The sequence below is a fragment of the Leptosomus discolor genome, chromosome 1, assembly GCF_034619465.1.
Source record: "Leptosomus discolor isolate bLepDis1 chromosome 1, bLepDis1.hap2, whole genome shotgun sequence".
Classification (NCBI taxonomy): Eukaryota; Metazoa; Chordata; class Aves; order Leptosomiformes; family Leptosomidae; genus Leptosomus; species Leptosomus discolor.
Genome location: NC_141391.1, coordinates 141082487 through 141226665, shown reverse-complemented (window position 1 = coordinate 141226665; position 144179 = coordinate 141082487). Strand labels below are relative to the sequence as shown.

The following is a 144179-nucleotide window of genomic DNA, read 5'->3' as shown; positions in this document are numbered from 1 at the left end:
GATCCACATAAATAACTTATTAGCATCCTCACATGCTTTCTTATGACCTGAAGAAGCCTCTTGCAGGTAACCCACCTCCAGCGCCTTCCTCTGCTGCAGCCTTCACTGAGCAGGCATCTGTGCTGCTTTTGCTTCCCCGTGTGTGCTGTGGGTGAGGGCTTGCAGGCAGGCAGGAACAGGTGGGTACTAGAGGAGTGGAAAGCCCCATAGCAGTTGCCCCTGTCTCCTATTAACAAGGGAAAGAGTGTTACAAGAGTGGTGTAAGCTTTTTTTTTTCCTAATGTAGTAGTATCCCTCAATTAGCTCCATCTAACAGCATGGAGAAGACACTTGTGTAATTTTGGCCTGATCAAGCTAGATGCTGTACAGATTTTGGAAATGATGTCTTCAAAAATCTCTCCCAGAAACTTTCCTAAACATTATTTATTATAATGCAAAAAATCTAATATACATTTCATTACGTATCTAGGATATCTTATGTGTCTTATTAAGTACCAAGTCATGAGACATGAAAGCCCAAATCAAGCAAGGAATAGAAAGAAAAAGAACAATAACAACAACAAAAAGACAAAGACTTCAGTAGGCATTCAGGTTATTTCACAGGACTTGCCATTTTTATTGAACCTTAGCAAATATAAATTTTCTTTCTCTGCTAGCTATTTCAACTGAATAAGATGGTACTTCTGCCTGTATTGCCTTGTGGTATTTTCTTACTTGCTTCTGGGTTTTGTGTGAGGAAAATATAGAAAATGTAACAAGCAGTGCAGTGTTAAATACTGGATGCCATTTGGAGGGTGCAGTATTTCATTCCTGTTATAAAAACAAGTCAAAATCCAGAATAAAACTTAGAATATTTCAGTTTTCTGATCAAAATAATTTCTGGTTTTAGAGAAGCAAATACCTTCTCAGTTTTCATTTTTACCAATTCTATCTGATATTATTCTCTCCATGTATTTCTTTTTCTTGGTGTTTTTTTTTTGTTTGTTTGTTTTTTGTTTTTTTTTTTTTGGAAAGGCTGTTGTGATTGCTTTCCATATTCTATATATTCATGATGAAAATAATCTGTGTTTTCTCATCCTAAATTTGCACCAAGCTAAATTAAATGGGAATATATACATAAGAGAAAAGCAAACCAAGTTTTTATCATTGCACAAAATGATTTTGGGAAGTTTTGACAGACTGTATTTATGGGGTTCTGAAACTAGAAAGAAGAAAATGTTCAGAAGATTTGAATTGGAAAAGTTTTGTTTATGCCTCTTGTTGCCCTGCGGAATTTATTTTTCCCAGAGAGTTTTCTTCTTGCCATCATTTCAAATTAAGACACACCTAACATATGTGCATTGATGTAAAAGGGAGATGGCTATTCCTCGGTTCTTCTGAGGTGGGGATCCCTTCTAGCTGCTTAATGCTAGGGATATGTCATTTTCTGTTGTCCTTAGTTCCACTTCACTCAAAATACATCTGTCTCGTAAATTGGCTTGGGGTAAAATCTTCATTCTGCTGAAGTCAATGGAAATTTTAATATTGGCTGCAATTGCATCCTGAGATCTCAGAAGGACACAGCAGATCACATGCTGCAAGTTTCTTCCTCATTACAAGGAAAGAAATTATGCTGCAGCACATATGAAGGCTCTCAGTACTTTCTCGGACCACCTGTCACATTCCTGTGCCTTTTGTATTCTTCTAACTTACTCTTTCCTCCTACATCCTGCTCCTTTTCAGGGACATTTTGAAGCGTACTGTCAGCATACTACCACATTTGCAATGGCAACTGCACATCAAAGATTTTTAGGACAGGTTTCATTCTAACTCAATATAAAAATAACATATGACTAAACAGAGTGAGCATGTGAAGTGTATCTGTGCTTCACAGCATGCCTGCTTCAGTATCTACTTGTAGCTGTGCTTCCTCTAACCTGCAAACAGAGATCGTCTTGTACATTGTAGGGCAAGAAATACAATATCCTTTTTTTGTGGGCTACAGAGTTCATAACAGTAACGAATAAGTTAGTGTTTTATCTACAGTCCCTGTGCACTGTGCTTTTGGTCATATACACTACATATTGTCCCAAGATGAGACGTGTTCCAAAAGAAAGTGCATGGATAAAGCTTTTGTGATGCCTCTGCACATTTTAGATGAAGTCAGAAAACTTTCCAAAGCCAAAGTTTATGTTATCAGTGTCAGCAGTGTTCGTGTGTGTTTGCACGTGTATTTCCCTCATATCCCTTATCTTCAAATGTAACTGGAGTAAAGCATCACCACGCCTCATTCCCCATTTTTTGCCCCACTGAATAAAGAATACCCCCCCATGCTGTGAGAAATGAGGCATGGCTATTTATTGCCATTTTACACCAAGCTTGGAGGTCTACGTTACACATTTTCTCCTGAAGATGGTAAGGAGATCGATAGATTGTATCTATCTAAGGATCTTCCACTTTTGTCTGCTTACGGTTGGAAAGTTTAGCTGCAGTCCCTAGAGAAAACTGACCCAGGTTTTCCCAGGCTGATTAGTAGATCATATCTACTTGTCTTTGACCTGTTAATGATGATCAAATGAAGGTAAATCTGCATTATGCAGTGGGCAGACATCAAACCATGTGATGCAAGCAGTCACAGGAGACTTGGAGTAAAGGTTTGATAGCCTAATTTAAACCCAGGTTTCCTGATGGAGGATCTGGCAAGCATATGTGATCTCACACCTTGAGCTATGGTCTAGAATATGCACAAGCAAGTTGGGATGGACAGGTGAGGTCCTGGGACAGTATCTGTGTTTGCAGGATGTATTCACAGTGACACAGGTTCAACCAGAGTGTTTCTTGAATGATATTTTCATTCTGGGGGGTTAGTCTTCCAGAGTGAAACTAGAACTGAGATTTTGGGTCATTACTAATAACAGGAATGTTAACATTAGCTACCTAAACACATAATAATAGCAAGGGTAAATATAATCTTCCTATATGCCTTCCCTTTTAATTTTAATAGGATATGGTATTCTGCCTTTTCATTAGACAGACTATAGTATTGCATGCTGAAAGCATGCTGTATTCCATCCAAGAAATGGCTGTATTTAGCTCTACTGAATGTGTAAAGATTTTTATCAGTTCCTTTTTATTTTCATTATGATGCTGAGACATCCTGTTGTCTACTGTTTGTGAAAGCCTGTTGAGATCCTGTAAGGAAAGACAATACAGATAAGTGTTAATTTACAACATTTGAAAATATTTTGCTGAACTTAGAGAAGAAAAAATGCATTAGGTTTGTTTGTTAGTTGCCTGTTTTCTTTACTATTTATTCTTTCTACATTTCAGAAGCATATTGCGATTGAATTTTATGTATGAACTCTTTTTTTTTTTTAAATGTCAAATTAAAAAAAAAATGAACCAAAACAGGAGAAAGTATCCACAATCTTTTTGAAATAATTTTTTTGTTTGTTTTCTACAAGCTGTTATAGGAAAAGCTGTATTAACAGATCATTTGGCTAGACTGCTTGTGCTGACTGTGTCACATTAGTTGTTCAGCTGTGACTCAAATGTCTGACCACTAACTTACACATACAGATCCTCTAGCATTCTTTTATTCTTCTCTGTGTTCCTAGATCATTTTGTTCATATGAAGCAAGTTATTTAAATCGCAAACAGTGACATTTCTAAAGCAACAAATGGCCTTGCATTTATTACAACTGGGACAAATTTCTAAGAGAAAGGAGAGACTTGGCTAAGAAAGGGTGGATTCACAGATTCCAGAGAAGGCTATTGTCAGGCTGTTGGTGCCACCTTCTCCCTACCCCTTCCTTGCCCTCTTAAAAACATTGTGGGTCCAAGTGGCAAAACCTGCTGCAGAGGCTGGGTGGGTGCTGAGGCAGTGACCTCATCTGGATGCTGCATTGCTGCAACTAGACTTCTCCCAGTGCTGGAGGTTGGTCAGCGTGAAGTTGTCTTCAAAATCTGCAAGATACTGCACACTGGACTGGCACTGGAGAAGAAAGAAAAATGTTCACTCTGGGGAGAAGCCATGGAGATCAAGAAGGGGTGTGAGGCAGTAGCTCTAAGGAGAAAGCGAAAACATTCAGCTTAAGTTTCTGCAAAAAAGGAAAAACTGTCTGTGCTGCAGATCATTACTACCCCACCTGAGAGAGACAGATGTGTTCATTCCTTGTAACATTCTCTAAGAAATATCTGTCTCCACAGAACTGATCTGTGCTTCAGAGAGAACTGGCCTCTGAACAACATAAGCATTCAGCAAAGGTGAAGAGGTGTTTCCACACTAGAGAAATAACTAAAAGGAGGAGGAAAAAATAATAGATGTGAGCAATGGAGGCAAGCTAGTGTTGCTATTAAAACATGGAGTGTTACAGTTTCTGACCTCCTCTTTTGTCCTGTGGAAACTGTTCCAGCTGTAGCTGCAAGCTGGGAAACAAAAGCATGCACAGATCTTACAGTATAGGCAAGGCTTAGCTGGGCTCTGGGAAAAATGAATTCTGTGTAGTTTCTGTTTACAAAAATCAAAACTTGCAAATGGCATACTTCTTAAAAAGATGCTTATAGACTTTAAATCTTCTTCCATTTTTTGTGGCTATTCAAAAGAAGTGTGAACAGAGCATTTTACAATAGTCTTTTTTTGTACCATCATAACTCAGAATTGCAACATGCGATTCTTTGAGTCTTCATGGGCAGATTTCAGAGCGTTTTATGCTTGAAACCAACATAACCCCTTGGGTTAGAAATGGACAACTTTCCAGGCTCCAACACATCAGTAGCAGAGCTGGGAAGATTATGGATGGATCCAATACCCTGGTCCGGTGCTCTAGGCAGTGTTATGAATCGGAAAGGATTTTGCTCTGGCTTTATCTCTGGACACTGCTTCCTTGAATGATGAAGGCTGAAATGGGAACTGCATCTGTGTCTTTGATTTATAGTGACAGTTAGGGGTAGTCGCCTAAGCCACAGTCATGGCACACATCCACAGCTCTGTAGTTCTTCAGTATATTTGATCCTTGTATCTTCCGTCATCATTTTCTTTTCATTGCTTTCTAGTGGTTAGATTCAACTGAATGTATATTTCATGGCTTGCAATAAGTGATTAGATTAAACTGAATATATATTTCACGGATTATAATGTTTCTATTTCTGCCTGTGTACATAACTGAAAAGCAAGATTTTGGAGAGACTTGCTTGTCCATTAGCATACTGTGTGCAGCACAGACCTCTTTGCTACTCTTCCCTGATAAGCAAGCCACCAATGCCAATTTAGTAATATTCCTACAGGCAACAAGGTATATTTGTTCTTTTTCATCAAACAGTCTCCAATATTGGTCTTCTTCCTAGAAGAGATCAGCCTACAGCTTTCTGAAATAAGGTCATTAAAACTGCCAGTTTAGATTTGTTGTAGCCTTGTGACTGACAATGCCTTAGGGGTGAGAGAGCATGGCTTAGCTCCTGCTTCCTAGAAAATGCTACCAAAAAGCTGTCCATCTGTCTGTCTTGCAAAACTGTACTTGTTGGTGATTACATTAGCTAGGATATCTCATTGCTTTGTCCACAATGAATGAGCACTGCAGTACTCAGGGACACTACAACTCCCAGTTCCCAGACATCTGAGAAGAAAAGTAGAGTAATGAAATCTCTTAGACAGTTTTCAGTGGAAAAGACCATGTCTGCTTTGCATAAAGGTCTGCTGGAAACACAGTTGGCTTGCATTTCCCCTACTTGGTTTTGTCTCCAGGATCTTGAATCACGATTTGCTTATCAAGATAAATTTTTCAACACTAGAAACACTCTAATGTGCCAAGAGTTATCGGTGGTCTGTCTTTCACAGCTTATTTACGATTTTTGTCATGTTTGTTCAATTTGTTTCAAACAGTTCAAGTATTCTTGAAAGAGAAATAGGCATTTTGACCTAGTGGCATGCCATCCTGGACATGAACTCATGAGAAACTGCACTATAAATGATTCATTCTGCCTCCTGCTATGGAAAATGGCATATAACTGGCTTATTTAAGTGCATCAGCTGAAACTTGTCTTGTGCCTGTGCAAATGTCTAATTTCTATGCTGCATGTAGGTACTGGTAAGGAAGAGGCAATGCTCCTAAGTGGAGCATTGACAGCTCAAGAGTCCACATCAAAGGCATTTGGTGGGAGATGGCTTTTATAAAATCCCTGTGGTAATATACAATAACTTCTCCTTTCCTCAAATTGTATCTTTGGACATACTAGTCAGACCTCAGTCGTACAACTTTTTCACAGATAGCCCTTTGTTATTTTGACTGACTCTTTTGACAGCAGTGATCTAGATGTACAAGCTGCTCTTCTATGTCAGAGACGTCCCCTCTCACTGGAGTCTCCTTCTTTAGCTTCTGATAGTCTTGCCACTAGTTCATTGCTATTACTAGGGGCTGCATTTATTTAAACTAATTTAAGAAGAAATTCTTTACTGTGGGGGTGGTGAGACACAGGCACAGGTTGCCCAGAGAAGCTGTGGCTGCCCCCTCCATGGCAGTGTTAAAGACCAGGTTGGATGGGGCTTGGAGCAACCTGGTCTGGTGAGAGGTGTCCCTGCCCATGGCAGGGAGTTGGAACTGGATGATCTTCAAGGTCCCTTCCAACCCAAACCATTCTATGATTCTATTCTGATTCTAATTATATCACAGCACCTTTGTCTAGGAGTTCCTTCAGTCATCACATACATCTAAGAGACAGTGGAGATAAGTTGTCAGATGATTTACAAACTCCAGTAGTCACTAACTGCTTTAGTATCATTAGGTACAGACTGCTCTGCAGTTTTTAAATTTGGGGGGGGCTAAAATGTAACAATCTGTAAAAGTGAGCTAGAACAGCTTTGTTACTCATTTGATTGCAATTTTACCTCTTATTTCTTCAGCTTTTAGTTCCCCAGGCTTTCTTCTGTGAGAGAAGAGGTACTATGATCGTGACCTTCTGTAGCTTCTGCTCCTTTTTTTTCCCATGTTTTTATACAAGAATGTGATAAACAATGATGCTGATCCCTGTGAGACCTATTAACATATCTTCCTGGCAAATCTGATAGCCTTCTGCTGGCAATTTGATCTCTAAACAGTACTCTCAACCATCTGTATTTACTGAGCAATGTCCAAATCTGATGATATAACTGTATTTTTTCTCCAGTAACTCTCTTTTGTGTGAATTCCTGACAATGTTCTGGGTTGGGACAAGTTAGTCAATATTCCTTTGACTTTTGGGAAGGAGCTCTTTTAGTGCAGAGTTGCTTGATCCTTGCAAAGGTGAAGCTGCCTGTCTCCTCAATATCTAATATGTTGTTAACATGGGCCATAGCACTTTAGGAAAGATTTCTAATTATTCCATCAGCTTTATCACTCCCATTACTTACTTCTTTACATGTAATTCTTATTTTCAGCAGCAGCTGTTTAACCATCTGAATCATTTTATCCCAGCTGAAACATATTTGGAAACTATCTTCTTTATGCAAAAACATCCTGATAACCTTATAGCAACTCTTGCAAGGATGTGATAGTGCATCGTCTGTTGTGGACACGTGTTTTGGTTTCCCTTGTGCATCCGTTCTATGACTCATTTGTGCCAGTTTTAGTGCCACGAAGTCAAAGAGTTCACTTATTTCAGCTGTCATCACTAACTTCAGTGTTATAAGCACTGAGTGAAATCTCAGCCTCTTTCCCAGGTAGTCTGCTTTTCTGTAGGAATACTGGGAACATACACTTTCATCATTTTAGCTTGGTTTTACTTGGATACATTTAATTTTCTTCTTTTGCGTTATACTAGCAAAGTTTGTAGCTTGTTGTGACTACATTTGGACTTTCAGCCTGTTTGCATGCTTCTTCCTTGTTTCAGCTGGTGTGTATCCCCTGTGCACCATCAGAATAGGCTGAAGAAACAAACATCTTTGCCCCCTCTGCCATTTGCAACTATTTTTGGAAAGTTCCTTTCATATGCTTCATGTAGTTAGAGTTTTTCCTTCTAAGCGGTATTCAGCCATGCGCTTTGGTTGAGGGGTGTGGGATGGGAAATTCTTTCTGCCTTTTTTCTAATTTGGTGCAAGTGCTTTACAGTTAAGGCCAGCTGCAGAAACCATCTATTTTTAATGTTTAACACATCCAGGAGTTCACTCTTTCAGTCACTCACTATCTCAGCATGGTTTGGCAAGCACCTGAAGTTTGGAAAATAGTATTGTTTAAAGGTATAATTTGCTAAAATACAAGTTCAAATATAAGTGGTAAAATATTCCTTAGACTTAGGAAACTTTTAATGCAAAATCGATCCTTTGAAGACAGGTTTAGGGAAGTGAAAACAGGAAGTTACAATCACAGAGCATTTTGCAATATTAACTATGATGAGTTGTTTGCTAATAGCAAGAGTAATAAATCGTATTTCCTTACAAAACGTGGTGCCTTTCCAGATCTTATGAACTGTGGGGCTCTCTGATTTGCTTCAATTTTTACTGGAGTTGTTTAGATTTGACTTTCAGTTCCGCTACAATGAATACCTTTATGTAAGCAGAGGAATAGAGAGCTCTCTTCTCAGCATGTGTGGGAAGAAAATTTGACAGAAGTCAGTCTGCCATACTTCAGCATTGTGGCATCAGGAAAACTATTCCGCATGCTAGTTCTTATTTGCTAGGTTACACTGCTCATAACCTTCCAGCCTGTCATGTTCAAACCCACTTACCTCCAACAACTGAGGTTGCATTTTCTGTTTCCATGCAACATAGGAAGGAAACGGGATTTTTGGGTATGTAACGTCCTGAACCTGCTGAGGTGAATTAATCATTAAAAACATCAGTAGTTCTGGATTTTTGTTAAACAAGAGTTGAGACAGCATGAAAAATTTTCAAAGCACTTCAAGTTTTCAGGAACGTGTAAGTCCTAGGGCTGAAGGAACTGCTTAATGGGTGTGATCCACACTCTAGACATATTGTAAAATTTTGCAAACTCAGACAGATTTTCTAAGTATATTTAATACTCAGAAAGCATTAGTAATCAGTTTGTCACTGATTTTAAAAACAAACCATTTCAAACTCCTATTTATGAATATATAATGTAATAAGGAGAAAATGTTATGTCAGTTCACTTGTAATACTAGACATAACTAGATTTGCAGGTTTGCAGATATGAGGTTTTTACATTTCTTCACCGCCTTCTCATAATTCTGTGATCCTGGATCCAAGCATCAAAAGTTAATCAATCCACAGTCAGCCTGTAGGGAAAAGCAGTTCTAGCTCTATTCTTTCAGAATTACTATAGCAAAGGAATTAAAGAGCTGCTCAAATGCCCAGTGCTGTCAGTGGAAAAACAGCCCTTTACAAGACTTGGAATTTCTTTTCTGAGCAGGGAGTTTTCTTCTTAGATTAAAAATACATTCCTTTTTTACAACATGCGGTCCTGCATCAAGCAAGAAGTACACAAAAATTTATTCTAGTCAGACTCTGCAAAAGAGAGATTTTGTAGACATCAGGAGGCTGAGGAATATAACGAACATTTGCAGAACAGCATTTTTGTTTCTCCTAATTTGACTAATGGACATTTTGGCCGTGAGAACTTGAAATGTGGAAAACAGTATGTAACGAGATCCATCTGTCTAGCTTGAGAAAACATAATTTCCCAAAGACCAATCTGATTGTTTGTGTGATTGTACTTTACTTTTGGGGGGGTGTCCTGATGTATCTAGTGGATAAGGGAAGCAGGAAGAAGGACAGATGTGATGTGGTCAATAGAGCAATCAGCCTTCTTCCTCCTATAAGCCACATGCTGAAAGTCTCCATACAGCTAACAACCCCAAGACCTGTGCCATGGACCTTAAAAATGTACAAAAGTATGTCTACAAGTAATGCACAGGCAGGCAATAGAGATGGCTCGCAGAGCATCCTCTGTGGAATAGAGACAAACATATTGCCCAAACCTTTTCAATTTTTTTCTTTTTCATTCATTTTTTTTTTCCTGTTTGTATTGTTTTCATCTAAATGCTGGTAACTAGTTACCATCTCAGAACAGATTTTTTTCCCCTCTGGAGGCATTTTCCAGCTATCCTGGATACTCCAGAAAATGGTCGTGAAAGATTTTATTCCAGCAATACCAGTCTGTCCCTAGTTTTTCCATCTAATCCCTCTATGCTCAACAAGTAGCATGCAACATTTTTCAGTACACAACAATGGCTATTTCAGCTGGCTGGAGCTGGGAACAATGAATTGAAGCATCAAAGTCTGCTTGGCTTAGCAGCATCATTTTTTAAAAGCTTGGACAAATCAGAATTTGAAATAAAAATTTGTTGTGATTCAAAACTAAGTGCTTGCTTTTCAGTGTGCCGATTTCTTCAGGACTGTGTTGGTGGCTGTTTACTGAGCCCAGAACAATTGTGGTTTCCTCACTTAGTTTTTGACTCATAAATAGGAGGTATCTTAAAACTGTCTCAGTTTTCTGATTTCAGCAGTACTGTTTTTAGATGCTCTGATTTAACTCGCTCTGCTATACTGTAATTATCCAACTGCATTGTTGATTTACTTAAAAGAGCTATGATTAGGTAAATTCCCCTGAAAAGACACTATCATCAATTAAGTAGGAGTAGTGAAGCCATTATTTTGTATGAAATAAATGCCACTTTTATTGGCCAGGAAAATACTTTTAAATTAAGCAGAAACAAATACTAAAAGACTCTGGTTTCTTCAGGTGTCTGATTTATACTAGGAAAACAAACCTTATTTTGGATTTTGGGCTTTCCAAAAGCACCCTGAGGGGGTAAGGGCATGGCATGGCCTACGCTGGACTCAGCTCCCCACACCAGGCTGCTCCCTGACCCCTCAGGGTCAGCCCTGGGGCCCGTACCCATTAACGTCTTTGGTCATGACCTTCAAGATAGTATGGGATGCACCCTGAGCAAGAGCCCATGACTCCCACAGGGAGGCCGAGAGCACTTCTGCAGTGTGGGAGCAGCCTTTCTGGGAAATGACATAGCCCAGGAGAAGGGTCCCCAGGAGGGCAGTCCTCAGCCCCCACTCCCAGTGAAACACGCCCCATTGGCCCTCAGGATGCTCCAATCAGGGAGAGTTCAGGAGGGTCCCCCTGGTGTTGGGGGACCACGCCAGGTATGACATCCCCATTGTCTCTCTGTGTCACCAGTGACCTCACTGCCTGCTGTTCCAGGGCTGTTACTGGGGCGTGTGGTGACAGAGGGATCACACCATGAGCCAGGCAGAGCAGCTTTGACAGAGGAGGAAGAAGGAAGATGGGAAAACTCTCTGGACAATGTTCCACTCTCCTTGCAGCCACCATATAACACTTGGATGTGGACCTCCCTGAGGGTGATGCCAAAGGCACCAGGACAATGCTGTATCATGTCCTGGCCCACTCCTTGGAGCAGGGCTGCAACATCCACCCATGGGAGACAGAGACAGTGCAGGTATGTCCCTGCCACAGCTCCGCTACACCTCCAGATGGGGACAGAGACATCACCCAGGAACAGCCCTCAACACCCATTGCTGCCTCAAGGCCATTTTAACAACTTACTGTACATACTATTATGAAGTAGTTACAGGATAGTCCGTTTATGGCTGGTCGTATTTTTCTATACATACATTCATTGCATTATTCTTAGCTTATAGTTGGTTATTGTATACTGAGAGCATGCTTGTTCAGGTATCTGCAAGCTAGACATTGTGTCCTGGAATTTGTTATGCACAACATGCATCTGATTTCAATGCTATGCAAGCACAGATCTTCCCTTGAGGAAGAGTTAACAGCATTAGAATTAAAGGAAAATGGACTTAAATTTATGGAACGAACAAGTCTGCAAACACTATTTGATTCTTTTCAAAAACAGAATGACTGAACAGCGGTGTAAAATTGTTTCTCCAGACATATGTGGGAGTGCATAGAGAAGAGTGGGATTGTGTGCACTGTAAGCACTTTTTGCATTTTAAGAAGAGTTGTTCAGATGTTTGCAAACACAGAAATAGGTTTTGGTGCAGATTGCTCTGTTACTAAAAGTGAATGTTCTTTACCATCAAAAAGAATATTTTGCCTTTGTATTAGTAGTGATAGAAGCTCAAACTTTTCACATCAAATCTCTGACCATTTATTTTTTCATCTCTTTAGTATATGTTTCTAGTCTGAATAGCAGAAATATACGTTTATTTCCAATGTTCAGTAAATAAAATTACCCTGAAATTAATGACACTGGGCCAATTTCTATTGAAGTTGAGTCTCTTCATAACGTGTCACCTGGTCTGAACTAACACCATGTAAAAACTAGCCTTCAGGAATGAGAGGGCTTCCCCAGCCAGAGTCAGTCGTGCCAAGCCACTTCATGGCATCACTTCAGAATGAGGGAAATTTTGAAAAGGACTTGAGCATTGAGTTGGTTTTTTACCTTTACTGGAAAAAGATAGTCACACCTTGGTGAGAACGGCCCTTGCATGATGACCCAGAGTGGCAGCTATCCAACGCCAACCACAGTCACAAATGTCCATGATGGCACTCACCTTGGGGTAGAAACCAATGTGAGATGCTGCCTTGTTTTCCTCCACAGCATGGCAATTGCCTTACAGCATGGCAGTTTCTACTCTGTATGCCCTTAGAGGTGAACAATCGAAGCTGGATAGGATGCTGGTATACTTTAGAACTAACAAAAGAGCCTGTTCATGGGATTAAGAAAACAACATAAGCACTTGGCATAGATCTCAGTAATGCCAGATTTTTGTAGAAAATCGATCAATTTAAGTTAATTTTTGTTTAAAGTCTGGTGGTGGTGCATACAATGGGAAAGATTACACCTCTGTGCTTGGAGAATATTATATTGTTTTATAGAGAATACTGTTTTATTTTTGGCCTATATATGTATTTTATTTATATAATATAATCTATATTAATATAAAAAATAATACAATCACTTTGGGACATGGTTTAGTGGGTATGGTGGTATTAGATCAACAGCTGGACTTGATGATCTCAGAGGTTTATTCCAACCTTATCATTCTATGTTTATATATATTCTCTTTATATATAAAGAATATTGGGGGGAGGGTGGTCTCTTTGTTGGTGTATGATAGCGAACAGTTCCATTTGGTATCTCTCAGATAGGCTTTCATTTCCTCAACTATGGCAGCCTGTGACTGTCATGCCTATTTATTTTCCTCTGCAGCAAGCAGTGTGTCTTGTAGCTCTCTGATACTCTGCAGTCCCTTATTTTTTGTTCAGCAGCATTAGCTACCACACCTAGCAACTGCAGGTTTACTTCTGACACTGTAAATGATTTCAAAATGTTCAAGGCCTCGTGTCAGAAAGCTGTAAGGCTTTTCCTTACTGGCTGTATTGTTTCAGTGTTACATCCTAGGGACAGCTATGATACCCCTGTTGACAGAGGCAGGGCTTTCACAACTAGACAGGCTGGCATGAGCTTGAACCTTACACATCATGAGATCAAAGATGGGTGTTGGCTATTGCAGAATGTACCTCTGTAAAATTGTAATGACAATAGCTCATACTTTTGTCTCCAGCACTAACAGTTGCTTTTCTTTATGTTTACATTGTAATAGCTTGTGCAGGTGAGTTATCGCAAGGCAAATGTAGCTAAGACAATCCCGGTTTTATTCCATACTGCTTCCAGAAAAGAAGAATCCAGGCAGAGGCACAGACTGATGTCAAAGACTTGTCCTATTTCAGAGTGAGGCAATGGTCTTCCTAGGACTGGAAGGAGAACCCCGCCTGATGATTACCTGCAATCTCAATTATTTCTGAACCCTCTAACCCATCCTATAAAGTCAAAAAAGAAGCTATGACAAGAGCCAAACTGTTCCACGTGTTTATGCTCAACTTTCTGTTCCTTTCAGTTTGGTATTGAGTGAGAACAGGATTAATAATATTGATCACATCTAAAAGTGTACACATGATCCAGATCCTTGTTTGGGACATAAGGAAAATCCAGAAAGATTTTAACATTCCTGTGGGTCTTTTATAGTCTATAATGACTCTCACTTCTTAAGTCTCTGTTTTAATATTTCCACTTCTGGACAGAAAGCATTTCTGAACCCATGAATAGTTATCCGTCTTTCCCTGGAAATCATCTTTATTCCCATTACCACCCTATTAGGCATTTCAGTGGAGTGGTACCTTCAGCAATGTAGCAATGTGTTTGCTGAGTTTGTTTAGAAAATGGTTTGAGCTCTGTGACCTGATCTTTCCCACATCCTTTTTCAAGTATATTTAATGTTCCTAGGAGTAAAACCATACCTCCTCTTCAATGGCTTTCTCATTCATTTGCTTTTTTCCAGTTCGCCAAAACACTTCGGTCTGGACCAAAGACTGACTTTCTTACTTCAGTGCCCTATTTTTACATTTAAGGGTGTCTGTGCCTGTTTTGGTCAAACATAGACAGTACAAAATCCGGGAAAAAACTCAGCATAGCTCACCATGATGTCTTTTTCAGTTATATACCCTCCTTCCCTTTTCTCACTTTCAGTAATCTTTTCACTTTTCCTGTGTCACAGTTTAGCCCCAGTCGGCAACTAGGCACCACACAGCTGCTTGCTCATTCCTCCCTCTGCAGCAGAATAGGAGAGAGAATTGGGAAAAAAAGTAAAACTCATGGATAGAAATAAAAACAGTTTAATGGGACAGAAAAGGAAGGAAAAAAAATAGAATTAGAAAATACAAAACAACTCGACGGCTGATGCCCAGCCAGCTCCCGAGCAGCTTTTCCCCCAGTTTATATACTGGGCATGATGTCATATGGTAAGGAACAACCCTTTGGACAGTTTGGGTCAGCTGCCCTGGCTGAGCCCCCTCCCAGCTCCTTGTGCCCTTCCAGCCCTCTTGGTGGCAGAGCATGAGAAGCTGAAAAGTCCTTGATAACTTAGCAACGACTAAAAACATCAGTGTGTTATCAACTTTATTCTCATGCTAAATCCAAGACACAGCACTGTACCAGCTACTAGGAAAAAAATTAATTCTGTCCCAGCTGAAACCAGGACATCCTGAAAGGACAGGCTTACGTATCCACTGTTTCACTAACTGTCCCCAGAAAGAGAACCATCTGAGAAGCCTAGATCTCGGCAGCTAAGGTAACGGAGGTCATGGCTCCTCAACGTACTAGATAGATAGGAAAAATGTGTGGTTTAGGACAGAACCATGAAGTCAGGATCATGGAAAAAAATTAGGGATGTCAGACTTGAGTATACTGATTGAATGCACCAGAACCTCACCTGATGCCTGAAGATGAGCAGATCTAGATCTTGAATGAGAGACCTTCCCTCAAAATCTTTGGGACTCAGAGCAGTAGCTAAGAAGTTGCAGCCAAGCTTGGCAGACGCCACACCACACAAATCAAAGCTGTTGAATCACTACTGAGCTGCTATGGGAAAAAGGAGAGATAAGTCCTTGACTGCATACCTTCAGCTGGGATAAAAGAATTTAATCCAGAGCTATCTGATGATATGCATCCGTTTTTGTCACAGCCAAGTATCTTTGGCTGCTTTGCATTTGAGTTGCTTTCAACACCAGTAGGAATTCATTCCGTACTTCTCATGACTTTCGCCTACAGAAAGAATACATTCAACATTTCAATGACTGTTAAGCTGTTGTCTGAAATTTGGTTTAAAAATAGCAATTAAATTAAACAAAACTTTGAATTAGAACTCCAATGAGACAAAAGAATGGGCAATCTTTTTGGTAAGAAGTTGAATACTTTTGTTTACTAGCTCTGCTGCTCCCTTTAGCTTCAATTAGCTTTCATTCCAAAGCATTTTATGCAATTCCTTATGAATGGTAATAATCTATTTTAAAAGGTCTCAGGCTTCTCCTTCCACTTGCATAAAATTTCAGATGTTCAAAGAGTTTCCCTTCCAACAGTGATGCCAGCATTAGGCAAGCTTACTCTGCAGTTCCTCAACAGATTAGCTTGGACTTGCCTACTCTTCAGGTGGCTTCTTGTTAATTTGCAAAGTTCTGCAGAGTTCAGGTTTCATTCCTTTATCCCTGGAAGACTTCCTGCTTAGGAACCCATAATAATTTAGGGAAAAGTTTATGCTATATCTTAGACCATTTAACATCTTCCATTTTGAAAGACTCTGAAATATGTAGAAGGCTGGATTGTCACAACTGACCATAGTGCTCAGACACATGGGTAGTCCTGTGTCAGTTGGGACAAATCAGCTGGGCTACAAATAAAAGCAAAAGTGTGTCTGTGCAGAGCTGTGTGTACAATCCTTTACCCTCTACTGAAAAGCAGCAGTGCTATGACATACATTTAGCAGTAATGTGACTTTAATTAATGTCATCAGATATATCTTTTAACAATAAAGTTTCAGTACAGGAGGAGACAGTACAAAGTGATTGTGGCCACAATGGTTTGGTTCACATCTGCCTTCTTAGTAAATGTCCTGAGGAACCTTCAGGGAGCACAAGCCACGGGAACTTTATTTTGTATCTCTTCATCAGGCTTGGATCTCCTGAACCACTATATAGCTCTTCATCAGGTAAATATGATAACATGATATTGCTGCAGAGAGAAAATTGCAGCTTATTCAGTCATGAGGGCCTCTGCCTGCTGCTGTTGCGAATGCATACACATCAAAGTCTAACAGCACATTAAAAAAAAAACTTTTCATCTTCTCTGCTGTAGGGAGTCCTCAACAGATATTCAGTTTTCTTCCACTTCTTGTCTGAAAATTTTTGCGTGGGACATATGGATGCTTGATTTCCTTCCTTGACAACTGTGGCAATATTTTGGAGTCTATTAACACAAGTTTTCAGGGCACCAGAGGAAACTTGCAAGCAGTACAGGCTCTCCAGTATCCAGGCAGGGAGGTGAAAAGACACGGACATTGGATTCCTGATGCTCGCTTCTCTCTGTTGACAGCTGGAAAACAAGCTGCAGTTCAGTCTTCATGTCCAGACAGCTCCACTACTGCCAGGATCCCTGGAGAGACAGTGGGAATTCAGGCCATTAATGTCTTAACACTTCCAGTATCAAAACCAGAAGGAAACAGTGTGGTTTAAAAAAAAAATCAAATATTATGAACACATCTTAATACAGCAAATCAAGAGGCATATTTTTGCTTGTTTGGATATATTCTCATTTTAAATGCCATTTCCTGTCTTACTAGCTCATAAAAAATCAAGGTCATATATTCTGTGGTAAAATCTGACACAGCTCTATCAATTGCAAGGAGGTAACTCTGTTTGTGCTGCTTGAGGCTCTGGCCCTTTTAAACAGCTTCATGTGTCAAAGACTCTTTAAGCATACCTTGATGCAAGGAGAAGAAATATATATCTGGGATTCATGGCTTAACTCCGCATGATAATGTAGCTCATACTGCTTTTGTGTACCCTAATACCAGTTTATTAAAAAATTATAACTGCCTTCATTTTATCCTTTCTCTGCTTGTCTCAATGCAATATTTCATATGTATTGATCATATTCAATAGTACTCAAGTGATGATTTTTTCTCCTTTATTATTCCTGTATTTCACACCCTGTAAGACTTGATCAGAAACATGTTTATTAAAAGTGACAGCTGGGAATATAAGAACCTGAGGACAATGAAGATGTTATCCACCTTGCTGGGTTGTGCTCCTGGAAGCGTTCTGCTTCAGGCTAGGCTGCTTTTGCAAGATTTTGTCATCTGAAAAGTCAGTGTTACATAAATGTGTCCCTGGAAACATTGATAACAAAATTGGTAGAAAAATTCAAAATGAAAAAAATTGGTTACTTTTTAAGCCATTTTAAGTCTACAGGTTTTGAAAGGAAATAGTTTTGTGTGTCCGACAGTTTGCAAACATTTTCATATAAAATGCTTTTTTGTCTTCCATCTAGTATTCCCTCTTTCACATCCTTTTTGTCTCTCCATATACCCTTTTCCAATCTTAGCATGCTGCTAAACAAAAGGAAGAAAAAAGGAGAGAAAAACTTAAAAGGTGCAGAAAACAGGTTTTTAAAAGAAAGGGATGACAAAAACTGCACATTTTCTCCACTCCTGCTACAGAAAAGGCATAAAATTAAGATCAAGAAGAGATAAAACGTTCTTCTCTTTAAAAGTCTTTAGCCAATAATTTGCACATTAATTGTAATTAATTAATGGCATTAGTTCCCCACCACCACTGCCTTGAGGGCAAAATTTCATTCTGTCCTCTGTAGAGGCATGATGATGGAGGAAGAGCAGAACGAGGAGGCTACAGCCCATTTCTGCGGTACAGCCGCAGGCCATGTGTCTCAGGTTAAGTAGATGAGCATGGGGAGAAACAAGCTCCCCTGGTGAATCTCAGCACTAGAGTTAAGCTCTTCTTCCCCTTTCACAGCGGTAGAGAAGGTACATTAGGGGTTGGCAGTGGCAAATTCAGCTGAGGGAGAAGCAAATCCACGCTGTGGCACTGTGTGGTCCTTCACCTGCAGTCCTGTTTTCCCACTGGTGACAGTACCAGCAGTTTTGTGGTGAGAAGGATTTCAGGCCCTGGGGATGAAGGGGATCATCCAGGCATTCCCACAGGGATGTACCAAGGACATAGGTTGTCATGCTGCATTAGGAAACCAGCTGCGACAGGAGATACAATGATTCATGCCCTAAATGCAAACGCTTCATTCATGTGTTGAACAGAGCTGTACTCCCTGAGTAGTCCTGGTAACAGAGGTGGGTCTAGATCTGAGACAGGGTACTGGTCCACAAGGAAAGGGGGCTGATGCTTCTCATCCAATGCAGAATTGTGCTAGAAATGGAGTATGTGTCCACTTGGGACCACGAGCATGGTCCAGCTGTTCCTATACTCCATGTTCAGCAGCAACCAGTCTGCAGCACTTCAGGGGAAAAAGAAAGGTACCTTAGAGCCAGTTATTTTGGAATTATGTGACAGCACATAAAGAATGTTTTCAATCTCACCTTTTCTCTGTGATAGTTACTACTCCATTGCTAAGCAGTACCAGTCATTTCTAAAACATATGAACACAGCTGTGCATGGATCTATGGATGGCTTCCTTGCAGAAGTATGAAAGAGAAGCGATGTCCTTTCCCTGTGCCCAGAAGTGAGCAGGGCTCTGGTTGGAGGAAGATAAAAGGTCTGTAAAGTTTTTATGATTTTACTGCACTTGAGAGGATTTCTGTCAGGGCCCTGAGGGCAGTAATAGGCCTTAATGATCCTGACCAGCCTTGCCTGGGGCCTCCACCCACACCCATGGGCTCTATTTAAGCTCAGCCCTGAGGTGTTTGTTCCCACCTGACTATGTTGGAGAAGGGCTAGTCCATAGATACTGTGACAAGAACCCTTGATCTGGACCCCAACCCATGGACTGAATTCCTGGCTTGACTTGGGACCTGCCTTGTCTCTCTGGATCTGCAGCTGTTGATACTCCTGTGAGAGATAAGCTACCAGAATAGGGAGCGAGTAGTACAGGAGAAACAGCTCACACCACTAGATCATTGGTATCTTGGATCAGATCTTGACACCAAGTGGTGCTTGACAGTCCCAGTCTGTAGAGCTGTTCCACAGGTAAGATTGGGAAAGGAAACAACTTGGTCATAGCAGCTGTCTCTCCAGACTGAGAACTCTGGGACACTTACAGCTGTACTTGAGGAATTTGGTGGTATATATCAGCTTGTTTGGTCTCCTTGGGGGCACGGGGGCTAGGACTAGCTCTTGAATAAAACATGAAATCATTGGAACTAGAATGTTTAGCTTAACTTCTCCTGATCTCTGGATGAGACTTGAGCCAGTGTTGTATTAGCGATGCTTTAAAACTTGATCTGTAGCTGTTGCCTCTAACAAATTGCTGGTAAAAAGCCTGTATAAGTGTACTAAGGGAACAGTTTAGAAGACTTACTCTACAATTGACTTTCCTTCAGGAGAAGTGTTTCAACAGTAGGTGCAGCAAGTTTTCAAACAATTTATCTAGAAAAGAATGGTCAAATGTGTTAAGGGTGGTTAGGTGCCAGGTACCTCATGGGCAAGGAAGCAAATTCAAACTGGTATAGAGCTCCTGCTTATCTCCTATAAACTCTCCAGCTGATGGTCTAACCAGCTTGCCCCCTTTCTGCAACTGATTCCTGCCTTTGTATAGGGAAAGGCTCTGGAGATCCATCCATGCGATATCCCTGATGTTTATACAGAGTTGGTATGCCATGGTGAGGCTTGACTGTGAGATCCAACAGCTTCTGCAAATGTTAATGTATGGCCAGATGAGACTCCAGATCATCCTACATTTCCTACCATGTTAGAAAAAAGAAGGGATGAACACTTGAGTGACAGATTTGTCAGGGTGTTTTCACTGTCATAACTTCATCTTGCTCCCCTCCCACACCTATTTCTGCTCCAGCCAGCTCTGCTGAGTATTGCTGACTAACTCTTATATGGGTGACTCAGAAGAAATCATCCTGGTTCAATATTTCCCTGTGTAATTACAGAGTACTAAAGTTGTTATTAATGTTGGTGCAATGCAAAGATATTATCTTCATTCTCCATATGCTCTGTCAGAACAAATGTTATTGCTGCAAATGACATTTCTGTACCAAGTCATACAAATGTAGCTGTTTTCTCCTGCCACTGCTGTTCATTTTTACCTTCCAAATAACTGTTTACACTTTAGAAGATGAAGTGAATCCATCTGTGTTTTGCAAGTAACAGGACCATGTGTCTGGTAGAGGTCAGCTGTAGACATTATGTGAAACCATGGGAGTCAAGAAAAGCAGTTAAAACAGCAGCGACCGCACTGTCTTAATGATGACAGACATCAAATTTTATGTTTAGCCAAATGCTTGTTCCAGACATTTTTGGAAGGAAGTGCCAATAACTGTCAGAGACATCCTCAGAAAGGCAGAATGCTCCATCCAGCTGAATGCTGGGAATGTTTGATTACTTGCTGTAAATATACGAGAAAAGGAAGTGTTAAAGGAGGTAAGTGTAATTCTGTGCTGGAATGAGTAAAAGGATGAGGCAGAACCACAGCTTTGACACTTCTGCTGGGTTGCAGGGCTCTAAATTTGTCACCAACAAAGTCCAGATTTTCTTCTCTCCTCCAAACAGAGGTCTACTTTCGCTTAACAGGGCTATAATTGAAATAATTTTTACCTCCTGAACTTCTCCATTCCTCACTTTCTCCACTGAGTCAAGTCAAGCATCTTGCTCATCACTTACAGTCCATTAATGATCCAAGTATTGCATTTCGTTTGGCTTTTGTCTTGGGGGGGCTTGCTGAGCCTATAGCTAAACTTTCAGTTCTAACATCTTTGGCCTTTGCTTGTGAACAGAGGTGGACTAAATGACTTTTAGCCCACTGTTCCTTTACACAGTACGAGTAACATTCATAGTTTCAACAGAGGACTGTGCCCCACCAGACAGCTCTAAAGATTTTATTCAAGCCTGATCATCTCCACAGAGCACCCAGAAACTGGAAAATGTTTGAGGGAAAAACGAGAATTTGGGGTCTGTCAGGCATCTATCACTAGTCAAAACGCAAAGCATCAGGTTTGCCCTCAGACCATTTTGTATATAGTCTACAGAATTTTCATACTGCCATGGTGGTTCTAGCAGTGTTGATATTCACAGCCAGCTCCTTTTTGTGGGCACAGACACAGGAAAGATCTGTCAGTGATAATCTGATGTAGTTGATGCAATCACAGCTATACAGACATGCTATTCATACCTTACTATGTCCTGTGAATACTTTCCTCATGATGTAGCATCATCATTCTGTGGGATGCAGGCAGACCACCCATTCAAAAATCATCTGAATTTCAGCCAAGGCACTAAAATTGAATTACTCATGAATGCCTGTCACCAGACTCGCTTTTTGCTCACATTTTTTGGCAGAAAAGTGGATAAAGTCTCTTTGCCTTCTTCAGCGCTCTAACTTTGGGCAGCCGAGTATCTTCCAGAACAAATCAACAATGATCAATGCAAAGTGAATTAATGCAAGTCACAGACTAGTTAATAATGTGAAATTTATCAGGTATGCATGGTGTCTATCGTTAGGTGCCTCTGTGCTTGTATAGGAATTTCCAGACTGACCTGATATGGCAAAAATGAACTGTTAGAAAAATCAATCTGAAAAGAAAAAGGCATTTCTAGAAAGCTTTTTTAGTAAGAGAAAAATACGTTAACTGCATACATTGCATGTAAGTCACACAGATAAAACAGATGTAGCAATTCACTTTCAATGCATCTCTTTCAAAATGCACTGGACACATAATTCTATATTTCAATTTATAGATGAATGAGAGGAATTTATCATCAATAATATGGATTTGGTAAAACCATTATTTCTGTGATGCAAATCAGGGTATTTAACATTTTTTTATTATAAGTCATGGTCTTTATTAGTGTATTTGCTAGGTGTGCTGTAGCTCAGCGTGGCAGGCTGCTGAATATGGGTTTTGGTCACTGACTGCAGTTTAACAAAAAAAACCCTTCGGAACATGTATATTGGTAAGTTTAAGAATAAAGGTGTCCCTATTCACCACGGTCCCCGCTGAATCAAGGTCTCCAGTTCCTACAACATTGCCATCTCTGGCACACTGCAAGATTGTTCCTATTCCTTAGCAGTTAAATATTACAGTGTGATAAAAAAAGATAACTTATTTAATCTTCTTCACAATTCCAACTTCATAGTGTGTTATGACTCCTCCCTTTTAAAATAAATGTTGGTGTTTTACATGGCAGATCCATGCCTATCTGAGTTATGCCCTGACATTTTACCTGCAATTTTTTCTTTTTTTATTTCTGTGATTACAATTGTTACTCCAGTCTAGTTTACTCATTGCTTTAACTTTATGCTCATCATTTAGGTATTGTTGAAAGCTAATAGCATGATCACTGCTCTGTTGTAAATAGGACAAGACATATTAGATGTCTTAAGGAGTTTATAATTGAAAACAGATTGACAGCCACAGTTAATGCATTGCATCCCAAAGTAATACTTCACGAGTTTGTTTTTTCTGCTGGCTTCCAAATGTTTGACAAACTGATTTCAGTTTTAGAGCACTGGCTCCATTGTTCATAATTACACACCAAATATCTTCTGCAGCTTATGTTGTCAGTCTTCTGTGTATTGGTTGTTGATGTTAATATTTGTACCTAGGATTTACACTGCTACTTTCTTAGGGATGAAAGAGATGAGGATGGGCCACCTAACAATTTCTGTTCCCTCCTTGGATATCCAGGGGTGTGATTAAACATCATACACCTCCTGATTTATGATCTGCTGATAAGGGCAGCCCTGTCATCACCAGCCTCTCTGCATTGGATATGGTGGCCTGCAGTCTCACTGGCAAGAGATCACCTCACTCATCTCAAACACAAGAAGTTATCGTTCTTGTTTCTGCAAACTGATCTGATTCAACCCATGGCTGCAAAATCTGTGTTTGACACAAAAATAGTGCGAGGGTACAGCCAAGAGAGAAGAGATCAGCGTCTGCAGTTAGACAAGGTTAGGAATAATATTAAACTATACCACTAAGTCCCACTGATATTATTAACATTATTCGTAGGTTTAAAGGCAGTTGCTCTGATGAGTTGCTCCTAAATCCTCGAATAGGACACTAAGAAATGGAGAAACAGTTAATGAGTGACTAACGTAATTCATTATTTACTTACTTGTAATGGTGTTTTCCAGAATGCAATCTAAAGTCCAAGCTAGAAGTAGACAAAAAAAGGAAAGGTTGTGTAAAGTGTACGTCCTTCTTCTTGGGACAGTTCATTGTATGACATCTATATTTCATATAGAATATAGAAGTTCATCCCAAACAGGGATGATCAGAATACTGATAATTTTGTAGATTTCTTTTGCAATTCTTGAAAGTTTTGTATCAGCAAGTGGTTTTGCTGCTGTTATAATCTAGATTCATCTCTAGATTTCATTTATCTCAAACTTGCCTCTCTTCAGATAAGTAGGCAAACCCTCAGGTCATCTAAGTATTCCTGAGGGATGAGCAGTGTGATTTTGCAAGCAGATCAAAGTCAGTGTTCCTATTCACAATTGTATTTCTTCTTTGCTTCTCTCAGTTTATTTTTTGCCTAATCTAATGACAAACAGCTCGGATGAAGAATGCATTGACTTAGGAAAGCTTGGAGGAGCCCTGCATGAAGTGATGTATGTCTCCTAAAAATAAATCGTCTTCCTTTCATCTGCAAATCTTTCTGAAAGAGGGCTGCCTCAGAGAGAATTCCTGCGAATACAGGAAAAAGCAAAAAGCTGGCACATGTAAAGAACTAGTAAGTATAGCAAAGATTTGGGAATGCCATATGTGCATGCCGAGTAAGGAAATGCAGCAAAGTGTTTCTGCCTTGTTAGCTATGGGGTTTTTTTAGGACAAATACCTTTATTGGCCTCTCTTCTGGTGCATTTGTGTTTTCAACCATGTGGAATTTTTTTTTTTTCAGAAAATGATTTATGAATCCCATTGTCCCTACTGACTATTTGCCTCCTTCCTTAGGAGAAACAAACGCAGGTAACTATGGAGCGAACCGTTTATTTGACTGGAATATCATTAGAATTTTCACTCTGGCTGCAGATGGTTTCAGGTCTTGTGGCCAAGCAAAATAGCCTAAGTGTTTGCATCAAGAGAATGGATCAAAAGCCTCACTTTTTTTCAAGTTCACAGCTACTACTTAGATAATCTACAGCTGCTTCTCCTATTAATCTTTTTCAGTTTGTGAAAAGCATGCTGTCGTCAGAGTAGCAGAGGGAAAAAAACCTAGCAGACCTACCCTGTACATCCAATGTGACTCTTTCTGAGGCCAAAAAGATGTAAAGATTAGACATGTGTTACGAATCCCAGCCAGGAATCAGTCTTCATCTTGTGCTCAAAATTCCCTGAAGAGCTAAAGATGATGCTTTTTGGTAACATTAGGATTTGTTTGCCCTAAGGATATTTCTGAATGAGCCTGATCCTTCCTGCACTGTTCAACTAGGCAAGGCTCCAGTCCTGCCCTGGTCACCCCCTTCCATCCCAGTTCTTTCCATTCATTTTTCCGACATACTTTCTGTGTTTTCTCTCCTCCCCCACCCCATTATTGTTCTATTTTTGCATGTGTGTTTGTGTGGTGCCTATGTAGCTTTCTTCCACTGTAAGCCTAATTAAATCTAATTGCATTGCCTGGGTAGTCTTCTACAGAGCTTTGCCTGCAACATCCCAGTTGGTTTAACTCAAATGTTAACAAAATGTGCTCATGTCTTTCTGAAAGCATGTCAAATGAGACGGACCCTAGGCTATATAAAGCCATCGTGGTTCTAGCATGTTAATAGTAGATAACAAGAAATAAAGTGGAACACCACAGCTGCTCTCTCTTCAACCTCTCCTTTGCTTGGAATTGTAAACGCAACCAAATATTTTGTTATTTTAGTCTTTGTTGTTTGGGTTTTTTAATGTGTAGGGACTTCTGTAGGTTCCTGAAAGGAGACTGGGAGGGTATGACGAAGTGCCAGAAAAAGTCCTTCAGAGTTTAAGAGGTGAGGTTTAAGTGCTGGAGCAAGGTGAGATCTCAGTTAATGCTACAGGACAGGGAGCAAGTTCCAGGACAACTGTACCCCTCAGTGCATCATTTTACTCCCCAAAAGGGGAAAGGCTCATGGTTATAAAGTGAACAGCATTCACCATCCATTTGAGGCCTGGACAAAGCCCTGTTGGACTTAGAACTTATTAGTATCTCTAGTAGCTATGTTCATCTTTGAACTATGTTCGTATTTCTTATGCTAGAGTGAATAGTTTAAAGTGGTATGATGATGTTCTTGCTTGCACGTTTTACAGGGACAAGGTGTAAATTTTGCAGTAGGTATTATGATAATGTTAATCCAAATGATCTAGCTGACAGGGGCAAGGGGTGGAGTGTATAACAGATTTACGGTCAGATTGCTGCAATGCCCACCCCTAGAAAGAAAAAAAGGTCTTAAGTGTTCACACTCTTTTTTTCCCCTCAAATTAGTCACCTGAATTACTGACCAGAAGTTTGTGTTACTAGGCAATAAGTTGAAAGAAAGAAAAATTCCCTGAGTTGACACTTCTGCCTGTGACCTCGCTGGAGGATCAGGAATACTCAGGTGAAATGGAAGAACAATCAAAGGGTCACAAGAAAGGCTTTGAGTAGGAGGCCCTGGCTATCCAGGGGACCTGGGTCCAAACTGAATAATACATGAGAGAGCAAGGAATTTGAGGCAAGGATGTTTACTGGGCTTATTACTTTGTTTAGACCATGTGTTTCTTACATTCCTTGGCTAGAGTCAAGAAAAGCAGTGGTCTTGTGAGATTCACGGGACATTTCTGTGCATGCGCCTGTGTGACTGCATGCATATGTTTACACCTATAACACATCCAAAAAGCTAACTGTAAGCCAAACAAATCACATCTCAGTTATGTGTTTGCAGTTGGAGTGTGTTTAGGGCACTACAGAGCAGGGACCAAGCAGATGATGTCAGTGCAGTAGTTCCCTAATTGGTCACCGTTTTAATGTTGTGATACCTCAAAAAAAGATATGTCTTTTGTCTGGCTCTGAACTTATTAAACTTCCAATCAATGCACCTTGTAGTATTATTTGCTACTAGTTTAATTACTGATCTAGTATTACAAGTGTTTTCTGTATGGAGGTTATTAAGGGATCATTATCAGGTCTCCTCAACTGTTTATCTTGTGTGATGGAATGAAGGCAGGCTTTCCAGCCCTCAAGTCTTCCATCTTATTCCTTACACCTTCTTTTTTTGACTTTTTTGAAATCTGGACATTGGTAGATAATCTGCTGAGTTGTAATTGGGAAAAGGAAAAGTCAAGAGACCTTTTCATTTTTGCCATTGTATTCATCTTTTCCTTTCACATAGGAGTCTGGGTATTTGGAAAATACCAGACTTAGGCTAGAAATATCTACGGTTCTTAGATTTACTTGTGTCTGAAGCGATACAATGCAGATTTTTTTTTTTAAGAACATTTTTAGAAGTGGATAGGTTCTTCCTCCAAGAGCTAGGAGCTGTCTGTGACTATTTAATGTCTTAAAAGATCCTGGTCTTTCACAGAACTTTATGGGAAAGGCTAATCAAATAAGCTTGTTTTGGCATTAAACCTCTGTGCTTTGAATCTTCCCTTCCCTCCCCACCAGGAAATGTATCCTCTGTTATTCACTAGCTATATATAGGCAGCATAAGCATTACTCCGAATATGGAAAGGAGCTTAAGCCAAATGCCTGAAGGAGCTGGTGTGAATTCTCCCTTCTGGATACACCTGCATGGCATGGTGCAGTGCTGTGTAAAGATATTCTTATTTCCATGTGGAATCCCACTGAAGTCAGTGGTTCTATATTCACAGACTGTTTGAAGCATCAGGTCCTCATCTTTGGTTGTTAAAATATATAGATACTTCACTGTAGCCTAGGCTGAAGCAAGATTGATATTTTTGATACATGCAGAATGATGCAGCTAGACTTCATTCTTCAGAATTCTTCTACATTTACACATTTCTCTGTTTGTCAGTATGACCTACAACAGAAACACAGTGAAGTGACTGCAGAGCATGAAAATATTACAGAAATATGTCAGATAATACGTTTCTGTCATAAAGCTTTAGCACATGATGTGGTGTGTATTGGAAAAAAAAGGTATTGTGATTTAAGGTCTATCCCATCTAAGTTAAATTGCTGGAGGAAAGAAGAAAGGAATTGAGAATGCAGATTTAAAATTGGCTTTTATGAAGCTCTTCTGAGCTGGAATGCATATCAGCAATATGATACCTGAAGCACAGAATTGCTATGATCTTCCCTGTTGAAGGAGAGGAGCTTCATCCAAAGTATCTGCCATGAATGTCACAAAAGTTGCATTTACTATTCTGGTATATTGTCATGAATGTGTCTTAGATGCAAAAATTATATTTGATCTCTTCACTTTCTCTGCAGATTCACTGTAGTGGGAGTAGGATCAGGCTTTTGTTAGATATTTTGTTCTGCACTCTGTCTATCTGTCTGCACCTCCCTCTCTCACGCTCTCTTTAATCTTTCTGAGCAATTTTCTCTTCCTGCAGGGGTGATTGAAACGGTCCTTTGAAGCAACCAGCTTTGACATTTGGAAAAAAATAATTCAAAAATGAAAGAATGCTCTAATTAAGCAAAACATCAGTTAAAGCTCAAGAAAAAAACATAAGATTCTGATCAGTTCTTTCATGTACACTTGAAAACTGCACTGTGTTAGCAGAGGGGCTCATTAGTGGGTGCTTACAGAAAGTCCAGATTATTGAGCAGAGACACCCATGAGTGATATCCAAGATTGTATGTAGGAAAATTAAATATTCACCACCCTTCAGATAACACATGTTGTGACTTACTGCCCAAGCAGTTCAAGAAAAGAGAAAAGCTTTGTTTACACTGAGGCCATTAAATGCTATTCCAGAAGTGAAAAGGGGCTCGGAAGGCTTTGTATATTCTCCACTCTTTGTTTCACTGAGAACTGAGCCCTGTGGGTCTAGGTACTTGCACATGTGTTGCTTAAGTGTACCTGTGTGATTTATCGAATATATGGCAAGATTAAGAAAGCCCTTTTCAAGGCTGTGGTCTTTGGTTCTTCAACAGTGTGGACCCCATTGTAGGTGTATGGTAGGTTGAGGAAGTTCTGAAAGTACAAGCTTCACCTTGTATCCTCATGCCTTATGTCTACCTGATATAAAAAGTTGACTTTGGGTGTTTTGAGAGCTGAGGCCAGCACTTCTGCACACAAAATGGCCACAGTTCATTGTTTCAAGACTGGGTTGGATGGGGCTTTAAGCAACTTGGTCTAGTGGAAGGTGTCCCTGCCCATGGCAGGGGGGTTGGAACTAGGTGATCTTTATGCTCCCTCACAACCCAAACCATTTTATGATTCTATGAGAATGCCATTGTTGATAAGATAGCAATTACTTTTGTTGGGATAATGGCACACATGATGTAATATGGAGATGTTCTGTGTTTAAGCTCAGAGAAGCTCTCTGAAGTAGGGCTGGGGAGGATGTCGGGGGCCAGTGGGTTCAGTCCCGTGGTGCCTCAGCCAGCCAGTTCACAGAATCCACTACATAACAGTAGTGAGATACAGCTTAAAAATGAATAATTGTGGCATGCCCACACACCGCCCTTTGAAAAGCTGTTTAAGTGGAATGATATAAATCGTTCGCATTGTTTTACTCACTTCTCTTTTTTGCTGAGCGAGGAATAATTTTCTGCAGTGAGGCTGTGCGCTACTAAGGGTTTTTTCTGAAGCTTTCTCAACTCATTTAGTGGTGTTGAGCGAAAATGCTAGAGGAGCAAGATGGGTGGAACTCATAAAAGCCCCTGGTTTCAGCCTCCCTGAGTTTCGGGCATGCTTATTCCTGGTGTGGATGGTTTTCATTTAGTTATGTGGGGGTTTTTGCTCCAGGCCTGCAGACAGTTACATGTGTCCTTAAAAGTACTACCACAAACCCTCTTGTTGGAAAGCTGCTCACCCGCAGGAGACAAAATGGATGAAATGGACACAGAGGCAAGAGGAAAGTCACAGCACTTTTGCAGGACCAGGAGTTTATTGCCTGCACTAATAATGTGCTAGCACAGAAGAAATAAATTCTGAGAACTGATTGCATGTAGGGGTGGTACTATGGTGTGAAGACTGACTTTTCCCTGCAAGAATCCACAGCCTTTATCTTGCAGTGGCCATTTGTTGCCAAACATTGTCCTAGGGAGCTGGGCACCTTTAGCCTGGCTGCTTCAGGTAGTTCTCCCCAGATTTTGCTGATCTTGCCTGGCTTACAGCGTGAGTGTAACGCTCTCTCCCCGTGGACTGCAGAAGGAGCCTACTCAGCCTAGAAAGACACCCAAGCATTAGGAGGGCAGTCCACCCATGCATGCTAACAGGTTCTTGTGTCTTGTTGCTCTTCAAGGGCACCTTGCAGAAGTCTCGCTGCTGGGGCTGAGCAAGAACCTCTTCCCTGGGGCAACAAGAACTGTTTATGAACAGGGTTTACTGATGGACAGGGGTGCTTTTCCAGGGACAGCAGACTGGAGAATTCCTGACCAGTCTGGTCAGTCTCAGTTTCAACATGAGACAACACGGCTCACGTGCATGTGGAACAGCTTCTACCCACTCTGCAATTATCATGGTGGTACTTCAGAGATCTTCATAGTGCAGTTAAGAGTTGAGAAAGATGTGGCCACCTGGGTGGGAATTATTTCCTCATGCACAAGCACAGCATAGGTTAAAAAAAGACCAAAAAAAAGAGTTTTAGAAAAAATGGTCTCTGAAGTACTGAAATCTTGAACTCTTGGCAGAACAAGGAAGTGCCTGTTCTCTACTCCTTCAGTCATCAGACTTTTGTTGACAATTATTTAGGCATGCATAGCACACAGGCACACACACACAATGATTGACCTTACATTTATGCAGCCTCCTGAAAAAAATGAGGATAGTGTTGGTGTTTGATTCCGCAGCCTTCTCTGATGGCCAGCATGACACAAATAAGATCTAATAGAGTAAGTCTTGTGTTCCTTTACTTTTAAATACATGTATTTTAGTTGTATAACACTCTCCCAGAACACTTACTGGCAGGAGATATGACGATACAATTTTGAAGTTGATAGCTTCAATCAGATCTGACAAGGAGTTTGTTCCCAACAGATATTTGTTGGGGCTTCTTGGCTAAAGCATCTTCCCAATCTTTTGACAAATTCAGTGTCTCAGCACTGTGAATCTTACACCCACCACCCCCAAAATACTGTCAGAGCAAGTAGCTTTCTTTAGAAATGTCCTCTTTCCAAGTTTTGCACACTGAAAGTTGCACTTCAGATTTACTAAGTCTAGCTTGTGGGAGGATCTGATGACATCTTCTCTTTTTATCTTCACCTGCAGCATATCAGTTGTTCCTGCCCTGCAGACTTGAGGCTGATGCCTCACTGCACGCACCCCTCTAGCCTGTCTGCGTGTACTAATGAGGCTGGAAAACGAGTTTCTGGGTGCCAGTCCCGTGAGGAGGAACTTGTGCCGGGGTGTTTGCGTCACTACCACAAGCAAAGGCCAGGAAGTCAAGCTGTGTCACCGGATTGCCTAGCACAGTTCAGAGTAACGAATATTAATTGCCGTCTTCTAACAGTGGCAGCTACCCGTGACAGACAGCATCTATTTTTCTTTTTATTGCTTTGTAGATTGTCTCCCTGAAAGAAGAGAGTAGCTGGGTGAAGAGGCCTCTGGAAAGGGAAGGGATGCTCCTTCCCTTAGGGAGCAACTGCATCTGTCCCAGGGAGAGAGACATCTGGATTATGGGGTGGATCAGAGAAAGCAGCAGCAGCAAGGGTTTAGCAAGGCAGCAATTTGCAGCTCAGTGAGGAAGCAAGAGATCACTGAGAGAAGCAGCAAGCATGCTGTGAGCTCTGTGCTGATGTAAGAGAAAACTTCTTAGAGCTGAGGGGATTCTGCAGGTAGTTGCAACCCACCAAGAAACTCCAAATTATAGCTTGAGATCAATGGCCTGCCTTTCTAGGATAAAACGGGCAGAGGGACATTTGTTTATAAGCCTTTTAAACTACTCCTCTGTCTTACCTACTGTCTTACCTGGTCTTTTGGCATCTTCTGATCTAAATAGTCAGGTTCTCTGTCTAATAAAGACTGACTTTTTCTAAACTTGAATGCCTTCTAGGTTGTCTTTGAAGAGATCCCTATGAAAGAAAAGGTCCTGACAGATTTGTATCAAAGTTTGGGGTAGTCTGGGATCCCATCACACAATCTGGTGGTTTTCATAAAATACATTAGCAATCTGACCTGATTTGAACTGAATCATCATAGTAGTAAATGACACTCTGTTCTCATGTTACCAGACTTAACAGAAAAACCTGAGATTGAATCATCAGATCACCATGAAGATAAGGTGCTCTTCCATCCTCTGTGCCTGGTCTCTGCAGATCTGCTCTGAGGTGCATGGTTGGGTTGCCTCTGCCTGGGTGGAGGGACTTCATCTTTGCAGAACAGTGGACACTTCAATTCTTTCCTTCATCAGGGTGTTGTATATCTCTAACACTGAGAAACTACCTCCCCAAAACATATCTTCAAGTTTTGCAACATTTTAGGGTAGGTTACGCTTTCCTCTGTCCTGGGGAGTAGAAGGCACTGGCAGGGGCCAGGACTAGAGGTCAGATGAAGAGTGTGATGGAAAGAATAACATTTCCTTGTGTCTTGTGTGCCTTTTTTCTCCCTACCAGTCTCTGTCCAGCTGGCACTCCTTGGGGCAGGAACTGTCTTGCACTGTGTGACTGTGTGATGCACATTAATGGTGTCACTCCGGGTTGAAGCTGCTGGAAGAGGAAAAGGAGCATTTTTTTTCTCTGACTTTTGGCAGATCAGGTGTACTGCTGTTGTGCTGCCTCAGGTAGGCCAGAAGGATGCATTAGCCACATTGCCTCTCTCAGACACTTACCAGCAAATCAACCTTGTGAGGCAGGAGTGCAGGTTAAATCTCTCCCAAGGTTGGTTTAGTAGCTCTGTTCTCCTTCAGCTTCTCCGCAGTTCTGTATGGACTCAACCTGCCCTGAACGAGGCAGAAGCACATCCTTCCCCTGCTTCTTTAGAATTCATCAGAGCTATAAGATTTGCCTCTGGTGCTCCAGACCCTCCATCCCCCTCTCTGGGTTTAGGCTTATCACCAGCCTTAAGCTTTGGCAAAGGCAGAGGAAAATTTCTTGGGGAGAAGGAGGAAGCTCTTTTCTGCCCAGTATTCACAAACATGTTGGTGTATATTAAGTCCATACAAGAAAGGAACACAGTAAAAGGAAAATAGGTACCTCCCACAGGAAAAAAAGCATCATCGGTGTGCAGCTGAACTTGAAAAATGTTATACAATATCACTCTGAAACTCTTCAGTGGGTTTGTAGCTGGTCTAACCAGTCTTTTACATCATGGAATTTTCCCCTACATATTATTCCTTAAACAAAGGTATTTATTAGAGCAGAAACTGCAGCATGTGGCACAGATAACATCTCTAGTGCAGGGAAAAAACACCCTTAACTATTCTTTAGAACACACCTTGCTTTTGTGTGAATGGCAGGTAATGCTCCTTCAGTGGCAGGGATAACATATTCCCGAGAAGTACACAGAGCATTTCCGCTGTTGGAGCAGCTAGGAGCCAGCAAATGCTCCTACCCACCTCGTTCATCTATGACTGTTGTTCTTAGTATGGTTTTCTACTTGTTTTTACGCACTTTCCATGCAGCGGGCTTCCAGCTGCTCCTGAGGGGCAAGCTTTTAAATCAGTGCCTTTCACTTTTCCATGGGCTCCCCAGTGTCTCTGATTTTAAGGGGTTCACCCAAAAGTACAAACAAAAAAGCCGCCCTGCTGGCAAGTGGGCTCACATTTGGCACGTAGGAGGCTGTAGAGTCACTTGAAAGGCTTTACAATTGCACAGTTAAAAGGAGATTGAAAACCCCAGTTTAGATGAAAGCAGAAAGGGTTATTATACTTGTACCCATGCATGTTTTGGCTGCCTGATAATGGCTGTATCGGAGCAAAGGCCTTCTCCAAAGGCATTGAATTACATAGGTAATGTTTACAATTCTGGTGGCACGCAAGCCTTTCTTCCAGTTATTTGCACAGGTTGTTCGTCTTTCTATTTTGATAGAGAAACAGCTTTCAAAAGAGAAAAACAATGTCCTTGAACTGTCTCTCTTCAAGGTATCAACAAGAAAAACTCCTCAATGACTGTACATTGCTCCATGATTAAGGATATTTTTCTTCCACGGAGCTGTTCTTTAGATATGTCCTGATGTTTTGACCAGGGAGCTGAGTTGGTTGTGATAGAAAAGCTGTCCTTTAAGCAGGAACGCTACATACCTATGTCTGTAGCTATTCACATGGATATGCCACTTAACATTTTTGGAAATACAAAACTTGCAGAATTCGGATCTTGACTGAGTATCAAACTACCTACTGACATTCTGTTTTATACAGCTCCCGAAGTCTTCAGCTGTTTCCCAACAGAGAGAATATTCATGAATAGCTGGAATTTTCTCAGTCTACCTTTATTTCTGCTCTTCCCCAAAGTGAGCTCTATAACGGTGGCTGTAGTGATGCCTTGATGCCTTAGGTAGCCACTAGAGGCCAGCAGCTTAAATTCAAGAAACTCCTAACCCACAAATATATAAGATTTGAGTTAATTTATATCTGCTGTTGGAGAAAGGTCAGGTATGGGTGCTGCTGCAAACAAGTGTTAGCAAAGCATAAATGAAACAGAGCAGATCTAAACAGTCCTGGTCAGCCAGTCATTATGCAAGCACTGTATCTGGATACATTAAGGGAGATCAACATTAAGTAATGATTTTACAGTAAAAGAGGGTAGATTTAGACTGGATATAAGGAAGAAGTTTTTTACAATGAGGGTGGTGAAACACTGGCACAGGTTGCCCAGAGAGGTGGTAGAAGCCTCATCCCTGGAAACCTTCAAGATCAGGCTGGACGGGGCGCTGAGCAACCTGATCTAGCTAAAGATGTCCCTGGTCACTGCAGAGGGTTGGACTAGATGGCCTTTAAATGTCCCTTCCAACTCAAACTGTTCTATGGGGGTTTTTTTATTATTTGGAAACGGCAGGGGCTGTGCAAAGACAAATAGGATATGCTGTTGGAGTCTCATAGAAATTTCAGATCTTTTTATGGTAATGTTTTTGAAAGAACTGTTACAACAGTGGGTATAAGGGAGTAAATATGTATGAATTATAATTTTATTACTTTTAGTCTAGCATCAGACTCATAGCATTATTTGTTAAAGTCATTTTGGTATATGGATTTTAAAGGAGATATTATTATTCCCTACAGCATTACTAGTGTGCTGCTATTAATATTTAAAATCTGTTACATAGGACTTCTGTGAGTTTGATCTTCAGGGTATTAGAAACAGTACTTAAAAAAGAAAACAGACTCTCAAGAAAGAGCCTCAGCAGTGTTACAAACAAATTGTTTAAAAAACACATCAGAAAATATAAAGTGAAAAATATTAAAATGAAAATATTTTTGTTAGAACTTGAAATCACTGTAACTTATACATGTGGGTTCTTTAGCCAAACTTTTTCTTAAAGTCTCTGTATTATTTCACGCTTTCTTCTGAGCGTCTCATTGTTCTGGGAAATTTAATCATAATAATTATGTACCATCTTTTCTTGGACAAAGACCCTCAACACTTAACAAACTTCAAATGATATTATGAGGTGTAAGAATCACTTCTGCAATTGGGGAAATGCAGCCAGCACTGGCATGGAGTGTGGCAACTGCTCAGTAGCAAGGCAAACACAACTACATGGCATCATGGTCATGGAAGGAATAGTTGAATTGGATCCAGTGGTGAAATAAACAGTGGTCCAAATTTATTCATCACCTAAAATCTTAGAAAGGATGGCCAGAGAAGTCCTATAATCTGGTTCCTTGGACCAGAGTGAGTTACTGATTCAAAAGGGCCATGACAGCAAGAAACCACTTGCATCGTTCCCTGCAGTACCTGCAGCAGATATTATTATTCAGTGCAGAAACAGATTTTGCTTCCTGCAACACTTTTCAAGATACAAAATACTATCTTCTTGTTGTTGGTTAGAGCTGTTCTGCTTTGAGGAAGCCATCAGATACTCTGCATGGCCTGAAGAATCCCAGTACCTGTGGATCATCAAGAGGCAGGGGTAGTCTAGACCTATGTGGAGTATGAGGGAGGTTTAAGAAAAGCAGGGATGGAGGGGACAGAGGTGTCTGCAGCCCTACTACACGGTAAGGGAGAGTGAACATCCCTGCAGCTCTGGGCAACCAGGGTGGAAATAGGGTGAGAGGCAGCAATAGCTTCTTTGATAGATTCCTTTTGCTGGCGGGTCTCATGCACTAGGGATGGAGGTACTCCCATGATTCACGTCATTGCTGTGCAGTTCCCTGATGTCCGACAGGAAGGTCAGCAGGCAAGAGCCTGTTTCTTTGCCCACTTTATAGCAAACAATTCACACCAAATTGAATAGTTTCGAAGCCAAGACAGAGGCAGGTCCTCCCTCAAGCAGCCAAAGTCACAGTTGTAGTTTTACGCCTACGGAAGATGTGGGAGACCTGCCTGAAAATTCAACATTTGAATCAAAGCAGGAACTTGGGTCCCTGGCATCCTGGACAAGCATTTGCAGTCCTCAGGTGCATCACGTATTCTCAGGGCAGCCTCACTGATTCTGATCAAAAGTTTCCATCTGGATTTGAGGCTCTTTTCCTAATGAAAGTTTCATTTGAAAATGATTGAATTCTGGTTAGTTTACAACATAAAAACAGGAAGAAGGATAGTCTCTCTCTCCCCGCTGTGGTTAATGGCCACCTCGTATCTGGGATGGTGGGTTTGAGGCTGTGGGCTCCTGCTAGACTTCACCTGAGTGGGTGTTTAAGCAACGCTAAGTGCAAAAAGAGCAGAGATCCCAGCTGGCATCTCTGCAGAGTACTGCAGTGCTGCTACCAGAAGCTGTGCTCAGGACTGACATTGCACTGAATCGTGTCAGAAATGATGCTGGTTTTTGAAATGTCAGCTGAACTGCAGTTCCTTTTCCTTCAGTGCTGACTGTCAAGTTGAAACCTGTGTCTTATTTCATATATCCTCCAGTGTTGACCAAAACAAATCCAAAATAAAAAATGGTTCTAATGTTCAAACCTGTTTGTTCATGCTGAATCCTTGGTGGCAGCCATCTACTGTTGTACTCGTATTTAACTTAGCAGAACACTTGGAGATATCTTGAGGTTGGAAAGTTCCTGGACCACCAAGAAGCAATATGAGATGGGATACAGGATGTCTAATACACATATCAGTGGTCCACCGCTGATTTGCTACGTGCCCTTCAGCAACTCACACCTGCTTTTACAGCTATTTTGGTCTAAGTACGCTTACAGGTATTTTGGTGGTTTACCTGTTGCAACTATTTTGCAAAATAACTGTCAGTGTCTCAACTGGATGCTTTGACAGCACTCATTAATTAAAGTTAGTGAAGCATTTAGTATTCTTGGATAAAAGACACTACAGAAAAACAAATCATTATCCCTGTTGTAAATGTTGTAAACCAGATTGTTGTGAATGTAAACCAGATTCCACTTCATTCCTAAATACTTGCTTTACCTAAAACTGACAGCAAAAACCAGCAAGCTCATAAAAAAAAAAGGTAGAATACAGTTGCCTAAGTGCATCCTTAATCAGAGAAGATCTTTTCTTTTCAGATGAAAAGGACATCTACAATAAACAACTTCACTAGCCAAGAAACAATAAAGAAAAGGCTTCCCATGGTTAAATAGGTAGTAATTGCTTTGTGGCTAGAGAAGGGGTGTGGGAAGAAGGCTGAGACAAGCATCCCACTTCTGAGCCACTTAAGCTGTGAAGGAAGACAAAGTCTCATGGCTCCATTAAGAACCAGAAATCAGAAGTCTTTACCCCAGCTGTCCCATAGCTGAGGAAGTTATTTAATCATCTACTTGAGCCTTGGTTGTCTAGGTAGGTGTCCTTTTCCACCGTCTGCAACTGTACCTTTGTACTACAAGCCCTATTTAAAACTTTGAGATTAGTGTGCATTTTTACTTCCCCTGAGCTTCCCATCCTCAGCTCCTCTGACAACAATCCCTTGTGTAATTTGAGGAGATGCAACAGCAGGGACATGTAAAACGTGCACGCAAACCCCCTAACTGTGCAATAAAGTAAATCTGGCCCTGTATTAATACTAAACAGCTGGTGAAAGCTGAGCTTTCTCTGTGCTCTTACTTCATTGTTCAGAAAAATGACTGGTTGGCAAGGTATTGTTCTTGCAGATGGAAGGAAACTTCTGCCTCCAGTAATAGCTGTGGAATGAAGCTGCCTGGAGTGGGCATGCTACGGCTTAACTGAGGACACTCTCTGGCAGTCATACTCTTTGACAGCGTGAGCTGGGAGTTTTCCACAGCTTTTACCCAGTATCAGGACATCAACCTTTTTCCATTAACTCATCCTTTCTGCAGCTCTGTGGTTTCCTGTGCTTGTTCTAGTGTGAACTTCCTTCCATCCACAACTTTGTTGTGCAGCTTTACTTCAGGAGGTAAGAGGTTTGCCTTGTTTTGATAATTGTGAACTGCTGAGGGCACCAAAAAAAAAAGTGCTAACAGCTAATGCCCTACATTTCCAAACGCCCTACATATTCTTTCTGCTGCCATAGCTGAGACATCTAAAAAAGTGCCACCTCAGCATATTTAGGGACCAGGAAATGCTGTCCTAAAATTAACTTTACCAACCTCCTGTCCCTTTGGCAGCCTGAGAATATGAGCACCAGAGTCTCCAACAATGCGTGGATGACTGCATTTCTTGCAGAGCTGTCTCGGAGCTTGGCGCTCTGTGCAGCTCGCACAGGCTGCCCTTGGTGTTTGTCTCTGGTTTTGCTGCTGCTGTTCAGGCTGCCCTGGTGATTAACATTGCTGGAGGGGGCACCCCTGTTCCTTGCAAATATTCCAGCTGATTTTTGCCATCTAATCAAGTCTTCTCGGTGACATCACCCATGGGAGGGAAACGGAGCTCGTAAACCTGATGATCTAACTGAAAAGCTGCTCCTGGCTCTGACCACATCTCGATCTAGTTGTGTAGGATGCTGCTGCTCCCTTTGGTCACTTAGTGCAGGAAAACGAAGGGAGATGGAAGTGAAATGAGGTCCTGTCAGTAGGATAGGCCCCAAGACCTGGCCCCTCCTGCGAGGCATAACTGCCTTGCTGCTTAGCATAGACCCTCTGCTAGACAAGCTCCCTCAGGCAGAGAAACCTCCTGCTCTGGCCGTACAAGCTTCTGCCTCCCTCAACGACCGAGAGTGTACTTGCAGGTGCAAGGCAGCAGATCAGGCTTTAGCAGCGTGAGCGTGCCCGGCCGGCTCTGGCACACAGCCTGCTAGCAGAGCCACCTTTGCGAGGAGGTGAAGAGAGCAGTGTGGGGATCCCCCTGCACCACTACCCCAGCTGGCTGGCTCCTCACACCTCCTGTTTTGCTGGAAGCATGTTTTTGGACAGGAATCTAGAACTGGCTCTGGGGAGGGAGGAAACAAGACATAGAGAATAGGGCTGAGCAGCCTGTTGATTTGGCTTCTGCTGCCTTCCTGGGCATGCTTTGGTTGACCATTTCTAGCTTTATACAGGTACCTAAGAGGGCTTGCTTTCTCTCTGGCTATGTCCTTTAAGACAGGGAAAAAATAGCAATAGTTCCTGTGTACAGATAACTCTAGACCAGTCTGTTTTGCTGCCCTGGGCACCTAGGCTGACTACAGGTATAACACTCCTGGTCTGCTTCTTCATACACTTATATCGGTATCGAACTGATGGGGAGCAAAAAATCAGTTGATACTTTCTCTGAACTGTTGCTGTCTCCATATTAGAACTGTTACCAGTGTAGCTATGCCGTATATTAACTCTGCCCATCATCTCTTGTACTCATACTAGTAAAAAGCATAAGTTTACAGATGTGACCTTGGTAGGAAGATGTTGTTAGTCATGTGGTTTGTTTTCTTTTTGTTTGGTTGGTTGTTTTTTTTTCCTGAAGCAACTGGATGCATTTGGCTGCTAGCAAAGGATCTGAGCATATTCTGACTGATGTTACTCCATCTGGCACTGAGATTAATTTGAGTCTTTCGGTAGTTTTCCCTGTTGTGAAAACCAAGCATACCTAAATATTTCTCACACCAAGATACCATATCAGAGTGGTATTTCACCTACCCAGAATAACCACAAATTAATGCTGCAGAATGAGGCTCTGATCCCATAAGAAGATCCTAACAGAATGGGGTCTATGCCCATGCTAGTTTGGATGGAAGTCAGCTGGGCTGTGGAGGGGTGCAGGGAGGCTGCTCATTTGGCTGTAGCTATGATCTTGGTAGTCATCATTAAAATCAATTGTAAGTACCAGTTCTCTCTTTTTTATGTTTGCTAGAGTGTATGTAGTTTTTCAAGCAAATCTTTCGGAAAACTTCTAGAGCAAATGTAACCTGTACATTTTTGCTTTGTTAAAACAAATGAATGTATTTGAGGCTTCTGATGACAAATTCAGATACCAGTTCCCACCGAAAAAGCATTGTTTAATAGTGATTCTGTTACACTGGATCAAAGACCCAACTCAGGTTCCTTTGTCTGTTAATTAATTGTGTTTTAATAATTTGGTTTAGATTTTCTAAAGTGGAGACAGCTTAAAAGAAAACAGACAATGATGAAAATGTCTCTGCCAAGGGCTCTAGTTTGTGCTAGAGACCTACTGTTTGAAAAAATGCCAGTTCTGGAGAAGAAACCACCCCCTGATCCTCAGAGTAACTCTTCTTTGCATTCAGGGACAAGGGTAATCAGGCATATTCTTTTCATTCCTTCACCGTGCATTTAGAAGGGCAAAGCTGTCTTCCTCAGATTTCTGGGTCAGTTAAGCTGACGAGAAATCGTGGCTTTCTTCTATGCAGGAGTATAGTTTTATAGGTTACATGACTCTTGGACTACTTAGTTGTGAACTTGTCACTGTTTAATTGCAAAAGATACCATGAATTCTGGAGGTATAAATACCCAATGACAACTCATGCACTTCTGTTGCTGTCTTTGCAGTCAGAAAATAGGCAACAGTGTACTTTATTAATTGCTTTTAAAGTGTAACAATTTGCCCTGGACACCACAAAGGAGAAGTCCTTTGCACGATCCTTACTTCTCCTCTATTAGATTCCTTCCTCTGGTGTTACCATTAAAGGTTGTCATAGTCTGAACACAAACTGGATCAAATCAGTATAGTCCAGCTTCCACTGAAATGGGAAGAAAGTGAAGCATGAGCAGCTCCTTCTGAGATCAGAAGACCATGTATTTTGAAGCCTACGGTACTGTGACATGATGTTGTGGCATTAACACCCAAACACAGCCATCATTTTATTCCGCTTCTTAGCATCGTCATCCCCTTGGGCAGGACAGCTGAAGCAGGTAGGAAACCAAAGCAGTGTGCCTGCCAGATACACCAAATGAGCTACGATTTGATGTGGCTGAAACTCGTGGTGGAATTGATTTGTATAAAACTTGCTTTGGTTTAAATCCCTGCAGGGTGTACTTTAAATCCCATAACTCAGATCAAAACTACCAACTACAGACCAGGCAAAACCACAAGTTTTCACTGATACACAGCTGCAAAGCAAACTTCAGCCAGCCGGCGTGACGCTCTCCCTGTGCAGGACTTCACGCTCCAGTGAAACCCTCGCTTGGGACCTCTGCACACAAAAGTCCTCGTGCTGGTGGCACAAGGTGTGATGCTTCCAGTGGGCTCCCAGCTCCTCCAGCACCCAAGCACCCAGAGCAGCACCAGCTCTCCTTGAGAAATGGCACCTTCACTTGGCACCCCTGGATGGGCTCGTTTGTGCTCCTGCCTCCATCAAACTTCTGCCTCAATCTGCACCCTTCTCACAGGAATTAAATGTTTGCTTTGCTGTCTGCGTACTATTCCTGGAGCACAGGAGGTTCCACCTGAAGGAAAAACTTCACTCTGAGGGTGACAGAGCACCTGAACAGGCTGCCCAGGGAGGCTGTAGAGTCTGCTACTCTGGAGATATGCAAAACCCGCCTGAACGCTGTCATGTGTGACCTACTCCGGGTGACCCTGCCTTAGCAGGGGTTTTGGACTAGATGATCTCCAGAGGTCCTTTCCAACCCCTGTCATTCCGTGGTCCCCCTTCGGCAGCCGCAGCCCAGCAGCTCGCTGGAGCAGAGCAGGGGCTCGGCCCAGCGGCTCCAGCTCGGCGCTTGTTCTGCCCAACAGCTCGGAGCCCGGACGAACAAGCTCAGCGCTGAGCTACCCCAAACCGGCCGCCGCTCACCGGCCAGCCGGCACTGGCACACGACCCGCCGTTACCCTTCGCCCAGCCCAGCTCCCGGGCAGCGGGGACCTGGGCGGGGGGACGCTGCCCACCGAGCGGGAAAGGAAGGAGCCGCCGATGAATACAGCGGAGGGGGTCTGCGTCCCAGGTGGGGCTAGGGGGGCTTTGGGGTTTTTGAGGGGTTGGTTTTCCCCTGGCTCCCTCCCGGCGGCGAGGCGGGCACACCCCCGCCCCACCCCGCCCCGTGCTCTCCGCCCCGCCCCGCCCCGCCCCGCCCCGCCCCGCCGGCGCGGCTCCCGCGGCCGCGCATTGTGCATCGCGCCGCTGCCCCGGGCGGCAGCAGCGGCCGCGGCCACGGTCCGTCTCCGCTGCGGGGCCGCCAGACACCACCACCCCCGCCCCCCCCCCCCGCCTCCGCACACACCCTCTCCCGGCCCGGGTCGGGCCGGGCCTCCGGCTCCTTCCACCGGCGGCGCCGGCCGCGGTGGCGCACGGTGAGTGGGGGGCGGCGGGGGCCGCGCACCCCCGGCGGCGCGGTCTAGGGGGGCCGGGCGCTGCCGCCGGGGCTGTGCCTAGCCCGGGGCTCATCCCAGAAAATTGGGGGAATGGAAAGTGGGTCTGTCCCTGTCCCCCCGCCCCGGGCGGGCGCGGCGCCTGCGGGGGGGTGCGGTGCCGGGGGCTTGGGGGGCGGCCCTGGGGACCCCTTTTGCCACCGAGGGCCGTGCCGTGGGGGCAGTCGGGGCTTTGGGGTGAGATGGGTGAGCCGTCAGAGGGATGGGCTCGGTGGGCTAAGGGGGGCTCCCGGCTTTGTTTGTTCCTGTGAAGTGCGATAAAACACCGCCCTCGTAGCCGTTTAGATGATTTCGGTTAATTCTGGACCTCGGGCTCACAGTTTTTGCACACTACGTGAATATTAAATTAGCGTTTGTGCAGACACTCATCTCCTTTTTTTTACAGTCTGAAATAGCTCTCAGGTAACTGGAGTTGACTCTGAATGTGATTCCTGTGGGTTGACTGCTGTAAGCCTTATTCACCCAAGTAAGATCTATGTGCATGAGTAAGATATTTTTTGCAGAGTGATTTTGCGTGTTTCCACCCTGAACTGTACGATCTCTGATAGCTTTTTCAGAAGATGGGCTTGTCCCTTTCAATTTTGGTGTGCGTATGCAGTCGCTGTTAATTTTGGCAGCTTATGAGCGATCGTTGGTAAAGGTCCGGTGTCATCGTTTTCTTCAAGAATACGTTAAGTTGGATGTATGCCAGTGTCTTAATATTGTAGAAGCAACAAGAGAGACAGCCTTAGAAAAAGGATTGAGGAAACAATATAGCTTTTCTAATGGTCAGCGTTTCCAGCCAGCGTACTTTTAAACATTTTGTTTTAAATTACAGGAAACAATCAATTTTTGGGTTTACCAGCATGTTGATTACTAATGGAAAGATAGATCTAAAACTAAATTTTGATGCTTCATTTAAAATAAATGCTTTTCATTTCTTCTGTCTCGCACACTGACTAGGTTTTAGGAAAAAGAAGACTATTAGGTGGTGATTAGGCAGCTTTCTAACAATTTGAATAAAAGAAACAGTTCAGTGTAGGCCACCTATAGAATAATGGTCACACTTGACATCTAGTGCATAGCTGGGTGTAGAGCTGTGGTGCTGCCTAGCAAAACCATTCTTTGTTCACAACTTCTCCCGTAGCCAAAGCATAATGTATCTAACCTTAGTTCTGGGAGTCAGATGAATACTGCATGTACCTCTAGTTTCTCTATGGTAGACTATTAATATGCGACTTACTATAAAACATGTATTGACAGGGATTTCATATTTGTAATGTATACCATTGATTGACTTAATGCTTCATCTTTCTTTTTCTCATTAATAATCTGATTAGGGGAAGAGTCTGGAAGGAATATGGAATTAAAATACGTTCCCAGTGGATACGCAGTAAAAAAAAAGCACTGCAAAGCAGCCAATGTAAGAGGAATTTCCAAAAGTACTCATCACCTAAGACGGAGCCAGATTTTGAACACTCCTAGGCTTTGTGTTTGGGCTCCAGAGTAAATGGCTAGATTGTTGGGTCTTTTTTTTGAGTTCTCAAACTTTTGTATCCGGAGTTCTTTGGGGGACCTTGAGGGAAATGTATCTGTGTAAGCCAAGTTCTGAGACTTCAACAATTAAAATCAGGCCCTGAGCACTTCAAAAAGTCTGATCATTGGGTTACAGTCATACCTCCCCCCATTTCCATTCTAGAGGCATTTCCTTTAAATTTTTATGGCAGATAGAATTATAGTTGTAAAATATAGCCACAATAAAGCCAGTAAAATTACTTTTTTTTTTTTTTAAATGTAAAAGCCAGCAGGATTAATGAACAGCTCCATAAATACACATGACAAAATGCAAGATCAGTAATAGAACTGCAAGTGGCACTTAATCTTTGAACAAAGGTAATAGGTAATGGCTAAAAATAGTATTTCCTGTTTCAACAATAGAGTTAAATATTGTAATGGATATTAACTGCAGCAAGGTAGGTTGGTCCAGAGCTAGAGGCTCTTACCATTCATACCCACTGACCTTCTGGCCTACTTTATTTTCCTTTAAAGTATCGCTTTTGCATGTGTGTTTCATAATAAACCACAAATGCAAACCAAAAAGCTGTTCTTTAAAGGGAAAATTGGAGCTTTTTTGCCGCACAATAGCGGCACTGTAATTTCTAGAACGTATTCTGCTCTCGTGTAGCTCAGCGCGAACTGCTGAGCTGTGTTCAGGTTGTGCCTAGATTTACACAAGTGGTTGCTCCCATGCGTGGGCAAGAGCATCCTTGCACCAGAAAGAAAATGATTTAGTCTGGTTCTGATTGTTTAACAGTATTTGAAGTGTTTCAACATCACTGCTAGATAAATGCCTTCGTATTAAGGTCAATGAAAAATTTGCCTCTCCGAGAGCCCTGGCCACAGCCTCTCTAGGATCTGTTGAATTACGAGAGCTGGCAATTATCTGCCTACATCTGTGGCCCAGGACTCATTGGCATGTGAGCACAAAGAGAAGAAAATGACAAGTGCTTGCCCAGAAACCTGTCTTCTCAGTGGCGTTTGCTTTCCCCCTAGTTTCTTAGGATAAGATTGGCGGGTTTGGGGTGTGGAGAAAACAGTGATTAATTAGCTAGTGCGTATCTAGACCCTGGAAGACACATATGGGGATGATTTGAATTAAGTGCTGATATTCCCTGCTATTAAAGAAATTGCTTGCCTGCTCTATGTCTCAAGTTGGAGTCGTAGGCGATTTTAAAGCATCATTTAAACTGTGGTTTAGGTCTGTTTAAGCAGAAGGGCCATGGAAAGTCTTTCAATAGGAAAAAATAAGTAAAGATTTTCTTGTTTAAGTCTTCTTTTGTTTTGTCTTTTTTTTTTAATTGTAGCTGCAAAATGTGTGTATATAGGAGGGAGGAGGGAAAAGGGGGTTGAATGGAGCCAAGAGCTGAGCAAAGAGCTGTGGTGTAAGGTGAAATTCTCATATTGTTCTTTCATGCCACCCTGCAAATGCATTTGCATTTAAAATTTCCAGGCGAGCCAAACTGTAGGACCGGTGCAGAATGCTAAACACAACCTGACAGCTAACTCGGAAAACGCCACGTAACGATGCCGGGCATTCCTTTGCTCGGACAATTGAGCTGAAGATTGTTTCTTGTAGCGATTGTGGATCTGAAACAAAGACAGGTGCAGGAAAATAAAAATGGGACATCAATTTTAGTCCAAGCTATTTTCCCTTGAAAGATGTTTACTTTCTGTCGCATTACCCTGTGAACGCTGGAAGACTCACAGGAACTGTAAATCCCAAATCCCTTCCTGCCCATCAGCTAGCTACAATATACTCCTTTGTGTAGCTCAGGCTGAAATTCAATCTGCTTGGGAGGCTGATGAGTGGTTCGGGGTGCAGTTGTGATCTGAAAGATATTGGGTATCACCAGGGGGGCACCCTTTGTGCCGCTTGTGCGAGCTGACAAAGCAGCAGCTCTTTTGGGGAAACTTGGTGATGCGTCTCCTGTATAAGAATAAAATGTATTTATGCTTAGTGGTGGCGTGGTGTAGAAGCCAGGATGATTATGACTGAGGAAAGAACATGAAAGGCATCAGAAAAGCTCACTGCATTTTACCTTTTCATGTGTAAAACTTGTGTGTCTGCAGTTATTTGCAATGAAATGTCCCTGTGCAGGCAGACCGATGGTGCAGAACAATCTGAGGAGACTGAGGGATGGAAACAGGAAAATAAAATGAGTGATAGGTTAACGTGCGTATTGGGTGTGAAAGAGCACACGCAAAGTCACAGGGCTGGAACAAATCAAGGGCCTGTGTTCAGGCATGGCTGCTGCAGTGACATGGTAATACAAGGCAGCTTGGTTGTCTGTGATATCCTGGTTATGAATGGAAAAATAACAGGCTTTATGTGTGCAGTGTGGATGCATCTGGCTCCCTGGCTTAAATATAGGACACCTGCCCTTTGAAAGTTTGAGAGGGAAGGGAAGGAGCTGATGAGGAGAGCAAAGGGTCTGATTTCTGAGGAATGATTAAAAATGCCTAATATAGATAGATTATCTAAGAAACAAGGATACCAACAATTTCAGGTGTGGTTACTCAAGAGATAATCAGCCTTTGCAAGAGGGTGCAACTAGACTTGATGGGCTGCAAAAGAGAAGATGACTGGAACATTAAGAAAAGCTTCTTCATGCAATGAAGCTAAATAATCTTCCATGAAAAATGCTGGTAGCATCGTTGGTTTGGGTTTTGTAAAGCTCATAGAGAGCCCTGGAAAATGTTCTGCAGGGCTGTCAGCTCAGGGTCACATCTCTCCTGGCTGAACTGTGCCTGGGGATTAGGGTGGAGACTTCAGAAACAAGGCTTTTTAGTTAGCAGGCCAGAATTTCTGCTGGGAGTCAATGTCTCCCCTGTGTGGTCTGCTGGAAGGGACAGAGTCATTCTCTGCGAGCTTGGGTGAAACGCCTGTAGGGAGGGAGATGGATTGGACGAATTAATAGATAACATTCCATCTTTAGCCTGTGATCCAGGACATGTATAAGCACTTACCTTGCTGGCATGCATGCTGTTATTCTGTAAAACAACTGCTATAGCGTCTCATATGTCTTTCTGATCACAAGGCAAGGGAGAACGGGAAGAGGGAGGTGATGGAAGACACTTTTCTGTGGTGAGCGCAGCAGGCCGGGCTAGAGATACTGCTTGGTTTACATAGACTCTGTTAATTTGTGTTCTTGGACTCATGTTGAATTCTCCTCTTGAGGAAAAGCTAGAAAGCAGCAGGCTTGGGGTGTTTTCCTGCTTTAAGTTCCAGCCATTATCATCATCAAAAAAAAATATATTCTTGGACAGTAGCTACCTCTTCCTGCACTGGGTCCTGTAATAGACACAATGTTGCATACTTGCAGAAATGTGAAGAGCAACTTCAACAGGGTGCGCAGCTCTGCTGAAGTTGTAGGCGATGCACAAACGGATTAGAAGGGCCAAGGGCCGTGATCCAAAACGCACTGCAGCTGGGGGAGAGACTGCTGCTTTGGATCAGCTCCAGCAGTTCTTCAGTCCAAGATCTCATGTTTGCTTATGTTTGGATGTAATCAATTTCTTTGGGATTAAGGTATTTTTTAGAATGTGGTTCCAAGAATATGAAGAGGTTGCAATTTTGAACTTCAATTTGTTTTATGATGTTACTGTATACTAGTGATGTTGTTCTGTTCCTCTCTTCGTGAGATGGGTCAGTTCATGAAAAGTCTGATTAAAGAGTCCACTGAATAGTGTGATGTGTGGAGGTACGATAAAGTACCTCTCCTGGGTGGTTCAATGTCTTAACATATAATCTTTCCTCCACTGGATTTCTTGTAGCCCAGAATAAACCAGAGTTTATATGAATCAGACATGCTCTTACTGCAGAACAGGTGGAGTTATAAGTGCTCGAAGATGGTATGTTGTTGCTGGATAGGGAGGAATATTACTATTCTGATTCATAGTGGCTGCTTTAAAAGTTGGAGACAGTTTGGCTATCTTCAGCATGAATGGTTTGTTGGAGGGCAGGCAGGGAAAGCATTGACAAATATTTACAGCGCTGGCTTAAGGAAGACTCTCCTTTAATTAGATGTAATTTGAGTCCCAAAGTTTCCTCATCTGGTGACATGGTACCAGGTTTTTACTTCCTACATTGTCCATTTGAAGTGGAAAGACAGAAGAAAAGAAACTGTGAAATGTTGTGTCTTGTTTGCAAAGGAAATCAGAAAGCTGAGAGAAGTTAAGCGTTCTTCCAGAAAGTGCATTAACCCAGCTTGGATGTGCTCATCCAGCCCCTCTGTAAGCCAGTACTGCTGGCTTTCTTTTCACCACTGTGTTAATTTTTCTTTCTGTAAAGTATTCTGTTAAGGTTCTCTCCAAGAAGAATGGAGGGCCACTTCTTTTCCTTTGATTAACTACTTATATCCTGATCTAGAGAAATACCAGCGAACTGGTTGAATTTGGTGATTTTCATTGATTCCAATGAGTAAATTAATTTCACATCCAATTGTCCCTGTAAGAGGAACACCCACTGTTGTTCTGCATTAGTTCACAGGTATGACTTGGTTTTATAGTATCTTTAAAGTATGGGCACTCTTGATTCAATCCTGACTGCTCCACTGCTGGTTACTCTGACTTCGTCATCATGGGTTTGCTTGTTTGTTTTGCTGGGGTTTTTTTTTGTTTTGTTTTGTTGGGTTTGTTTTTTTAATTTTTTAAAATTTTTTGCTCTGGAAGACTAGGCAAAGGCTGCTGTCAGCAGATTATCAGACTTAACAGATGATTGGGTTGTCTTGGCATAACAAAACCCCTACTCTTAAATAAAGCATCGTTCCTGGTATAAATTATCCTGTAGCGTATCCTATCAGTGAGGTCTGAATCAGTCCAGTTCAGTGCCAGGAAAAAGACATTCTTGTGGTAATTCTGGCATCCCTGAAGATAGAAAGTATTGGAAAATTTGAGAGAGCGCTTGTTCTCATAAAATACACAAGCCAGTTTTGTATAACTGAGAAGCAGCTTGGAAAGTTCAGATAAGAAGCCAGATGTTGGTGCAAACTTGTGAGCTTTGCTTGCATGGATCAAATTTGGCATTACAGCATGCTTCCCAAATTAATTCTGTGACTTGTAATTCCAGCATGAGTCGATTTTCCATTTTATTCTGCATGACTTCTGTTCATTTATCATTATTAAACAATTTCCTGGAGATACTCAGGCTTAAGCATGTGTTTGTATGACTACCAGAATTGTCTGCGGTTACACAGACAGGACAGAAAATATTAACGCAGGTTAGAAGAGAAATTTTTCCTGTCTACAGCACTGTGTATACCTTGTTACAGTCACCAAGGATTTCTCAAAGTTTACCAAAAAAAAGATTTAATTTGAAGAATCATCCCAGCCAGGAACAAGATGCAAGGTTTACACTTAGTTTACTCGTGTAGAGTAAATTCCTCTTTCTTTTGCTGTAGAGTCCAGTTTTTAACATTGCTAATACACTACTGGCATAATCCCTTTTTACTCTTTTGGTGAGAAAAGAGTATCCAAAAGAATATTTATTAGCTGATTTAAATTCAATTAACTTAGTTTCCCTTTCATGGAGTTTTTAACAATGTTTAATGAGAGATGCAACTGAATTGCAGAGCTATTATCTCCCCCTGAACACATCGAGATCTTTCTTGAATTCCCATGAAGCTTTCTTGATCATTCATATTTTAATCCCAGCCCTTGTAATTATTTTGCAGCATATGGGAAGTCCAGCAGATGCTAATTCTGGTAGCCTTTGTCATGCTTATTTAACAAATAGTTCCAGTCCCTCATTTATCTGCCTTAGTATCTATTGTTTCTTGGTGATTTGATTTTTTTTTTTCTGCCTTTAAACCCTTGGGTTGAGGAACTAAGACCACCCAGTGCTAGGCAGAGTACAGACACAAAACAAAGTGCAGTCCCTGACCTGCACGTTAACATTTCCTTTTTATGACTAAATGAGGGAGATTCCTCTTAACTGGTCTCTACTCGGATCTCTCCAGACTCTCAGTGGCCACTTTAGTAGCATTTAGATATCCTAGAAAATAAATGTGCAGTTTGGGGAAAAACGGTGTAAAACCTAGCACTGTTGTTGCAAAAACAAGCCTTGTGCTTGTTGGAAGCTGTAAAAATTTAAGTTTATGAAGCCTACCTATGATCTGTGTGCTTAGGCAAAAATGTAATGTTTTTTCCTCTCTTCGTCTTGCTTTTCCTTTCATCCAAGCAAATGGGCTGATGAATGCTTAGGTGAAATGTGCCCCTCCTATTGTCTGTCTTGTTTGCTTGCCTCCTTTCAACAGCTTTGCTCTTCGGTGTTACACAACAGGAGAAGAAAACCACTGCTAAAAATGAAGATATTCTATTATCACATAACCCTGTGGAGAAGGATGTTCTGCTTCCCCCACAAATGGTCAAACTAGAAAGGTTCCTTACTGGCCCTGAAATCTGTGATGGCAAGAAGAATGATAAAAGCACATTGAAGTCACAAATCGTGGCCTTGCTGAGCACAAACTACTGTATGTGGAGCACTCCGTACCCTTTGAAGACTACAGCCTGGAGTGTGAATTTATAGGCAACAGAGGTTCGGAGGCAGAGCTTGGGGATGTCAGAGGGCAGTTAAAGGAACTAGGCTCTTTTCTAAGCATTCCTTGTTTTTTTTCTTTGGCTTTCCATACAGGTGCTTATACATACACAGACGTGTAGATACACATGCAGATGCATCATGTTTGACAGGCCAAGCATGAAGGCTGACCCACTGCTCTTAAAGCAGTGGCCACCACTCCAGTTTTTGAGACATGTCTTACCTAGTGCGCCTTGTTTGGGAAATTAAATGGCATATGACTCCCGGAAAGATACACTGTGTATCTGGGTGATGCCTTTCTCATACTGGCACAGCTGGTGGAAAAAGCATATGGGGCTTGCCAGTCTTTTGCTCTCGGAGAGAGCATGTCCAGACAGACCCCGGATGGCTTCTGTGCAGTGATCCCATCACCAGCAGGTGCTAGGAAGGACAGATGTGGCTTTATGCTGCTAGGACATACCCTTGAACGCTCCTTGCTTCATACTTTTACAGGGAATGTGGGGAATGCTCTGTAGTTGTGAAGACCAGTGAAACAGCTGACACATCTATTGGGATTTCTACTCATTCCACTCAAGCTTTCTAAAGCCTGGTGAGATATATCTAGTAGAGCCCTGAAGAGCTCAGAATGGCTTTTTATCTATGAGTCCTACTGAACAATATTTACATAACTTGGGGCAGGATCCTCTGTGGTTTGGTCTTTGGGTATGACCCAACTCTCTACCACTGTATGATCCCACATAACGTCTAAAGGCATGTTGTGGTTTGGAATGGCCACTGTGATTAGAACTCCTCCTGGAGGGGCATGGGAGCTTAGGCAACGATCGCTACTGGCCCCAGCAGCTCTGTGCATGCATTCAGAGCTCCCAGATATAAGCAAATAAAAGCCGTTTGTTTAGGTTCTCCCCCACTGCCTTTTTTTTTTTTTTTTTAAACTCCTGCATCTGCTGTGTCGCAGGGTCTCCTGCCTGCCTCTACAAATGAGACGATAATGGAGTAGGTTTATTAAGTTGATAGACTAAAGAACAGGAAATAACAGTGGGTTTAGTGGATTTTGAAGACAGTTCTGACCTCTGAGGAGCACAGCATGGTGTGCTGCAATAAAGCTGAAAGATGGTGTCCTTGGTCAGGGTGCCCAAAATCATGGGGGATCTTTCAGGTCATTTAGGAGAGACTTATTTTGCTTATGTTTTAAAAACACCTTGTTGTTTTGCTGACTCTACAGCAAAACCCGTATCTTCATATGTTGGAAACAAAGTACAAAACCTTTATCATGCTAGTGATGCAGGTCCATCTCATACCAACACTCAGTTTAGTTCTTAATTTATTACCTTTTTTTCTTACTGAGGGGAAGTCAAATGGATTGTGGTGCTTCGGGTGGTGGCAGGTGGGAATGGGGAGTCTGGTGCTGTTGCAAACAAATGTTGGTGCTTGTGGCTTTGTAGCAGCTGAGTAGGGTGTGATGAGGCGGGGCTTACGCTGTCGTGTTACAGAGTTGGGCGAATTCTGGGAGACGGCTCAGGTAAGAAATCTAAGTGCAGGGTTTATGTGAACAAATGCGGAGAAGTCGAGTAATGCCCATGCATTTAGAGTAGCTAAAGGTATCAATTAATTTTGCATTGAGTTTTTAAATATGAATCCTGTATATAAGCAGCACGGTGTGTGCCCTCTTCCTTGGAGCTTTTCCATGCAAACAGTGCTGTCTCATGCTGTAGCTGATGCTTGCAGCGCTGATGGCCGAGTCTTGTGTGCTGTCCTATTTCCCATACCTCCCTCTTCCCCACCCCCTCCAATTACTTTTCAGTTTCTTCTATTTAAGAACTGTAAATTACTACAGTAAACCTATTACTCCCTGGGGTTAACTTTATCTGTTGCCGATGAATTCAGTTCCTGTGCAACAGCCTAAAAGATAAGACCGTGTGAATTAGGATACTAGGTCATGTCGGGGGCTTTTAGATTCTACTGAGTGGAAGAGCAAATATTACAAGCTTGAAGCAATATAAGGGAAATATTTACTGTAGCCTCTATGCTTAGAATAACTTCAGGGGAGGATGCAGATTCACCAGCCTTGCTGTACCTTAGTACACCTAAGTGAAACGCAGTGCAGCTCCCTGGTCCCTAAGTAGAAGATGGAGGTTTAGCACGGCACAGCTTGATGCAGCTGTGACCTTCTGCCTGGTCCCAGCAAGGTTACGCGATGAGGGACAGTGGCAGTGGGAAATGAGGACAGAAGGGAAACGATCTTCCAGTTTTCTTTCCTCTCTCCCAGGAAAACCTGGGCCTCGTGAAGTCACCCTGAAGCTAAAGCAGTTTAAAAACTCACCAAGTCAACCCATCACCCTTGCTGGACAGTAAAATGCTAGTCTTCATTTCAGTTATTTCTGGTTCAGTCACCAAAACCCCTTTGAATTTGGTCCTTAGGGCAATATTCCAGCTGTTTATCTTAAAGAGCCAGTCTGGCTAACACCTTCTCTGGGGAAGAATCTTCCTCTTACGGGGGATACCAGCTCTGGAGAGTCCTCTGGCTCCACAGAGGACATTTGTATTCAAATAGAAAGAAGCAGAGCTTTTGACTGAATTGAAAATCTCCGACTCCTGTGTGTTCACCAGCTGACTGCTGCAGCGTCTTATTTCCTGTGCTCTCGTGGCTCCCTGGCAGTCCTCTCCGCTGTCGCGTTTCATTGTACGTTTTCCGTGAACACAAAGGCATCTGTCTTAATCTCTCATTTTCCAGGCAATTCGGCATTCTCTTCCAGCCTTTGGCCGCCTCCTTTTTCTGAGATTTTTCCTAAGGTGGAAGTAAAATTTGGTAAAAAGGAGGAAGAAATGTGTATAAGGGGGATTGACCCAAGTTTTCAAGACTTAAAAATTACTGTGAAAGGAAACAAAATGGGCTTATGCCCTTCGTTATTTCTGTTTGATTTTTTAAATAGAAAGTCAGATGCAGCCCAGCCTGTGAGTCTCTGTGATCATTCTAAGTCAGGCTAGGCAAGAGGGCGTTTCTTTCTTTAGGAAAACCTGTAGCCTTCTGGTCAAATCCCACCACTTTAGAAAGGCTGCAGATTATTTCAGCTCTTGAAGGCCTGCCTGCAGACTGCTCCATCACTGAAGAAAACGCACTTGGGAGGCTATGGGAGAGGGAGTGTTCCCTTGTCTTTGATGTTGTTTTTAGCTTTTGAGAGCTATTTTTGTCCATGTATTTTGTTCACTTCCTTGAGCATCACTTTCATATCAGAAACTAACTTTTTAGAGTATCTTTCCTCTCCTGCCCTTTAATTAGTGAATGAAAACTACTAAACATCATCCCATGAATATTTCAGCAAAACCAAGACATTCCTGGTATATATATGAGGTAAACAAATGGAAGGAAAAAAACGGGAGTTTTTTAATAGCAGTCCTATAACATTAATAGTAGTCTTTCAACTTCTTCTGAGGCTTCAGAATTAATTTTGAGGCAGGGAAGTAATTTTTTAATTACCTTTAGATAGAGCACTGAGGAGTAAAAAAAAGCTATATTGACTCTGCGTGGGGAATGGAGCAGCAACAACCCAGACCATCTTTCCTCGGGGACCGCTGCATTGTAGTTGTCTTGGTGAGGTCTTCAGTATTCAGAGTCAGATACCAACTCTGTGTGAAACAAATGAAGTCCGTCAGCCTTTTGTGGTGTCTTGTAAAAGCCTTTCTCTCCCTCATCGTTTGAAAATGAAGGGAAATGGAGAGGAATTTTTTGAGTCGTCCAGCTTGCTGCTATGAGATCATGTGGAAACACTTTTGCTACTCTTTAGTTACCGATGAATGATTGTGCCTGTAACATATCCTGAGAGAACATGTGCTTCTGGTGTTGCTTTTGTGCTGTCCTCCCACAGCACCTACCTCAGTCAGATTTTGGTCTGTGAGTGTATGGCTGAGGCTCCATAGTTTAAGAATAATGGCAAAAACCCCAAGAAATAATAATCAAAAATCCTTAAATACAACTACTTTTATGCTATTTTGTAGATGCTTAGGACCCTGGTTGATAACACTTGGAGAAAAAATTGTCTGACTTGTAATTAATTTTTATTGAGGTGTGATTGCCCTTGAGGCTCAGAGAGAGTTTTCCCCGAATAAAAAGTCTGAGAAACTATGCTTAGGGCTTGTGCAGTCTCTCTAGCAGCTTTCAGGTTTGGGGCTTGCGTTCTTTGGGGTTTCCCCCTCTTCGTTCTCTTTGCGTCTGAACCCTTGGCAGCTTTCCAGCATTGTTCTCCGACCTGCTGTGAACAAGTGGGGGAGCGATGCTCTCACCACTAATTCACCAGAGATTGAGCGATAACTTTTGGTAAAGGTTAGAGACGCTGGCTGAGGATGGGTTCAGAGTCACCCACCCGGTCACATGCATCAGCTTGTGGTTTCTCCCCGTTGTACCTGCCTGTTTCTTACTCAGTGAAGGCAAGCACTACCAAAGCTGGCTATCGCTGTTCAGGATTCTTCTGGTTCACTTTTTTTTTTTGTGTATGTTTTCTTTTTTTTGTTGCATAAGTGGAATAACTGATGCTCCAGGGTAAATAGCGTGGCGCTGGCAAAATCCTCTCCCTCTCCCCTCAGTATAAACGATGTACAGATGATTGTGTCTCTGTATAATGCGGAACAGTGACAAACGAGACTCCAAGTAAATTCATCATCAAAGCACTTACCAGCCAGTGTCTAGATTCTTCCTTCTCTTTGGTTATCACCTAACTTTTGATATTGTAATGCAAAGTTTTCATAAGGTTTCCCCAAGTTTGGTTTCATGTGTGGCAAGATCTTCTGGTTGGGTTGTGCTGCTGGATCTGAAATCTAAGTCATGTTGCCCTTCAGCTACTTGTGATACTGGATCTCCAGTGTTTTCTTTATTTTTGTGGAAGCTTGAAAATTCTTCCACTACATCATCTTTTGTTGAAGAAGCAGTTTCGTTCAATTTTTAAATGACAGCCTCTGCTTGCATAGGGTTGTTACCTGCCTACAAAAGGGTTGTGGAAATAGCGTTTTAAAAGTCTGTAGGTTTGTGTTTTACTTGCACCAGCAGAAAATTGCATTGAGGCTTTTGCTGGATGACTGGGATAAGGCACAGCAAAGATTCTGCACTGCCATTCACTTTGCTAACTGCTGTTTCCAGTTAAAATATGGAGAGGCCCCCTCTGCCCCAGCTGTTTGATACTGCCCCTGCCCCTCTGCCAGCAGTTAGTCTTGCATGTGTGTCTGCCTAGCAGAATAGACTGTGTGAGCACTCCCTAACACGCTTCAGGCAAAATCAGAAAGCTCAGGTTAAACTGCTAGTGGGAGATACTTAAATGAGGATGGCTGTGTTAGTGCTGGTGTGGCTGCTTCTCTGCCCCGGGCTGGAGAGATCCCTGGACTGATGACTGCTTTAACCCTCCCACTTGCATCCATAAAGGGATCTGTTTGCACAGTGTGACAGTATCTAAGCAGAAGCTTAGACTGGTTTAAATAAATCCATTTAACATTAGTGCAGCAATGGTGTTTTGGCAGACTAGAGTGTTCCTGTGGGCCTGGATAACATGTTAGTTTGCAAATGTTCTCCTTTAAATTGCCCAGTATTGTTTTTCTAGCAGCTTTTTTCCTCTCCTTTGCCTGGTGTGAGGCTAACACTTGGGACTTTCATTTACGAGTGGGTTTTATGCCCACATGTCTTGGTACATGCTCCCAGAGCTCACAGAGCAATGTGCAGGTAGTAGGCTGCCTGTGATCTCTCAGCAGGCGGTAACTCTTCCTTTGCTGGAAACAAAGTCATCCATCCGTTCACATGTGAAAATCTCAACTGTCATGGAAATTTTGGTAGGAATGAAGACATGACAATGAGAGGACGACCTGGCAAATTAAAATGGGAAAGAAAAAGACACCACCACCCAGACTGGAAAGGGTCTTAAAAGTTTAAAGTTGAGTAGAACTTTAGTTGGGAATCAGTTAGGTAGCCCAGGATAACTCCCTGCTTTTACCAAGTGGAGGAGAATGGAGAAGAAGTTTTAGGTTTTTCTTTTTATTGATGAATCAGGGTTCCTTTTTTTTTTTTTTTTCTTCTTTTTAAGTAAGGATGTTTCTTTTCAGTTTAGCTGATAGCAGTTTAGCCCTCAAGATGGTCTTGAGGCTTTCATGTTTGTATGCTCACAGCAGCGGCAGGCTGGGACAAAGTGGTGCCATGACGCTTGATGACGTGACATCGTGTTCTGGTTGTAGAATGACCAAAGAGAGACTCTTAGCGATATTGCTGCTGCTGCAGTTAGTTGATCATGACTGTACTTAAGCAACTTATTAGCAGAACCATTACATTAGACTTTACATAAGTACATGGAAATAGACACTTAAAATACATATATATACACACATATATCTATGTATACACATTCTAAGTTAATAAAAAAATAAGAGCTCTGGTAAGAACTCCTTGGAGTGAGAAGATACCTAGACCCAGCGCCAGTGAGGATGCTACAGCCTCCTTCAGTCCTCTGATATATGCCCGGTGTTGACTAGCATGATCTAAGTCTTAATGGACTACTATATATTAGATTTTTCTCTGATTAAACCACCAGCCATCCTGCAGGAACAGCTTCCAAATCACTGTTCTCAGCCGATAGTCTGTGTTTTCTTCTTTGATTTCTTTGAAGCTGGTGAGCCAAACCAGCATCACACCTGCCTGCCAGTCATCCAGCAGCTTTGCTGGTGCCAGACCAGCTGTGCAGCAGCAGTTGCCATCTGTCTGGGGTGAGGACAGATTGCTACTACAGAGACTCAGGAAGTAATTAGAAGGTGAATTTAATTTGCTTTTCAAGCACGTTTAGGTCCAAGTAGCTCTCCTTCCTGCTGAAAGAATTGTGGGGGGCAGAGGGGAAAGCAAAGAAAATTATAGGAGGGAAATATAGGAGGGGAAAGAATTGAGCTGCATCCTCACCATCTGTCCACTTGGTCTCGTGCAGCTGCTCTGCCATTGACAGGTTGCAGTCTCTCCACCCAGTGCGCACAGCCAAATGACTTGCATCGTGAACACAAACCACTGAAGATTAATACTACTAAATAGCCTGGTCAGAATAAACTGTACCTGGAGGCAGAGCCTCTAGCTGCTAGAAAACCTTCATTATTCTCTTCCTTCTGCTCTCCATGCAAGATTTTCCCAGAGTTTGGGAGACAAATATAATTCCTGTATGCCTGCCTTTTCTGGATCAAATCCCGTACCTCTGAATGCAGCATGATCAGTTTTGGAACATTAAATGGTTATCTAGAAGCAAAGGGGAATGGTCAGTTACAGCTACAATGGGACTACTTCTGTGCTTAAAATTAGTTAAGGATGTGCTTAAATGCTTCATTAGCTCAGGATCTCCATCTGCTACCTGGGGCTGCACAGTTTCTGACAGTTCCAGCTCCAGGGGCATGTGAAAGATGACCTCCTTTTATTTGTAAAGAGTATGTATTTTGCATCGGTTGCCGTGGAAACGTGGCAAAGGGGCAAAGGGTGGACTTCAAGGTAACAAATACTAGAAACTGATCAAAAATACCAAGGAGAATGTTGAGAATGGCTTGCGGTATCTTTCTTGAAATCTCAGTCAGGCACTCAGGAGGTGTATGAGCGGTTCCTGCAGCGCAAGGTGCGTGTGGAGTCCGCCTTTCCTCTCTTGGAGGCTCGTGGGGGGGGGGAGGAGGTGTGTGTGTGTGTCTCATAACAACCTGAGTCCTGATCCAGTATCTTGACATCAATAGAAAAAATACCTTGTGTACCCAATATAAAAAAAATCCAGCACAACACTATTTTGGTTTTCCTCTCCTGGTATTGCTAATGATCATAGAGATTTTCCAGAGAATAGTCACTGGCAAGTGTCCCTTCCTGAGTCTGAAGGACCATTCAGGCAGTTGTTAATCCCCAAGAATAGCTCTGCACTTGAATCATTACTGAAAAATTGAATATTGTTTCGAGGCCTAAGGTGTGTCTCATAACTGTTCAGAGAGGGGAAGATGGTTTTTACATCCCTAGTATTTGCACTGTAGGACTTTAAACTATTGATGGCAGGAGCACAAAAAGATAGCTGAGTTGAATCCAGGTGGTTTTTGTAATAGTCCTATAATTGCTACTACTTCTATTTACCTCTTTTTTGAAGTCAGTTTATTTCGCACAAAACCTTCCCTTACGCACTGCCTCCAGCACACCAAGTCCTAACATTGCTGCGCAGTTTATCTAGCCTCTGGCTGGTTTCAGTGATGGAGGATCAATGGAGCCATGAACTTGCTATCTTCTGTGTAAATCCAAGCCCAACATGCCAATCTCCCCAAACTTAGGCAACTGAGACATTAGAGACCTGGTCTGTCTTCTCGCAACAGTAGTTTATCCTCTACTATCCAGGCATATCATCCTCACTAGAGAGGAGTCAAAAACTTCTTTTATATCTTTTTCTCCTTTTTTTCTCAAGAGGTTCAAGCAGCAGTACCTGTTTTGAGAATGGCAGCAGATGCAGGCTGTGGAGCTGTATTTATGTGTTACTGGGTTTCCTTGGGAAGCTTTTGACTAAGCAGCTGTTGTCTCATGCGTAGTCAGAAGTTGAGTCTGGGAGTGTAGTAGAAATGTCAGAGGAAATATAAGAAGTGGCTGCCTCCAGCTATTTGCTACCTTTCTGCAAAATCTGCAAGGCTGGTAGAGCAGAAAGTATCTCAGTATTGCATCTGGCAGCTTCACTGGAACCTCACCTTCCTTGGCAGCGGAGCTGACACCACTGGATTTTGCACAGACACAGAGTGTAATGCATTCCCTCTGCCAACTTTGCTTTGATAGAGCAGAGGAAGGGGCAGAAGGGGTAAGTAGTGTCATAATTTCTTAAATTTCTCTTTGCAAACTTGGCAACCATCTGTAATATGCTTAAGATGAAATGCCTACTTGTTCTTATGGTTCTTTTTTTCTTTTTTTTTTTTTTTCTTCTCTTTCCTTCACTTTATTAAATGCAAGAGGCAATTACTTCTGCTTTCAGGATATATGACTGTAGAATATTACCCATGTGAGGGTGGATCTTTCTTTTTTTTTCTTTTTCCTTTTTTTTTTTTCCCTCTGCAGCTCTAAAAAATAGAGAAATGTAAGTGGCTTTTGCTCTGGTGTATACCCAGAAGGTGCCAAGTCAGAAGCTTGGTGGTTTGAGCGGAGAAGTCCACGTTAATGTTGGTGGGCCTTAGAGCATGTCCAGCAAACTCTACAGATTTGTGAAAAGAGATGGATAAAGTTGTCCAGGTTTGTGACCTTGTCATTCCTTTTTGCCATGCTGACTTTAAATTCTTGCTGCATTGGAAGTCACTTCTGGCTCCACTTTGCTGTCAGATGCCTTTCTCTCCCTCTCCTGTGGCTTCTGCTGAAGCTTGCTTATCGCTGGCCGTGCCAGGAGCGATGGGATCGGCTGAGAAGGGTGTGATTTTTTCCTCTGAGGTGGTTATTGAGTCTCAGTTGCCCACGATTCATCAGTCTCTTAATTTCTCCATAGAGGGTTGCTGCTGTTCTTAATAGGAAGCTACTGTTCACGGCGGATGTTTTTCACGTAGGCTTCAGAAGCAGCTGCCTTAAATGTGGTCTGGCACCTCTGCAGACAGAGGCTGAGCACTGAGCTCGAAGAGGAGCCCGAGTGAGGATGGCTGTGAGCAGGACCTCCCTGGGCTGCAGGAATTGCTTATAAATAGGAAGACAAATTGAAATGTTCCCTTTTTGGTTTTCCACCTCCTGCAGTTCTTGGGAATGAGGAAGGAGGCCAGTAAGAAAGCTTGGCATTTTAGTCAAAAGCAAAAGGCAGCTGAAGGGGAATGCCTCCTTTTTTTTTTTTTTTCTTCTTCTTTTTTTTGGGGGGAGGGGGGAGTGGTGGGGGGGGGGGGGCTACAGAGAGCAGGGGTGGGGTTTTGGGGTTTTTTGGTTGGTTTTTTTTTGAGAAACATTGCTGCAGAGATAGTGCCAGGCTGCTGTGCAAAAAAATCCTGCCTGGATTTGCTCAGTTTTCAAATACAGGGGTAAAGCAGTTGACAGTCTCTGTCTGTGAGATTGCCTAAAGTGACTGGGCCAGCAAAGGAGACCCAGCAGGTGCTCAAGTGAAATTCTTCCAAAATGCCCTTGTTCACACGCACTGCATCCATTCTCAGTAAAACCCTTCAAATGCTGCTTCAAAAATTCATGAGTTTGAGTGCTTTAATAGAAGCAAAGGGGAGACCTTTTCATTTCATCCTGAAAGAGACTGTGGAAAGTTCAAAGGGAACTTTCAGTGTTTAGTTATGCTGCATTCACCCGTCCAAGAGCTCTTCTCCCCGAGTTACCTGAAGCTTTAATGTTTTATTGAAGTCACTGTGGGATGTTGACTTTCATGTGACACCTGTAAATAGGCAGCCTGTAAAACCAGCGCACTAAAATATCAGACATTAATTTAGCTTAATATGATGCACATTATGAATAGGCTTTTCCAATCTTTTCTTGCTGAAATTGTTGAATATTTTTCTATAATTTTCATTAAAGCAGAGCCAGGGCAGTGCAGAAAGATTTAAAAATCTCAGTCTGTAAGACATTTGTGAATTTGAGGAGCACTGCTGTTGGGATTTTTTTGGGGGGGTCTGTTTTATTAAGTTGTAGACATCCTTTGAAAAAACGTGTTACTGTTCTGCCTCCACAATTAAATTCACAACCTGCTTGCAGCATGAAAATGCTGGCAGTAGTGCAGTTGCATTTGTAAGCTTTGCTTGTGAGAAGTTTTCACTTAGCTGACTAGGAATTAAACTTAGGGTTCTGTGAAATCCAGTCCATAAGGTGATCTCTGCAAAATGGAGCATCACCACCTCTGTCTGTGCAAACAAGCTTGCAGTAATCTGTGTGCCACGTGTCTGTGCCATCAATTGGTCCTTACACTTAAGATTCGGTCTATGGGAAATGAAGAAGAGAGAGGTTTTAAATATGAATTATTGGAGTTTTGAGTGTGGAGAGAGGTTTTAAGTAGGAGTTTTGAGTGTGGAGAAAGTCATAATCTGAGATAAGAGGGGAGATCTTTTGGTGCCTTTAGACTAGCTTAATCCTGTAATTAGCCTCTTAAAGTTCCATTTTTGGTTTTTGCTGTGTTTTAGCTTTTTCTTTGTCTTCATGGTGTTAAATTTGACACTTTTTAATAGAGAGCTTTCTATAATTTCTTCATCCAACTTTTTTTTAGGAGTAACACCAAGGATTTTCAGGAGAAATTATCACCTTTAGGTTTCATAAGTTTATGTCCTCAGAGATAATAAAAGCAGATTAAGTGTCACTGTTGCAGCAGAAAAGAAACTCAGCAATACATGCAACAGAAACAGACTGTCAGCAAAAAAAGTTCAGCTGCAGAAGTCAGCATTAAAAACAATATTATTTGTCTGAAGTACAATGTTGCCCCAGGTCAACAGGGGCTTTCCCATCTGTTTCTGTAGCCAGAATTCAGCAGAATTCATCCTTTAGTTATAATTTGAATTTATAGTACGAGCTTTAATTCCATTCAAGTGAAATATTTTTTTAAAGGAGAAAGATCAGGGAAGGAAAGCCCAGAAGACACATTGCCATCTTTTTATCTCTGGCCCCAAAAAAAAAAAAAAAAAAAAAAAAGATGTGGGGGAAATATTTTATACTTGCAAATCTTTCACAAGTCTGAAAGAAGAGTGAACCAAAATGCTTGGTAAGCCAGGTGTAGCATAGGCTGAACCTTGTGGTCTTGCTTGTTGGGACCAGTTGTAGGATGGCTTGTTAAACAGCTGGGGAGGGGAAAGCCAAGAGCACAAAAGGCCACTTGCTTCATAGACTGAAATAAGGCTTAGCTAACCCAAAGGAAAATCTACACATATGTAACTCAAGGAATAAAGCCAAGAATACAGACGGTACATTTCATATTGATGTCTTTTCACTTCATTCTTTCCATGCACTTTTTTTCACAATTCTGGTTGATTGGGCTGAACTCTGAAAACTCTGACAGTAGTGACCAAGCCTTTGCAATTTGCAGCTGTTGATACACTTCCCAGTCATTGCAGCCCCAAATCAAAATCTTGCAGCAGAAAAAGGTCCGTAATGGTGCTGCTGTGGGTTTTCACACGACAGGCCTTGATCACATCAGCCTGCCAGGCTGATTGTAGTTTAATTGCAATCACCATTTCCAGGCAGTGTGTTGATTCTTGGCTTGCACTTTTGTAGACCGCAGTCACCGAAATGATAGAGCTTATTTGCTGGCCGCTCACGGCTGAATTGAAAGACATACACAGTAATACGCAAAATTAGAGCCCGTGTGACTGATTTCTCTGGCTGTAGCTGGCTGAGCAGTAGGTGTAAGTGGGGCAACTGTGTCAGCTTCACTGAAATACTGATTTATAGCAGCTCTCATTGTCAGTCCTGAAGAGGAACTGACATTCTGTTCACTGAGCAAGTTCATGCTGTATGAGAAATTAATTTCAACCACACTCACAAATAAGTTAATTTTGAAGTGCAGTCACTTAGAAAAGAAGGGCAGTTATATTAATGCATTATTTATAGTGCACCTGTGATGCACGATCCTGTGTTTTACCCTAGGTTTTTGAATACTCTCTGGCATTTAGACAACTAGCCTCTCTCCCAGAAGTAGCATTTTGGATTTGAACAAATTCCAAAATAGCTCTTTTTTCAAGTGGCATCACCAGCCATGCTACACCTTTTCCTCCTCTGCCTCACACACGGAATATACTCGGAAATTACACTGCCCTGCAGCTCAGAGCAGTTTGAGCTGAATCTGGATTTGTGGCAGCCTTGGGGTCCAAAAACCTCTGGAGTCGTGTTTCTTTCCATGCTGGTCAGGAGGTCTCTAAAGGTACAACATGACAGTTCTGTCTGCAAAAGTTTTGGGTTGTTCACAATGATTCTCATCGCAGACTTCTATTGCTGCTTTCCCTGTATTGCTGCTTTCCCTATAGAGAGGTGGATGGATGGGTAAGTAGTACGTGCCTGAGAAAGCTGTAAAGCAGTTCTGAAATTCTGCCTCTGGGAAATGCCTGGTTTAAGGCATGGTATCAATACTTGATAGCAAAAGGCTATATGAATTCTTGATTTGCTTTACCTGCCAAAATAACATACTGATTACTCAGCTGGCAAGGAATATGCTTAATTACAGTCTCCTGGAACTTCTGTACAACAGCATCATGGGTTGTTTTTTCTCAGGCATTCTCTTTTTCCCTTTCCCCTGAACCTATAAATAGTTTAAGATATACAGGATATTAGATGAAAGCAAGATAAATGTAATGCACAAGTTTAAAAAAAAAAATTATATTTCATGCGTGCATTGATGGAATAGCTGAGCTTTGATCATCACAGTTAGGTCGATTTAAATAAAAAAGGCAGTGGAATTTTATTTTGAAATAACCCCTTCAAATCCTGAAGAATAGCACTGTCATGTTGGTTTATTATACCGGCTAATCAAATTATCACAGGTTATAGGCAAAAAGGAGGATTTTTTTTTTTCATCTGCTAGCATAGAAATGTCAAAGCAGGATCTCCAAGCAAAACACTATTTTTGTACCCATAAACGTCTAATCTTTTGAGAACCAAGTAGTTATTCTTACACTTGTCCATAGTATCTGTCTAAAATCAGTGGGATTTCTCATATACTTTGAATTAGAAGATTAAGAATCTTCTTCAATTTGCCTTTTAAGCAGGGAGGGGAAAAAAGCCAGAATTCTTGACAAGACCTTTTATTTTATATATGTACTTTGATAGTATCCGCTTCCAGCTGAGATCAGTTGGTCATAGCTTTTGGAACGCCTCGATGTCCTGACCACTGTAGCAGTTTTGGCAGACATTCCTAATATAAACCCAGCTATGTCAAGAAAACTCTACTCTCATACAGCTGGCTTTGCTTAGAGCAATTTTTCATATACGAGTACAATGTCTTGCTGTGTCCATGGGATTTTTTTGTTGGTATAGCACGTTCGTATCCAGTGTACTATGCTCATATCTTGTGGCTTTGCTATACATCCCTCACTTCAAATTTGTTCATGTGTCATCTCCCAGATGCACGCGTGTCGCTGAAAAGGTTGCTTTCCCTACCTTGCCCCCAGGTACTCAAAATACCAGTTCATGGCTCTGTAGCCTACAAGCTGTGGATAGTTTCTCCCGTTCTGCAGGCTGTCTGCTGAGCTGCTTGTATGTGCACTCCTTAACGCATTGCAGTCAAAATGCACTGACTTCCCACAACATTGTTATTTAAACTAACACCTCTGATTTTTGAATAAAATAAGTGATAAGAGAATGAAACTCATATCCATAGAGCAGACAAAAGGTGGGAGTATAAGGGGATTACTTAGTTCTCTCAAATGCAGGAAAGATTAACCTTAAAATACGTATTTGTAAACACATGCAGTTATTTGCATCCTTGCAAAGTGGGTATGAAATGCCACAAAACAAAAGCAAGAGCGGTTTGTACGCAGAGTAAGCCGAGCCAAAAAGGACATCTATATATTTCTAGTTAGATTTAGCAGTGTGTTAGAGGTGGTACTAATGACTATGCAAAGTGCAAGGCATGAAGAACCATACTCGGAATGTGGATGCGGATGTGTGTGAATACTGCTCTGTGTGTGTGTGTGTGTGTGTGTCTCTATAGATTTACTTTTTTTCTTCCTGATAGTGTTTTATATTTATTGACCAGTGATTAAAAAAAAACCATTAAATTATGAAAACGTTTGTATTGTAAGTCACATATTTATAAATTCTGTGCTGCACCAAGATATCCACTCTGGGGTTATTGATTGTGTTCATAGTCGTCTCGGAGAGGCACTTCAAGACCAGCTCAAAGCAGGCAGTAATATTATGACCGTCATTTGAAGCCCTAAGGAAAGAATTTCCAATATTTCTAAACGATGCATTTAAGACTTTTCTGGGCCTTATAGCACTGCTGCTCTCCAAAGGTGATCACTGCAGATCATGCAGTATATTTCAACCCTTTTTCTGTCACCTCTTTAGTGCTGGAACACAGAACTACTAGCATTATGTGTGTTCATGGAAACTTTCCTGTCCTCTTTAGTGAGAAGCGTACCTCTTAGCATTGGTGTCAATGAGTTGCTCCCCCCCCCCCCCCAGAGAATAAAACGGAAGAGGGAAAAGTGGAAAAAACCCATTTAATTCTGTCAGTGATGAGGTGGAACACCACTGATTATTGCGCTTATTGTATTTCTGTGTGTATGGGCTTATTAGTGCAGTCTTGAGAAACAATTCCTAGGATAGCAATATGTGCAATACTACTTTTTGTTCATTTTTTATTGCAGAGCTGCCTATTTTACAAGGGGCTGACTTTTTTCAACCAAATTGTATCGCCTGTCAAGAATTTTCATGTGACTCTTGGAAACCTGCTGTGGAGTCTTCCCTATTTGCTATTCAGTCCTGTTTTCTTCTCCCTTTAAGCAGGTAAGCACATGTTTCTGTAACACTATTTGCAACTGGAAAATGTTTCTGATTTCAGACACCTGGAGAGTTCATTTTGTTGGACTCACTAGGGTTAACAACTCTCTTCCAACATTTCCTACAGGACCCCCTGTATTTTCTTCCATAGAAAAAAATCTGAATAACAATGCAGTACTTGAGGATTTTTAACATCAACTCATGTCAGTCTGCATCCCTCTAGCTTTAGTGCAGCTTGAAAAATAGTATGCGTGAACTTTTCAGCTGTGAATCTATTTACAGCTGAATCAGGGTTGTGAGCAAGCAATATAGAAAATCGCTCGAATTTCTGCTGTCTGAGAGGAGCCTCTAAATAACTTCATGTCCTTGGGAAAAAAGCCCTGAAGTAGAGAGCCAGAATGGGAGATGCAAAAGCTCGGGTGTCACCCATCACGGTGACCTCCAGCTGAATGAGCAGTTTCAGATACTGTTCACCAAGATCATAGTCAGACAACCGTTGCAGAAACAGATTAAGTCGCCCCGGCTGACTGTGCACTGAAGCATATGAGGAATTCTCAAATGACCTGTATATGACTGATGTATACGTGGGTGTGGCAAGAAGTGGCACCAAACAGCTGAGCGGTAGTAATACCTTACACAGCTGCAGCTATTTCTGCAAAGGTGCTTGAGACAACCCTCTAGAGTTCCTTAATATTCATTGCTAGAACTGGATCTGCATCTGAGATTCAGGGTTTTTAGGAAGGAGGAAATTTTTACAGGTTTCTTGAAATCACTTTCAGTAAATGCTAGTCATTAATGGAGAGTGTGTATGGGGGTGTGTGTGTGAAAGGAAAGTAAATGTGCTTAATCTGTCTTTATTGTTCTGTTTTTCTTTTAACATTATCATCACACGTAGTAGCTCTTATTTTTTCAAAGCAACTTAGAAATTTTCCCAGGAAACAATTGCCAGTTTCTTCCTCCAAAATAATTTTTTCTGAACATGCTAAAGAGACTTATTTTCTCTTAAAAACTTATTTACTTTATCACTAAGCTGCAGAATCTAACCTCTGCCATGGCTTCAGCTTCTTTTCTGTGTTTTTTTAAGCAACGAGGCCTTTTCTAAAGGGTTCGCTCTTGAAATTACTTGGAGGCAACGTAGGCTTTGTTGCCAACTTGTGTCAAGCGGTAAATGATGGGAATGCCAATTCAATGCTACTTCATTGCAGCGGTAGCTGGATTTTGCTACAGTGGTTACGTGGTCTCATCTCAGTCTGCAGGGGTAAATGGTTCCTACTAATCTGCAGCTCCCACTGAGGCTTGCACCATTATCCAGTTCAAGGCTGTGACCTACAGCAGAATTTAGCTTGGTCTTTAAACTGGGTACAGGTGTTTGAAAGGGAGAGAAATAGTTTTCACTTGCACTGCACTTTTTTTGCCTAAGGATTTCCAAGGTGTTTTTACCTATAGCAAGGTTGCATTCCCTGAGAAGTGAGTTAGCAGCACCAGTAGCAGAGAGGGGGTACTTGACAGCTGTGTGTTGTACAACAGGAACTTGATAGTCCCAGGTCATGAAGAGTATGGGTGTGGGCATCGCTCTTCTCCTTATAAGCGATTCCTCTGGAAAAGCTGAGGGAAGAATCTGGGTATAAATCAGTCAGGGAGTCCTGGTTACCTCTGCCCCCATTATTTCCAGCATACCCAGAAAATTTCTGCTCCTGAACTTTAAACCTTCTCTACTACAAAGACCCATGTCTGCTCTTAACTAAGTTAGCCGTCTACTGACTAATCTGTTACCAAATGTGAGTTCTGTCAGCAGCAGCTCCAAATGCAGCTGCTAGGAGGATTCAGCCATTGCCAGCAGAACTAAAAGCTGTTCCAATGCTTCACTGAAATACTTTGAAAAGTTCACTGTGAACGGTCCATCTTTGTTTTGTTTGTTGTTAAACTTTTTGTTCTTTGTATTGTAAATGACTGCCCTGCAGAGTGAACAGAGACACATGTGCATGCCTTCTTTTTCTAGCAGAACATTTGCAAACTATCCCTCTGTAAACTGTTTATAGATTACTCTGTAACCTTACTATGATGGACAATCAGATCAGTTCCCACCACACAAGGAGGAATTATTAGACATTATGCCTTGAGCAACTTACCACCACCCTATCAGAGTGTTTGCTGACTGGAAATACCAATGCCTTATGGAAAAACACTGCCTGCCTGCTGCAAACCCAGCATTTTATACCGACTTGGGTTTTTTTCATTGCAAAAGCCATAACTTGCTGGCAATATAATACACTTTAAGTGATGCTTACGATTTTATTGTATTCAAATTTTATATTCCAACAGTGTGCATATTTTCACAGTTACATTTATTTGCTCTTCATTGTGGTATGATGCAATTTGAAATTCTTGGGAGTCTGGTCCTACTGTAACAGGGACCATAGAAAACCTGTATTGCAGGTTTCAGGCCCCCATTAGTTTACATGTGCAGGCCATGGCCTTTGTAAATGGTTGTACATAGGTTTTACTTTCTGGGTGTGTCCCATCTTATTCCATGGAAGTGACACAGGTTTCAAATCCAGCACATACAGAAACCTTAGCATGGCAGGGGCCTAATCAGGAACAGCAAAGTAGTATGGTGACAGAAGTCAGTAGGAGAGTGTTGAGATAATAAAGGAGGTTAGCAATGTTTACTGTGTCACAGCTGATAAGCACGCAATCTTTTCATAATTAGTATTATGAGAAGTTCCTGGCAAAGTTGTAACTTTTTGTTTGCTCCCTTTTTTTCTCCTCCTCCAATACAAAGAGGAGAACCTGACAGTATTTTTATTTATTGTTTAATTCTGCTTGTCCACTGCTGGTGTGGGTGTTATGCTCAGCTCAGTTCTTCTCTAAAATTTCAGCCAATTCCCTAGCCAAAAGATGCCCTTAACCAGCAAATCCCAGTTGCCCTTCTGTTGAGGCTGTCCCGTGAAGGCTGTGAACTTTGTCCTTTCCTCTCAGTCCTGCAGTGCATTTGGTCAGCAGCAGACTCTCCTAGAAATACTCCTAATTTAATATCTCCCTACTTGAAATACCAACTGAGCTTGTAAACCAAAGATAGCTCCCAAAGGTCTCTTCGTCTAGGGTCAGAGCATTACTTGAGGAAATGAAACATTCATTAATTGGATGCCAGATTATTTACACTTGTATCATGATCAATCAGGCAGTAAGAGACTGGGGATGACATTCATCTCCTTCTAATTTTAGATATTTACAGCTTGGAATACCATGTCTATATCTGAACTACTCACATTATGTTCTCTTTATAGTTGGTGGAGAGAACAGGCACGTCCCAAGCATGACTTACCTCACCAGGTTTAAATATCCCTTATAGGATGCAATGAAATGCACCCTGGATGTGCCCTGTTTTCTCTAGTAATTACAGAATGAGGTCTGGATTTTTCTGTGCATCTCTACTTGTACACATCCCGCACATCCCATTTCCAATGTCCATTACCCTATATCCCAGTATCTAGTGCTGAATGAGCTTAAAAAATGGAAAGTCCAAGCCAGGGTGACTGAACTTTATCATGAGAGTGTCTTAAGTGCACCTTCCAGTTCTAACCTTCCAGGTCACTACAGTGCTGTCACTGCAGACATAAGTGTGTCCTCTCTCTGTACAGCAATTATGGAGAATTTGATCAAAAGGAAGAAATTATTTCAAATGTTATTCCCAGTTTTCTTCCTGTAACTTATTTACCATCTCAGTAAAATACGGGCAGTAGTAAAGTGTAGCTAAAAGCATAAATGTTCTATTGATCTGCCTATCTAACTGCATGTAAAGTAACTATCAACTATATAACAGCTGAAGTCTTACATTTGTTACATTTAATTTTGCTGTAAGTAAAGGAAGATGAAAACAGTATCTTTCATTCCTCTTTTTTTTCCCCAACTCCACACAAATGCAACCCAAACAACTTTCACAGAGCTGAGCAAAAGAGGACAGGTCACCTTGTTGAGGTTCGAGTAATCTTCCAAAAGTTAAATAATGAGGATTATGAAAATCAGGCCTTAAAATTCATATACCAGGCACAAAAAAAATCATTACGTGGGCTTGAAAATTGGTTATTTTTTACTTCTTTAGAACTTGCGTTCTGCTTTTGAACTGAAACAAGTGTTTCAGCACCTGATGCTGAAGACTAGATAGCATTTCCTCATAAAGTAGTAAGAAAAGCATGTAGATAAATGCGTGTGTCCTGGTCACATTTTCATTAAACCTCTTAACTAGGATTTAACAAAGTATCTAATAATTTTGGATGCGTTCTGTTTTAGCCCTCTCATAGGGACAAATTGTTAGATGGTGTTAAGGATTCTGTCTTTAAAAATTAAAGCTTCTATACTTTTTTTTTTTAATACTACTGCATACCAACAGTAGAGTTAGAAAGCCTTTTGCCTTTTAAAAAATGCTTCAAAACATTTGAATCAAGAACATTTTCTGTTGAAAGCATAGATAGAAAGCAATGCACTACAGTAAATGAAGAGTGAAAATTTCTATTTTATTCCAGCAGAATAAGTTTAGATGTGTTTACATTTCATATGATACGCTAAATTCTTGTATTAAAACCAAGGAAACCCAAATGGAGTCAATGAACCAAAAACCTGGATTAAAAAAGCTGTTTATGCCAGTCTCAGTCAAAAGTTCAGTTCTAGATACGCTCCTTCCTCAGAGTGTTCAAATCTGGATCCAAAAGTTTCTCTTGGAGCCATTATCTAAAACAGATGACTAATAAAACTAACATAATGACACGCATGTATCTCCTTTTTAACGTTCAGAGTATTAGCTGAGGGCCAGGATTGGTTTAGGTTTATTTTATGTGTAAAGTGATTCAATTCTCCCTTCGCTGTCCTCCTCCCTTCTCCCAGTCTGTCCAAATCTTTGTGCTGGCTCCTACTGCAACATAGCCAAATATTGCAGAAAGGAAGATGGCTTTTTTTTCTTTACCAAAAAGGTATAAAGTTTTTGTTCCCCTGTATTCATCAATCAAATTAAACAGACGGCTTAAAAATTGATGCAAACAAATGGCATCCAAAGTGCCATTGTGCATTTTATAATTGCACCCAGCTGTGATTACAGTACCACAGAGTATGTTTTTGCATTTTCTTTTCTTTTGGTACACTTCAGTGGTGATTCACGCCCTAGAAGGAATTTACCCCTTTTAGGAGAGAGAGAATTCACTGGTTTCATGACCTTTTATTTCTGCTGTAGAAGTGGGTGAACTCACTTGGAATAAATGTGAACTAAGACAAAACATTACACAGGACAAAGTTAATTCCAAATCTGACCTTTCTGAGTCTTTGGGGGGGGGGGGGGGGGGGGGGGAGAAAAGAAAAAAGAAGAAAAAAAAAAAAAAAGGTTGGTTCCCTCCGTCTTTTAACTGGGGCGCTACAATTTGTAAGCACCAAAATATCACAGCAGGGACTAAAGCTTTATGGATGTGTGTCCTAGTGAAAGGCAGATGAATGGCAAAAACTGGAGGACTTGCACTGCTGCAGCCGCTTTTCAGGTACCTGCCAGCAGAGGGGTGGGATCCACGTCTGGGGCCGCCTGAAAGTGCCCGGCTGCCCTGGGTGGTTTGAAGCTGCCGGTACGCCTTGCTCCTCCGACCGGCCTCAGCACCGCCGCCGGAGGTGGCTGTGGCTCCAAAGAGTCAGCAGCGCTTAACAACACAACGCTGGTTTGCCCCCCTGTTCCATGCCGGGCTGTGGAGGACAGAGCAAACGTGCGAGGCAAGGAGGATCTGTTTGCCGACCAGGCACACAAGAGTGTCCCTGCGGAAAGCATCTCCCACCAAGGAGGGGTGCCGGCCTCAGATTTTTGTCCTCCTCTAAAGGGGGGACTGCCTGGGGGGACCAGGGGACCGGGGACAGGCCCTGGCTGTCACGTTTGCCCCGGTGCCGCCGCCCCTTTTGTGCCACCTGGAAAACCAAAAGACGGCCACCTTTTATAAAAGATCCCACGGGTGACGGAACAGCGGTCTATTTATAAAGGGTTGCGGGAGTGAAGCTCTTTCAGTCACGGGGCTGCCGGCCTCGCGGTCGGGCGGGGGGCTCGCAGCGGGCTGCCCTGGCTGCCATTTGGTGTTGCCTGCCCCGAGGCCGGCGCGGCACCCGCCCGGCCGGCAGGGGGCGCGGCGGCGGCCGCCACTCCTCGCCCTGGGCTGCTGCCCGGGCCGGGGCCGGGCCCGGGCCGGCGCGGAGTGGGCAGTCGGTGGCCTCTGGCGAGCGGATATCAATCGCTTTCCCTCGCAGCTTCTCCTCAGGTCCGGCAGCGGTAACGTGCGTCCTGCCCGAAGGAGGTGGTAACAAGTCGTAAGGGGCTCTGTCAAAAACTTAAAACCTGGTTTAAAAGCGCCGTGCCTGGGAGCATGCCTTCACAGACGTTGCACTGCCTTTTTTATTGGGGTGTTTTGTGTTTTACACGGCTGTTTTCAGGGCTTCCTCCCCGCGCACCCGGTGGGTGGGGGTGCTCCGCGCCACTGAGGCGGACACGCAGGTTCGGCCTGGCCCGGCCTGGCCGCCCTCCCAGGCGACCTGGGCACCTCAGGTCTTCCCCGCCCCCCCAGCCTTCAGGTATCGTCAGGCTGAAACCTGGCATGTGGCTCAGATGGGCTTGAAATGGAGAAGAAAAAAAAAAAAAAAAAACCACAGCCTAACATGAACAGGTTTGTCGGTTGTTAAGAGTCAGGGTCAGCAAAGGCTGCAGATTCTCCGTGAGGCCGCGCTTTGGCCATCCTCCTGTGATCCTCACCTGTTATCACTGTGTCTCACCGTGAAAACATCAAGTTTGTGAAGTTTGGTACCAGCCTATTTATAAACATCAAAGTATCTTAAAAGGACTTGAGACATAAATTTGAGTGTGGAGCTGACCACAGTCCAGGCTCCCCCACTCCATAAGAGGTTTTCAATTCATTTCTTTTTTCCGGTGACATTCCCAGAATGAAGTATGCTCTGCAGGAAGCGATTCAAGCAACTGCTGGCTGCAAGCATGGGACTACCTGACCTGTGGCTTTCTGTGTGAAGGAGCTGTGCACCCTAGAAACATGGCCCATGGCTTTCGGTACTGGGATCACAGCAGTCCAGCAGAGCATCTGGGAGCCTTGCTCAAGAGAAGTCCTTCAGCCTTTCTGCTTTGGAGTGGGGGAGCTCGGTCTGCGTGGGCTTTCAAACTGCTGGCCCTAGAGCAGCAAGCCTGAAAGACCCTGGGTGGCTCACAGCTTCAGATGCCACGAAGCCTACAACCTTTGTGGTCCCAGCAGTTTTCTGAGAGGGGGGAAAAAAAAAAAAAAAAGGAATTTTTGTTTTCCATTTATTTGAACTGGAACTATTTTGCAATGGAAAGTTAATATAGTCTGAGTTTGGAGAAGAGATCATTTGAAATGACTCAAGGAAGGCTGGTGAACAAGAAAGCCAGAGCATCGGGACTCATCAGGAAAGAGAGACACAAAAGACACCACAAAGCTAGTGAAGATACACAAACCTTCTATGACACCTCTTTTCTTCCACCACATCCCTCAGGAGCTTGAGGAGGCTGGTGTTTATGCTGCCTTTAGGGAGGGAGGAGTACCTTGGCTAGTTATCTAGTTGTTCCTCCCGTGTGGGAAAAAAAAATGTTTTCTGGAGGGAAATGTAGTGGAATTTGTCTTACCTCCTTGATAACGAGGCATTCTTTCCAGGTGATAACTCAAATAGTGACTTCATGTTGTTTGAAGACTGAGACTGGCTAATGAGCAGGAGTGAGAGTGAAAGGAGTTTTTCCAAACCTTGCCATGGAGTCTAAAAGAGTCCAGCACTCTGCCCTTTGAGATAAGTTATTTCCCAGAGCATCCTGAGAAAACACTGACATACTGGGAAGTCATAGTGCTGGACCTGCTGACATGGTAAAATGAAGATTTAAAGGTACAAGTGTAAAATCATTTGTGTGATGAAGGCCTTTTTTACCCTTGCTGTTTCCACTGCCTGGTATTTCGGTCTGCAGGGACTTTCTCAGCATGTGTGTATGAAAAGATGGCAAAAGGTCCCTATTTTTAAGTTCCTAATGAATGCTGAAGGCTACAGACTCCAACTACACAGCTATACATTGCAATTTTAGATTCTCTTTAAAATCTCTCTGGTGATTTTTCCATTCAGAAAAATATCCTTGTGATGCCAAGGGAGAATGATAAATTTTCTGAAAGAATCCATTTGTATTGAAGGCCAGGCTTTTGTGACTTTTACAGGACTACAAGAATTGTTCCAGAGAGCCATAGTATTGTTTGAGTAACAGCAGCGTAGTACCATCAGAGTCAAAAGATCTCCCAGATTTGCAGAGCTGTGTCTTGCATTGCTCAGCACTGAAGTGACCTCCCTGACTTACGCACAGGAGGTGGCAGTAATCTCAAGGCATGGTTCATGTTTCCAGCCATGCTCACATTCTCATAGAGAGAGACTCACACAAGCAGTATCCTGGTTTTGAGAGTAAAGCCAGGATATCACTCACAACTAACAACTGGCCACCAGTGCAGTTTGTTAGAAACTCAGCTGGTTACCGAAGTGGGTTCTTTATTTTGGTGACCTTCCAAGGCAATCAGAGCCTTCTTGGAAGACCTTGAATCAGAAATGTTTGGGTATAAGAAAAATAGCACTGTGCAGCACACAGTTCTGATCTCGCAGGGTTCACAGATTTGGAAGGCACTGTACCATATATAACTGTAGAAGACAGCATTGAGATACTGTAGCTGCTACATCAAGGTCATGGTGTTCTGGGATCCAATTAAAATTATGCAAGATAGGCAATTTAGGAAAGAATTCACATAGAGCTCAGGAAGGAAAAAAAAGTCATGCGTTATGAGCTCAGTTACTTTGTAAGATTAATTTTCCACTATCTCATGATCGTGTAATAAGAGCACAAAGCATTTTAAACGTTTGATTTGTTTATTGATCAGAACTCTTGAGACCTTACTTGATAAATCACGGTTGTAGGCTTGACTTCCATTTAACAGTGTAGTTGTGGGCTTGCCTTGGAGTGTACACTGGGTGCAATGGGTTGTGAATTCAGTGAGTGGGCAGCAGTGAAACCTGGAGCGGGCTCATCTGATGCTCAGAAACCCACTTCCTTCTCTGGAGGTGATGTCAATAGAAAAGGTGGGAATGCCACAGGTCCTGTAATCTGGAGCATTGATCCTCCAGTGTAACCGTCGTGCTCATTCGGATCACTGCACTATCTTGAATTCCCAGAACCTATAAAGAAATAGCAAGGAACGATACTATGAGCTAGGGGAATTGCCTTCTGATGGAAAGCTTGATATTTTGGATGGCGATGTAACAGGCCTATTGCTATCCTAATTCTCTCCTAATTCCTATCTCCTGAAGGACAAGGATAAAAGATTTGGTTATTACCTACTGTATTTTAAGAACTGCTTATATTATTATGTTCTGTAAACCAGAAACTGCTGGCAAAGGGGATGAGATTTTCATGGATGCTTTGAGCAAAGGTTTCCTTCCAGGTAATGCTAGATTCATGACTTGTGTTAGATTAGGCTGGTGACCTGGGACTTATTCTGAGGTCAGGGCTGTTTTGCTGGCTGGAGTACAAACACTGAGTGAAAAGGGTAAAGAAGAGCTCACAGTCCAAACAGGCAAGACAAAGACCTGATTCCCTTAGAGCCAGCCGAAGAGTGGTTTGCAAACACAGTTTTAGTACCAGTGTTTTTGTCTCCTTTTCCTTCCCCTTTCCTTTATATTTAAAACCTTTGTCTGAGGAAGAATTAGCTAACCAAGAAAGACAAAAAAGGAAGAGGGAGCCCAAGAGCAAATGGTGACAGAGAAGCAGGAAGGGAGCAAGGTGGGGAGACTGAGAAGCTCAGTCAGTGAACAGAAAAGAAATGTCATTCAGCAGAAAACTGTGAAAAGAAACGAGACGTGGATGGTTACTGCAGTCTGGATGGTCCTTTGCTTGGAGACAGGTCTCTGTCTCTGCTGAGGTCTCCTAGGCACATTCACGCGGCTCTGCCTCACACCCAGCAAAAGGGTGTGGGAAGGGAAAGTCCAGGATATTGGCCCTGACCTTCCGCAGGTTGCAGTGATTACTGGTGCAAGCCAGTGTATCTCCAAGGCGGGCAGGGGAACTGCAGCAGCCGCGTCTGCCTGCGGATCAGGTCTGAAGCTTTGTAGGATGGATGCGCTTGCAGTTCCTGCAGAAATGGCGAGGGGGCCAGAGCATCCCTTCCTAGCGGTAGTCAAAGGACTCTTCTTGGGTGTCACCTTCTGCTTGCTTGGGAAAGTGGTGCTGCCTTGAGCATTTCTTCTTTTCTACAATGTAAAAGACAAAGAAACCCTGTGTGTTGAGTCTTACATGTAGTTGAAGGAGCAGAAAGCCCAGCTCTGTCTAAAGGGAGGCAAATGGCAGTCGTGTGTGCGCAACTGGTCACAGGATGCAGTACAGGAGTACACAGAAGGTGTTTCAGCGGCTGGGGAGATGGCCCAGTAAGCCCAGATTCCCTCCTATGAATCAGTGCTTGTCTGTGGTGAGGGCAGAAATAAAGGAGAAGACCAGCAAAACCAAGGCTGTCCTGTGACCAGCCCCAATAAACAACATGTGGAGACTGTCCTTGAGAGTGCCTTTATCTGCAGAGGTTGCAGAGAGACAGTGTGGTGAAGGGGGAAGAGTGTAAATAGTGCCTGTTTGGTTTCATACTTTCTTTATTCTCTTTATTCTTTGTTTTCTGATGATAAAGGAGCTTTATGTGGATATTGTAGCAAAGGAATTGATGAGTCATAAGGTTTGCGACTTCATTTCCCCCTCTGCTCTCTTTATTTTTTTCCTGGTAGTTACATCTCCTTCTTCCTTTCCACCTTGCCCCTCCTCTGCTGGCGCAGCAGAACGTGCTGTGCCTTTAAGAAGTGTGGTTTTTCAGAAGACTAATTCCTGAGCTTTGGCATGTGTTGAGGCATGCCCTAAGTTTTGTGGTGTGGTTTATGAAAAACTAAAGTGCATTGGTTTTTAACTCCTTTCTGCCGTAGATAGACTTTACCTCTTTGTACTTTGCTTGCAGAGCGTACACCGTTCAGCTTTTCCTTAGGGATTTCTGCTCTCTTCTCCAAAAGAGGGGAGATAAAGTGAAATAACAGGCTTCCCCCCTCAATTAAAATTTATATTTGTTGAGTTGTTTCTTACAGGGCAAAACTCTGATAAATAAAGCTGAGATAGCAAATTCTCTTGCTGATTATGTCTTCCCAGTGGCACCAATATGGCTGCAGTGTTAACCTGTCATTGCAGTAGCAGAACGGCGTAGCTGAAGACACGTTGACCTGTAGCAGCCACAGCATTGGCAACTTTATTATGAATTTCATATATCGTGAATTTCTTAATGTTCCTGTTCATCAGTGTTACTTTTTGCTTCCTTTCCCCTCTCATCTCAGTCAAAAAGAAACTTGTAAGGAGACAATACGATTGAACTGTAAAAATTAGCATAGTGTTACGTAAAGAAAACGTAGGGGTTTTTTCTTTTTTTCTTTTTTTTTTTTAGCAAATCTCATTCTCTTGAAACCAAGAGTGTGCTTGGGGAGGTCTGCCTGGATTTTTTTTTTAACATTTTCTGGGGGCAGCAATGCGTTCTTTAAACCACAGCTCCCAGCGAGAACGTTGCAAGCGTTAGAGGCATACCAGGAGGTAACTACAGAGTTACCCTTGGTGATTGTTTTAAAAGCCGTGTTTGCTACGAGGTCCCAGATCTGTGTGCTAATGTTGTCTTGTAACAACAGCATAAATCCTCTTGGGCTGTCAGCCTATATTCGTGTACCTGTACGTTGTTTTAGGCCTCAAGATAGGAAGTAAGTGCAGGTGAGCAGAATTCCCCTACGTCTCTGGCACCGTGGCAGCTCCGGGACTTGCCGTGCAGTCACCCGCAGGATGTGGGCCCCACAGATGAAAGAATGGTTTCTAGTAGAGACAGGCCTGTTTTTATGAGGAGAGATGTTGGAGGGGAAGGGAGGGAGCAGGAGCTGGGGCTGGATGTGCCTTCCACATGGAGGTGGTTGTGTGGCTTTGATTAAGTCACTTAACCTTTGAGCTGCAGGTTTCACGTGAGTGAAATAGTGGTATTAACACTGTGTATGGCATGCTGGGATTAAATGAATTAATGTAACAGTACTTTACAGTCTCAGCTCTGTAAATGTGCTGAGTGCAGTTGTTCTATTTAAGAAGCTTGTAGTGCTTGTTATTGAGCCTACGGGAGGGCCCCTGCCAATCCCCCGTCCTCCCCTCCCCTCCCAATTAGTCCGGTCAGTGCTCTTATCCCTCTCCATGGCCAATAGCGAGCAATCTCTGCTGCTTAGCCTCTCGATCTTGAAGCGCTGCTGTATTGCGACAACTCTCTTCACAAGTGGCTACAGAGGAACAGCCGCACCGCAAGCCCTGGCGAGGAGCTCTGTCTTCTGCATTGCCCTCCGGCCGCCCGAGCCCAAGGAGTCCCCGGCTACCCAGTCCCTGCAGCATCCCCTCAGTAGCATGCTGGAACGGGAGGTAGAGCTCCTGGGATCTCTTGACATCTCTACCATCTGCTCACGGGGTGTCCTGGGCAGGTCACATCACCTTTCTCTTCTTCACTCTTAACGCTGAAGTGCGGATCGTATCTTTTTACCTTCACACCCAAGAGCTGCTCAGGCTGAATTAATGAATGCCGTGAAGTCAAGGATGTCCGTGGACACACAGCACAATGTAAATGTGAAGTATTACTTTGTAATTATGGGTGGAGGTAACCCTTGTTCAAAATGATTTATTTTATCATAAATCAACATTTGATCAGGTGGAATCGTAGGAAGGAGGAAGAAGTGTAGAGAAAGCCAGTCCTCTGTTACCTCAATCTGAGATTTTTTCAGGAAACTGGCATGCTGCCTCTCCCATGTGTTTTGTGCATGCGTCGACTCTGAATCTGGTTCTGGTTACCGAGATTGATGGGGTGGCATAAAAATAGTCTGATTTCTATAGGTGTAATATTTCAACATACAGCCAAAAAGAGGTCCTTTTTTTTTTTTTTTTTCCTTCTCTTGGGATTCGCCATTTTATGAGGAAGCAAAGTTCTGCTTTTTGCAGTGTTGTGTGCCGTATCCAAGGTTGACGCAGTAGCTCCTTGGGTTCAGCCAGTTAGCTAGTTGAGGATATTAGGAAAAAAAGCAGATGAAACGTTATTATGTAGCTGCCAACATACTGGCATCATCAGAGTACAGTTTATAAAGTGTCCAGTGCTGCTGAGGGATCAAAGAGTTAAAATTCCAAGGGTTTAATCCAGTATAATAACATTTTGCAAGGACTATGAAATTCACAGCAAGTGAAAAGCAGAAAAGCGACTGAGCTAGGTGGAAAATGAAATTAGATGGAATTATATTGCCACAGGTTTATCTAACTAGTTGTTTCACTTAACAGGGTAGATGCACGTTTATCTGAGCCCTCAGCAGAAGCTCAGACTGAGTTGTGCTCCCCTGGTCTCCCAGGCTGTATTATCCACAGAAATGGAGTGTCCTTCATCCGATTTGAACAAAGCAGTGTTCTGCTGTGTCTATTTTTGGTCACTGATTTGTATGCTGTAGAAGCCATCTCATTCCTTAGAATAGAGCCATATATTGTTGTGTTTGTTTTCCTTTTGCTGCTGTGTACATAGTGGATTGTTGTTCGTTTGTTTGAAGGATTTAAACATCTGGAAGAGACCGGGGATAGCAGTGTCTTTGTACATAGGTTAGATGTGGAGCTGCAGGTCCCTTCCAGAGTGAAACGTTATGTGCCATCTACTGTGATGCTCCTTTGTATACTTGAGGGTTTTGTTGTGGGAAGGGCAGTATAACACTAATCCAAGCAGCTGGCTAAAACTACTGCTGCTGAAACCAGCACAAGGTAAAAATGGATTTGTTTCCCTAGGTAATTCTGCAACTGATTCCCACTGAGGTAATACCAAATCTGAATTTTGGAAGTAAATATTTTTATGCAGTAAGCTTATCTGAGTTTGGGTGAGTAGTGAGAGGCGTCACTTTTTACTAAAATATGTCAGTAAATGATGCACATAGGACAGATCTCGCTGGGAGAAATTCAGTTCTTCTGTGCTTTGAGCTTGACCATATTATTTAGACACAAACAAATCCAGTTGTAGCCCGAATCTAGTCCATAGGTTATCACAGATGAAAAGGGTAAGTAGAAAGTGGGAGGAAGGGGGAAAGAAAGAATAAGTACTTCTATATTGCATCCCCTTTCCAGTGAGTGGGAGGTTACTCTGCAAGGAGCCCTCGTGGCTTTTACCAGACTATTTGCAGACCAATGCCGCAGCAACAGAAGAGCAGTTCTTATGCCCTGGCTCGGTCTATTGCAAACAATTTCTTTTCTGAGAAAGCTAATCGCTGTTTTGTTACATTACTTCCCAGCAGATGAGCCAGGCACTCCTGAATTTTAAAACAGAACCGCAAGTGAGTGACAGCGAGCTAAGCATGGGCTGGAGCCTTGTAGCAGCATATCCTTCAGCTCCAGTGCTGCAGTCAGAAAGAGAAAGAAGATTTTTCCTTTGAAGATAAGACACCTGGGGCTTCGGTAGAAACTAAGTATGCCCCAAGTCGTGCAGCTGTTATCTCGATTTTAAAAAAAAAAGACAAGACAGAGAAAGACAAAGCATCTGGCTTTTCTATGAGCTGCCAAAAATTCCTCAAAATGCTAAAACCCAAACCAGCGCTTTTCATTCTGCAGTTGTGTTGCTTGCGAATACTTTCCGTCTTGTGGCTTGTGTGACACTTCCAGCCGAGGCAGCCTCCCAGGCGAGCCGTGAGGCTGAGCTGTGTGCGTACGGGAGAGAGGGAGTGCGGGAGTGTGCCTATGTATATGTATGAGCGAGGGAGCGAGAGCGCGTGTGTGCAGTGTCGTAACGTAGCAGGGCACAGGCAGTTATGAAACTTTCCAATAAAGTCTCAGTGCGTCAGTATTGGTTGCTTGGGTGGTTTGCTTTTTTTTTTTTTTTTTTCTGCCCATTGCCCTCCACTTTCATTTCCATTTATGAGTGCAGAGAGAGAGAGAGAGGGAGAGGTTGAGAAATGCTAGCAGACCCCCCCAAGCCGCTGGAGGAGCCGAGCAGTTCCCACGACAGGTGGAGCACGCCACCGCGGCGCTGAGCGAGACTCCCGGGTCGTGGTGCCCGGGGACAGGGGGAGGGGAAGTCCTCGCACTCGGGGCAGCTGCGGTTGCAAGGGGCCCCTTCAAAGTGCTGCAGCAGCAGCCAGAAGTTTGACTTTTATTTTTTGAAAGGACTGGAGAAATTATTAACCACAGTTGATGACGTCAGAGTTGATCTGATTAAAGGTTTGTTTTCTTGCTGGAAGAGGTGTGCTCCGTAGAGACTGGTTCTCTCTTTTTTTTTTTTAAGTTTCTTTTTTGAACAGCGAACGGAGGGAACTGCTCGCATTGCTGCTGCTGCTGCTGCCGCTGCTCCAGCTGCGTGTGTGTGTGTGTAAACAGGATGGTGTATCTGTAGCTGCCACGCGCAAACACACATTTGACCATGAGGACTCTTCGCAGGTTGAAGTTCATGAGTTCGCCCAGCCTCAGTGATCTGGGCAAGAGAGAGCAGGCAGCCTTGGATGAGCGGGGGACCCAGCAGCGACGGGCCTGCTCCAACGCTACCTGGAACAGGTAAGGTCTCGCACGCTGTGCCGGCTCCCCCGCAGCCTCCCCGTGCTCCCGCGGCCGTGATTACCGTGCGGGGAGACGCTCCGTCGGCTCGCAGGCTGGGCTGCCTTGCTCCCAGCTCGGCAAGGTTGCGGTACGTCGGGCTTCTGCGTTAGCGTGGTACACGTACCGGAGTTGGCGTTCAAGTAAAAGACAGGAGCAGGTTTTTTTTTCCCGTTGCTGTTAACCTTTCTCTGAAGGCTGACAGCAGAGAGCCTTTCCTGCAGATGGCTCAGCTGGCTCTTCCTTGTGACGGACAAGGACTTATTTCACAGGGACCAGCTACAAATATGTCTGTGTCTGTCTATATATTCTCATTCAATGTCGATTTATTTTAGTTTAAAAAAAAATTACGTATACACAACTATTAAAGTACATTATTTTTATCTGCATAACTATATATGTTGCTGGTTATTGATACGGATATGACAAAGTCTACTCAATTTACTCACATTAGTACAAGTACGTCTGTGCTGTGTGTATGTGCGCATGCAAGCACGCGCACTTTGGACAGGAAAAAATAAGCCCTGATTGTTTCCTTTATTGTGTTTAGACATTTGAATTTTATTACTGTTTGACAAAAAAAAAACATGCAAACATTTTGTTGTGAATGTATCATTTAGCACAGATACTCAGAAAACATCCTAATAAGCATTTTGGTGACACTCTTAAAGATGAATTTACATTGGCAGGGATTATATTCTTATGTCCTTTTTGAAAATGAAATGTCATCTCCTGGGTCACAACTTGGAAAGCGTCAGCCGTAATGTTTTATAATTGTATGGCAGTACAGCTGTAGGAAGATAAATACCAGTGAACTATAGACACATTTGTTAAAGGTATTTAAGTTTTGAGAAAAAAAAAAAAATCTAAAATATCGCATCTTCTGTCTCTCTCACCACTTGATTTGTGGTTTCATGTCTGCATTATGAATTAGTTGTTGAATGCCAGCAGCACACCAAGCAGTGAAACTGTATAGGTCACAAAAGAGACTGAGTTTCTACTCAAATACTGTTCTATATGTATGACCTGGAGTTGCACCTGAGGTCTGGACGGTGGTGATAATTAAGGGTTAGATTGGGCCACCTTGGCTTGTGCCAGTTGGGACTTCACTTGGCCAGTAGCCCCATGGGAAGCAGCAGGGAGTAAGATACTTCTTGGTGTGAACCAAGGTGACAAAATACAGTCCCCCAAGCCTTTTTGTGATGGTGTGCTGACAGCTTTTGTTGGCAGGGATTAGTGTTTCCAGGTCGTGCTTGCAGGGAGGGAGCTGTGGAGGCAGATGCAAATGGAGAACAGGTCAGGCATGAGGCTTGCTGGGAGGGGGAGAACTCCAGGCTTGGGGGCTGCTGATATTCAAATCAGAGCATTTTCCTAAGTGAGCTGGAGCAAGAGTTTAATATTTTTAATTCGGACAGGACAGGTATACCACAGAAGTGATTCCTTATCAGTAAGCTAAACTTCTGCACGTTTCATCCAGATGATTAGACAACTATCCCATCGCCTGTTCCTGGAATAGGTGTCTGCGAGTCACCCTGTTGCTGCTTTGCTTGAACTCAGGCCTCGCCGTGCTTTCCTGCTGTGGGTTGCCTTTTCCCTGTGCAGGGATCGCTGTGCCATCCCTGCCGTTTGGTGGCACGTGCCTCCGAAACGCCTGGGGAGCGCGGCAAGGCTGCTGCTGTCGTGCAGTGGCGGGCCAGTGCCACCTGCGGTGGCAAGTCAAGCGGGCATTGCGTGCTTATGCTAACAGCTGCCTAAAGCTATGGCAAGTGGTGCAGATTACAAGCCAGCTGCACTGCATGGGCAAAGGGAAGGCCCTTTATTTCTTATTTAATAGTGCAAGGCTTTCTCCTGAGTGGAAGAAAGAGTGAGGGTAATTCTTCTCTCAGGCACAAAAGGCTTGCATCCTCTCTTGGTTTTAAGAAACTCAGATATTCTACAGGCTGTAAAACTGGAGCTTGTCCTCAGGAGAGCCAGGGCTTAAATGATGTTGGATTAGTTGTATTAAGAAGTTATCCATTGTAGCTTCTGCCTATCATGGGTGCGTGCCCATCTTGGCATGTGTAACATGGTCTGGTCTTGAGGGAGTCGGTGTTCAGCTCTCTTGGAGAGACCGTAACCTCCGTCTTGCAAAGTGGTCATCTAAACTTTGACTCACCGTACATCTCGGGTGCGTTTTGAAAATCTTGGTCTGTGACAGGTTTTTTTTTATTTTTCCCTTGCAAAATTAAAACACCCTGATAGAGGACTAGCACACCATACTTTGGTTTATGGGAATATTTGTTCTTCCAAACGAAAGGATTGCCTGTGCTGTTTCATTCTGTGCAAAATCGAGCATAAGAGCTTGCTGATCAAGGAAGTCGAGATGCACCAGCAGAGCTCTTCCCTCTCACCCAGCCTGGCTGTTCTATATTTAAATGTCTGCTGGTTTCTTGCCTAATGTTAGCAGCTGTGCCTGGGTGTGGCGTGTGTGTATCTGCTTTTGAAAGAGGCTTTGAACCAAGTTCATCAAAACCGATGTGGGAAGAGTTAAAGCACAGCTCCACGGCAGGCCCTGCCCCACGCGAGACTGCGGATCCTGTGCTGACAATCAGCCCTTTGAGGTGGAGGGAGGATGCTGTCTCGGCCCTGCCAGGGACCGTGCTGAAGCGCTGCCAGGCTGGAGTTTTGCTGTTGGGGTCTTCTGCAAGGTAGCAGCTCTGTCACCACAGGCGTTTCGCGGGGAGGATGCGCAGCTCCCCTTCTGCAGTTGGTTTGTGTGTGGCTGCAGTCTGGCTGCCCAGCGATGTCCCCTCCGCCACCTCTGCTCTGTTCAGACTGGTCTCAGCCCTCAGACTGTTTCTACCAGTGGATGCCTCCTGCGTTCTGACACTAAGGGAGGGCAAACTGCAGGAGCCTAGTTGCAGGGTTCGGTGTGCAGGGGGGCACGTAGCACTCAGTGCTAACACGGAAGGTCTCTTCCTCCCTGATAACTTCTCTTCACTTCCAAACTAAAACGCTGTAAAACTTCTCAATGCTGTTAGATCAAAGGGGAATCGGTGCCGAGCTGCTGTCTGCTAATATGCAAATTAGACTTTGTATCACGGCTTTTTCTGAGCTTGCTTTCCCATGAACCCCAAAAGATCTGTAGAGCAACACACCGGCAGTGCACGTCAACTAGCAACCAACAGCAACATAGTGGAACAATACCGTTTCGTTACAGCTCACAGAATTTGCATTGGATTAAAATAGCTTCGATTTTTTTTCACTAGCATTGTCTTCAATTCCTTTTTTCTCCCCCTTTTCTGCTGCAGGCAAAAAATGAGCGCTGAATGCTGACTAAACCAATTGGACTGAGAAACCCAGGGTTTTTAATCTTGAGCTTGCAAGAGGGGGGGGGGCGGGGGGGCTCTAAGGGCAAATAAAATCCATCGTGAGGTTTTCATTCTAACTGAGCTAGCATAGACTGCCTAATCAGGAGTTGATACAGACTTGAGTTGTGCTGTGGGAAAGCCTGTAGTCAAAGGCACTTGGATCCTCTTTGGTGTAAGAAAATAGGGAAAGTTCACGGAAATGTGAAGGAGTAGGAGACAGCAACGAAAAGGTGAAGAAAACACAGATGAGATGCCTGTGACGTTAGTGAGATCAACAGTAATCCAAGGAGATATATGGAATCAGAAAGAGTTTTATGGTTTGGGCTAATCTTTACAGGGTTGTAATAAGCACAGTAACTTGCTGTGAAGTAATTTTTACAGACATGGGAACCATATTTCATCTTCTGATTAAAAATGAATGTTTTTTCAGATCACAGGGAGGCTTTTCTAGTGGAGAAAACATTCCAGACCAGCATATTTATCTAGGACTTCTGTTTGGAAATTTTCTTTCTTCCAATATTTAGTGTTGATTTAGAAATGCTTCAAAGTATTTCTGCATTTCTGAAGATCACCTTCTTTTTCCCGACCCTTTATTCGGAGCTCTCTTTGGAGCATTTAGCCATATGTGTGCATGGGGGGCAGACAGAGCTGAGCTGTGGGGTGAGAGGGAGGGGTGGGGGGGGTGAAGGGGACTTCCCAGCTGGTCAAATGGTCACTGCACCATGGAGTACATGCCAGCCTTGACTACAGTAATAGAAGATGGTGGTGGTGATAGTGGTGGAGAGTGGAGGAGTGGAGTATGCTACTTCCCATAGCCCTCCAGACATATTTATACTTGCTTGAATGCGGGTATAATTGGAAGCCAAAATCTCCTTAGCCCTATTCTCTGTAGAGATATTAACTCTTAATAACACATCAGGGAAATCCCTTCAGCTGTCTGTCTCAACTTCTTCATACGTAAGAGTAGTGTTTATAGTTGGTGAAGTTAGTGAACTAATGCCTCTCAGACTCTTTGAAGACAAGAGTTTTGTAGACCAGCTTATTTTCAGTTGTACGATCCAGTGCGTAATTGCAGCCTATCCCTCTTTGCAGATTGTTTTACCTTGGGTAGAAATTTCAGAAACGTAAATGAACTAGCAGCTGCAAGCTTATTTTGAAAGGGTCAGGGCCTCATGGAAAGCCTGTGGAGTTGCAGCTGGACTGAAGCTGTGCTGAAAATGGGCTCTTCCCAATTGGATTAAGCTCGTTCAGAAAAATGAGGTTTTATTCTGGAGTGAGGGTGGCTTCGAGGAGGTTTTGATGCAAGCATGTCAGGTTAATTATTGTTAATTAGCTATTCCCATAACTGTCCAGAGGAAATGAACCCTAAGTCACTTAGTCCCTTTTGAAAATGAAAATTTTAATTACCTTTAACTACCTGGTACTCACAGGCAGTGATTATTCATACAGCATTGTTTTTGCTCACGGACTTCACCTGGAGCTCTGGAAAGGGGACAGTTGGCAAACACTGAGTAAAAAACGCCATGATAATTTCACCCATGCTGTTTGCATATGAAGGTAGTGGCTGCTTTAGAGAACCAAAATTGCATGTGTGCTGTGCACAAATGAAAACATGGGCTGCTCCACCTGCTTCGCCAGGAAATGCTGAGTTGGGAGGGCCATGGCCACGGTTGAAGTGAACAGAAGGTTAGGATTCAGACAGAGACTTGCGAGCCCAACTTTGCAGTTGTTCCTCAATTCTGTGGACAAACTGATTCTGACCTGGCAGAAAATGGCTTTAATCACACTTTTTCCTTCTTAAGAACATCAGTGAAAGAACATGGGTGGATGACACTTCAGTGCTGGAGGGAGCCAGCCTCTCACCCACTGAAGGCAATAGTGTCTGGGTGGACAGCTACCAGCTCAAGGGAAATGTAGGTTTTGGTGGTATCAACTACATAGGCAGTGGCTTTCTGTTATGCAAAAATCAGAATAATAAACCCCACCCTCCCCGTCTTGGCACTCACGCCATTAGGCTGATTGGGAGTGCTGTCAGCAAGCATCCAGCTTTGAGCTCTGGAGATTTACACCTTCCAGATACCTTTGTGGTGAAGCAAGCAGTGGGGAAGGTCTGTACTGTGAGTGCTGGAGCTGCCGTTCCCCATGTTTTGGGCAGCTAAATAATGAGTCCAGGAGCTGTCGCCTCCTCTGGAGGATCGGGCAAATCTAGAATAAATGGTGTCTCCAAAGAGGTGAACTTTCTTAGGCTGCTGGGTTGTTTTTTGTTGCTGTGAGTGCCTTCTTGGTTGTAAGTAGTTTATTTTGGCAATATGTGGCCACATAGATAAGCACAATACATTGCTGGAGCCATCTGACTTGTCTTCATTCTAAAGCCAAATCTCCGCCCCAAAACTAGTCTCTGGAGTTTTCTGATCCTGATATGCCCTCCTACAGCCAGCCTGCTCTAGCCATGCTTCTCTTTTCCCTGCCCACCCAGTGACCTGTGGGAAGTCTTCTCCCAGGCTTCTTTCTGCCCCACTGCTGGTCTCTCAAAATGCCTTCTAGCTATAGTCTTCAGACCAAGAGTGACCCATGGCATATGTTTTTATGAAAGGTGCCTGTACAGTGTATCTTAGTGCTTGGACGCAGGTTAAACAATACAGCCACAGCAGTTTACCCCAATTCATACCAGTTGAGGAGCTAGCTAATGAATTGGTGTTGTGCTTTCAAGAAATGCCATAATCCTGTAACTCAGACCTTTGCCTTTTCTTGCAGTGTGAGGGTGGCTGTAGCTTGTTTCAAAGGTGCACTGCTCAGGTGCGCAGAGCTTCCAGGTCCTTCTTGTTTCAGGAGAAAATATTCGTGGGGGAGCATTAGAAATTGCTCATTTTCTTAAGCAGGAGAAAGTGCAGCACTGCAGGAGTAGGAGGTTACATCTGCGCTTCTGTGGAAAATGTGTCTATTGGTACAATACAGCCAACCAGCAGTATTTATAAACCTGGACATACAGCGTAAGGTCTGGTCTTCACTGGACACTGGAACCTTATTCAATACTGAGCATGAGCAGTTCAGGACCTGACTCTTTTTTAGGCTCTTTTTTGCCTCCTCTGCAGTGCTGTGTTCTTGTGCACACATTTTCAAATACACAGCAACTACAAGGAAGGTGTTCAGAATAATATCAGTGCATGAGTGCGCCCATTATTAACTTTCATGTTGTAAAAGCATTACAGAAGGGAGTTTGCAAGGCATTTTCAGTTCAGGTTAACTATTAAAATATAAGTTTAATTACATACATTATTGACTTAAGCCTCAGTGGAGGCTGGTCATAGGCACAAGTAAAGGTGATCCACCCACCTCAAGCATCTTGCAGGACTTCTGTGTGTAAGCAGCAGCTCAGATTTTCTTTGCACCAAAAGGTTATAGCATTCTGACTAAACCCTTTTTTAAACAATCACTCATTATACAAACCATAGCATTACTTTGATTTAAACAAGGGTTAGGTTTGGTTTTTTCATTAGCTTAAGGTAACTAAGAAAAGATTTAAGATAGCTTTTTATTATCCTGACACCAGCTTATGCCACCGATAGCATCCCAATTATTCAGACTCCTCTTTGTTGCCTCTTGAGCAAGCGTGGACGGCCAGATCACAGTGGCATTCCCATGTCACCTGCAGCCTGGGACTGCATGCCTGCAGCCTGCATGCAAGCGCTGCTGTCTGCAACGGGGAGGAAAGGCAGGTGGTCAATGTAGCTGGGCCAAGACTTGTTTTTCAGACAAGGCAGTTGTCCCTTGCTACAAGGGAGATCTCAGGCAGATTAAAAGATCACCTCCAGGATGTTTTATGTAGGTGCGGTCCTACTACACAGGCAATAACTGAAATGCTTGCTACATGTGCCCCTTAGTTCTTGTTAAAAAAGCTTGCTCTTTCTTATTTCTTTGAGGAATAATAATGGACCTGTTAAGCTGGAAAGAGAAAACCTCCCCCTCATTTAGAAAGGAGTGCCAGAGACAAGGAGAGAGAGCACATTGGCTTTTAGGATAGATATTTAGTCATTCTTCTCTGCAGAAGGCTGGCAGGGAACATTGCAAAGTTCATTTCCGAATCAGAAGAGCGTGTAAAGACTGCTTGTTTTATTCACTACATTAATCGTACTTCACATATTACTCATAATATTAAAATACCCAAGTCGCTTCACTGTATACCAGAGATATTTAGCTGCCAATTTTCAGATAATCGTAAATTGAGTGTGTCTGTTTGAGCCAGCCAAAATAAGCTGGGTTAGATCATGAGTGTATGTCTGTGCATGTGGGTGTAGGGGGGGAAAGAGGGACCACCATGGCAGGGGGAGTACTTAACGCCTTGGAAGTGTTATCAAAGAAGCAAAAGAGAGAAGAGAGGATAATGTTTCCTGTTTTTATCTGCTTGTGCATTTCTCCACAGCGGGTCATATCCTTCGCCTGCCACTTTTAATTTCCTTTTCCACAGGTGAACGTGGCTGAGCTTTTCTAACAGTGCATCTCTTTGCTGTTCAGCGCTGTTGTGTGCCTGCATTTCAAATCTCAGTGAACAGCGTCAGGTTTACCTTGCAGACGAGTCCTCTGCTCCCAGCAAGCATTGAAAGGAGTTGTCTTGCCATGGACCTGGGAAGGTTTAATGTAGTGAGGTCGCCAGGCACACTCCACTGCCACCTGGCATGGTGCCTGCAGTGACATCCCCTTGCAGTGAGAGCAGCCGCACGTGGCTGGATCTGGCCCTGGAGCCCAGACCAGGCCAGAGCTGACCAAGCTTGGCCACCGATAGGAATCAGGCTTTTTCCCTCTGGAGACCTTACAAACAGATGCTGCCTTTAGCTCTTATTCACAAGACAGGGTAACCCTAAATCCTGGTGCCTCCAGGATGGGCAAATCTGGTCCTGCTTTTACTTTCCAGAGCTTCAAAGCTGGTTGCTGCTCCCTTGCACCAGGCTCCAGTGCAGGGTAAGCAGGGGTAAGTCAGCTGCAAATCTCTGAAAAATGATATTGCAGGGTCACTGGTAAAACCAAATCCCCAGGAGGGGTGTGCATGCCGTAGCTTCTCATTCCTGGCAGAACTTTTCAGCAGATGTTCTAGGAGTGAGATTCAGTCTGGTGGCTCCGAAATACATCCCCTGAGCATCCCTGAGGCTGGTTGTTGCTGTTCCTTGCTCTTGCTGAGTAAAGGCGGGGAGGTGGTGTGCAGAATGAGAGACACACAGGGAGGTGGTGCAGAGCAGGAAGACTTTTGCCTTGTGTTTTTTGTAGTATGCCTTAAGATGTCATCTCCCCTTCTCAGGTGCCACCTTGAATAGGAAGAGCCACATGCCAAAATCTGTATTTTCCCTTTGTGGTTAGTAGGGTTATGAGGGAAGAGGGAAAAAAAACAGTGACAATTATGGCATATAATACTGCTAGTGATAATCACACTCACTGCTTTTGTTACGATTTTCATAAATAGATCTTAAAATACCCTTTAGTGGTCAGTGTTGTTACCTTTATTTTACTCATGGGGGAACAGAGTCAGACAGCAATGAAATAACTTGGAGTCACTGCCAGAAGTGGGAATGGTCATTTAAGTAAAAGCAGTGATACTGGAAATCGAGTAGCAGTAGTATCAGCAGTGGAGCATATAAAGGCTGCTTTCTTTTGTGTTAGCATCGGGAAGCTAAAGCATCTGTGTGCATATCGAATAAAGGCTGAGCTCACCCTGCAGTATGTTCTTGGTCACTAAAAGATGCTCCTACCCTGACTGAAAACTAAAAGACCTTAATGTTTTGGGAACTTGCACTCCATAGTTCAATGTGGTAGAAGTTGCCAAGCAGTTCCAAGAGCGGAGGAGTGCCGATGAGCCGACAGACGGAGGGACCATGTGAGCCTTCTTTCCTTTTAGAGTCAAAGCTGTGAGGCTATAAAAGGTGGCACTGGGTTGGGGAAGGAGACGACGACTTCTTCCTTCTACTAATGCTGGAACAGGTTTGGTCTTACCTGGCATTTCTTTACCTTTGTCCTCAGACCTAAGATCAGGGATTTAGACTGATGTGTCATCACAGTAATTATGTCAGGTGTATTTCAGGAGCATTTCAGAGCTTCATCTTGAAGCACATACTCATTTCAGTAACTCTTTGAGGTGCAGTCTTGTTAAGCTTAAGGGACTGGTAAGCATCCCTGCTAAGCACATGGATTGCCAGATACCTGCGGTTTTTGCCATTCAGCAGCCTAGAACTTGTGGGGCTGGTGGCCATACGCCCCAGCGACAGACAGCATTGGGTACGAGACTTTCTGTTGAGCTAGAGAATTTTGTGGTCTCAATCCTGTCTTTGGTTGCATTTGATTGCAACAGAAAGTCAATACCTCTAAGCAGCATATGCTTGCAGAACAGTTACAAATGGCATTGAAAATGAAAAGGGAGCATTTTTGTAGGACAGATGGTTGGCCTACGCCGAGCACATCGCTGCCTGTCTTGCTGACTGCCTTAGAAACTCCAGACCTGTTGTTCTTTCAGCTCAGCGTTGGTTTTCCTTTAGCTGAAGCAAGAGCGTAAATCATTGAGAAATGAGTAAGTGGCAATAGGAAACAGTCTTTGTAACCAGTTGCTCCTTTTCTATTGTTTGATTTTTGAAAATGAGTGAGAGTTTGGTTAAATTGACCTAAAATTCATAATTGTCCAGTGTTTCTTCTATTTGTTTTTTAAAGACCTAACCATTCTTGAGATTAGATCTTCTAATACAGAGATGCTATATTTGTGGGTTAAACTTCAGGTATAGTGTCCAGCCTGGATAAATGCTGATTTGTTGATAAAGAAATCAAGTAACTGTAGCTCAGACAAATATATGCCAACAATGCCAGGAATATCATCACTCATCTCATAGTGAAGCTGTTAATTGTCTCTGTGGTGAGCAATAAATACAGAAATGTACTTTAAAATACTTGAAATATACTGAATATATGAAAAGTTGTGTTTAAAGTACCTGAAATACATAAGCCTAAGTTTCAGAAATGATGGCTTTCGGATGTGCAACTGTTAACATTGGAACAGAACAAAAAGAACTGATTTTCAAAGATGTCGTCTATTTTCTAGGCAATGATTCCCTTTAAGGCATCTGGGATGGGGTACCAGAGGTCATCTGTGTCTTCTAAAAAGGTCCTGCAGTGCCTAGGCAGAATTGTTAGGCTTATTATGGAAGCGATAGCCTTCCTAAATGTGATCGGGTGCTAATGACTCCTAATGTCCTCTTTCAGTATCCACAATGGAGTAATAGCGGTGTTCCAGCGTAAGGGTCTCCCAGACCATGAACTTTACAACCTCAACGAAGGAGTCAGGTAAGAGACTCGACTCTACGCAAGGTGTGACTAACCAGTGTGCACGGTACTGTTTGCTAGCGCTCGCATTTGAAAGCTTCTACAGCAGTGTGATGGGTTTTTTTCCCAGGGGAGGTTTCAACGAGTAGTCAGTTGGGCCTTAGTGAATGGCTGTTGCTGACGTGTGTCAACACCTCGCTGTGTAGCGAGAGCAGAGTTCCTCCTTTGGCAGAGGAGGTATTTAGTTGTGAGGCAGATGGATTATTTTAGAGTCTGTCTTGATGTACTGGATTGAAACTAAGGAATGGAAAACCTGGACCCCTCTACTAATGCAGCCCTATTCCACTGCAACGATGGTGCTTTTTCTATAGGTGCCAGGCCTAGCTCTGAGATGTTTCCCTTTCATCCGTGGAGGATGTAAAGCCTCCAAGCGCTCAGCACGACATGGAAAGGAAAGGTATCCTGCCTGGTGGTCCCTTAAGTCTAGGTGCTCCTTCCGCACGTGCTGTAGATGTTATAAAGCTGTCTTGTCAGCACAATGATCTGAGTAACCCAGTTTAAGGTTCCTGTTTCTTTCTCATACTGTGATGGTGCTGTTCACCACAGACTAACTATAGACCACTGAGACGTATATTGGGAACTTCTTTTCTGAAAAAAAAAAAAAAAAAAAAGAGAGAGAAGGTGAAAATCCTACCATTTGAGTTATTTAAGTTATAGCTGCAAAGAAAAGTTTACCAAGAGATAAGCTGATATCTGGATTTACAGTACTTCACTTTTTACTACTTTTTCTAGCACTTATTATTACTTACTAAACCCTCTATCGCTGACAAGGGCAAGGTAGCAGATTTCCTTTTAGAAATTTGTCCCAATGCTTTGAAAACTAAATGGTGGAAAAGAAGCTGCATTTAGAAAAGACAGACAGCTTATTACATTCCCTGGCTGTCTTCAGATAAGAGCCTCAGTGATTCCCTTTCCCTTACTGCTTATTCCCACTCTGTCAGGGTACCAGAGTCTGACAAAATCCACAGAACATCCAGATATTCCTGGATTATCTGTCCCTGTCTGGTTCCCAGTCTAGGATAGCTGGCCCAGCCTGGTTCCTTTAATTGTGGGAATATCTTCGGAGAAGTCCAGGCAAATGACATTTGGCCTGCAAGCTCTCTTTTTTTCCCCTTCTCTCTGTCTTTTTGAAATTAAAAGCAGCTTATTCTCCAGTTATTTCTTACTTCTCTGGGGAGAAAATGGCATACAAAGAATAGCTTTTCTAGGATGGCTGTCAGTTAGCATGATCCATCAATCATTTTTGAGTTAGTTACTGGAATAATGGTTGATAGTTATTACTATAAGTGCAGTTAGGATTCTTCAGCTTTATCTGAATGACAAAAAAATGGTAGTTCTGGGCTGCAATTTCCTGGCCCAATGCGTTTGCCTCAGGATGCTTGTCTGCTGGTGAGGAACGGAAGAGGAAAAATTACCGGCTGTGACAGAGACAGATATAATCTTCTATGAACCAACAAATACAAGATAGATGTTATTTGGTGAATTGTGCCTAGATTTGGCTTTCATTTACCTGCATATAAACCCTGCACCATGATGGTGCTTACTCATATAGTTGTGTGGAATTTATTGCAACATGCCAGGCAGCCAAACAGGCAAGCTGAGTACAAATAGACTAGGAGTTTTTTCCATTTTATGATGGGCTATGGTGCTGCATGATAGGCCCATTACTTTTTGTTAGGGTAAAGATAACGCTGCTTTGTTGTTATCTCGGCTGATTGCTCAGTTTTGCTCTGCTTTGGGGAGAGCAACGCCTGGTGATTCATTCCTGAGCTGATGGACAAAATATTGTGAAATCTAGACCAAACTAGAAAGCTGCTGTTGTAAATGAGGCAGCAGCAGTGTCACTTCTGGGACGAGTGAGTGTTTGGCGAGATGCAGTGTGGGTTTCGAGACTGGTTCTTGTCTACTGCTGCTTTGAGGTTGTTCTCCCTTGCCTCCAACTTGGCCTGAACAGCCTTCCAATTTAGTGCTAAAAGCTGTCCATCCTCTCGGTGACAGCTCTTGAGTTTGCTTTCGTGAAGCTTCTTGTGTGTGTCCCACTTGCTTTGTTCATAGAAAAAAAGCTGAGATGGGAGAACTGCAAGTGGGTGAAGAGGACACAACAGCTGAAAGATCTGTCTCTAGAGGAGAGCATGGTAGTGGTATTTTTTAAACATGCCTCTTAGCACATCCAGCCACGGCCTCTTTCCAGAAGCTACTGTGCTCCTGCTGTGTGCTTCATTTTACTGCCAACCACAGTCAGTATTGTTTTAGCGCCTCCAGACTATTTGCGACAGAAACCCTTTTGCCTCGCTTAAATTCAGCTCAAAACCTAACTAAGAAATTACAAATTTGACACATACCAAAAATACCTTGTTTACTACTATTGTTATTTAATTCAAAATAACTTTTTTGGGGTTAATGTTATTATTGAATGCAAAAATGTCTGATTAATTAACATGACCTCAGAAGTGGAACAAGTGTGCATTTGACTTACGGTTGTTTTAGATGCCTTTTACCCACAAGTACATAAATAAAAAGAAAAAAATAGCCATTATTTCCACTAGACAGAATTTGAGAGTGGAAGCTTTCAGGTAAATGACTTCCATCAATAAGTTTTTTCGACAGTTACAGAACAGTAAAAGAAGTTATTTTATTTTACCACTTTAATTAGAGCAGATTCTGGAATACTTTTCTTAATTAAACCTTGAATATCCAAGTTGACTCACAGACCAAGTGTAAATATTTGAACAGTTAGGTTATGCCCACAATATTTGCACACCATTGTTTTGACTCAGGAATGTCACGTATCTTCAACTACTGTATGCCATATACGTGCAAACAAATACGTGTAACTTCCTTTTCTGAACACACGTCTCGAGGCTTTGAACCCTGATTATGTGTGCGCTGGTTATTTAAGAAACCATTGACGGGTACAAAACTGAACAGTACCATTTACTTTTCTGCTCAGTTCAGCTCCTAAAAGCTGCCGCTCATTTACCCCAATGCCTTTTGACGCCATTCTTGCATTCCTTTGACATTAGAAAGTGGCCTTAAATATGGAGTTACCTAGCGCTCAGAAGCCCTACTACCAATTAAACCAGTGCGTGATTTCAGTCTCTTTCATATTGCTGTAACTGCTGAATAGCTCTGCTAAAGGTAATGAAGTACAGTAAGGTGGTGAGAAGGTACTCCAGTAAGTGGGAGTGTCACGAGTGTATGGCCTGTATATTACTTCGTCTGAGCCCTTACTAGGTGATTTAATAGGGGATTGATTCAAAAGTCAGGTAATAAAAAATCTATATGCGTATACTTGCTGTTTAGTATTTCTCTTGGTGCATGCGTGTGATGTTAGTAATCATACCATGTTTTTTCATTTTTTCATTTCATGTACCATATGTCATTTCAAAGTGTTTATTTACACCACTTGTAAATCAAGGAAGAAAAAGAAGGAAAGGGAAACACGGTGGAAGCAGGATGTCCTGTATTAAAGCTAATACATATTTATAGCTGCCTCTTTTCTGGGTTTCAAGATACTGACTTGATGCAAACAAAGCATATTTTAGTGGCATTTCCTCTTTCACAGCAAGAGTTCAAACCCAGTAAAATCACTTGTTCCAATTTGCTTCATTTAACTTTATTTAACAGATACTATACAGTATTAGACTTTCCATTCTGAGTAATGTTCCAAGAGTTAATTTCAAAATGAATCAAAGAAGCAGCAGCAGGAAGATACAAAAAAGTCAGGAGCTATTTTAACATATTTTATGTGCATTTATATTATCATCTTAATTCATGAAGTACATTAAACAGTCAATGCAGCCCTGATACCAGTGATATACAAGCTTCATAAGAGTGCAAAATAACTGGCTTCAAAACCAGATGCGCTTGAAACGACGTCTGCTACCTGATCAGGGGTCTCTTTATGTTTAACCAGATTTTTACCTGGATTCCACCATGATGTCCACATATCTAGATAAGGTTATTCAGTAATCTGAATTATCTAGGATCTGACAGGTGACAACCTAACTAATTTTTGTAAAATGAAATGAAGCAAGGATGAAGAAAAATCGCAAGCAGTGTCTTGGATCCAGTTTTGTTGTGGATCTCTGTTAAACGGATATGGTTATAGAGAACATCAAACACCAGTGTTCTGATGTGGCCTGAGGGCCTCACTATTTCACTAGAAATTAATTAAGTAGTGTGAAGTATCTGTATTATTAGGGATTCAAAAAGCAAGGCACATTAATGGTGCTGTCAGTTCTTCTACCCTGTAAAGAGAGATGCTAATGTAGCCATGGTGCTGCTTGGTGTGATGCAGGCCAGTGCATATAATTAACTCCAAGCTGGTTGTTTAGTTCATTCACAACTGAAAAAATGGAAACATGGTGAGATTTTGATTTATCGTAGAGCTAGTTATTGGATAAGTAGAACATAATTTTGTATTTCCTGCCCTAAATGCCAGGAATTACCAGTAGAACCTAAAATATGAGAAGATAAGGTATTTGCAAATCACCTGTTCAAGACTATGAGGAATCCAGGACTAGACTTCGAAGAGCTGCGAGCTTGACGAGAGGGTGGAAAATTAAGCAAAACCTGTCAGCATAAAATATCAGTATGTTTTTGAAACAATGACACAAAGAAGTATCTGGGAATAAAATGTCTCTATCATAAGAGAATTCAAAACTGCAACTTTCTTGTTATTTTAACCTAAAAATTTTTTATCTATCCATGTCCAAAGTAAGAAAAACCTTTAGTGCCACCACTTGTGATCCAGAAAAAAATCACACCGCTTGGATGGTAGATTTCCATTTTGAGTAAGCATACCACAATTTGGCTATAGCATCCCTGTTCACATTGATGTACTCTTAAGGCTTTGAGACTTTAACAGTCTTTCGGGGAGGTGGGTTTTAACCCCTGCCAGGGACTTGTCAATGGGTACCATTGAAGGTGAAGTTTCAGGGTACTACAAGGGTTGTCCTCTCTCATATGTTGCAGCAGCGTGCCAAGAGGGCTAGCCATGCAGTGGCCATTCATGGCAATGACAGATGTATGGCTAAAGCCTGAGCTGACTTTGAAAATTTTTGTCCATAGATAGTTTTTCTGAATTAATCAGGTTTCCAGCAGAAAAGGATTTTGATGCTTAGGAGCATCTGAAAACTCCCTTCCTTTTGTTTGTTTTCTATTTCATTTATGGCTAGAGTGTTTCCACAGGGTGCTGTGAGGTCAGTGTGGACATGTGCTTAAGGATCAATAAATAAGATACTGTATTTTGGCCTCCTAAAGGTTGACCTGCTCCTTCTTTCCCTGAACTTTCAGGAGATCTCAAGAGGCTGTGCTGAAGCATGTGGTGTTAAAAACATCAGATACAACTCCTGCAGACTTTTTCATGGAGCGTAGGGATATGCTGGACTCTTTAAATTAGGCGTGTATTTGTTTACTAGTTAAATAAATTGATTTATTAGTTATTTGCTAGTTAAAGACGTAACCCAGAGGGATAGAAGATACCATGCTACTGAATATATAATTTACATAACTACCCTAATTGAAGTGGGTGTTTAGATTTTAAGTCAAATTTGACCTTATTTCTTCCTGGGACCTGAGGTGGTCACACCAAGACAGGTTTTCAAAAGAGCTCCATGTCAGATTTGCAGATGTTCAGAAAGCCCAGATGGGGCTACAGTTTTATAAAGTCCGAGCTCTCATTTATGCATCTAAACAGCAACCTGACTGCAGAGAAGTATATCTGGCATCCAGCATGTCAGACTTAAATGGCATACAGCTTTTTAGCAATGTAGTGAGTTTTACCTGGATACGAATGTTGGGCTTGTGGATTGGGTTGATTTCGGTTTCCGAATTTGAGGGTTGTTTGTGGGATTTTTTTGCGTGGGGGTTTGGTTTGCTCTCTGTGATTGCTTGGTAGGTTTTAGCGGAGAGAAACCGTGAAAGGTAGAGCTGAACTGTTGCATTCCTACCTGCTTTTTCACTGAAACTGTATGAAACTTCAGCTGTCATGACTCTGCTGAGTGGAAGATCATGACCCTTTCAGTGAAAACTGGCCATAATTCAGACATGCAACAAAACCCACAGAGTATCATCCTTCTTCAGAATGTATAAACATTTTGTCATGGCTCTTTTTTTTTTTTCAAACTTACGCAGGACAGGGGTGATTTGGCTATGAACACATCAGCCAAGTCACATGCTCGGTTTTTGGCTCAGACCCACGGATGGGCAGAGAGCACCAGGAGTTCTCCCACACCTGCAACGGCAGGCATCACTGAAGCCCTGTCTCATCAGGAGAACAATTTGAGCATATTTAAAAGGATTAGATGTAGAATGGAAAGCATCCTCTTTTCATCAAATCTAAATTTCCATTTGTATTTGTTTGTGCATTCGAGCCATCTAAAAGCACAGCAGATATTTTTCAACACACAGGAGTGCTGGTTGGGAGTCTTGGTATTGTTGACCCTGTTTGCTCTTATTTGTAGTTAGGCATTATTGACAGGCTCTGTGCTCATAGGGAAATATTTTGCTGTTAGTGTCTTGCCCTCTTCCATGCAGTGCACAGCTAATATGATTTGCTGATTACACAGATCCTTTTCTTATTCTTTTTAATACAGGCAATTATTGAAAACAGAACTGGGATCCTTTTTCACTGAATATCTACAGGTAGGCATGTGTTTTCTTTTATTTAAATCAGATTTCATTTACTGAGCAAAATCATTTCACCCACTCTGAACGCTGTTCTGGAGACCATTGAAACCATTCAGAGGTTTTCACTGGCTTCTCTGTGTCCTGTCATTTATGGACTAATGAGATGTGGATTTCTATAACTATATATAGTTAGATAGTGAAAGCCCAAGCTGTGGAATAGATTAGTGCAGTCACTGTGTTTCTGTATGGCATTGCTGTCTTTCAGTAGACTTCAGACATTCCCTTTTAACCTGAAATTTAAGTTCCTGAGTAAACCAGTTAAGTTCACTGTAGTATAGTTAATAAGAAAGGCGTTTAGTAGTAAGTACACGCTGTCTATTGAAGCAGTATTCTTTCTGCTTCTCTAAGACAGGGTACGTGCTGCTTTGGTCAGCCATTTGAAGTTTGAGAAGCACTTCGTACCACACAGAATACATGCTGTGTCCTGAAAGTGGTAGGTGATTATATTGTCATTTGACAAGTGTCCCAAGCGATTTAAGCAAGATGGACACAAAAGGAGTCCTTTGATGATTGATCATTAAAAGAAAAGACCACCTTTATTGTCAAAAGTTAAGAATGAACAAAATGTGAAATACGATTGCTGTAGGGAAGTACAAAATTGAGTAAAGGTAGTCTATATTTTATTTACAGAATCAGCTGCTCACAAAAGGCATGGTGATCCTAAGGGACAAGATCTGGTTTTATGAAGGTAACTTGGATTTTAGTGTGGCTATCTATGTCTGTCACAGGAGTTTTAGCAAATGCATTTTGGAGGCAGTGTGATGCTTTCCACTGTCTTCCCGAGACTATAGATTAGGTTGTATCAGTTTGTTCCTGCAGTCTGTTGTTGTGTCTTGCCTTCATGTTCCCATTGGCTTTCATCAAGGAGAGTGGTTGCCTAGAGTAGGTGCGAGGGAGTAAAGGAAAGACTGCCTCCAGCATGGACACTTCCTTCTCCTTCAGTTAGAGGCTGCTCAGTGTTAAGGAACAGTGGAAGAATAGAATGAGATATCTTAATAAACAAAAAACTAAGCACTAAGATCCCACTTAGTTGGAAGTGTCTGGCTAAGTCAAAAATAATGCTGTAGGGTGTTTTAAGAGTTATTCTGGATTCACGCTTACATAAACGAGGTCAGACACTGTCTCTTTTTTTACAGTCAAGGCTCCATTTGTCTGTCTGCACCTTCTGGAGGTGTCATTTTATGGAAGTAAACATCAAGGATAACCTCCACCCCATGTGTTGTTTTACAGTCACCCTCATTTCATGTCCTATGCTATTCTGCAGCATTTAGATGTGCTGTTAAATAGGCCATTTTGTCCTAGATGTAAGCATACAAGTTGCACCAGAGGAGGTTTAGATTGTATATTAGGAAAAATTTCTTCACTGAAAGGGTTGTCAAGCATTGGAACAAATTGCCCAGGGAAGTGGTTGAGTCACCGTCCCTGGAGGCATTTAAAAGACATAGATGTGGTGCTTAAGGACATGGTTTAGTGGTGGAGTTGGCGGTGTAGGTTAACGGTTGAACTCGATGATCTTAAAAGGTCTGTTCCAACCTAAATGATTTTATGATTCTATATGTCATCAGAGGGTGAAATGGTTTCAGAATATCTTCAGGAATTATTGCCCAGGTAAACAGTCTCAAGATATTTGGGGAGTTTTGAGACAGTTATAAAGAAATGCATCTTTCTTTTTCCAAAGCTGAAGCCATAGTATGACTTATTCTAAATACACTGTTTAAGCAGTAGACTGGAGACAACCATTTCCATTAGTTTCAGCTATCTGTATATCCTAAATGTGACCTTTCACTATTGACAGTACAGTTCATCAGATTAAGATGGTGCTATGGGACCCAGCTTTTCTGATGAAAAGACAGTAGCCCTGAACACCACAAAAAGAGAACACATTTCACATTAAAAAAATCCCCCCCCAAAAGTACCCAAACTCTTTAAGCTGAACACAGAATTCCGCGATTATATAAAATAATAGCTTGGAGAGCACAAGGGGAGCTGTAAGGATCTCGAGGCCTTCATAGCTGCTTTCTTAATCACAAAGGAAGTTGGTTTTTAAGTGTCAGATCAGCAAATTAGATGCAGAGACCTACCAAAGTCCAACCTTTTTTTTTTTTCCTTCTGGTTTTACTAGCTTGAAAATCAAAAACACTATCTCTGGTGTTTGAGATCAAAGCTGAGATGAAAAATTGTAATGTGAGACTACTAAATTGGCTTTCAAATGTAGGAGCATGTTTAGCAAATACAGTATTTCAACAAGCTGTTAAGTTTATTTTGGTTTTGAAGTTGGTGTTACCATTTTGTGGTTGGCCCTTAAAATATGGTCAGAAATGCTGGTAAGGTGGGGATTAAATCAGTCACGTTTTTTGCAAGTCCGTCCTTGGGAATGTCAGCTCATTAAAACTGGCAAGTTACAGGAGGGTAGCTGTAGTTTGGGAATCTTGTGCAGAGGTAGAGGTTCTTTCTGACAGACAGCATTCTGTTAGCTTGCCTGGGGAGCTGCTGATGGATGTGAGTTTCCAAGGCTGGAATTCGGGTTTCCTGGCAGCAGTGCCCCAGAATCCATCCCATTATCAGTGACACCAAAATACCCAAGACAAAGTTGAGAGCAAGGAAATCTTGGGAGCTCCCGTTCTGAGCAGGGCTCCCTTCCTGAGTCTGCAGCAGCAGTGGTCCTGCCCCCAAGTTTCAGATTGTCCTGCATCCCATGGTTTGAGTTTCCCTATCTAGTTGGCATTGAAGTTTTCAAAAGAGAAAAAAGATCACTTCAGAACATGCTTTGAAGGGTTTTTGTTTTGAAATTATGATTTTTTTATTCTTCTATTTCTTTTAAGAGTTTCAATTAACTTTTAGAAGCACTGTGAAAAGTACTACATGCATTTTTGTCATGCAAAATTGACTATGCTGTACTTCATTAAAATGAGCATTTAGAGTAACCCAGTTTCCTGGAATCTGGCAAAGGTTATGGCTTATGGTAAATGTAGGGATCTCTGCCTGATGGTAAAACAAATATATTCTTGAAAGGACATGGAAGTCACGTTCCTCTGTGCGAAAGATGCTCATTATCAGTGAACCATAGGAATTCTTCCGCAGCCCCCAGTAAAAGGCCTGCCTGGCAAAGGCAGTTAATTCTGCAGCCTTACTGAACTGCTCTACAGAAATCCATCACTTCACAAAACAAGCTGCCCCCAACATGAAAGGAGTGTACGACAGCGAAGGCATGTTTGTCCCAACCAGGTAATTTGACTTCATGCAATTCTAGCAGCAAGGTTTGAAAAGGACTGATGTTTAGCACCCACATCTGGAGCTGGATTTGTAAGGGCTTAATTTCCACTGAATCTCAACTTGTGGGCAACTACATATTTGACTCTTTTTAAAACTCTGCCTTCGAGGCATAGAGTGGTTGGGCTTCTCCTTCATGATTGGATTTATATCTTTGAAACACGTTAATATATCAGACATTAGTATATGGAGGTTATAATGCAATGGTGTTTGGTATTGTTATTGCAGCAACAGCTGCTAGGAAATTTTGGACCTGGTTCCCTGCTGTGTTTCACTAGAACTAAGGCAAGACAGATTTTTAAAAAATTGAAACCAAGAACACCCTCTTCAGCATGAGTATGTAGGACAGAGCGAACTCCTGCCCGGTGGTGCAGAAATGAAGACCTCTGCGTGGTTCACAAGCCAGCAACTGCAATATAGCATGGTGATCCACATTTGTCACTGAAAGCACTTAAAGTCGTCAACCCAGGAATAATTTATGAGTTGCAGATGGGCCAGAGCTTGTGCTATTTGTCATGTGCTTAAAAATGCAGGGAGATCAAGTGTCCCGTAACAAAGATTGGCACTTGGCTAACTTTGAGTAGATGCTTTCATGCAGTTTCTTCCTGATACGTGTGTAATTCTGGGCAAAGTGTTCACTGGCTGAGGCCCTAAGTAATGCTGTAATACAAGAATTAAGAATAGCATCAGATTCTGACACCGATAGTAATATTGATTGATTGCCATTGAATTTGCTTCCTGATAAGTCGTGTTGTCCTGTCTGAATGCCTCATAGTATTGATGTATTTATCTCCATGATACTTGCTTGTGGAGGTTCAGTAGTATTGCCCTCCTTTCACACTTAGGTTAGGGTCCCAGGGGTGCTAAAGAGCTTGCCCAAGGTCACACAGGCTGTTTTGGGGAACGGGGATTTGAAGCCAGCATCTAGCTATTGAGCTAGACTTCCTTTCTCGTAGATCTTGGCTCCTGCACTTGCCTCTGTGTTTTACAAAATGTTCTGTGAGGAACTCGGTGTCCAGCTTGGTTGTACGACCTGGCCAGAGCTTCTCCAGTCTCCACTGGGGAGGCTTTCAGGTGGCTGCAGCTGGGAGGGAATGGACAAGGAGGTGATCTTGCTGTGAGGACCATGGGGGACTCGCATTGTAGCGGATGTTGACTGCATCCTTTGAAAGTTGCCATAAAAAGTATAGCTGCAACACTGTTGTATTTTCCCACAGATCTTGGGTGAGATTTTCTGTGTAAGTGGAGATACAGGGAAGCTAAGGGATCGATTTGAGGGGACGCTTTGTGGCGCGCCTCCGCAGAGCATGATTTGCTCTGCTGCTTTGCTGCTTGGAGGGCAAAGGGGAGCATGATGGGGGAGATTTCTCTGTAGGAATGCCTCCGTGTTTAACCTGCTGTGTCCTCCTCTTACTGCTCTTGTCCACAGTCTTGTCCAGTACGTATTACTGCAAGAAGAGGAGGAGGTAACCTGGGTTATTACTCTTTGTTCTTCACAGGGTTTTTCTGAGTAAGATTTAACCTCAAAGTCTTTGAGTTTACTAAGAACATTAGGTGTGTCACCTGAAAAGGCACAAATATTGAATGATCTGATACACCAAAAGGAGTACTAATTCCGTACTGCCAATTGTAGCTGGTACATGATTCGTCTTTGTGTATAATAGCAGATTCACATTGTTTCCTGCATGTTTTAGTCTTTGCAGTTAGCTGATTACAACATAAATGGTTCACTAGTTTGTTTTGTGGTTTTGCAGGGCAGAAACTACTGGATACCTTAGCCGAAACCTGGGATTTTTTCTTCAGTGATGTCCTGCCCATGCTTCAGGCTATTTTCTATCCTGTGCAGGTGAAAAATTACTCTGTTACTGTAGAATCTTGACAAACCGGAAAAAGCAACTTTACTGGTTCATCAACACATTGATGCAATCCCTAACACTCTCTCCTTGGGCCAGTCTCCCAGTGCAGCTGTTCTGTATAGTCATGTCATGCAAATAAATTACTTATGCAAACAGATTTGAAGAAAAAAATGAAGGGGAACTTCGAAAACAAAAGAAACAAAAGCAAAACGCAGGGAGAGTGGTTAGTCCTTCTGCCAACTCACATTAAAAGTCAAAAAAGGTCATGAATGATAAACTGAAATACACACACAGCAAAGAGGAGCTGTGTTGACTTAAATATAAGCATTTCCTTCTCTGTGATGTGAATTTGTCTCTGAAGTATCTCCACTTTTGAAAAGGAATTGTGTTTCTGAGATCAAATTCTGTGCTACTGTAAGTGGACAGCAGTAGTCAGTGGAGTTAGACCAGTTTACATGAGCACAGAATTTGACTCCAGTGATTTTAAATCCACAATAGGTGCTGGATCTGATTTGGATGAAGGTTCAATCTTCTGATTTAGTGATGGCCACACAGTGTTGTTTATGTCTTAAGTCCCAAAGAAATCTGTACCAGATAGGTGTAAGTGTCCTTCTGGAGTTGCTCGTAGATTCCTACAGATTTTAGTCGGAGCTTGGTGCCTAAACATATTTGAGGGAACTTTGGAAACCTTCTCCCATTTTGCCAAGTGGACTTTATGCCTAAAATGATTGTCCAGATGTTAATGATATTACCATTCGCATCTGCAGGTGATTACAGGTGTGAAATCTGAATTCAATGGAAAAGCTGCAACTTACACAGAATTTGATTCTGAAAGAGCTCTTGAAACTTACAGGGCTACTTCACCCATTGACTTGTGTCTCACCAGTAGAAACACTAAAACAATAGAAGTAAGATGGTATTAAAAACCTGTTAGAACACGACGGGAGATTTTTCTAAGTGCCATATATAAGGCATTTGGGCACCTAGAGATATATTTGGAAAACCAGGCTCTCAACCTGGTTTTCCAAAGCACGTGACTAAATTAGAACTCACTCAGATGTTTTTGAAAATTGCACCAAATACACCTTTTCACTGTTGTGTTCCTGAGGCCTTTGAAAATAATTTAGCAACACAAGTCTCCTCACCTTTTGGATGGAAGTAATTGCTTGAATTTTCAAAGGAACCTAGAGAGGGTGAGCACCCCAAGTCCCTGATGTTCTGAGGTTACTTCCAAAAGCCCAACTGGTGTTTATGTGCTCTTGTAGATTCTATTCGTTAGCAATTGAAGCAAATTTAGGGCCTTCTTTTACTTCAGTATAAATAATTAACAAAGTGAAAAGGAATGGGTGGGGTGGGGTTGGGTCAGGCTTCTTTTTTCCAAACCAATAATAGCAGCCGAATACCAAACCCTCCAGAAGTATTAATATTTGGCTGGCAGCACTCGTAACTGCAGGCAAGAAAATATATGTACAGCCATATTTACCCAAGAATAAAAACCCTGATGCCGGAAACAAGAACAGTTTTACAACTCTTCATAAGGCAGGCAGTGTTAATCTCTGCAGGCAGAGCTAGCATTGTATTCTTCAGATGAGATTTTCTTCAATGAGAAGGTATTCTTGAACTGTAAGAAGATGTCTTTGAAAATGCAGCATGAAACTTCAGCTCTGCTCCTGCCTTATAGTGAAGTCTGCCAAACTGTACAGAAAAGGAGGACCCACAGGTGGGCTGAGTCAGAATTCCCAACGTAACTTGAAGACAGTACCCAGCCAGTACTCAAAATCTTGAGGAAGAATGGAAATTCAACCCTATTTCAACCCTGCTTTTTTTTTTTTTTTTTAGCATATGATACATTTCATTACTATTAAAGTACAAAATACTTATATGTACTCAGATACATCCTGCACTCAGGTATGATCCCCCACACCCCACCCCAACCCTTCATCATCTTCACACACAGTCAGACTCAGTCATTGTCTGCAGCGCTCATTACTGCCAAATCAAATTCACTGTGCAGACTTGTAGGCTGCTCTGTGTCCTTTGTTATGTTTCCTTTGCTTTTCATTCAGGTTTACCATTCTTGTAATCCCTCGCAAGTGGAGAAAGGAATTTTGACAGAGGATTTTGAAGCTCATTTTCACACTGCTCATAATCCGTCTTGCCTTGTTTCTCTTTCTAAGGGGAAGGAGCCCTCGGTTCGGCAGCTGGCTCTTCTGCACTTTAGGAATATAATTACCCTCAACATTAAATTGGAAGATGCATTGTCGCGTTCCAGAGCCAGAGTTCCACCTTCTATTATTCAGATGCTGTTAATACTCCAGGTAAATTGGTTACTTTTCTGAGGCGGTTTTCTTTATCTGACTTTTTGTCTGTATCGCTGAAGTCTTCTTAAGCAGCCTCTGATTTTGCACATTCATCGAAAACTTCTTGCCCAGAATGCCAGACCTTCTGTGCAAATAAATGTGGTCATAATATCTAAAAGTAGAGATCGTAGAGGTTCAGATTTCATGCCTTAAGGTTGGAGAGTAAAGACTCGTTTTGGAACTGCAGGCCTTGAAATACAAAGGTCTGCAAGCAGACCAGTGTTTGTGGTAGTAACATGACTTCTGTTAAATGCTGCATGTTGCTCCATTGGCAGTTCTGGATGCGAAGCTTCTCATCTGGAGTAGGCAACAAAGTGAATATGCAGTTTGTGGTTGAATCATGGTCATATTTGGTCACTGGAACCAAATTCTAATATACAAAAACATTAAGACCAGATACTGGTGTTTGCCTTCAGTGTTAGATTTATTTTTTTAGTAGCAGTGACAAAAAAACAGAAGAGGAATTCCAGGCAAAAGGCAAGTTTTAAGATTTTTTTTTTTTTTTTTTGCTTAATTAAAAAAAGGCATGAGCTTGTGTTGAGAAGCGAGATGAGGCAGAAGGAAGGGAGGGGGCCAGGAGTGACTTCTTAGGGGGGTGAGGAAGTTGAGATTTTCCTGGATGGTGACTTTTTATATGAACAAATAGATTTACAGTAAATTAAATGATATAGTTTCTCACACTTAAAATGTTTCTTTGCTTTTCATCACCGTATTAGTTAGTTCTGTGTCTGAAACTTTTTTAAAGAGCAGGACAATCTTAAGGGCAGTGATGAAAATGGACCAAGGAGTAAGATTCTCTCTACTGGGTCAAGAAATGGTATTTCACGCCTGCTATCGCAGTATATGTTTCCTGGAGTGTATAATAGTGTTTAACCTAGTTTTCTCAGAAGAAGATACTTATGCGATAGGACTGCCTGCTTGTCCCTTGTCTCCCTTCTCCCTAGCCTCCATCTGGCCGAATGCTTCTTGAAACTGCTGGCTGATTGTGGCACAATGGCAACAAGAGCAGCGATATTAAGATTCCTAGGTGTTTCTTGGAAATTAGTGTCTGGAGAGAGGAGAGGAGCCTCAGGGAAAAACGAGCATGGGCTTAACTGCATAATGAGACATCAAAGAATTCATAATTGAACTGTGAACCCAGCTGTGTTAATAGACACCAGAAACTCCACATGAGAGAGTACCATCATGAAAACCGTAATCACAGGAGGGTTTGCTATCAGGATTCACCCCTTCATAGATGTGGGGTAAACTGTCCGTTCTAAACCAGGCTTCAGCAATGTCCTTGCTAACAGATCTGCTAGCTTTTTTTGTGGTTTCTTCTTTAGAGAGTCTGTGTTGGGTATGGGCAGGATCTGTCTTCAGATTAATTCAGTTGTGGGCTGGGAACTGAATAACATCCTGATTTAGAAAGTTCATAGGAGGTGATATGCCAGGATCTGTGCTATAAGAAACAGTTTCTTTGCGAATCTGCTTTCTTCAGCAACCAGAAGTGTTAACAAAGTGGATGCCCTTTTAGGGTAAAAGGCCAAATCCATTCTCATTGCAAAGCTGTTGATGGAAATCCATAATGAAGTGAGAGGGAGTTTGCCCCTGGGTCTTTATTTCTGCATACTTTACCTATGGTTGTGTGGTGGGGACGGTGAAAAGTCCTTTCTTGACAGTAGCTCTGCCAAATTTGTGGTTTAAAATCTAATGGAAGTTACAGGAAAAGGTCAGAAAATCTGGGAATGAGCTATTTACATGCTTAGCAGTGTTAGTCAATAATTGGATTTCAGAGCAAAGGTTTTTTCACAAACTCAAATGTTACATTAAACAAAAGCAAATTTTAATCATTTATGGCATAATAATGGAATTTTCTTGACTTAGTTTAGCTCAACATATGAATAGGGTTGGAAGAGAGATAATGATTCAGCTGTCCAAAGAACACATGGTGGACTTGTGTGCATGGATTTCCCAGACTGAGGGACAATATCTTGTTGCGGACATTATCTAATCCCTATTTCTGCCTACCGTGGATATCTTTTCCATAACAAACTCGGTGACACTGGAGTAGACTCCCATGGCTAGAAGGTCAGTCTAGTGATGTAAACCCCGGACCAAGCATTGAACGTGGTGCTAAGTTTCCCTGTTTCTGTCCTTGACAGCCTTGTGCAGCTGTGTTATGTAATTAAGGAGTAGGTCATGTTCTTCAAGACAGCAGCTGTAATGTCATCTGAAGGTCACAGGTTGACAAAGGCCCATGCTGACATATACCAGTCTGTCCTGTTAGACTGGATTAAAGCAGCAGAGATTTGGTAACTAATGCAGGGTGCATCTGGTATTGCTCATGTTTTAGCTTGTCGTGGTGTAGGGGAAGACTCTGTCAGTTTGTTAGGAGAAGACACTTTCCTTATGGTGGGGAAGAGAAGGGTTTTAAAGAGGAAATGGAAGCTGCAGCAATCCTTTGACTTTGTTCAGGAGGTAGGAGCTGATTCAGCAGAGCTCAGTAAGCACAAGTTTTACCTGAGCTTGGGTTAGCTTTATTGGCTTCAGCATGTGAGCAATTTCATTGACCTCTGTGAAATTACTGACCTATTGCAAGTTGCACACATTCCTTGCTTGCTCAGCTGGCTGCGCTCTAGCAAGGAGAATAAAACAGTCCCTGCCAAAGACCTCCTGAATAAAAGTGCCTGAAATGAAGTTGCACCCCTTGCTTCATTGTTTGGGTGATTGTTTTTCCTTCTTTGCATCAAGTCTTTTTTTCTGTCCATAGTAAACCCTTTGCTGAAAGTATGCCTAGGAGCCATACATTTAATACCCTAGCATGTGATAACAGCACCCACACCAGTCCTCTGGCGTACAGTGACATGATAGAGGATATACATTGGGACAGAAGGGTCACCAACATGACTCATACCTCACAATTTGCCCAGAGAGGCAAATACCTCAATTTCTTTGCGTTTAAGACATCAAAGACTAAAAAAAAAAAAAAAAAAAAAAAAAAAAAAAAAAAAAGTGGGGAAGGAAAATCTTCTATCTTCTCTGTGCAGTCCCTTTCTGAAGGAAAGAACCCCTCCATTCACCTCCATTTCTGGGATAAAGCTCTTAGAAATGTTATAATAGCAGATTCTGTATTTGAAGCTCTGTTGTAAGATATCCTCCACTTAAGGGATCAGAAATTAGTCCTTGGGTTAATTATCAGACTTGGGTTCTTCAATACAGTAGAGACACTTCTCACCAGTGCTATAACCTGGTCTAATTACAAACCAGCAATCTGTTGGGAAAGAGGCAGCCCCCCAGAACTGGGGGAAGGAGTGATATTCCTGTGCTGTTCAAGTCAGTGGTAGTTTTATCATGACTTGGAAGACGGGCCTTATACCACTCAAACTTTACATTGCTAGCATAGCCTGACCCAGTTACAAAGCACAAACTGAAATGTTAATCCTTTGTGGCTGCTTATAGGCAACATAAGCTGAAGTGCCTCCAGGATGCTCCTGTTCAAGTTGCAGGGCCTTCAAGAGCAAAGTTATGACTGAGGGAAGTAAAAGAACTAAAACTGCCTTTGAGCACAGAGCACTGCACAGGAGCTCATGTAACTACACTGAGTTGTCAGTCTTGCCTTGATGACCTTTCTCTTTGGGTGAAATTAGGAAGCTGTAGGGGGAGGGATAAACAGAAGGAAAGCTTAGAAAAGAATTTTCTCCTTTGTGCTCTATGAACCAAAGAGAGCAAAACTACCACTGGAGGATAAACAGTGTGACGTATTTCCCAAACCATGTTGTCGAACACGACCTTTGCCACTGAAACTGGAATGTCTTATCTCGAGGTAGCTCTCCTGAGGTCTGAGAAAGTTGGAAGAGAAGAATTAAAAGAGTGTTTATCTGCATCTTTGGGTTAACATCACGATTGAGTTCACAGAATCTGTCTGGGTGACCTGACGTATTTAAAAACTCTAGAAGAGCACAGCACAATATCTGTCGTGCTGGGGGATGAGGCCTCACTAAACATAAGCTCTGAAAAGAAAAATAAAACCTGTGGTTTCCTTTTTGGCTTCTCTGAGCTTCATTTTAACTCCCTTGCCTGTTATCTTTCTCTGTAAAGGAAGACAAAATAAATACATAAAACTGCCCAGTGAGACCTGTTTGTATCTCTGGAAAGTTCCTAAATGTAGGTTCAGCTTGTTGCACTTTAAAGGTATGGAAAAGCACATTGCAAGAGCTGAAAGCAAAATGCAAAGAGTGCTGGTTTTCCATCTCAGCAGCCACATAGTAAACCAAAGACAGCATAGTGGTTAAAAAGGAAATACCCTTTGCTATCGAAAAACTTCAGGGTCCTCCCTGTGGGACAAAAGATTTGCCGTAACACTACCATGTGTGTCACTGGGGTCAATTTTTTATGGCCATAGGTTTTCAAATTTGGTGATTGCTTTTGAGAGGTTGTCTTACCTCTTAGACCTGAAGCATAGGTTGAACAAGGTGGTGTGGGCATGAGGTTTGAACATGCTTTTGATTTATCTTTACCTTTTTCTGAATTTCTGGTTTATAAGGCACAAAAAGTAGAAACCAATAAATACATGTATTGTAGACTATTTAAATATAAATCACTGTATCAAAAAACCTTTGCTTCCGCTGGGTTATGCATAAATCTGTTTTCTTCCTTCCTGGTGGAAGGGTGGCTTGTCTATGTCATTTGTATCAGCCCTGTAGGTGTGTAAGGAATTCAGGTGAGAAATCTTAAAGCCGGGACACTGCCTGACACAAAGGGAAGAGTCCTCCATTGCTTTGTGTTGACATACATGAAACTGAGAATCTGACCCTCAAGATTTACACCTTAGAGTATTTTGTAGAAACGCTTGCTTCTAAGCAACATCTTCTCTTATTTATTGTCTCTATCAGCAAGTACAGTTTGCAGTAATTAAATTGACATGGGTTTGTTATCCTGGAATCAATTTATATTGCCATGATTTTTAACAAGGCATAGCATTCAGTTGTTGGAGGAAAAAGATGTTTTTTGAAAGAAAATCTTAACCTTTTTGCTAGCGAGGGGTACTTATATTTGATTTTGAATTTCTTCCTGTGGTTTTTATTATTGTGCTAGTTTTCTGGTGCTGGGAATCATTTCTGCACAGGAGCAGCAAAAATGCTAGAACTATTTCATCTACGTCTTGGGGTATTGCCTCAGGCAGTTTGGGATGTCCTGTGTTAATAAGACAAGAACTGACCAGAGAGTTGAAAAAAGTGACAGCAGCAGTAGCCTGAGTGCAGCACAGGAGAACCAGAAAGGTCTAAATGTACATTATAGAGGTGCTGACCCTTTGGTTGGCTGATGGTGCCAGGCAGGAGTGCTAAATGCACTATTTGTACCAACCAAAGTACTGCCTTTGCTTGCTTGCGTGTCAATCAAGAGCAATTCCCCTGTCATAGCTTGGTGTAAGTGGTAAGGACGTGAGTCAGTGACAGTCGGTGGCTATCTGTTTTCCATTTACAAGTTGTAGGCTTGTAGTTAAGGAAGGAAACCACATCAGAGGCATTTTCTGTCTGTAATGTTTTTAGCTGTGTTTCCACCTGGCGCTTGTTTAATGGATCACCACGAGTGTGTTTTCTCTAGGGTCAGATACAGGGGGAGCACGCGTGATTGCTCTGAACCATTCTGTAAGCCTGACTGACAGGGGGCTTTTTCAGTAGTTACTCCAACGCAGCCGGTGTTTCTGCACCGTGGACTCTGAAGGATCTGCGCTCATGTGGACCCTGCTTGTAACTCAGGCCAATGGAAGTCCATTGCCATATGAAAAGACCAGATTTCATTTTGAAATTGAGTACTCTCCAAAACTGGCTTTCAACGTATTTGACGCTACGTGTTGCCGCTTCTGTCACCTTAAGCAGCGGAAAAACAGGAAAGCAACATAAAATGTTGTAGTTGTTTTGCTTTCTTATATATGAACATGTCTTATGAATGCCATGACATAGTAATTCAAATGTGCAGCTTGTCCCTCCTCTTAACAGAAAGACCGTGTCCAAGGGAACATGATCATAACCTTGTCCATACCAATTAAACACAACTGTTTTAGAAGACAGTTTGCGTTGTGCAGACTCCCTTTGGGCATACACTCATAGTGCATTTTAAGATCACCTCACATTAAGTAAAATGTTGCTTCTGTGAAGGACTGCAGTTAGTTAACCAAAGGTATGGCTTCAGATGGCATTGGTCGAACACAGCAGCGAATGTCTAGACTGCACTGAGTTGTACTGTTACCATCCATCAGGTCCTCTGCACTGTGGTAGGTGAGAAGTGCTTGCTCCTCCTTCAAATTACTCAACACTTGCCTTGGGGCTAGAGTGGGCGTGCATGGAGTTATAGTGTTGCTGCTGCCTACTGTACCTGAGACAACCTTAACCCACAATAATTTACTGTGCAACCTAAGTGTGAGTTGTTTCAGCTCAAGTCAGTTAGGTACATGTTTAACCTCAACTAAACCAGGTTGTCCTTACTAAAATACATGTCTGTCTCCTGGAGTTTGCCTCCGTTAATGAAACTATTAAAACCGATAGAAGTTCATTGGTAGGCAAATCCTTAATCCTTAACAAAATACAGTTAAATCAGTGAAATCATTCTTACCTTGAATTAGAATGTCCCTGCAGACCCCATAATTTTATCAAATCAGAGGGAGAATGTTTTAACTAATTGCATTAGTTTGTATAAATGTCTTTTGTGGACCCATTTGGGCCAGTAGACTAAAACTGGCATAAAAGATAGCATGGAAATTTTGACTATTGAAAAACTCTGAGTAGGAAATGTTCCCACGGTGCAAGAATCCCTTGAGGCAGGGTGCTTTAGTACTGTAATTCATGGGTTGTCTACAGGGGGAACATAAGAAAGTTAATCTAAGCTACCTTTTAAAGAAGATTAATTAAACCTCATTAAAACGCTGTATGGACACTCATTCTGAGAATTAAAGGGGTAGGAAGGGAGGCGAGTAAAATTAATTACACTTCGATTCTACATCAGAGGCCTAAGCACAATTTATCTAAACAGCTTTCTTTTCGTAATTTTGTGAATATAATTTCGTTTTCCAGAGTGTCCCCAGGTAGACAAAGCCATGGGGGAAATCACGGCTGGTGGATTGCCCAGGGCGGTACAGGAGAGGTCCCCAAGGGGTGACAGTCACCTCTTTGCTATTACGGCCAACCACAGACCTGAAAGCCATTGCAGGTGCCACCGGCACCATGGGTAGTATCTACCAGCTATGGCAGTGGTGGCAGCTGGCACAAAAGGGGAGGACCATTTGCTGTCCATGACTGAGTTGTGTCCATTGCAGGTGGTGAGGTCAGCCAACGCTGTGGTTGGGGTCGCTGGCGCACCACCTCCTGTTCTGTCTGTCCTGCTGGGATTTACCTGGCCCTGCTCGTGAGAAAAATGGCAAAAGTAATTTCCAACAGAAAGACTGTGCAGGGTTGTTTCGTAGTGTTGCACACCTGGCCTTCCCCATGGTTTTCAGAGACGAGTCAACATCAGTTTCCAGTCAGATCTGTACTGAGCTGCAGTTGGGCACAGAGCAGCTTAGATAGTCCTCTAGAGATGCAGGTACCACCATGCCCTTGCCTTCTCACTGCCTAAAGCTTTCAGGCTGCGCACAGGGGCAGCAGGGAAGCTTCCCAACAGATTTCAGAGACACCCTATGTGCCCATTCTCCTGCTTTTTGAGCCGTTGCTGTGGCAGACACAGGTCTGCACAGTACTCACTGGATTCTGAACGCTGGTGCTTGCTGGTAGCACAACTTCTGCTCCCATCATCTTGCTGGCTGCTTTGTCACCTTTTACCTTCTGTATGTTGCCTTCTGACTCTTTTCCTCCCCTGACCCCATCTTATTTTCCCACAGAGGAGCGGGAAGGAAGGCAGAGAGGGAAGTAGCTGGCAATGTGTTAGTCGCATGGAGGACAGCTGGAAACTCATCCTTGCAGGCAGCTCTTTCTCTGATCTCAGTTTTCCCTTCCTGTCTTCGATTATGCCCATAAACTGAGTCGAGATCCAGTAGCTGCTGGTTGCAGAGTGCCAGGACACACAACGGGGGGAGCTGCCTGCACCATGCGCCCGTTAGACAGTTGTGACTGCCAAGCATCTCTCAGCGACTCCCGAACTGCTGAGTCCTCCCAGGGGCAGCAGTGACCCGAGCGAGTTATGGGGACCTGGCCAGCAGCTAGTGGAAACGCAGATGCTGTGAAGCTCCATTTGAGGTCTAGGCAGCGAGAGCTGGAGCTGGTTGTGCTCTCTGGCAGGCGGCCAGCTGCCCATCTGGTTTCAGGACAGACAAGGGCACGGCCAGCGCTCCTTGCCCTAGAAAGCAGTTGTCCCCTGGCAGCAGGCACGGAGCGGTTTGCCCACAGCAATGTGAATGGCAACTTTGTGGAAGAGTCCCCTATAATTAGAAAGGAGCAAACCCAATTGTTTCCTGTATGAATTGTTTGGAAGCAACTCTGGCAGCTGTTTGCTTTTTATCAGGAGTGATTTCTCCTGGGGCTTTGGTGTTTGCCTGTCTCTCTGTCTATGCTATAGAATTTTATTATTATGGGAAGATGTGTTTCCATTTAAGCTGACAGGATGATTAAAACAAATTGTATAAAATGTTCTAGCCTCCGCCTTTTCCCCAGAAGGTGCACTGAAAATGGAAAGAGCTGTGAAGGTATGGAAGCTCCTGCTCTGCAACGCCACCCAAGCCCCATCCCTGAGCCTTTCCTCTCCTGGTCTGTGGTTGCTCGTGCCAGAACCAGCAGCCCATGGGGACAGTGTGTACCAGGCTGGTGGCACAGGGACTTGTGCAGAGGGTTTATAATATGTTTATTCCAAAAATAAAAAGGCTGTGTATTGCAATCTGCAAAAGATAGGGGAGTGATTGAATGAGTGTCTCAGAGGCATTTTTTCTCCCATGGTGAGTGGACAGGGTTAATTGTCTTCTATTAGTAATTTCACAGTCTTACCCTTAGCTCTTCTGCAGCTGCAGAAGAAACAGCTATGTAGCGTGGTGATATGCGACACGTACTGTGAAATTCAGTGACTTGCCACTACCCAGTTATTACAAGCACTTAAAAGGTAAACAGTAAATCATGTGACAGAGCAGGATTCAGATTACATTATTTGATTTAAACCCTTATCTGTTGAGACCCTTCTTCTGCTTCCACTGACCTACCAGGTGGTTGCAGCAAAACTTTTGCAGCACAAGGTGACAACGATGTGACAGGTTGTGCCTGCCAGACCGGTGTGTGGGCAGTCGTGCTGAGCATTCCTGGTACATTATGGCTTTGCTGCGAGCAAACCAGCTGGCTGTGGCGGCACGGTTTTGCTGAGAAGCGACCGTCCATCAAAAAGAGGGTGGGAGCTGCGGTGAGGCAAGCCAGGGGTGCAGAGGGGAGAGGGAGCTGTTCCTGACTCATGTGCATTTCAAAATCGATCCAGAGCCCTCTAGTTTGAAGTCATTAGGCAGGGGATTGCGCTTTTGTGTTCTCTGATCCAAATGCAAAGCAAAAAAGCAAGCATGCTGCCATCAAGCAGATGCTGGCAAAAGGAAAAGCCATCGTTTAGCCTGGCTGAAATCTGTCAGAAAGGTACTTCGCAAAATAGTGCTGTTGTACTCGGAGTGGCTCTTGCATAAAACCAGTTAAATTCCTTCTTGAGCAGTTAAGACCTGTCAGCTGCTTCTGTTCCTGGTTGCCATGTATCACCAAGCGTCTTTTCATGCTAGCGTAGATAGACAAGAGCCTTCATGCACTGGACACTGTATAAACGCAATGAAAATATGGTCTCTGCACGGAAGATCATGCAGCCTGATGCAAGAGGCAGTAGATATATCTGGACAGACAAATGGAGAACAGAAGGAAACAAGGAGACAAACATACAAAGTGATTTTACGACAAATAATACATCATTTGCCTTAGTGGTCTAAATGTCCTCTAGAGGTTAAAGGCAATGTGGTCCTTCTTGTCCTCTTGTTGTAGGTTGCCTGTTTGGCTCCAAGAAAAAAATACATCCCTCATTTCTCCTGTATCAGTCATGAGCCTTTCTTGTGGTTTCCTTGTTTAGTTGAAGAGAACAAAACGTTGGAAGAAGCAGTAGGGTATTTCCATTGTTTCTCAAAATGTCTGAATCACATGAGGACAGATGTTTAGGCAGTGTGAAGCTAATGCAAGTCTGCTAAAATCCTTGTATAGTAGAGGAGGAACTGGGCAGTCCTGTTGCCTGAAAAGTTCTAGAATATGGTTATATATGTAACTGTTGTTAACATTTAAAACAGAAGCAAGGAGAAAGCTTGCTCCGTGGAGGGGCTGTGTGGTGTTATGTGACTTAAATTAAAACATCAGCCAGTGTTGAGGGGAGGGGGGAAAAAAAAAAAAAGACTTTGATTTCAGTAGTAGGGTCATATTGATAAGACGTAGGTCAGGGTGTCTGTTGGTTTCAACCACATGGGTTTCCATTACATGTAGATCTATCATGGTTAGTGCAAGAATTGCTGAATGCTGCAGAATTTTGCCAGAGCGTGGAATTGCCAGTGTGCATGTCCCTGGTGGGTGACGGGGACAAAAGAGGGAGGGTCAGCCATTTAGAGCCACTCCTGCGATAACATCCCTAATCCGTGTGCTGTTTGCATTTGGGGAGTACACTGCTCAGTGCTCTCTGGCTGTAAACTTGGATTTTCTGTGCTTGTATTTCTTTGTTTCCTTTTATCCTCTACACATTGCGTTGCTGAGAGAGGATTTCTGCTCTAGATCCAGTCACTTTCCAAGTATTTTGAATTGGCAAAGACTTTTTTTATTGAAATTAAATTGTTCTATAGAAATGTGTTGCTTTCAGCAAAGCTTTTGCAGCAAGCCAGGAGGGTTCCCTCAGGCCTAGGCTGCCAGGCACATGAGCTCCAAAACTCCTGCGTTCTGGGATTGATGGAAGCTCAACCTCCTTGTGCAAGAGAATTACCATGTCAGGGCTTGCTCAGGAGTGCACTGCTCAGTTCCCAGTTGTCCTGGTGGGTTGCTCCTTACCTGCAGAAGCAGCAGGCTGTGGGCAAGCAGGTGTCCTGGGTGGCTGGTTGCCCGAGCAGACAGTGGCCCGTGGGTGGTGTCTGAACTACGCGGCTTCTTAAGCCAGGATAGACAGGTGATCTGCTGCTTTCTGGCTCACAGGGATGCGTTGTTGGTGATGATAATGGTGTCACTACCAGAAATAGCAAAAATAAGGCACAGCTGACACGTCTGCTTAGTCTATTCAAGTGCATTTCAGCAAAGAAGAAAATTCATTAAGTAGATTCAGTCACCTGCAAAGGATGAAGCAGCAGGGAGGATGCTGAGGGATGAATGTTCATTAATGATTTCAAAGGGGAGTGTGGCTGTGAAAGGCAGTATCAGAAATCCTCACAAGTAGGTAACAGCAGTCAAATTAATAATGTTTGCAGATCTTCAAAAGTGTTTCCTGGATGTCTCTTCAAAAGAGCCTGGATGCACTGCGGGAGGGCTCTGCCATCCTTTTTTTCTGTTCGAGTACTCACCTGAAAATAAATGCAAGGTGGATTTTCTTGTAATAAATGTTAAACGAGAAAACACTCAGAGCCAAGACTAGGTAAAAGATTTGAATGCTCAGAATTAAAAGCCATCAATTCCCCAGCAAGGTTAGATGAGCTAAATGTGTATAGATCATCAAGAACTTCAGGAGCGAGCCTAAAAAGAAATGAGAAGTGTTATTCTCTTGGACGTTAAACATCACGTCTAATTATTTGGTAACTTGCAGGGTGATGTCTGCATGGGGCTACACATGCGCTTCTGTGCACATGTGTATTTGCCTGTGAGTGTAACGTGGCAGTGCTAAAGCATTTGTAAATGCAGATAAACTAACTCCAGCTCGAATTTATTCCATAAACAGCTCTTCAGAGACACTCACCTCTGCATAGATTCGTTTGATGGGTTGTTTCAAAGTCACATTAGCTTATTTGACTGAGAGGATTGCAGATCTCATCTGTGCCCAGGGGAGTCACTTAGACAACCTCTAGCCCTAAAACTATGAAAGGCAGAAATGCATACAATTATTTTTGTTGGATCTTTATGAGCAAACTAGCTGTTCAGCTTCTGCAGGATACTAAGCATTGTATTTAAAGCCTGAAAGTAACTTCCTTACTTCTAATCATTTCGTATCTGTTACTTATCTGCAGTCTTCATCTTCTGCTTTGTTTCTTGCGTTCTCATATAAAATGTTTAATAACGGTTTAAAGAAAAATAATACATTGGATTTCTGTGGGTCAGGGGAAGACTAGCCTGTTCATAGTTCTTGATCCTTTCTGGAAAGAAAAATCCTATTGCTATCTTTCTGCAGCCAAACCATTTGAAAAACTCTCATCATCTGAACACAAACAGTGTCTGGGTGGTTTGTCTTCCTTGTCTTTTGTCTGTGTCTCAGTGCCACCAATGAAAGGAAGAGAGAGACAGAGCGGCTTCTCATGCTGACATTGACATAACTTGGCACTTGCTGGTGATTAAAGTGAGTATGACAAGATCTTTATTTCTGAGGCAGTCACAGGGATCTGGAGTGCTGACTTCTGTCAATATGGCAATGGCAAGCTTCTCTGCCTCTCCCTCCTGCGAACACCGTTGCTATGAGAAAAGCAAGACGCAGAGATGAGACAAGACATGATTTAACCCTTCAAATATTCTAGGCTTTACCAGTATGCCAGTGGCTTAGGATAAAATGAAGTGAGGGAAAAATAATATGAGGGAGCACTGCTGGGGGCTCATAACGATACAACCCTGAATTGGGGGGCTGTATCTGTGCAACATGTGCAGAAAGGATACCGGTGCCTAAGTAATGCATAGGGCATGGCCACCAGTGATTGTAAACCAGTATAAAATTATTAACCTAACAGGGGTTATTCTGACTTAGAGCAATTGAGAATTTGATGTACAAGTCCTACTTTTCACATTTCCTCTCTCCATGAGATAGTTTGCAAACACACATAGCATAGTTTTAGAGGATTACTGAAAATGAGTCCATTATGAATTCTTACCCCCCTCCACCAGGCTGAGATGGCCCTCTGAGAGGAGAAACTGCTTTCTTCCAGCTTGTTCCAGTCTGCAAAGGTGTGGCCTCCATTTCCCCCCAGCCCAGGCACATTTTCTTGTTCTGCCTTTGGACTCCTGCAGAGAAACCCCCTTGGGGAAGAGGGCACATGTAGTTTAAGTGGATCAGGTTCAGCTTAGTCAGCACAGGCTTGGACAAAGGAAAATTTAGTCCCTGCTTGAAGCAGTTCTGATCCTGTATTGAGTCTGTTTCCTAAAGGCTAAACAATGTCTGAGTTGTCTGTTTGGGATGAAAGTGGCATGAATCATCAGGGAAACCCAGGAGGAAGTACTTGAAATTTTCTGTCCTGGCAAACACAGACAAGTGGGCTAGGAGCAGAGCAGGAAGGTTGAACTCACAGTCCTTGACCCCTTTCTGCTCCCAGGAAGTTTGGTGCAGGACATTTATTTTTACCAGATATCTCTTCAAAATGGATCAATTGATCTTGTAGTCCCTCTCAGTGAGCTCCCAGAGTTTACTCAACATTTTTGCAGGTCTCAAAGCTCTCGAATGGAGAGTCCTCCAGAAATGCTGAGCCCCATTGACGCTAGTAGAAGAACATGGGCCAGCAATGTGCCCTTGCTGCAAAGAAGGGTACTGGTATCCTGGGCTGCATTAGACACAAGGTATTGTCAGCAGGTTGAGGAAGGTGATCTTGCCCCTCCGCTCAGCACTTGTGGGGCCACATCTGGCACGCTGTGTCCAGTTCCGGGCTCCTCAGTACAAGAGAGACATGGACATACTGGCGAGAGTTCAACAAAAGACCATGAAAATGATAAAGGGACACAAGCATCTCCCATGTGAGGAGAGGCTGAGAGAGCTGGGACTGTTCAGCCTGGAGAACAGAAGGCTCAGGGGCGTCTTATCATTTGTTATAAATACCTGAAGGGGGAGTGTAAAGAAGATGAAGCCAAGCTCTTCTCGGTGGTGCTCAGTGACAGGACCAGAGGCAATGGGCACAACTGAAGCACAGGAGGATCTGTCTGAACATAAGTAAACACTGTCTTACTGTGAGGGTGACTGAGCACTGGCACAAGTTGCCTAGAGTGGTGGCAGGGTCTCCCTCCTTGGAGACATTCAGAAGCCATCTGGACATGGTTCTGGGCAACTGGTGGCTGTGCTTGAGCAGCGGGGTTGGACCAGGTGACTCCAGAGGTCCTTTCCAACCTTAGCCATCCTGTGATTCTGTGCACATTGGGCTTTCATCAATATAAGTGAAAAAATTAATCACTTTCTCCATGTCTTATCTGTTTTCACCTTATTTCCATCCTTGCTGGCTTGGGCTGGACCACCAGCTGATGTCAGTCAGTATAGTTTCACTTAACTGCAATTAGTATTCAGAGTTAAGCTGAATAATTGTTGCCAACAGTCCACTCCTCCTCTGTCGGACAGCAGAAAGGTTCAGCAGTGCACTCGCTCGTCTCCTAAATAGGAAAGCTGCAACTACGCAAGAAAAGCACTTAGCAAAAGTACTAAAGAAATCCATCTTCTCCCTGTTCAGAAGACTCAGTAGTTAGACTGGTTCTTTATTTCTGGAAACTAGTTATTCTATCAATTATTGACCATCTTCATCTTTTGTTGGTTAGATAATTTCTAGCACAGATTGTTTATGCTTAGGGACTACTGCAAAGTCCCATACAGCAAGTTTTTACATCACTATTTGCCGGAAGCACCAATGTATTCTACAAGAAAGCCCTCACTGAGCATGCCATGTTTCCTTTTTTTTTTTTTTTTTTTTTTGCCTGGGCACTTCACCTACTATCACTATTAGCAAGAAAATAATTTAATTAACTTTTGGTCTTACACTACATGGCTGATTCTATGCACTGTATTACCCTTGGTGTCAAGATTGCAAAGCTTGAGAAGAATCCATTATCACATCTGATACCTCCATGAGTTTACTCATGAGTTTGCATTTACTCCATGTGTAAATGGAGGCCAGATGCTGCTCCATAAATGTAATTCCATTTATATAATACTAGGGGATTCACTCTGCAGGCTGACTCCCAGGGAGCAAGGTGGGCAGCTGGGAGTGAGGGTGCCCAATATTTCCACCTACATGAGCTTCCTGATTTTGTGTTGGTGCCCAGGGAGTTTCTGCAGGGGGTGTAAGAGTGAGCTCTTTGAGTTTTTCAGTAGGGTGTTGTGCATGTCAGCTGAAGATGGAGTAAATGTGAGTGGAAGACTCCCACGATGGTGCTCCACGGTGCAGTAAGAGCAGTAGCTCTGAACAGCTGTGCACAGCTTTGACTGGGCAACAGCTGCTGCTCCAAGAGCCACTGTGGTCTCCTCCAAAGCATGAGCCTGGGTAGGCTTGGTCAATGAAAGTGCCACAGTGCCAAAAATTCTGCACACCTGGGGACCACTCCTGAAGCCTCTTCTCAACCAAGTAAACCATAATGTAACTTTGCTGCCATAGGTTTGTGGGAGGGCATTGCAAGATCAGTAAAAAATTAGATGATTAGCTATTAGATGATATTAAGTATGTGCATGTATCTATTCAAAGGAAGATGGAGGGATGCAGACCTCAATCCAGAATGTGACCCATTGCATAACTAGGAGCACATGCTGTGCCACCAGTGGTGCATATGTGGCAAGGACTGGCGGCCCATTTATCCCCAATTCCTTCTCACAGTGATTTCATGTCTGTCCTGAGACCAGGTTGCTCTGTATTGCTTCAAGTTTTAGAAGACTAGTTGTGATGCAATGAAAGGTGTTACATGCATCAAAGTGGGATAACAAATAGTCATGGCCTGTAAGGGCACTGGTTTCTAAATCTCTTAAAAGCAAGGCTGTTGCTATCTCTTTCACTAAAATAAGAAGCAGATCTTGCCGTTTATGTGGTCACCAGGGTGTGCACTGCAGTCTGCACACCCCTATCAATTTTCCACCAGCAGTGTTGGCTGAGTAATGTGTGTTTTCACTATACATATTATTCTGTGTCTGCCTTGTGGTACATCTTGTGACTTTTAATTTCAGCTTTCCCTGGGAGTAGTTAGGCAACTATTATTATCCAGTTTTTGTCAGATTATCGCCACTGCGTGTGTGTTTCTTTCAGCCATATTGATCTGACTTGTTGCCAGTTAAAAAAAAGAAATGTGGTTCTTAATGCGTTTTTCTTTCCTCCAAGGAATCTGCTGTTTTCATGCAGAAAAGTTAGATTTCTTAGCTGTTTTCTTGCGGGGTTAAGACAGGGCAGTATGTGAGGCCAGGACCTCACTTCGCGTGTGGGCCTGACCCTGTGAACGCTTCTGGCAGCCGCATTTCCTTTCACGTAGCACCAGGTCAGGACTGCTTCAGCAGGTGGTAGGTCACAGCTTCTTGTGGTGGAGCAGGGTCCAGGCCAGCCATCAAGTTATGCCCCAGTGGCCCGAGGCTGAGGACGCTGCAGCAGACTGAGGTTCCGGGTGTGTTATTAGGCCATGAGCTGACCAGACACAGCCGCTTCCTGTCCCATGGGCAGAGGACTTCGCTCTTCTGGAACATCAAGACACCAAGAGTAATGATTGCTGAAATTACTTCATTAAATAATCCAGAAGTCTGGCTTTTACTCCTTTCTTTCCTGAACCCAGAAGTCGGTAACCCAGAATCTAGTTTGTGGCTGTTCCTGCTTGGTGTCTGCTGCGGTAGAGCTTCTCCCACGTCAAGCACCAAGACATGCTGTGCCTCCCTCAGCACCGTGTCCTCTTAGCAGGGTGCTGGGCTGGGGTCCAGAAGGCCTGTTTGCTTTGCCTGCCCTTACCTGGAGGAAGACAGATTTTTTTAATTTATGTTTTATTTTACTCTGTTCTGGTTTATTTCTCATTTAAAAGCTATCCAGCAGTTTGTCAGTTGAAACAGAAGGCAGTCTTTTGCACTAGTAACTTACTCATGTAAACATGCTTATCAGCTGAATAATTAAAGCTAAAGTTGAGTGCTACATCATTTAATTGATGACCAGTGTATACTTCAGCACATCTATAATGGCAGGTGGGCATGAAGTAGTTCCCACCGTTACATCCAGTTGTTAGGGTACACTTAGATACTGGAGATATCTTTTAATGTATAATTTATTAGGTAAATGGTCCTATAATACTCTGTGCTAAAAAGGGAATTGAAAAGCAACTGAGTGATACTACCATTTCTAGATGTTACTAGCGGAGGGTGCTATTAGTCAGAACTTGAAACTGTAGAGGACCTGTGACCTTTTATAAGTACTCACCAAAATACTAAGTTACTGCTGGTCAGTTAAAAGCAGTTTGGTGTTTAATAGTGGTTTATGATTATTTTCAGACGCAGATGAGTGAGGACTTACCTGGGGCAACTTGCAGTTGTTCAGCCAGAGCTGAAGCAGCCTGCGGTGAAAATGAGTACAAGGAGGCTCATACAGCAGAAGAGCTCAGCAGATGACACGGGGCTTGCCCAGGGCTTGAAAGGAACTCAGAATGGATGTGGGCTATTATGAAACAGCAGATGTCAAGGGGATGAATCAAAGGGTTAAAATGAAAGGAATCAGGCATGAGAGAGTGATGGCCACATGGAGATCCAGCTAAGACACAGAAGCGCAATAATGAGCCAAGCATCAACGAAAAGGGTAGCAAAAAGAACAGCCAGCAGCTAGGTTTATTTCTAGCCTCTTGGCATGCGTGAGACATCCCTTTGAGGTGTGCCTGATAGCCAGAGGACATGAGAGCTTTAGCTGTAGCTCTTTTGTCTCCAACTGTTGTGATTTATGTGCTCAGTTCTCTGGTATCATGCCTTGCCTGCCATTAAGAGGGCGATGCATTGCAGGATTTTTAGGGTAAGTAATTTTTCAGAATTCCCAAGATTTCAAGACGGTTGGATGAAGCGGTGAATATACCATTCTTCTGCTGGTGGCTGCTCTGCCCACCAGGAGTACTTGAGAAGAAAATGTCATCTTTGTTCTACTTAGAGCTGTGCTAGCAAGCACTTGTGAGCGGGCTGTAATTCACAGAGTGATGGGGCAGAAACCGATGCAGCCTGCTTTGTAGCCAGGAGCAGTCTCTGCTTCTAGGGCTGTGTTTTGTTATTGGTCTCCTTGGGCAGGCTATTAACAGTGGGGATTTACCACCAATTTTTGCCACCGAAACAGTGAGGTTTTGCCACCTCTTTGCCCCCTAATATAGGTAAAAAGGAGATGGGCAGCTTCACATACAGTTTTTGGTGTGAGAAGTGAGGGGTATAAGCAGCAAACGATAAACAAAACCAACTCCCTTTCTCCCACTTGCCAGGATTTCATAAGCTGGGTCTTTGGTTCCAAAGATGTCCTGCATCTGCTCACAGGAACGTGGGAAGCCTAAAACTCTGCATCCTAATTGAGCTCGGCTGTCTAATGAGACATATTGGGCCATCAAGCAGCCCAAATAGTTTTTCATGGATGTGACTGTCTTTGGGGATTGCTTCACGTCTGGGTTTTTTACCAGAGCCTGAGGAAATGAAACAGCCAACACCAGGTGAAAAGTGGTGGGAGGCAGATGATTAATTTCTGGGCTCCTTTGCAACTCGCAGCCTGAACGCCTCCCTGATGGGCTGGGCTTGGCGCAGCCAGGTTTGTGGTCATTCTAGAGCATTTGTTTGGAAGTGCTGATACTACCCGGTTATATTTCAGGTGTCTTTTTTTTTTATCAAAAGTTAAAGGATTTCAGTTGTGGTGATGAATAAAAAGACAGAGCAGGAGCCTCAGGGAGTGTGCAGCGATGACTGCCTCATTGCACGGGGACAGAGGCTGCAGGCAGGCTCGCGTCTTACACCAGGTTGGATCGATGGCAGGTCTACCCGCCTGCGTGCCACTTCACTGCCTATGAAGAGCAGGATGTTAAAAATGAATATAATAGGATATAGAAATAAAGAGTTATGACTGTGGTTATTTTATTGCCATGGTAAAATAAAGCAAGGACATTTGATAACTTCTTTTTTAAGAAAACTTGTGGCAAATATTACCAAAATAGAATTTAGGTGTCTGGCAGCTGTGCAAGTCATGTAGCCTGTGCTTTGATACAATGTTGATAATGGCTTAATAGTATTTTTTCTTAAAATGCATGTTCATTAAAAAAATCTTCAAAGCAATCTTTCTTTGTTGTACAGTGTGCAAAAAGTCAAAAGTAATAAACCTTAGCCTTAGGCAGGTATTAAGGTTGTGTTTGAGGAGGACTCTTCAAGTCCTTAAATGCCTGCCTGAAGTGGCCTCTACTTTAGGACCACTTTGAGGCTTCCAGAAGTCCTGTATATTGACAAAGGAGGCTGTGGCCTTACATGGGGTTACACAAGCCCCAGCTATTCTTCTGAACGCATCTGTTTATTCACAGTGCCGAAAGACAAATTTATTCTTTTCTCTTTGCTGTCCCAAGCCCTTCTGCCCTTTAAAAGCTCAGTAGGAGTTTGTGGTTAACATGATATTAACAGGGATGGAAACCTGAGCAGTTCGGTCTGTCCGTTCTCGCTGGAATGACCTACGGTTTTGACTCGTGGGGTTTTGCTCCCAAACACGAGTGTTTTGTTCCAGCAACGTATTCGAGTGCAGTAATGGGGGAAATGCATGTGGCCGGTGCCACGGTTCAGCAGATGGGGAGGTAACTTCATGAAGTAGCTGTCTCAATAACCTGTAGTCTTTAGGGTATGTGGCCCTTCTGGGAGTGCTTACAGATTTACGTATCAAAAATAGTAGTGCACAGGGTCCTTTTAATGTGTTTGAACTACTGTATACAATTCTCTGTTTCTGAATGATTTAATTACGAGTTAATGAAGTAAGGGACTTGGATACTGTGTTACATGCAGAAATACATGTCTCTGTTCTTGATGCTGGGTACAGACCTTATCCATTTGCAATGGTATTCACATATTCAGGACTCGAATCTCCATTATCCATGCCTTGAGAGTAGGACAGACTTTTGTCATAATATTATATTATAATCTTTCAGAAGATAATGAGGTGACTTTTGTTGTGTTTCAAAACAGTGTGACCAAGATGAGGGTTTGATCCAGCAGCTACGCTGATCTGGAAGTACTAAGATACTTGCAGCTATTTGATATTGAGCTATTTTGGCCCTCAATTGAGAAATAAATAGGTCAGTCAAGGCCTTTGAAAGGTATTTAATAGATACATCTCACACTTGCAGAGAAGCGTGAAACTCTCCTGCTAAAATGAAATTGGTTCCTGAAAGGTCACCGTTATCTTTTAAAGTAAGTTTTTGCATGTCTGCGGAGCAAATACTGCATTAAAGACAAGGGTAGAGTCTCTGTTTTACTGATAATGCTCCAAGTTTTCTTTTTTCCTCCAAATTACGATAGAGCTTCCTGCAAGCTAAGCAGCCATTGCTTTATTGCTATATAGTGACATACCAAACTAGTAAAGCGTCAAGCAGTAAGTACAAGAAGAACCATGAGCTGCCAAAATAACAGGAAATTGTTTTTTTTATTATTTTATTGGTAACTTTTAAGTCCTGCCATCAGTTTTTCAGAAACGATTGTGACATAGATAACAACCACAAGCTGGCTGTACTCTAAAGTTAATTTTGCCTTTATAAGCACAATCACTTAGAAATTTGGGAAAGGGTCTAAAAAGGACTTCATATATCTTTAAGTATATATAGATATCCATGTAGACAGATGTATAGATGTCTATACATGTATATTTTGAAAGAGCCCAGCGTAGAGCCACAAAGGTGATTAAGGGGGTGGAACATCCCCCTTACGATGAAAGGCTGAGGGAGCTGGGTCTCTTTAGCTTGGGGAAGAGGAGACTGAGGGGTGACCTCATTAATGTTTATAAATACATAAAGGGTGAGTGTCAGGAGGATGGAGCCGGGCTCTTCTCGGTGATGGCCGATGACAGGACAAGGGGCAACGGGTGCAAGCTGGAGCACAGGAGGTTCCACACTAACATAAGGAAAAACTTTTTCACTGTGAGGGTGACAAGAGCACTGGAACAGGCTGCCCAGAGAGGCTGTGGAGTCTCCTTCTCTGGAGACATTCAAAACCTGCCTGGACGCGTTCCTGTGTGACCTACTCTGGGTGGTCCTGCTCTGGCAGGGGGGTTGGACTGGATGATCTTTCGAGGTCCCTTCCAACCCCTAACATTCTGTGATTCTGTGTGATCTATCTATCTATATTTACATATAGATATATGAAGCACTTTGCTCCATCCTAAACTCCCACCAGAAGTGCTTTCATACTGAATCTGGTGTCACGCAAACAAGTGATTTCACATCTGGCACAATGGATGGGGTGTAAACCTCTGGCGTAGAGAAGAGTTTAAATGCACCCTTGAGGCTGGCACCTAAAGCAAAACAGAAGCTTCCCCCAGCCTGCTAAAGCTGATCTGCTTTAGGAGGTCTCCATCCGTCCCCTTGCAGCTCCTTGCCCCCCTCAGCCCCATACAGTGCCGAATTACTGTACGCTCTGAAGTGATGTTTGCACGCTGCTGTGGTAACAAGAGTTGGCAGGTCAGTTACCATTTCAGACCCCTTCTCTAACCCAGCTACACTGGATACTAGTGTCAGTGAGGCAGTAAGAGCTGGGACTCTGCAGCCCCACCAGGGCCGCGGGATTTGCCAGCTGCTGCAGCCCCGTTGCTGTGGGCTTGCTGTTCCCCACACCTCGCTCCTGGCTGCCCCAGAGGCACCGATGCCACAGCAAGCACCCCTCAGCTGACCTTCAGCTGCGTCAAGGGCAGCACCAGCCACGCCTGGGGTTCACTGAAGAAGTGACATTGGAAGAACTGCAGAATTGGAAAGCCCCGCTTTCTCAGAATAAGGTTGTGGGGCACCCCTGCTCTGTTACTACCTTTGGTGTATCTCAGCTAACCTGTTGTGGGCTCATGTATGAACCTGCAGCTACCTTCTACCTGGGCCGTGATCTTAAAAGCTCATGAAGAGGAGCAAAGGCTGCTTTACACCCCATGACCCAACCTTTGACAGCCTACAGCCCAGACTTTGGGGTCAGGACACTTCCCAGCCGTGTCATGTTGACACAGATGCAGCAAGGACCAGCTGGCTCTGGGTCAGGGGACATTTGGCTTGGTGTGGGGCACATAGTGACTGCAGCGTGGTGCTGCTCTGCCCCTGGGCAGGGGCTGTGGCCAGGCAGAGGTGGCTCCAGCTTGCTCTGAGCCTGCAGACACTCCTCTGGGCCACTCAGGCTGGGCTAATTCATAAATAAGTGATGGCGTCGTTCAGGTCATATGGAATGTTTACGTTTGGAAAGCTGAGATAGTCCTTGCGGAATATTGGGATGTATTGTATTTGGTTAAATAGAGGCCTGGAGGATGTTTGTCACTGACTAACACAGCAGAAAGAAATGCAGGAAAGACAGTTACAAGTTCAGGACATGCTCTGCAGCCTGTTACGCTCCTGCTCTCACAGAATCTCCACACTGAGAAAATGGTTTAAGGGAACTGCCCCATCGGGCAGCTGCAGGAAGGCCTGGAACAATGGCCAGCGCAGGAAGGATGTCGCAGGTGGGTGCGGCACGTTTGTGCCAAGGTGCAGAGCAGAAGAGAAGTTGCCACAGCTCCAGCAGACACCAGATATTTTAACTTTTCAGTCAGTATGTTTTGAAAAGCATCCCGTGGATGACTGCAGAGCTGAGGAGTAAGACTGCTGGCAGGCTGTGTTAATGCTGGGTGGTTTTACACTGTAAAGGTGATATTTTATGGCCTCTTCACTTCAAAGGTGAGAAGTAAAAGAGGCTGAAGTGAAAAGGGGAGTGGAGATTAGCACTGCTTTTGGGAGATTAGGAGTGAAGGTTGAGGGCAAGACTGAAGAAAAGCTGATGCAAGGGGTTAGGGAGTTCGGATTTTGAGAGAAGAGGGTGTTTCTTGGGAGCAGTGGGCTGATGGTCTCTCTAGGCACAGCAGCTGCAGGGCAGCAGTGGTGGGGATGAGGCGAATCTGTGCCCCAGCACAGCTGCTCCCCAGCCCCATGGTGGAGGGGTGGCACAGCAGCTGGAGCTTGGAGGTCGAGTCTCGATCCTCTCAGCTCACCCCAGGCGTCTACCCCAACCCAACAGAGCTGCTGGAAGCCTCCGTGTATCCCTGCCAGAGCAGCAATTAGTGCAGAATACAGCTCAGGCTTTTGAGGTGTACATCAGGGAAGAAGGAGTGTATAGCAGAACAGATAATTCACAACCAAGAGGGAAATCAAAAGAACTTTTCAGGCACGTGAGGCTAATAGGAAACCAGGCAGTGTTAAGATGCCACTGAGCAAGGACACTTTTTTTGCTCATACACTGTTGCGGTTCTGCTACCGGTAGGAGTTACTTCGTGGTCAGCATGGTACTAGTCAGTTACTGGGTTTCGTTTTCCACAGTTGATATTCAGCTACCCTCTTTCACGAGTATCAAAGCTACTTAAGTGGCAGAAAAGTAAATAAAGCCTTACCACAAAGTCTGTGCATAAGCAATGCTAAATATCACTGGCTTTTGCCACTACTATTATATATCACATTTAGGAGACCAGTTCCAGAGGTAACTGGTGTGGGAGCGTGGAGCAGATGGCCTAACACGCTGTCCTTTGCCAGTGGGTTATGAGCTTGATACGATCGTGAATACGTAGTAAGGTAGCAGGCACGTTGCCCTTCTGAGGGCTGAAAAGGTCTTGGCTAAATCCCAGCAAGACAGAAGGGCAAACCTCAGAGCAGATCTCACCATGGTAAAAATTGAGACCCTTCCTTCTGTTATTTGAAACATTTTCTCTGATGCAGGCCAACAGTGACTTGGAAATAATACGTACACCTTCACTAAGTCTTCTGAATTATTCCTAGGTTATTTTTGTCTGGTTTAAATTGGTTGAATAGCTATGGGCTCATTCTGCTGTTACTTTGGTGTTTGCAAGCTTTCAGATTCACTGCATATGCCCTTGTGTTCATATTTCTATTTGTGACTTTCTCTAAGTTTCACAGGATGTAGCACATCTCCAAAGATTGCTATTCATTATTTAAAACCCACTGAACTGGAATCCAAACTCTATCCATTCTCTGTTGGCCTTTATTTATTTTCCATTCATAAACTTCTATCGAGTAACGCCAGGCGGCATTCAGGCAGCGCGGCAGCCAAGAGGTGAAGTAAGCCATTCACAAACACGTCGCAGGCTGATAGTCACCCGTAGACACTGGTTGGTGAATCATACTGAGCAGCGAATACATCCTGAACATCAGGATCCTTTCTCATGCTGAAGGAAGTGTTGCAATTTTACTCATTTGATCTGTGTGTTGCTCTCTGGAGGCTTTCATCCCAACATGTTTCTTTTTACAACAGTTCAGGGATGTATTACGAAATCTGGAATTCTGCTAAATTCAAGCAGACTTCTTGCTGAGTGTGACATTTAGGATCTTAATTCTGCAACAAGATATGGCAAACATATGGCCACATAGCAACACACTAAAATGTGAATTTACTTCAGGTTGCAAGAAGAATCCTACCCATGAGTATCCAGGGCTCTGCTTGGATAACGCAGGAGCACGCACAGTGCAGCTGTAAGTGGAGGGAGACTGCAGCTACACAGGGTTTTCCTGTCACCTCTGCAGCCTTATAAGCCCATTTGTGGGTGGAAGTGCAGAGTTACAGCCAAGGGCAAAAGATTTTGCCTATGGGTGAATCTTACCATATTAGTTATAATGTGACTTTTGCCTGGATAATGGCAAGTGCCAGGGACAGGGTGAGGAAAGAGATATAAACCTCTTCACTATAAATATTTCTTGTTGAAAATATCCTGGAAGAAATATTTCTGGGAGTCTCAGTTTCACCCTTTTCTTAACCCTGTTTGGTATTGCTTAGATGGCAGCGACACCCTGTGGTACCAGCCGCTGGTGCAGCACTCGGCAGTAGCTCGCTCATGAAGTCAGTGAAAGATGGCAATACAAAAAAGTCCAGGGTTTCTTTTAATTCGTCTTCACAGACCGCATCCTCCCTGAGTGCCTTTGCACTTGCAGGCATTACCTTTCTGGATTTAAATGTCCTGGAAGTAGCTACTGCCTCTTTCTGAGCATTTGTGGAGTGCCTGCTGCATGGTGAGTCTCTCTGATTCCACTCACATCTCTTGGCTTTACGGGAAGAGGAATCAGCTGTAGTAACAAACCAGTATTGCATCATGGTGCATCTTTGCTACATAACTTAGTGAAAATGCTTGCTGCCTCTCTGCTTGCCTCAGTGAGCAAGGAAAGCTTGTGGTTGGAGGGGACAGTGCTCAGCTTGGGTATTTTCTCTCTTTCAGGGGGTTCACGAGTCGAAAGGTGTGACTGAAGATTATTTGAAACTGGAGTCCCTGATCCAGAAAGTCGTTTCTCCTTACTTGGGCACATATGGTCTGTATTCCAGTGACGGACCCTTCACGCACTCTTCCTGTATCTTGGGTAAGAATAACAGAGGCTCGATTTGACGCAGCATAGAGGGCTTCACCAAAACCTTGGTCCACACAGGGTCAGGGCCCACATGAGAGGTGACAGCCAGTACTATCGCAATGCAGTCAGGCTCCTTTTCTCAGGTTGTGCTCTTTGCAATGTGCAAAGTCACCGTGAAACTTGCCAGTGGCAGAAGACAAAACCAGATCATCTTAACAGTGCTCATTAATATGTGAATCTAGATTGTGCTTAGCATTTCTATTCTACCTTTTAATGAGAGAGCTTTAACACAGGATGCTTTATGGACAGTGAGAGGAAGAAGCGAGAAGCCATTTATTTCTAGAGTACTGAGTAGTGTCTGTTCATTTGTGCACAAAGATCATACAAGGCTGTTTAGAGCAGGTGAGAGTAGGAATTTGCCTTAGAGAAGACTAACCGATAAGCCTTCAAACATGTAAAAGCTTTCTGCACAGTGGAAGGTAATAAGCTGTTCTCCATCCCACTGGAGATAAGAAAAATAGAGTGGACCACACACAGCAGGGGAAATTCGATTACATGGAAGGAAGAATCTCTCATGTCACATAAACCACCTCTGGAGGCTGTGGAATCTTCACTGCTAGAGGCACTATATACATCACATTCATAGGCATCCGTAAGCATCAAGGTGGGTAAACGTGGTCCGGCCTGGTAGCAGAGGCTGAGTGACCATCTTAAGTTCCTTCCAGCTTATTTTCTATGATTCTTTGAGCTCTGAAGCATTCAGTGACTTCTGTGAAGGCAAGATTTGGCCAAGATGAAGGTCTTTTGAATATCCCACATAGTAATTCAATCTGTTGAAAATGCAAGGGGGATACTACCAGTGTAAATCAAAAAGGAAATGTGGTAGTACCTGAGTATTTTTATGTAAATACTGTGACGACCTGCTTGAATAGCAAAAACAGAGGGGAAAATAAGCTCAATTGTGTGTTTTCTATACAGTCAATTTAATCTGTTTGCTTGTCAGAAATGGTCAATAAGGTAGTTGATTTTCCCTTGAAGCTGAATGGAAAAATAGTTGTATTGCAGTAGGCATTTAAGAAACAGTTTTACATGAATAGATAGAGGCCAGTTATTTATGGAAAATGGTTCAGGATTACTACTTTGTATTCATTGCTTGCCATTAAAAGGCCACAAGCATTTAAATGGAGCCCCGAACTGAGGTTTTGTGAATACAAGCTTTTGTATGTCAGGACAGAAAAAAATGTACTCAAAGGGAATAAACTCCAGTGAAATGGATCATTAGAAAATAAATGTTGTATTTAACTTCATGACTGCATTTAACAGCATGACTGCAGAAGATAGGAAGGGTTGGCGGACCAGACACTTCCCCTTGCTGTAGTCTGGGGTGTAGATATGTAGCAGTACCCCTGAACAGGTCTTACCATAGTCAATGAACCTGGATACGAGGGACCTGAGTGCATAAATCTCTGCTGCTTTTAAACTAACACATCTAATTATGTCCAGCTATTTTGGTAGCATGATTTAAAGCTGTGACATATTGTCCTTGGGACTGGTGAGGCCACTGACCTCTTTTCTTCCCTGTTTGGCCAGCACACCCAGCCTTCCCTTCCAGCTGAGCCTTGGTGTGACCAAAAAGCCAGAGTTTCTGAGGCAGTGTAGCCCCAGGGAACCTTTTCTGTTTGCCAGGTCAAACTCCTAACAAAGTAAAAGTCTAAAAGTGAACTTGGCTCAGTTGATTTCACTGCTGAGGCAGACACAATGGCAAAATACAACCTTAAGTACAAAAACTGGCTTTTTTAGTAGTATAGCATGTGATTGGAATTTGTATCCAGGTAAGCATGTAATTATAGACAAGTATAATTTTAGAAGAGACTGGCATTTGTAAAAGAAATTGCATGGTTTGCAGGGGAACGTATACCACCGTCGTGATTTAAAGTGGACAATTTATATGCAGTGGCTGTGGTTGACTTCCAAAGTGTAACTTGATTCCCTTCTCCAGCCACGCTGCTTTCATGGGGATGGCAAAGTGAGATTAGCAGGAGGAAAGCTTCAAAAGTGAGACCTATTATTGATACCACCTTTTTTTTTTTTTAGCACAAGTGAGTCTGAGCACTGAGGTCTGGAAAAACTTTGCGTGATGGTCACTTTGGTCGCGCTGCCAGAGAGCACTCCAGCCCTAAAGCACTAGTGGCGGATCTCTGTGCTGACTTGCTGCCACCTGCTGCTCATTCTTTGGAAAGAGCCCACTTTGTTAACAGCAGCATTCATACAATCACTGCCAGACTGACTGCGGGATTGTTCCACAAAAAGGTTGCTGTGGCCCCTGCCCTCCAGTTAACATTTCCAAATACTCTTGGTGCTCTCTCCTTGTGTGGTCTCTGAACGGTGCTTTGAATCTAAGTTTTTCCAAATTACTAGTAAGAATGCCTGTCTTATTCCTCGTGCCCCAAGTTTGAAGAGACCTGATTTTCCCAGGGTGGATAGAAAAGTTAAACTTCAATTACTAGAAATTAGTGATGACCTTTGTAGCCGGAACAAGAACAGAATTGCACTTTCTGTCTTGTCTAAAGAAAGTATTTGCAATTGTATATCAGATCTCCCACAATATTTACTATTTTACTCCAGCTGCTGAAGCTGTATGAATATAAGGGAATCTCAGCTACTATTTGTAAAGATAGGCTTGGGGTCTTAATATGCTAAAGAAATACAGGAAATCTGAAGCCTGGATCTACAAAAGAAGCAAAATATATTCTTCTATAAAAGTTTCTGTCATTCAAGAAAAGCTCGTGAATATTCAGGCCTTGACTTGTCCTTTGGACACTCGTAATTATTAGTAACCACAAAAATAGGAGACTTTTTAGATATTACTCTGGATCTTTCTCTATTTACAGAGAAGCGGTTCTTCAGGCGTTCAAAATCGGGTGACATCCTCGCCAAGAACCCTGTGGTGCGATCAAAAAGCTACAACAATCCACTGCTGACGCCAGTGGCCGAGTATGAAACCGAGGGCATGGCTGCCAATGGAACAGGCATCCGAAGGCACTCCGTTTCAGAAATGACCTCCTGCCTGGAGCTCCAGGGGTACTCCAACCTCACCACCATCATGGACAACGGTTCCAAGAGCTCCATGACAACCACGAAAAGCTCGCTGTCAGGAGACCAGGAGAGGCCAAGCACCGGCTCAGTGCAATGCTCGAGCAAACTCAGCACAGTTGAGCAACAGAAAGGACTCTTCCACTCGATGGACGACCCTCATAGGTCTTTTGAGCTGGACAGGGACCCTTCCTTGATTCCAGTTCCCTCTTCCAGCCCTGAGAACATAGTGGATCAGATTTTGGAGTCGATCGACTCTGATTCTGAAGGCATTTTTATTGATTTTGGCCGAGGCTGTTCCAATTCATCAGCGTACAACGTGGACGTGAACAGACAGAGCATCATGTGAAGGACATTGGGAGACAAACCTTGGATTTTAATATTATATGTGAAAGTTACTAATGCATTGAGTCAGATTTACGGGCAAGCTATATATGTCTAGGGCAGAACCTCTGCTGTAGGTCATCACAGCTGTACTGAAGTACACGAACACAAGTTTGCAGTAGGTAGGAATCTGCTGCAAAGGGGAAGAAACTCCAGCCACTTCTCCCTGTCCCTGTCACTCTGCAGCCAGATTTCCTGTTGTCCTTATAAACTTAGGGGTTCACAAGCTGACAGGTGTCTGGCAGAATGCTGTTAGTGCAGCTGGCACTGTTCCTTCAGTAAAACAGCCTGGCAAACAGCTGCGTTCACTTTTAATTTTCTCAAGAGATTTCCTGTAGACAGCAGGTTGTTCTCTGAACTGTAACACCTCAGCCAGAGTGAGAACGTATCCTTTTTTTTTTTTAAAAAAAAAAAAAGACCAAAAAACCCCAAAAGCTGTGGGCCTTTGGGCCACAGAATACAGTGATAAAGAAGTCTTTTAATCTTTTTCTTGTACATCTTGTATGCACTTCTTTGCCTAATGGTGAGTTAGAGTTCTTGAGGAAAGGCAAATAAAACAGAAGTGTGCTACCTGATGTCAGGCGATGCCTCATGTCTCGTGTTCTGTTTCACAGCCAGTACCTTGTATCTGTGAGAGAGTTGTCTTGAAACTGGCTTTTAAGGCCATGTTAATCTGCTTTGAACGTGGCACTTCCAAGAAATCTGTGCAGTGTTGACTCCTGGAGCATCCATTGTATGGAGAGATTCCAGCAGAATTCAACTTACTCATTTCCTAAATAAATAAAAATACAGCCTCTCGGTGGAAATCCTCATTATATATTTATATTCTTGAAAAATACAATAATGGATGTATTGTCAATTATGTATTGATATTTGGGGAGCGTGAACCTTGCAGCTCTTCTCATCCTGAGCACTCCCAGCTCTTTGATTCTCCCTCGCAGTAACATGGTGTTGTAAGAGCTGTGTCAGTAGTGTTACAGAGGATTGATGCACATGATACTAAGGTGAAGTAGAAATCCTGATGCATGATAGATTTTTTGATCAGGTTGTTTTACAGTGAAGAAACAGCTGCTTCAGGTTCTGGAGGAGAGAGTCAGTTGGTAACTCCTGAGCGGCTCAGCAGAGACCGGTCATCAGTTCAGTCTGGCAGCACCTGGCATTTAGCTCAGATGTTCAAGGACTCTTCAGCATCACTCTGCACTTGCACTGCTGACCCCAGCATTCACCAAACTCTTCCCAAGGTTTTGATTACATTTCTAGACTCAAGGCCCCACTTCTGATACTTAATTTCCTTTGGCCTCACCACTTGATCTTTTGGAAACTGTTAGCCACTGCCCTGCTTCACCGCTGGAGATTTCAGCTTCCAGGTAGATGTGCAGGCTCCCCATAACACAGAGATTTGAGAACCTCAGAAGCCAGCTGAGGAAGGAGCCCCATAAATGAGGCAGGGGGTTGGTGTCTGTTTTGCTTCTTTTTGTTTGGCGTGTTCAGCTGTGCAGCCTCCCCTATAAGCAGGCGCATAAGTTAGGTCATACCTAAAAGTTTCTTTTACACAGAGATAAATAATTGCTTCTGTGTCCCAACAGTCTCAAACCTAACAGCCAGGGAGCACACCTGGATGGGACCACCCGATGTGGGGTAGAGTCAGTGCAGAGGGACTTAAGACCAATTTGCAGAAACGCAAGGGCAGCAGAACATACCCTCAGCACAAGCAACCCTGGTGCCTGGGGGGATCTTTGAGGTCCAGTAAGTGAAACGGCCTAAGATGCAGGCGCCTAACCAGCCCTCTGGGTGTGCAACTAAAAGTTGCAGATTATCAAGTCACCCATTTGGCCACTTCCTGGTGATGGCGATGCTTGTGCAGTGCTGCCTATGTGCCCCGCGGCACACCCGGGAGTACTCCACTCCCCACGGGGCTGAGTATGTTGGCAGCTTGCTCACATCTGAGGTTTATCAGGTTCCTACCAACTGGTCGGTGCCACCAAGGGGTGTTTGCCCACCCTTTCCTAGCTCGGGGGCATGGTGAGCCCACAGTCTCAAAGCACATTTAATGCCACACTTGGCCCGGCGCAAACCACAGGGGAGAGAGGAGATCTCACTGAACTTGGATCCAATATGTGACAGGATCAGCGATTTCCAAAACTGTCCTAAAGTGGTTGTTACAAGCCCCCATGCTGGCGCCCTCAGCTTCCACCCTCGTTCTTTCTGGCAAACGCTGTTCTGTTTCCTGAATTATTGTTGAGGTTGGAGAAAAAGATTATCCACAGCCTTGTTCTAAGAACACAGTGCGGGGGAGGAAAAGATACATTCAAACCTCTTCAAGAAAATTTTTAAAATATGGTAGATCAAGGCCTCTGCACACCTTCTTCCTTTAGGGAACATTAAATGTAATAAGAATCGTAAGCTTACTTAATTACTGGGGAATATTTAAGCACAGTTTCAACTAGAAAAAGGGACTGCTAGGACCCTTCCCACCTGGTGTGGTGGCGAACTAACCTCTTCCACTTTGCATGCATGGAGCTAGTGAATGCAAATCCTCTTCTGGCTGTTTTTAAAGGCTGTTTTAGGCTGTATTTTAAAGGCTGTTTAAAGGCTACCTCAGAAAATCTCAGAGAGAAGCGGGATTTAGGAAAACAGTCTTGTCTTCGGTGTTTCCTCTTGGGCAAGGCAAGCAGCCTGGCACGTCTTGTAAAAGCCTGTTCTTGGACACTTTGCCTTCTCACATGTGCTGTGTGGGGAACTGGCTACCCTGGAGCATTGTAGCATTGCAGCCCAGCACTTCCAATCTAGCTTTTACATTTCCCTTTACACTTAAAATGGGCTCCTTAAGGTCAAATCTCTAGCAGCAGAAAGATCTAATGTAGGCTTTCATGAGCAGCATGTACACCCTTCAGGAGATACAGACCAAGGCCCGTTCACCAGCACCACATTGAAGGAAGGGCAGAAAAGCAAAGCAAAACCCAGCCCAGCCCTGCCCCCAAAACTGTGATTACCAGCTGCGATAGCGTTGAATGAGTATTTAAGGAAGTTGTGGTTAGCCCTGGTGGGATTCAGTACTTGTTAGGTGTTGAGATGATTTGTGAGTGCTGCCAAGCTGAAGGGCTTATGCTGATCCTTTTTGGGATAAAGAGGCTCTCAATTGTCTTTAGTTAAATAAGTTAACCTGATAATGCTGTAATGGAACAGGCTGAGCTCTGCTATTGTGGTTTAGAGCTTGCTGACCTAAACTTGCCTCTCTGCTAGCAAATGTGGTATTCACAAGAGTGTTTTGTTTGCTATGCTAAAGCTTTTCTACTGGGGTGATGGCTAAAGAAGGAGCAAATGCATTCTGACTTTGAGGGTTCAGTTTCAGGGCTATTTTTTGATTAAAGAAAGCATCATGAACTCAGCAGGCTTGCTATGAAGAGCCTGAAAATCTGGTGAGGGTTAAGATCGCTACTGCAATGGTGATAGGGTGGTATTTTGTCTCTCCTTCAAGTTTATGTTAAAATGTGCAGGCAGATATGACGGTAAACTGAAAAACTAGGTGTGGTGGTCTAGCTAATTCCTATGAAAGCCACCACCTCTGTGGTCCTCAGAGATTAAGTTTCTAATTCACTCATTCCCCAAGAAGTAGCATAGAATCATATAATATTTTGGGTTGGAAGGGACCTTGAAAAGCCATCTAGTCCAACCCCCTGCGGTGAGCAGGGACACCTTTAGATAGATCAGGCTGCTCAGAGCCCTGTCCAGCCTGATCTTGGATGTTCCCAGGGGTGGAGCACCTACCACCTCTCTGGGCAATCTGTGCCAGTGTTTCAGCACCCTCATTGTAAAAAATTTCTTCCTTGTATCTAGTCTAAATCTACCCTTTTTTAGTTTAAAACCATTCCTCCTTGTCCTACTGCAACAGGCCTTGCTAAAAAGATTGCCCCCACCTTTCCTGCAGGCCCCCTTTAAGTACTGAAAGGCTGCAGTAAGGTCTCCCCAGAGCCTTCTGTTCTCCAGGCTGAGCAACTCTAACTCTCTCAGCCTGTCCTCACAGGGGAGGTGCTCCAGCCCCCTGATCATTTTTGTGGCCCTCCTCTGGACTTGCTCCACCAGGTCCATGTCTTTCTTGTGCTGAGGACTCCAGAGCTGGACACAGTACTGGGGCATGACTGGGGGCACTGTGTACTCTGCAGAAAGATATAGGTGGAGTTACGCTCTAGCTCTGTACTTTGAGCCTTTGTGCAGGTCTGGTTTGTAGTTGCAAGATCATTTGTGTGAATGTGCAAGGTGCAGAGGGGCACGGGGTCAGACATAGCTGTGGGAGTACAGACCACGCGAGTGATGCTGCGCCAGGTGTGTGCAGGCAAAGCCCAGTGTTCAGTGGCTTTAAATGCTGCGCAGATGTGAGACTACCCTAATTTGTGATCCTTCTACTAGTAATCCTAATGCAGATGAGTCAGGGATGTGGTCTTCTTAGAGACAAATCGTGGAGTCATTACAAAGGAAAAATGCGTATCAAAGAGAATAGTGCGGGTTCTTGCCGAAGTATATTTATGAAGTGATGCTTTTAGCTTTCAAATGCTGCTAAATGGCAGTGTCCCAGTGCACCAGTGGTACTCAAGCTTTGTCCCTAAGGGGGCATTCTCAGTATGCCAGTTATTCCTCTCCACCCTTCCTTTGTTATGTTAAACTGTGGCATTTGATATCCTAATCCAAAAATCAAAAGCTCTCTGCTCTTTCCCTGGTTGGGATGGGTTCCAAAACCTTATGAGGGATAATACAAAGCTGCAGATAGCACTTAAAGCTCTTGTCATCTGGCACTGCAGGGTGAACATTATGCAAGCAAAAGGAACTGGGAGACTGACCTAATGAACAGCTGCTGAGCTCTGTGGAGAAGTAATACAGCTCCCTGGGGCACAAGTGGAAATAGCAGAATAATTGGCTGCAAATAATGCTGCCCAAATAGAGGGCGCTTTTTTTTTTTTTTTTTTTTGGTAGAAATGGGGAAAATTACTTTCCATTATTCAATTAGCTCCTGGCAAGCTGTTTTTGATAGTGCTTTTGACTAAAATGCACTTGCTGACCATCAGAACCACTCAGCTATGGTGACAGAAGAGCTATGGGGCACCTTCTTCTAGGGTCACCATACAGACCTGTGAGCATATGAAAATCTCTCTAAAGTGCTGGTTAGAGATTTATGGATTGCCCCTTTACTAGGATAATATGCTGTAAGAATGTCTTGGAAATAAAAGTGTCAGAAAGCCCTTACTATTATTTTTGAGCTCTGGTCTGCAAAGTTGTGACTGTCATTCCAGAACTTTTCTCCAAGTACCAAAATCTGGAGGCAGGGAGGAGAAACCCAGATCTCAGTCAAGCTGGCAGTGCTGCAGTTAACATGTAGCCATTTTAATAATACATAAATCCTTGCTTCCATGCTCTCCAGGACAATAAAATGCTTGGTTTGCAATTGAAGTCTTGTTTGCACCTTTCCATTAAGGAAAACGTACACTTCTAAAAGGAGAATAAATATATTTTGCCTCAAAGAGCCTTCTAACATCCCTTTCTTCTCATGTAGTGTGGTAGCAACAGCAGCAGATTGCTGTGCTCCGTGGTTTGCAAGTTCCTAGACTCTTCTTCCTTTGCAAGGGGAGGAGATGGTGCTTGGGGCTGGAAGAGCAGGCCAGCATCTTGAGCTGGGTGCAGGGTGAAAGGTCCCAAGAAAGGAGCTGTGCCATTGTGTCCCCTAAAATCCAACTCGGGTTAGAGCTGCTCGAGGCAGTTTGTCTTAACTGGCAGCAGGCTTCAGGAAACCACAGACCACCTGATGTTTTCTGGGCTGCTGTGGCTCAGTTGCCAGCCCACCCTTCCCAGGAGGGAGATGCAGAGAAGAGCTGCCGGGGAATAGCTGCTGGAGGCATCCAAGGTGGCTCCTCATCCCTCCATATGGCCTGAAGGGCCTCAAGCTCCTGCCTGTTTTCTGATGTTACCGACAGATTAGGGATCTCTGAGGGATGGAGATTATACCAAATAACCAAACTCCCCAAGCTACTGAGAGAAGTCCCAGAAAGGGGTTCAAATGTTTTATGTGGTCCCAGGACACTGCAAACAAGTGGACATGAACTCTCCCAGATGCTGTGTGTTGGCAAGTTGCTCCATCAAAAACTGTGGTTAAACTTGACTGGTTTCATCAGACTTGGAATTAGGCTAATGCGTCATCTCCCTGAAATCCCCTACCTGGCTTAAAGCTGCTCCTTACTCCTCAGTATCACCCTCAGAAACCACTTTTGGGGGTATGAGAAAGGAGCCAGCTTTGACCTCATATCTTAATGTCATCATTACACGAGCGTTTTAATATTCTTCAGGCAGGTAACTTGACTGGTAATTAAATAATGAGAATAGCCTGTTCTTTCACAAATGGTGCCCCCCTCAGGTCTTGCGTTGCATAGTTGGATTAGCAAATTGACTGCTCTCTGGCCTATAGCAGGATTGCCCACCTGAGAGAGGAACTGCCAGGATGCTCTGCCAAAGCCAGAGGAAAGAGAAAACGGGGTGTCTGAACAGCTGTGGAACTGCCGGGCTGAGAAACCTGCCAGAAGGTTATTGTTAGTTAGTTGCCTTTGTAAAATAAGGTAGTGGGGGCTAAGCTTGTATTTCTATTACTGAGGGTCTGCATCAGCATTTTCACCTTTAAGATTGCTTGTCTTCCAGATTATATTTATTTCCTGATTATTTTAGGATAAAATACTTTTTTCCCTTGCAAAAGCAAATAGTTAGTCTTAAGCAGAGTTTTAGCTCAATTTCAAAAAACATTCCCTTTTTGTAAATCCTAGCCCTCTGAACTCTGGGTTTGCAAATCAGGGCTTGAAGGGGATTCTCAGGGCACTGTTGTTGCCTTTACCCTGAAGATTAGTTTTGGGAATCAGATTGCTGGACTGGAGCTCAGAAACTGGGATGACTTAATTCCATGTCTTCCACAGGCTTTTTTTTCATAGATTTAAGTCACTTAATAGCTCTATACCTCTTCAGAATACGGGGATAATGTTCTTACCTGTCTTTCTTACATTTTAAATTGTCGAGTGGATTGTCTGTTTCTTGAAGGATTCATGGTACAGCATGTACAAGAGGAGATGAGGCAGTGTATTAGAGGATGATTGAAGGTAAATTAGCAATGCAACCCTAACTTTCGTGTATTTAACTTTGTCATCATGTTCTTTTAATGTAGCTCCATCACTGATTTAAGTCTATACATGCTAATTAATTTGTAATTATGGTCCATTCCCTATCTATCTACATGTTTTGTTTGTCTTTCCTCCTCAACAGCAGCCTTCACTGACACATTTAGAACGGCACTAAGCTCTGTTTCTTTAGCTGATGTTACCTCTTTAGTACTTTGTGAGTTTTGAGCACTGCATGGGATTTTTTTCCTTTGGTCAATGTTGTTTTGTTCTTATCAGCATCGAGCTTCTTATTGCCCATTACCCTAAATAGTGTAGGTCCCTCTGAAATTCCTCGTGTTCTGTCCTAAATGCACTCAGTAACCCCCAGGAGCAAATATCTCTGCTTCACACTTCATCCATCTCTTGCAATCAAAAAACTGGAAGGCATTAGGCTTGATTTCCGAAGAGGAAAATTTGTCTTCCCACTTGCAGTAGTTTTGTGGAAAATTGAGATCATAATGTTCTGTTCTTCATGATCACTCCAACTGTTTTTTTCCCAGATACAGATGTAAAGGTTGCTGTTTTGTAAGCGTTTGGATCATAGCCTCAGGCTTATGTTAAAACACAGGTATGGTACTTGTGCTCTCCAGTTCTCTACAACAATGTCTGTCTTTCATAAATACTCCATTTGCTGTGAATCAAGCCACTTCATTCTTAAACCTCATGTGTATGCAGTCATCTGGGATGGTAACACACTACAGGAAGCTGGACAAGTTGGTAACCTCCTGGAGCATCCACAGGCAATCTCTTTACACAGTAAGATAGAGTAGTAAAAGTAGAAATGGAAATGCTGCGCCTAAAAATTGGAACCAGAAAGGCATGTGGGTGCTAGAGAAGACAAAAGATGCAATCCCTTTAAAGGCAAAACTTATCTGACTCCAAATGCAGCTAAGAACTTGCCCCACACCTGTGCCAGCAGCTTTGCAATGTCCCTATTCTTAAACCTTGTTCAAGCCTCCTTGGGGGAGGAGAGTGAACAGAAGTTACTCTGAAGAAAAAAATTGTACACAGCTCTGAGTGGAGAATTTTGTAAGGCTTGTGAGGGGGGGAGTTTGTCAAGGTAAAGGTGGAAAACATTTTCAGTTTCACTGGTTCAATTTAAATCCTGATTTGTCACACAAATGTTCCCGATCTTTGGCAAAATTGGCTTTTAAAATTATTTTTAACTGCTTTTTGTGTCATCCACTCCAGGCGTGAGGAGTGGTGGCAGTCGAGTACATTGTACCACTAGCAAAGCAGGTAGTACTCAAGTGGATAAAAGCTTTCTGAAGAAAACTCCAGATTTCCAGAGCACATTGACAGAGAGGAAGAAGAAAGGGCTTTGTTGCACAAACATTCCTGCAAGTCCCCAGCTGCTGCTGTGCACAGCGAGGGGGACGGCGATCAGCTGCACTCTCTGAGATATGATGAACATTGCCAAGAAAAACGAGCTTGGGCTGTTAGTTATTTTCCAGATTCACTTCTCCCCTCCTTGGGTCAAACACTGAGGACTCTGTTCGTGCACAAAACAGCATTTGGGTGCCAAGACCCAAGGTGGCATTTGAAGTTTTACTCTGTCAGATCCAGACACAGCCAAACCCATCTGCAGCATTGCTACTCCCCCTGCCTCCCCTTTTTCTTTGACTTCCTGTAAACAAGTAATTGCTGATTATTGACAAACAGCTCTAATATTTCGAAATTGGTCTTGCACGGGTCAAGCCCTGGAAGGTACTGTAAATGCATCCACAGTGTATGGATCCATCCAGATA

The 144179-nt window shown here is 43.0% G+C and overlaps 1 protein-coding gene across 1 annotated transcript; it reads left to right on the top strand.

Moving 5' to 3' along the window:
* Nucleotides 1–65682: 65682 nt before the first annotated feature.
* On the top strand, nt 65683–135209 carry PRR5 (proline rich 5). The gene is made up of 9 exons (XM_086466199.1): nt 65683–65796; nt 81184–81449; nt 92072–92152; nt 98791–98839; nt 99515–99572; nt 103909–104000; nt 106188–106328; nt 131641–131779; nt 134659–135209. Exons 2-9 carry the CDS (start codon nt 81319–81321, stop codon nt 135207–135209), a joined length of 1242 nt encoding a protein of 413 aa, XP_086322325.1. The 5' UTR covers nt 65683–65796; nt 81184–81318.
* Nucleotides 135210–144179: the final 8970 nt, after the last annotated feature.

Coding starts and splice junctions, on each gene's coding strand:
- PRR5 (XM_086466199.1), top strand. CDS start 81,319: ATGAGGACTCTTCGCAGGTTGAAGTTCATGAGTTCGCCCAGCCTCAGT. Junction 98,840..99,514: donor TTTTCACTGAATATCTACAG/GTAGGCATGTGT, acceptor TTTTATTTACAG/AATCAGCTGCTCACAAAAGG. Junction 131,780..134,658: donor GCACTCTTCCTGTATCTTGG/GTAAGAATAACA, acceptor CTCTATTTACAG/AGAAGCGGTTCTTCAGGCGT.